At 36.1% G+C, this 139,570-nt stretch overlaps 15 protein-coding genes, 1 long non-coding RNA gene, 9 other non-coding genes and 5 pseudogenes across 30 annotated transcripts; 21 read left to right on the top strand and 9 right to left on the bottom strand.

Annotated features, from left to right (window-relative positions):
- Positions 1-17,749: 17,749 nt before the first annotated feature.
- On the bottom strand, positions 17,750-21,796 carry LOC125200389 (cellulose synthase A catalytic subunit 7 [UDP-forming]-like). Its single transcript, XM_048098036.2, has 11 exons — positions 21,638-21,796; positions 21,360-21,555; positions 20,993-21,286; positions 20,787-20,907; positions 20,095-20,707; positions 19,758-20,021; positions 19,478-19,690; positions 19,203-19,389; positions 18,936-19,132; positions 18,489-18,842; positions 17,750-18,406 (listed from the first exon to the last, which is right to left on the bottom strand). Exons 1-11 carry the CDS (start codon positions 21,710-21,712, stop codon positions 17,825-17,827), a joined length of 3,096 nt encoding a protein of 1,031 aa, XP_047953993.2. The 5' UTR covers positions 21,713-21,796; the 3' UTR covers positions 17,750-17,824.
- Positions 21,797-24,510: 2,714 nt separating this feature from the next.
- Positions 24,511-25,155, bottom strand: LOC148927254 (uncharacterized). The gene has a single exon (XM_089055961.1). The coding sequence runs from the start codon at positions 25,105-25,107 to the stop codon at positions 24,511-24,513; it is 597 nt and encodes a 198-aa protein (XP_088912087.1). The 5' UTR covers positions 25,108-25,155.
- LOC148927255 (uncharacterized) lies at positions 25,124-27,740 on the bottom strand. The gene is made up of 5 exons (XM_089056538.1): positions 27,533-27,740; positions 26,412-27,455; positions 26,010-26,171; positions 25,185-25,904; positions 25,124-25,131 (listed from the first exon to the last, which is right to left on the bottom strand). Exons 1-5 carry the CDS (start codon positions 27,738-27,740, stop codon positions 25,124-25,126), a joined length of 2,142 nt encoding a protein of 713 aa, XP_088912664.1.
- Positions 27,741-28,107: 367 nt separating this feature from the next.
- Positions 28,108-28,822, bottom strand: LOC148927256 (uncharacterized). Its single transcript, XM_089056539.1, has 2 exons — positions 28,530-28,822; positions 28,108-28,447 (listed from the first exon to the last, which is right to left on the bottom strand). The coding sequence occupies exons 1-2, from the start codon at positions 28,820-28,822 to the stop codon at positions 28,108-28,110; spliced, it is 633 nt and encodes a 210-aa protein (XP_088912665.1).
- Positions 28,823-40,361: 11,539 nt separating this feature from the next.
- Positions 40,362-41,746, top strand: LOC125194674 (cationic amino acid transporter 7, chloroplastic pseudogene; annotated as a pseudogene).
- A 4,356-nt stretch (positions 41,747-46,102) lies between these two features.
- Positions 46,103-52,783, top strand: LOC125194583 (eukaryotic translation initiation factor). The gene is made up of 9 exons (XM_048092842.2): positions 46,103-46,520; positions 48,804-48,875; positions 49,294-49,389; positions 49,595-49,819; positions 49,937-50,028; positions 50,232-50,319; positions 50,462-50,812; positions 50,930-51,172; positions 51,261-52,783. The coding sequence occupies exons 1-9, from the start codon at positions 46,368-46,370 to the stop codon at positions 52,290-52,292; spliced, it is 2,352 nt and encodes a 783-aa protein (XP_047948799.1). The 5' UTR covers positions 46,103-46,367; the 3' UTR covers positions 52,293-52,783.
- Positions 47,088-47,192, top strand: LOC125197641 (small nucleolar RNA snoR103). The gene has a single exon (XR_007172174.1). It is a non-coding gene; the product is annotated as a small nucleolar RNA snoR103 (small nucleolar RNA).
- Positions 47,239-47,343, top strand: LOC125197642 (small nucleolar RNA snoR103). Its single transcript, XR_007172175.1, has one exon. It is a non-coding gene; the product is annotated as a small nucleolar RNA snoR103 (small nucleolar RNA).
- Positions 47,390-47,494, top strand: LOC125197644 (small nucleolar RNA snoR103). Its single transcript, XR_007172177.1, has one exon. It is a non-coding gene; the product is annotated as a small nucleolar RNA snoR103 (small nucleolar RNA).
- LOC125197646 (small nucleolar RNA snoR103) lies at positions 47,541-47,645 on the top strand. The gene has a single exon (XR_007172179.2). It is a non-coding gene; the product is annotated as a small nucleolar RNA snoR103 (small nucleolar RNA).
- Positions 47,887-47,990, top strand: LOC125197645 (small nucleolar RNA snoR103). The gene has a single exon (XR_007172178.2). It is a non-coding gene; the product is annotated as a small nucleolar RNA snoR103 (small nucleolar RNA).
- On the top strand, positions 48,035-48,140 carry LOC125197647 (small nucleolar RNA snoR103). The gene has a single exon (XR_007172180.2). It is a non-coding gene; the product is annotated as a small nucleolar RNA snoR103 (small nucleolar RNA).
- Positions 52,784-53,960: 1,177 nt separating the features above from the next.
- Positions 53,961-57,395, top strand: MPS1 (multipolar spindle 1). The gene is made up of 11 exons (XM_048091502.2): positions 53,961-54,204; positions 54,295-54,352; positions 54,545-54,685; positions 54,763-54,825; positions 55,216-55,301; positions 55,382-55,436; positions 55,839-55,952; positions 56,062-56,248; positions 56,384-56,454; positions 56,527-56,712; positions 57,093-57,395. The coding sequence occupies exons 1-10, from the start codon at positions 54,022-54,024 to the stop codon at positions 56,709-56,711; spliced, it is 1,143 nt and encodes a 380-aa protein (XP_047947459.2). The 5' UTR covers positions 53,961-54,021; the 3' UTR covers position 56,712; positions 57,093-57,395.
- Positions 57,396-57,836: 441 nt separating this feature from the next.
- On the top strand, positions 57,837-58,663 carry LOC125197300 (uncharacterized). Its single transcript, XR_007172040.2, has 2 exons — positions 57,837-58,140; positions 58,356-58,663. It is a non-coding gene; the product is annotated as an uncharacterized LOC125197300 (long non-coding RNA).
- A 9,890-nt stretch (positions 58,664-68,553) lies between these two features.
- LOC125194466 (uncharacterized) lies at positions 68,554-71,231 on the top strand (annotated as a pseudogene). The gene is made up of 3 exons (XR_016128956.1): positions 68,554-68,626; positions 68,966-69,447; positions 70,522-71,231. The product of XR_016128956.1 is annotated as an uncharacterized LOC125194466 (transcript).
- Positions 71,232-71,342: 111 nt separating this feature from the next.
- LOC125194467 (uncharacterized) lies at positions 71,343-73,749 on the bottom strand. The gene is made up of 4 exons (XM_048092702.2): positions 73,157-73,749; positions 72,494-72,564; positions 71,753-72,254; positions 71,343-71,678 (listed from the first exon to the last, which is right to left on the bottom strand). Exons 1-4 carry the CDS (start codon positions 73,262-73,264, stop codon positions 71,487-71,489), a joined length of 873 nt encoding a protein of 290 aa, XP_047948659.2. The 5' UTR covers positions 73,265-73,749; the 3' UTR covers positions 71,343-71,486.
- A 3,096-nt stretch (positions 73,750-76,845) lies between these two features.
- LOC125192258 (uncharacterized) lies at positions 76,846-80,432 on the top strand. 3 transcript variants are annotated; one of them, XM_048089781.2, is made up of 10 exons: positions 76,846-76,993; positions 77,166-77,276; positions 77,392-77,475; positions 77,669-77,749; positions 78,377-78,516; positions 78,603-78,705; positions 78,792-78,861; positions 78,937-78,999; positions 79,114-79,437; positions 80,309-80,432. In XM_048089781.2, exons 2-9 carry the CDS (start codon positions 77,215-77,217, stop codon positions 79,186-79,188), a joined length of 678 nt encoding a protein of 225 aa, XP_047945738.1. In that variant the 5' UTR covers positions 76,846-76,993; positions 77,166-77,214; the 3' UTR covers positions 79,189-79,437; positions 80,309-80,432. The 3 variants fall into 3 exon arrangements, with proteins under 3 accessions (XP_047945738.1, XP_047945740.1, XP_047945739.1); XM_048089783.2 differs by having other exon boundaries at positions 78,606-78,705; XM_048089782.2 differs by having other exon boundaries at positions 77,196-77,276.
- Positions 80,433-80,565: 133 nt separating this feature from the next.
- Positions 80,566-81,796, top strand: LOC148927257 (CRS2-associated factor 2, chloroplastic-like). The gene is made up of 4 exons (XM_089069944.1): positions 80,566-80,786; positions 80,922-81,010; positions 81,096-81,240; positions 81,320-81,796. The coding sequence occupies exons 1-4, from the start codon at positions 80,687-80,689 to the stop codon at positions 81,559-81,561; spliced, it is 576 nt and encodes a 191-aa protein (XP_088926070.1). The 5' UTR covers positions 80,566-80,686; the 3' UTR covers positions 81,562-81,796.
- Positions 81,797-82,221: 425 nt separating this feature from the next.
- LOC125194676 (uncharacterized) lies at positions 82,222-84,379 on the top strand (annotated as a pseudogene). Its single transcript, XR_016137721.1, has 4 exons — positions 82,222-82,895; positions 83,042-83,075; positions 83,177-83,850; positions 84,099-84,379. The product of XR_016137721.1 is annotated as an uncharacterized LOC125194676 (transcript).
- On the bottom strand, positions 84,304-87,159 carry LOC125192257 (uncharacterized). Its single transcript, XM_048089780.2, has 7 exons — positions 87,034-87,159; positions 86,808-86,954; positions 85,852-85,934; positions 85,654-85,740; positions 85,254-85,402; positions 85,018-85,149; positions 84,304-84,646 (listed from the first exon to the last, which is right to left on the bottom strand). The coding sequence occupies exons 2-7, from the start codon at positions 86,950-86,952 to the stop codon at positions 84,457-84,459; spliced, it is 786 nt and encodes a 261-aa protein (XP_047945737.1). The 5' UTR covers positions 86,953-86,954; positions 87,034-87,159; the 3' UTR covers positions 84,304-84,456.
- Positions 87,160-88,924: 1,765 nt separating this feature from the next.
- On the bottom strand, positions 88,925-91,204 carry LOC148927258 (cellulose synthase A catalytic subunit 7 [UDP-forming] pseudogene; annotated as a pseudogene).
- Positions 91,205-91,258: 54 nt separating this feature from the next.
- Positions 91,259-95,314, top strand: LOC125195791 (uncharacterized). Its single transcript, XM_048094023.2, has 10 exons — positions 91,259-91,549; positions 92,009-93,006; positions 93,453-93,537; positions 93,673-93,768; positions 93,932-94,084; positions 94,163-94,270; positions 94,363-94,482; positions 94,686-94,811; positions 94,897-94,980; positions 95,059-95,314. The coding sequence occupies exons 2-10, from the start codon at positions 92,033-92,035 to the stop codon at positions 95,182-95,184; spliced, it is 1,872 nt and encodes a 623-aa protein (XP_047949980.1). The 5' UTR covers positions 91,259-91,549; positions 92,009-92,032; the 3' UTR covers positions 95,185-95,314.
- Positions 95,315-98,261: 2,947 nt separating this feature from the next.
- Positions 98,262-99,213, top strand: LOC125191909 (mavicyanin-like). Its single transcript, XM_048089342.2, has 2 exons — positions 98,262-98,448; positions 98,750-99,213. Exons 1-2 carry the CDS (start codon positions 98,274-98,276, stop codon positions 99,109-99,111), a joined length of 537 nt encoding a protein of 178 aa, XP_047945299.2. The 5' UTR covers positions 98,262-98,273; the 3' UTR covers positions 99,112-99,213.
- A 534-nt stretch (positions 99,214-99,747) lies between these two features.
- On the bottom strand, positions 99,748-101,800 carry LOC125194238 (26S proteasome regulatory subunit). The gene is made up of 5 exons (XM_048092354.2): positions 101,513-101,800; positions 101,342-101,402; positions 101,101-101,205; positions 100,525-100,852; positions 99,748-99,969 (listed from the first exon to the last, which is right to left on the bottom strand). Exons 1-5 carry the CDS (start codon positions 101,651-101,653, stop codon positions 99,948-99,950), a joined length of 657 nt encoding a protein of 218 aa, XP_047948311.1. The 5' UTR covers positions 101,654-101,800; the 3' UTR covers positions 99,748-99,947.
- A 47-nt stretch (positions 101,801-101,847) lies between these two features.
- On the top strand, positions 101,848-105,082 carry LOC125194237 (leucine aminopeptidase 1-like). Its single transcript, XM_048092353.2, has 10 exons — positions 101,848-102,080; positions 102,322-102,733; positions 102,816-103,010; positions 103,153-103,378; positions 103,498-103,624; positions 103,743-103,838; positions 103,999-104,076; positions 104,334-104,394; positions 104,556-104,743; positions 104,865-105,082. Exons 1-10 carry the CDS (start codon positions 101,871-101,873, stop codon positions 104,991-104,993), a joined length of 1,722 nt encoding a protein of 573 aa, XP_047948310.2. The 5' UTR covers positions 101,848-101,870; the 3' UTR covers positions 104,994-105,082.
- A 1,190-nt stretch (positions 105,083-106,272) lies between these two features.
- On the top strand, positions 106,273-106,366 carry LOC125197657 (small nucleolar RNA snoR27). The gene has a single exon (XR_007172190.1). It is a non-coding gene; the product is annotated as a small nucleolar RNA snoR27 (small nucleolar RNA).
- Positions 106,367-106,415: 49 nt separating this feature from the next.
- LOC125197656 (small nucleolar RNA snoR26) lies at positions 106,416-106,508 on the top strand. The gene has a single exon (XR_007172189.1). It is a non-coding gene; the product is annotated as a small nucleolar RNA snoR26 (small nucleolar RNA).
- Positions 106,509-106,695: 187 nt separating this feature from the next.
- Positions 106,696-106,781, top strand: LOC125197658 (small nucleolar RNA snoR27). The gene has a single exon (XR_007172191.2). It is a non-coding gene; the product is annotated as a small nucleolar RNA snoR27 (small nucleolar RNA).
- A 1,419-nt stretch (positions 106,782-108,200) lies between these two features.
- Positions 108,201-111,418, bottom strand: LOC125192566 (putative LRR receptor-like serine/threonine-protein kinase At2g24230 pseudogene; annotated as a pseudogene). The gene is made up of 2 exons (XR_016137560.1): positions 111,273-111,418; positions 108,201-111,145 (listed from the first exon to the last, which is right to left on the bottom strand). The product of XR_016137560.1 is annotated as a putative LRR receptor-like serine/threonine-protein kinase At2g24230 pseudogene (transcript).
- Positions 111,419-127,011: 15,593 nt separating this feature from the next.
- Positions 127,012-130,902, top strand: ALDH11A3 (aldehyde dehydrogenase 11A3). The gene is made up of 7 exons (XM_048089041.2): positions 127,012-127,247; positions 127,326-127,648; positions 127,718-127,974; positions 128,170-128,325; positions 128,587-128,965; positions 129,042-129,158; positions 130,540-130,902. The coding sequence occupies exons 1-7, from the start codon at positions 127,103-127,105 to the stop codon at positions 130,651-130,653; spliced, it is 1,491 nt and encodes a 496-aa protein (XP_047944998.2). The 5' UTR covers positions 127,012-127,102; the 3' UTR covers positions 130,654-130,902.
- Positions 130,903-139,570: the final 8,668 nt, after the last annotated feature.

A 139,570-nucleotide genomic window follows, 5' to 3' on the forward strand; every position in this document is an offset into this window, starting at 1 on the left:
AATCCAACAAACACAGCGAAAACATCCATGATTCAAACTCCAATATCTTCCGATAGATTCAACTCACATATAAACATCAAAACATATCTTGAAAACAAACAGCAACAAATTTCATAACATCAAGCACGAATTCGACAGAAGATTCAATCGTCTGCTTCGCAAACACGAAGTTCAAAACCAGAGAAAAACTTCAAAACGAAAAATGTATCAAACAGAAATTTAAAAAAAAATGATTGTTTCTTCGCCCACGCAGGACGGTGTTACACAGCTCAGAACGAAACTAAACCACCACAATAGCCAGAAATGACCAACTGAATCAAGAAATGGAGATTATGTGAGCCCACGAGACTGAGCTGAAAAGAAAGCTATCTCATCCTTCCTCCCCTTCCCTTTATATAGGGTTGCTTGAGGCTCTGATCCCTAGGGCAATCTCCCCTTGAAATGTCGGTTGTGCCCCTAGTAGAGGGATCTTGGAATATTCTCTATCTCCTTAGGGCTCTTGCTGCTTTTTCCTTAGTGCTTGTGAATTGCTGCATTTCTCCTTGATTCGTTATCCGCCTGGTTACTACGTGCAACCCTATTTCCTGGATGATTCTCTACACGCCTAGCTCATAATCACACGCTAGTCTCCGAAAAATGCAGAATTTCACCCCAAACAGATGCATGAAACGAGTCTTATTAATAGCCATCAGGTCGTTCCACTAAGATTGTAACCTCAAAACATCCATCAAGGAGAATTTTCTTTACGCACATGATAAGCTTATATATTTCATGGTTTTAGAGGTTAGATTTAACATGGTTTACATTGTTTTAGGACGAGTTTTCTTTGCTTTTGACTAATCATCTATCAATTTTTTATTTTGATGAGTTTGTTGGTTTATAAAAAGTCTGTAAAGGATACCAATTTTTTTTTACTTAAAAGAGCTTCGTGTGGGCATCTTGCACGCCTCAATAGGTGTTACAAATACAAAGTTATGCTACAAAGACTGCGTACTCCATAAACTTCCACTTGACTAAGTCCAAGTTATATGAATCTCCACTTAGGCCGAGTGCTACACTTTTATTTGCATTAAAAATAACTACAAGTTGTCCGTAACTCCTTCACTATGGGGAGTATTTATAGACTTGGAGCCTACTCCTCGTATTACGTAACAATTCTAGCTCGAAAAGGCAAGTCATGGTTCAAATTATGGCTAATCTCATTCGCTGCCCTAACTTAACGAACCGTTCTGTCAGCTGATCGCTGACTGCTCTCCGGAAATCTATGGCGACATCGGTAGACCGTTGACCGTACCTCGGCAGACTATTGGGAAAGATGTCTTCGCTTAGGCATTTTTGCAATGGTTAGCTGACTCCTAAGTACCCGCTCACTCGGTAATTGGATCCTTTCTTCAAATTTGATCTTTTGGTGCCTTTTTCTAAGTCTATTCACACATTTTTCACAAACTGAGCACTTTTCACAACACCGTCCGCGTGTGGGCAAAGATACAATCTCCTTAAATTTCAGTTGTTTGCACTTTTGCGGTCGAACTTCACTTTTGGGAGTCGACTTGCCTGTTAACGTTACTCGTTATCCTTTCGTTTCTGTTGGTTTGCGTTTATTTGTGATATTTCAAGTTGATTTACGTAGATCTTGCTGCTGAGAGTTTATTTTAACAAATTTTATGTCGATCTCTGTTTTTATTTTGATGCTGTGGTACTCGATCTGGGAATTTGGTTATAGATCTGTGGTTTGTTGATCTATTGGAGGTTGTCGTTAAAATCTGAAGTTATGAAATGTTTCTGTTGGTTGGAGTTTGTGTCGGACGCTTGGATCCGGAGTGGATTTAGCGTCTGAGGTTGGATCCAAAGTGAGAAAGGGGAGTTGTTGGATGGATTTGAGTTTTCCGCTTGTTTCCTGTTTCACTTCGTCTAGCATCTCTGGATCTGTTTAGTTCTTGTTGTTATGCATCAAATTGGTTTAGATTTAGTTTGCTCTGCTCTGATTTCTTTCATGTTGTTTTTCTTATGAGTTTTTACGCAATTTGGTTGAAGAAGATGATGTCACTGTTAGTTAGTACCAGAGTTAGTTATTCTGCCAGCTTTTCGCCCGTACTCTGCTTTTTCAGTCATGGTCCCCACGGTCAGTTTGTTTCCTAGGTCTAGGTAATTAGAGTAGTTTCTTAGATCTAGTGATAGATCGGGTAGTTTTCGTGCATGCTTTGTTGTTTCGCCTAGGTCTAGCTGTTAGCGTAGTAGTTCTTTTTTTTTAAAAATTTTCCAAGTCAAGTTTATTTTTTCCTCAACCCAAGAAAAATGCGTGGCAGCAGCCAACCCCAAAAACAAGTCCAAATCTTTGAACACGATTATTACGCATCCATCTCTGTGGGATCGATCCCTACTTCCCTATACTAGGTTTAGTAAAGTGGTTGAGGGTTTTTGAAAGAGTGCTCTGTGTGTCCGACGACCAGGATTTCCTACGACCAACGAGTTCCTAGACTGTGTGATCTAGTGGATTTGCTGGACCAAGGGAACCTGTTTATTTCCTTCTGTGCGCACCGAGAAACAAATCCGACTTTCAAATGGTGCCGTTGCCGGGGAAGGATGGCGTTTATTGTATTTGCGTTTAAGGATTTGGTGTAAATATTTTAATATCTGTCTCCTTGACAGTTTATGAACGCAGGTTTCCTTTCTGGAAGTTGGGCGAGCTCATCTGGGTCGGGGAGTGGCCAATACAAGTGGCGAGTCAAGGAATCTACATCTACCATCACCACCAGATCAGGATTGAGGACGGAGGATCCATTCCCGTTCGAGTCAGAGAGTGAAAAAGAGTGGAATTCGTCGACAGAGGAGAACCCGGAGTCGTCAACAGAACCACAGCATTCCGAGACCGAGGAGGACGAAGACCCGAATATGGCTCATCTAGTAGATCCTGATCCAGAAATAGGGTCGCTCACCGCACATCTCGACGGTGAACCCGCTCATGCTATAGTCTCGAACCCATGACGGAGGGCGATCGATATCAAGACGAATGTACTCAGAGTTTTACCCACTTTCTCTGGACGGAGGAACGAATGCCCCTATGAATTTTTGAACGAGTTCAGTAAACTATGCAGCATTCAAAAGCGACCCAACGAGGCAACAGAGGAGGACTACCGTCTTCGAGCAATCTCATTTGCTCTCAAAGGGGAGGCGAACACTTGGCTGCTAAGGCTCTCACCGGACTCGATCAACACGTGGAAGGACTTTAAACTAGAGTTTTGGATTACTTTTTTCCGTCCAACAAGACGAATGCCTTGAAGAAGGAGATTCAGGAGTGCAAGAAGGAATACGATGAGTCTCTGAGTTCTTATTGGTCCCGTTTCAAGGGGCTGCTGGATGCTTGTCCGAACCACAGGATCATAGAAGCGGAGACTTATTATCTGTTCTACGAAGGTGCAAACCCTGAATCAAAGGACTTGATGAACTCCTCGAGCGGGGGAAATTTTACCAAGAATAAAGCAAGTGAAGCTCGGGAAACTTTGGGAAGGCTGATCGAGGCGAAGAAGGCCTATGATAACCCGCGAAGCATATTGAGGAGAGGATCAGCCAATGCAGTAATGGAACAAGAAGACAAGAAGGTGGAAGATAGGATCGATAAACTGGAAAAAGCCTTGCTAAATGCAATTGAGAAATACAATCCGCATGCTCCAGTGGAAATTGAGAAACCCCTTGGTCAAGAGGAAAGGCAACTTCAACCGTACTACAGTAAGCCCTGCGAAGGGGAGTGCCAAGCTCAGGCAAATTCGATGGGAAGTTGGAATCCCGACGGAAGTTGGAAGCAAGGAAGACAGAGGGACGCTCCATGGAGGACTCACCCAAACTTCAGGTGGACTGACCATGAGCAAGGCCAATCAACCCCACTTCAACTCACGAATTATGCACATCCTCCGGAGAGGCAGTCCAACAGGTCAAAAAAAGGTCAAGAGGGGCAATTTCAGCTGGGGTACAGGAATCGGGATCATACTAATTGGGGAAATAGGAATCAGAACAATCCAGGGAGCTCCTATGTGCCACCTCATCAGAGAAATAACCAAGGGAACTACCAGAATTCCCAACCAAATCATCAAGGGAATCAAGGGTCTGGTAGCCAGTACAACAACCATCAGGGAAATCAAGGGTCTAATAACCAATATAACAATCATCAAGGTAACTATCATCAGAATCAAGTTCAAGGACCGAATTCTGGTCAATTCAACTCCAGACCACAGAGGAGTTTGGATGACATGGTCCACGATCTAGTGAATTCACAGCAGTTCATGCTGAGTAACCTACACTCCAACAATGACGTGATGCACAAGTGATAAGACGCACATGGATATGATGGCAAGACAACTGTCCCAGATTGCAGTCTCCTTGAATGAGATGCGAGGAAATGAAGGGAAACTTCCTGCCACCGTCAAACCGTTAGACCGAGCAAACATTAGTCAAATCACCTTGAGATCTGGGAGGGGTTATGAAGGGCCGACGTTGGAAATTGATGAGGAAGTGCCCATGCAGGCTAGTGAAGGAAAACAGAGTCAGTTGCATCAAGAGGAAAGCGCTAGACCCAGGGAAATCCTTATTCAGGAAGACCTCCAGAAGGGAGATTTAGGGGGATCCCTACCTCGACCAAGGGACCCGTTCTTCCTAGACCCCGAACCTGAAGAAGTGAGTAAGGAAGGAAACAGTGGAGTTGATGGAACCCAGGTTGGGACTTCCACCAATGCAGTAAAGCGACCAAAGCCATTTCCATACCGCGGGGAAGCGAAGAAGAAAAAGGATGATACAGAGGATCTCATGGAGATTTTTAGCAAGTTGGAAATCAACCTGCCATTCTTGCAAGCCCTAAAAATGCCTGCTTTCAGCAAGTTCATCAAGGAGTTCATTGCAGGGAAGACCAAGCCAGATGGGAAGATTGTGATCGGGGAAAATGTGTCTGCTGTGATACAAAAGAGAAGGATGCCCTCAAAATGCACCGACCCAGGTATGTTTACATTACCCATCTCTCTAGGGAACATCAAGTTCGAGCATGCTATGTGTGATCTAGGGGCGTCAATAAATGTTTTACCGCTTTTGATCTATAAGAAATTGACTGGAGTGAGGATGGTTGCTACCAAGGTAGTGATCCAGTTAACAGATAGAACTTGCATCTGCCCTGAAGGAGTGTTGGAAAATGTTATAGTCAAAGTGCATGATTTTCTATATCCTGCTGATTTTTATGTGATCAAGATGAATGATAATGAGTCTGCTGAGTCCAGTGGTATACTTTTAGGGAGACCATTTTTGCGTACCGCTAAGACCATTATCGATGTCTTTGATGGAACAATTTGCTTGGATTATAACGGGGAGAAGTATACTTTTAGCATAGATGAGGGGATGAAAAGGCCTTTAGATGTTGAGAATCTCTATGCTATTGATGTTATTAACCCCTTGGTCCAAGAGTATCTTGAGACAGAATTGATACAGGAACAAATCGACAACTCGGAGTTGAGTCATTCGATTGACAGAGAAGTTGTAGGATGGTGTGCAGCAATGAACACAGCGGAATTGACAGATGAGGAACTCACGGAGGCCATTATGGAATTCTGCAGAAGTCCTGAGTCAGCCAAATCTAAGGGATCGGCTCACGTGGCTAGTCTGGAAAAATCTCCTGGGTCTGGGAAGGAGGCATTACCAGAAATTGCGGACAAAAATCCCTTGCCCCAGGAGACGAATGGAACAAAAAAGGAGCTGAAGACACTTCCACCAGGCCTCAAGTACGCTTACTTGGAGGAGGATGAGACATTTCCGGTAATAGTCAACAGCAACCTGACCAAGGAGTAAGAGAAGGAGTTATTGGAAGTCATCAAAAGAAACAAGAAAGCAATAGGATGGACTCTCTCAGATTTGGTAGGAATAAGTCCTGATCTGTGTATGCACCACATTCGTTTAGAAGAAGGTGCGAAGGCTCATCGAGATGCACAACGGAAACTGAATCCGAACATGCGAGAGGAGGTCCTAAAGGAGGTGTTAAAATTGCTTGCCCTAGGGATCATCTACTCCATTCCAGATAGCGAGTGGGTCAGTCCTGTCCATATGGTACCAAAAAAATCTGGAATACAGGTTGTTAAGAATGAAAAAAATGAGCTGGTACCCACCAGACTAGTGACAGGATGGAGGATGTGCATCGATTACAGGAAGTTGAACGAAGCCACAAAGAAGGATCATTTTCCCCTACCTTTTATTGATCAGATGCTGGAAAGACTGGCTGGCAAACAGTACTTTTGTTTCCTTGACGGATACAGCGGTTATTTCCAAATCTACGTTAATCCAGAGGACCAAGGGAAAACCACATTCACGTGCCCCTTTGGTACCTATGCATACCGAAGAATGTCGTTTGGATTGTGTAATGCACCGGGAACTTTCCAACGGTGTATGATGAGCATTTTCTCGGATCTGTTGGAAGTATGCATTGAGATATTCATGGACGATTTCACCGTATATGGGAACTCATTTGATACTTGTTTAGCCAGCCTTGATCTAGTGTTACAGAGATGCCAAGAGAAGCATTTAGTGTTGAATTTCGAGAAATGTCATTTCATGGTGACTGAAGGCATTGTCCTGGGTCACGTGGTTTCTGAGAGAGGTATTCAAGTAGACAAAGCAAAGGTGGATGTGATATCAAAATTACCATACCCTACGAACCAAAAAGAGGTGAGAGGCTTCCTAGGTCATACAGGGTTCTATAGGAGGTTTATCAAGGATTTCGCAAAAATCGCGCAACCACTCACTCGGTTGTTACATAATGATGTGGAATTCGTCTTCGACGAAGGATGCGAAAGGGCGTTCCAGTTGCTTAAGGACAGGTTAGTATCAACACCAATTATCAGGGCACCAGAATGGAACCATCCTTTCGAGATAATGTGTGATGCGAGTGATTTTGCTGTGGGAGCTATCCTAGGACAGAAAATTGATGGAAAAAGCTATGTGATCTTCTATGCATCCAAAACACTGAATCAGGCTCAGAAAAATTATGACACCACGGAGAAGGAAATGTTGGCTGTCGTATACTCGTTTGAAAAATTCCGACCCTACCTCCTTGGGTCGAGGGTTATAGTCTTCACGGATTACGCGGCGATTAAGTACTTGCTGGCTAAGAAAGAGTCTAAGCCGAGATTAAAAGAGGGACGGAGAATAGATTAAGTACTTCACGGGTTATAGTCTTCACGGATTACGCGGTGTTACTCTTGCAGGAGTTTGATTGGGAAGTAAGAGACAAAAGAGGGACGGAGAATAGAGTAGCCGATCACTTGAGCAGAATACATCAGGGGGAAACAGAAGAGGCCATACCCGATGCCTTCCCCGAGGAGCATTTGTACCTTTTGGTGAAATTTCCTAGACCACTTAACAAGGAAGCAGTTTTGGCTCTACCGGTCTAGGGGAATCGGATAAGGGGAAGCGCACACTGAACGCAGAACCGTGGTTTGCTGATTTAGCCAACTACTTGGTCACGGGAGAGATGCCAAGTTCAGACGCAGTTTCCCGGGCCCAGAGGATGAAGATTAGAAGTGAAGCTAAATATTACTTTTGGGACGACCCTTACCTGTGGAAAATGTGCTCAGATCAAGTGATTAGACGCTGCATTCCCGAATGGGAACAAAGAGATGTGTTAATTCATTGCCACACCTTAGCATGTGGAGGTCACTTTGGACCGAGGAAGACAGCGAGGAAAGTCTTGGACATCGGTTTTTATTGGCCGACGCTAAATAGGGATGCCTTTGAGTTCTGCCAATGTTGCGAGAGGTGACAGCAGACGAGGGGAATTTCAAGAAGGGACGAGATGCCTCAGGTCCCGGTGATCGTGTGCGAAATTTTTTATGTGTGGGGAGTGGACTTTATGGGACCGTTCCCATCATCTTGTGGGAACACGTATATATTGGTTGCAGTGGACTATGTGTCTAAGTGGATAGAAGCTAAGGCCACCACAACATGCGAATCGAAGGAGGTGGCAAAATTTTTAAAGGCCAATATTTTCAACAGATATGGAGTTCCTCGGGCCATCGTCTCGGATCAGGGAACTCATTTTTGTAATCGCACCATCGAGGCTTTGATGAAGAAATATGGTGTTCACGATAGAGTGTCGACTCCGTACCATCCCCAGTCTAATGGCCAGGCAGAGATTTCTAATCGCGAGATCAAGGCGATATTGGAGAAAACAGTTAATCCGTCAAGGAAGGACTGGAGCAAGAGGCTCGGAGACGCATTGTGGGCTTACAGAACTGCTTTTAAAACGCCTATTGGAATGTCGCCTTACAGGCTTGTGTTTGGCAAGATGTGTCACTTACCTGTGGGTATTGAGCACAAAGCGTACTAGGCAGTGAAAGAATTGAACATAAAGCCGATAGCTTGCGAAGAAGAGAGGAAGTTACAATTGCAAGAATTGGAGGAACTTCGGCTAGAGTCATTTGAGTCTTCCATGTGGTACAAAGAAAGGATGAAGTTATGGCATGATAAGAGTCTCCGAGTCAAGGAACTTCATGTGGGACAGAAGGTGCTCCTTTTCCAGTCCCGGCTCAAGATAATTCCAGGAAAATTGAAGTCTAAATGGATCGGCCCATATACCATCGTCGGCATCCGCGCAAACGGAGCAGTGGAGATCCAGGGAAGTGCTCCTAACTCTGTTCCTTTCCTTGTCAATGGTCATAGAGTGAAAGTCTATAGGGATAATTCCGAGTTATGTGTAGTGGACGAAGTTCCACTACATGCACTCCCTACTATCGCCTAGACGGACGAGGGGATATTCCCGATGAATTCCTGGGTCAAGTAGTAGGTTAACAATTTAGAAAAAAAAAAAAAAAAAAAAAAACACAAACTGAACCAGGGAATCTCGGGAATACTCTAAAGAAGTGTGTAAATAGTTTAATTACTTTTCAAACTTAGAAAATCCAAAAATATTTTCGAAGCACCAGACTCCGAAGGAAACCGATACTTTATACTCTAACCTTGACCTAGGAGTCTGGAACCTTCAATTTTTTTTTTTATTGTGTAGGGTCATGGTCTAGGGAGTCGTCTGGATGAAAACCTGAAGGGAGAAGTCAAGGGAAGCTTGGAGGAAGAGGTCAAGGAGGGACGGAGAAAATTATGGAAGTTGTACGGTTGCTTACATCATGCATGCAACTGCACCATCCTTTCATCAGAAAAGCAACCGTCGTCTCTCTCTCTCTCCAATAATCCCAAATCGACGAATATCTGAATTTACTCTCCCTTCTCTCTACTTTTGTTCTCTCTCTCTAGAAAATAAACCCTAACCCAAATTCGACCAGATTTTCTTTCAATTTCAGATCTGCAGTGATGGATTCAACCCAACTCACCGGAAGTTCACAAAGCACGGTGTACGACCCAGCCCTGTTGGCGGAATTGACGCAGAAATTGGGGAGCGTCGAGAAAGCAAAAGAAGTATATGCCCTGTTTGCCGCTAGCCTGATGACGTCCACGCCGGTCGTACCACCACTGACGACTCCGGCAGATTCGACTGCATAACCGGCGAATCTTCGTGAAGAAAGACCGCAAGAACCTACATCTCAACGCGCAGAAACCGCTTCACAGGAGGCGGAGAAAAAGGAGGCAGTACACGAACGGCTGGAGGAGGATAGACCAACAAACGGTGGAACAGATGATGAGACAGAGAAACACGGTGATGAGAACCCTAGTTTTGAGGGAAAAGAAGATGGTGAGGGGGAAACCCCTGTTTTAGATGAAATTGTGGAGGGGGCAACCCCTATTGTGGATAGTATGATTGAGGGGAAAACCCCTATTGTGAAGGATGTTGCTGAGGGGGAAACCCCTTTGGAAACTGGGGATGAGACCCCAATTGATTTCAGGGGTGCGACCACTGAGTTCGTGGAAGAGGTGGCGACCCCAAGTGGTGTCTGGGGGGAGAACCCCATGTATATTGAGGGGGCGACCCCGATAGTGGAACGTGAAGGGGAAACCCCGGAAAAGTTGTTGGAAGAAGCAGATCTACTTGCGACTGGAGTACCGGAGCCCGAGGGAGGGCTGAAATTGATTGTGGACCTGGTGGGTGACCAGGATGAAGATGAACCTAAGATAGATGAGAGGGCAGAATGGAGGCGCACCAGGAGGAGTCTCCTCGATGAAGTCGATGACTTAGTTCCTGATGCTGCAGAGGCAGAGGAACACCGCCTGGCCAAGGAAAGGGCGAGGAAAGGAAAGGCGGCGACGACCTCATCTACCCGGTCAAGGAAAGCTCCCTCCGTTAAGGAGGTCGAGGATACCCTTTCCCCTATAACCGAGGATCCCTCTGTCGAGGAGCAAGACGAGCCCATCCCTGAGCCCGATTATGAATTTGAAGAAGCTGAAGAAGAGCCTACTCCAGGATGTCCGGAAGTCTGGCTGACTAAAGAGTTGGTAGAGGAGATGAGGCAGTTCGACGATCAGAAGAGGACCGCAGTGTATAAGGAAAGATGTAGCGCTGGGAAGATGGCCAAATCTGGGAAGCAGTACAGCTCAAGGGAGCTTAAAATGATTGCATGTGACAAGGAATTCTGCGCTTGTATCTATTCGATAAGATTTGAGTGGTTATTACAGCACAGCCAGGAGAGGGTGCCCGTGGATCTAGCAAGGGAGTTTTTCTCCACCTTTCGTTTAAAAAACACCACTGATCTCGATGCGGATTCAATAACGTTCAGGCTTTTTAATGAAGAGTATGAGATGAGCATTCGGGAATGGTCTCGGCGGATGGGGTTGTTTACCCAAGCCGAGGATGAAGAGGGGGCATGGAATGAAAGGATGATTGGAGTGCCGAAGAACACGCCCGGTTTCAAGGTGCAAACGGCATGGGAACTGATCACGCACCCCAAGGCGGGAACGTTTAAGTCCAGCTACTCCAAAGACTCTCACATTGAAGACCGAATTCTCCGCTTTGCTCAGACGTTTGTTAGTTACAACTTGATGGGAACCCCTAATTCAGCTCTTACAACCACCGACCTTTACTTCACATGGTGCATGGCGAAAGGTGTTAAGGTGCATTTAGGATATTGGCTGGCTCAGGCATGCCACCAAATGACGAGCAACCTTGCGCGCCATATGTATACCTGCCACCTCCTCGGCGCCTACCTCCAACGAAACATAGAAATGAAGATTGCCAAGGCCGCTCCGTTGGTAGTCATGTGCGAACCCCCGGAAGTGTTCAGTGTTGATTATTTTTTCAACAAGGGGTTGTTGCAGACTCATGGCACCAAGACTCTCTTCTACTCGTTGGGAGATAAGGTGAAAGCAGAGCCTGAGGAAGCCATGCCAAGTGAAGAGGTTGAAGAGCTACGTAAGGAAGTCCAGGATGTAAAGAAGGAGATGCAGTTAATGAGGAGGGAAATGATAAAGGAACTTGGTGGGATCAGAAAGGAATTGAACGGGAATCGGGAGGAAGTGAAGACCCTGAGGGGCAACATTGCAGATTTGGCGGTGAAGTGCGCCAAACAAAATGAGCGAATGACGGAAGTGGTGGAGCTTTCAATGAAAATGTTGAAGTGGATGCAGCAGATGCTCCCCTTGACCCAGTCGAAGGTAACTCCTGGGTCCAGCAGTGAAGTCAAGCAGCCCATTCAGAGCAGTCCCTCCGTCAGGCAACCGCAGCAATCGCTCAAGCAGTTGATCTCCCCGCCCGTTCCCAAACAAGTTCCAAGCCCATCTAAATCAAAGTCTATAGTGAGGAAGCCAGTACCCGAACAATCAGCACAGGAGGAGGAAGAGCTGGAGCAGCCAGCAAAGAAGAAAGTACGGATGACCCGACCCGGAATCCCACCCCAGTCTGGGAGCCAGCCCCAGAAGTGAATCACCACCCCATGACCAAGTAACTTTTAATTTTCATGCTTTTAGTTTTTTTTATTATTTCTGTTACCTATGTGTGTTTTATAATTGTCTGTGTCTTCTCCCACTTAGCCCACTGCGTGGTCTAAGTGTGAGAAGTTTGTATTTTCTGTTTTATTGTGCTTTTCTCCCACTTAGCCCACTGCGTGGTCTAAGTGTGAGAAGTTTGTATTTTCTGTTTTATTTTGCTTTTCTCCCACTTAGCCCAATGCTTGGTCTAAGTGTGAGAAGTTTCTATTTTTATAACCTGTTTTGTTGTTTTGCATTGATCTCTCTGTTTCCCCCCTTTACGACGATGGCTTGGGGACAAGCTTGAGTGAAGTGAGAGGGAGAGATGAGTCAATGCATTATTTTGTCTGCATGTTAAGAGTCTGTAGGTCTAAGTTTTGTCGCATGAGCCAGTGAATATAATACGGCATGATCCCCTTAGTGAAAGTAATTGAAAATAGGAGGCATTTCAACTTAGAAGCTTTTTCCTGTAATAAGCCTAGTTAATCTGAGTGAAGCGAGAACGATGGAGGATGTCTCTACTTACTTAGTTGTGAAGCCCTACTATAATAGTGAGTTATAAGCCTTAAATAACTTCGAGCTAACATATGTTTAAGGGCCACCACTGAATGCTTAGGGAGAAGAGCTGTGAAGGAGAAAAATGGGGAATTGGGTTATGAAGGTATAAGCTGGACGAAGTCCAGGGTAAGGTGTTATAAGCTGGACGAAGTCCAGAAGAGAGGAGAAATTGAGGAATAAGCTGGACGAAGTCCAAAGGAAAAAAAAAATATATATATATATATATATATATATATATATATTATATATTATATATATATATAGGGACGTGTTCAGATCAATGAGTGAAATTCTGTCAAAAATTAAAACAAATCTCAGTCATTGGATCTTGTAATGTAACCGTTAGATTATTGCCACGTGTCATCTAGTAATGTAGATTACTAGTCAAATAATGTAACTTAGCTAATAATGTACTATTTTAGTACAATAATGTAGCATTTTAGTCTAATAATGATAATGTAGCATTTTGGACTAATAATATAACTTATCACATCCATCCAATCTCAGGATCCAAGGGCTGAGATTTGTTTTAATTTTTAACAGAATTTCACTTATATATATATATATATATATATATATAAAAGGAGGAATAAGCTGGACGAAGTCCAGAGGAAAGTTGTCTAAAAGGCAGGAATGATAATAGTCTGACCCAGGAAAAGGAAGAACTCTCATAACCCGACGCTTCAGTGGTGTAGCATTAACTTAAGAGAGAATCGATCCTAACATCCCTGGTGAGGAATGAGTGATCGAGTGAATCCAACAATTGGGTAAGTAAAAGGCTATCTTGACAAGCTGACAGATTGGCTAGGTAAAGGAAGGGAAAGGGCCTATTTGGAGGATGCAACCTGTTGGATTGACCTTAATCTTGTGGGGACGGTTGCCTAAAAGTTGAAGCTAGCTCATACATATGTGTTTATGTGTTTGTATGTTTTTCTTAAACTTTTTAAGTTTTTAATTGTGTCTAGGTCTAGGAGTCTGTCTAGAGTCCAAGGAGTCGGTCAGGGGATAACCTTGCTTGAAATTCTCCTTATTCTTTTTCTTTTCTTTCTTGTCTTTATACTTGAGGACAAATATGGTTTAAGTGTGAGCAGTTTGATAAGGCTAATTTCATGCATCGGTTATATGGTGAAAAACGTTACATTTTGTTGGGTCTAACACGTTTCCTAAGCCAAGTGTGTGATAGAATCGTTAGATCGAGAGAATCCTGAAGGAACAATCTAGCGAAGGAATGAAGTGAAATGAGCAGACTTAAAAGGAAAAGAAGGCGTGACGGAGGGAGTCAGTAGCTGAGGGCAACAAAGTCTATCTATACCTCGTTGGGCCCCACTCCAACGCCTATAAATAGAAGAGCATGCAACACACAAAGGAGGACTCTATCACTTTTTTTTCGCTCACTCTTAGCTCACACACATAACACACACTTGGGAATGAGAGATCTGGGGTAGTTTGGGTTCCGAAGGGGTTCGTTTCTTTAAGAAAGTTTCAGTTGCAACACCGTCCGCGTGTGGGCGAAGATACAATCTCCTTAAATTTTAGTTGTTTGCACTTTTGCGGTCGAACTTCACTTTTGGGAGTCGACTTGGCTATTGACGTTACTTGTTATCCTTTCGTTTCTGTTGGTTTGCGTTTATTTGTGATATTTCAAGTTGATTTACGTAGATCTTGCTGCTGAGAGTTTATTTTAACAAGTTTTATGTCGATCTCTGTTTTTATTTTGATGCTGTGGTACTCGATCTGAGAATTTGGTTATAGATCTGTGGTTTGTTGATTTATTGGAGGTCGTCGTTAAAATCTGAAGTTATGAAATGTTTCTGTTGGTTGGAGTTTGTGTCGGACGCTTGGATCCAGAGTGGATTTAGCGTCTGAGGTTGGATCCAAAGTGAGAAAGGGGAGTTGTTGGATGGATTTGAGTTTTCCGCTTGTTTCATGTTCCACTTCGTCTAGCATCTCTGGATCTGTTTAGTTCTTGTTGTTATGCATCAAATTGGTTTAGATTTAGTTTGCTCTGCTCTGATTTCGTTCATGTTGATTTCGTTCATGATGATTGTCGCTGTTCAGTCATGGTCCCCACGATCAGTTTGTTTCCTAGGTCTAGGTAATTAGAGTAGTTTCTTAGATCTAGTGATAGATCGGGTAGTTTTCGTGCATGCTTTGTTGTTTCGCCTAGGTCTAGCTGTTAGCGTAGTAGTTCTTTTTTTAAAAAATTTCCCAAGTCAAGTTTATTTTTTTCTCAACCCAAGAAAAATGCGTGGCAGCAGCCAACCCCGAAAACAAGTCCAAATCCTTGAACACGATTATTACGCATCCATCTCTGTGGGATCGATCCCTACTTCCCTATACTAGGTTTAGTAAAGTGGTTGAGGGTTTTTGAAAGAGTGCTCTGTGTGTCCGACGACCAGGATTTCCTACGACCAACGAGTTCCTAGACCGTGTGATCTAGTGGATTTGCTGGACCAAGGGAACCTGTTTATTTCCTTCTGTGCGCACCGAGAAACAAATCCGACTTTCACTTATCATGTGCGTAAAGAAAATTCTCCTTGATGGATGTTTTGAGGTTACAATCTTAGTGGAACGACCTGATGGCTATTAATAAGGCTCGTTTCATGCATCTGTTTGGGGTGAAATTCTGCATTTTTCGGAGACTAGCGTGTGATTATGAGCTAGGTGTGTAGAGAATCATCCAGGAAATAGGGTTGCACGTAGTAACCAGGCGGATAACGAATCAAGGAGAAATGCAGCAATTCACAAGCACTAAGGAAAAAGCAGCAAGAGCCCTAAGGAGATAGAGAATATTCCAAGATCCCTCTACTAGGGGCACAACCGACATTTCAAGGGGAGATTGCCCTAGGGATCAGAGCCTCAAGCATCCCTATATAAAGGGAAGGGGAGGAAGGATGAGATAGCTTTCTTTTCAGCTCAGTCTCGTGGGCTCACATAATCTCCATTCCTTGATTCAGTTGGTCATTTCTGGCTATTGTGGTGGTTTAGTTTCGTTCTGAGCTGTGTAACACCGTCCTGCGTGGGCGAAGAAACAATCATTTTTTTTTTAATTTCTGTTTGATACATTTTTCGTTTTGAAGTTTTTCTCTGGTTTTGAACTTCAGGTTTGCGAAGCAGACGATTGAATCTTCTGTCGAATTCGTGCTTGATGTTATGAAATTTGTTGCTGTTTGTTTTCAAGATATGTTTTGATGTTTATATGTGAGTTGAATCTATCGGAAGATATTGGAGTTTGAATCACGGATGTTTTCGCTGTGTTTGTTGGATTTTGTTTCCGAAGAGTTTTGTTGAAAGTATATATGGATGCTTTGCGTTCCATCTCATAGATCTGCATTTGATTGTGTTCGATTTTGATGGATCCATGTTAGATTAAGTAGATCTAAGGTCCTCTGTTTTAAGTTTGCATGATTATGGTAAATTGTTGTTCAATTCATTTTTCGCTTGATAAAGACGGTTAGGTTTGATAGCTATGGGTTGTGTTTACTTTTTACATCCAATCTTCAGTTTGTTCTCTTTTCAAGATGTTCGACTTTCATGTTATGCTTTGTCGTTGGCAGATCCGATGAAGAATATGAGGCAGTTAGTTGTTCAGATCTAGATTTGCAGCTTGACACCAACTTTACTTTTTAGCAGCTTTTTTGAGTCTGTCAGTTGCGGGGTTTGGTCCCACTTTATTTTTACCTTTTGTTTGGCTATTTCGGGAAAGTTTTAGTTTGAATCTCTCAGTTTAATCCAGTTGATCTCTAGGTTGATTAGTTAGGAGTTAGCATAGATAGTTCTGTTCCTAGTATAGTCGAGTGAAGTTGACCAGTTCGTTTAGTTCATTGTTAGTCAAGTAGGATAAAAACTTAATCCACTTTTCAAGCGTGGCAGCAGCCATCTCCCAAATGTCAACAACAAATGTGAAAACACTTCATCTCTGTGGGATTCGACCCTTACTTCCCTTTACAAGCTAATAGCATCGTGGGTTAAGGCTTTGAAAGCAGCTCTCAGTTCTCGATTGCACACCCGAAAGCAGGTGGATGGGTCTTGGGAATCAAACTTGATCAGTTAATTTGTACCGCTTGATCCATCTGTGAGAAATTGCAGGTTAAGTCAAGGCGTGTCTTCTGGGTCAGTCTGTCAATTCTCTATTGATCAGTCTGCGTTAATTTCACCTGCAATTTGGAACACTTACACGAGAAACAACAACGAGACTTTCAACTATGAAGTCTATTTTTCTCAATAAGATTTTTTGTTTTGACTCATTCAACGTGAAACGTGGAGAAGACTTATAAAGTACTCCCTTTGTCCCGTAATAGGAGTCCTATTTAGTTATGGCACAAGTTTTAAGAGGTGTAAAGAAAAGTAGGTTGAATAAGTTAGTGGAATATGAGTCTCACTTAGTTATTTTAAGACATGGAGATGCATCAAAATTAGTTATTTTTTGGCATCTCGCAAAAATTGTAAAGACATTATATATTCCCTTCGTCCCACTATATAAGGGCAAAAAGAAATCCATAAAATAGGAAATAAAATCAATCAATATCTCATGTTATACCTTGAATATGATAAGAAAGGAATTAGTTATGGTAAGATTTGATTCTGTATTTAACTATGAAAGAATATGCACATTGATTAAATCCATTCAGTTAAATATAGATGGGTTTTTGAAATTCACAAGGAAGAATACGGAGGGGGTCGAAAATTGGGTAGCACAAAGTAGGAAAGCTTTGGTTTGGATTTAATTTGAACAAATATCCCAAGCCAATTTTTTGAATCCAAGAAAACTATAATTCTTCCAAAAGATGAGGGGGTCGACAGTAACAGGGAGTTATAGGCTGGAAAAATTATGCATGGACCCATTTAATTAAACCCACACGTTCGAAAATTAAATCGCGCACAAGCACGACATAAATTAAATTAAATTAAATTAAATTAATATTCAAACATTCACAAATGGATAATCACACAAAATAAATAAATAATTTCCACATAGTTGAGAAATTAAAGTCATAAAAATTCGGGGCGCTATATTCGGGGTAATCACACAAAATAAAGTCATAAAAATTTCCACACGTTGTGATTTTAAATTAACAAAAATTATGATTTGGGTTAATTAATCTTCACCTAGTTGAAGAAGAACATTCGTCAACTTCGAAAAAACTTTTTGGATGCTCTATAATACATTTATTTCATTTTTTTTGTTTGTTTTTGTTTTTGTTTTTGTTTTGTCTTTTGTTCGATGAAACTCTACACAGAATAAACTCATGGATTTTCTAATATGCACAAATATTTATGATCTACGAATTATGGTATACATAGAGAAGAGAAGCACTAAAGAGAAGCTGAGAAATCGGTGTTCCAATTTGCAAAAAAAATAGTACAAAATTCATTAGTGTGGGGAAATGAATCAGCAATTGATCCCACATTTGTTGGTATCAGGGCCCTTAGTCCTAAGTATGAATGGATCAATCCTGACCCAAAGCAAGGAGAAAATGGAGGCAAGAAGGATAGACCATATGACAACAATGGTGGGAGTCCTGTTCTGCTTGCCCATCAAACCCTTGAGGAAGGGATAAAGATGCACGATGACCCAGAAGGCGAAGAAGAGCTTTCCGAAGAGAGGGCCCCACGATTGGTAGCCGTTGTTGATGGCATCAGATATCCCAGCCACCACCCCCACCAAGTTTATGATGAGGATGGTGGTTGGAGGGATGAGCAACGTGGTCCACTTGAAGGCATACAGCTCGCTGAAGTCCTCATCGTCTGATGCCTTAGATGTGACTGTGAAGTTGGTGTCTATCCCCGCCAGCACCTTCAACAGACCCTGGATCACCGCAAATAGATGCGCTGATATGCCTCCAATCACCCAGAACTGCTCGTTCCTCCACCACTCCTCGATGCTCACCCCGCTCCACCTCAGCTCTAGGATCCCTGTGATGAAGATGGACAGGAACAGGGCGATGAAGAAGAGACTCGCAAAAGTGCTTATCTGGATCACAAATTTCCCCAGCGTTAGTTGGAGTTGGACCTCCATCTTCACATTCATAATTTATTGTTATATATAATTATACCTCTGGCATTATAAATTTTCCGGTGAGTAAGCAGATGGCTGGGAGTGTGCAGTAGGCCAGAAGGGGCAGAGCCGTGAAGGGATAGACGGTGGTGTTGACGTAGGCAAACCGCTCCAGCCACTTGAGCTTGCCCTCCTTGTGACCGTACAAGAGGGGGCTGTGGTGACTGAAGAAGATCTCCACTGATCCAAGAGCCCACCGCAGCACCTGGTTCAGACGGTCCGACAGATTGATGGGAGCTGATCCTTTGAATGCAGGCCTCTTAGGCATACAGTAGATTGACCTCCACCCGCGACAGTGCATCTTGAATCCTGTCAGGATATCCTCTGTGATTGACCCGTAGATCCACCCTAACTAAACTCATCATCAATCAACACAAATAAGTCCAAGTTAGTTTCTTGAATGATTTGTGATTTGCAGTAGTAGCTCTACTTTATTGTGTATTACCTCTAAGCCCCATTCTGTTTTGTCTTCATATCCACAGCTTATCACATGGATGGCTTCCTTGAGCAGAGCTGCGGGGCTGGAAGAAGGTGGGACGCCGCCTTCCACCATCAGAGTTGAGGTCACAAATATGGGTGACTGTCCGAATTTCTTCTCAAAGTTCATCTGTGACTTGAGGATCTCCTTGTCGTCTTCAAATCCTGCACTTGTTTCCGTTAGAGAAATAACACATATGAAGGACTTGACTGTTCAATAGAGAAAAAAACATACCTTGAACATCTGCATCTCCATGTGGGATCTTCTTGCTGCGACGTCGGAAGCAGCAATCGCAGCTCACCATCTTCGGGCGCTTACGCCCCTTTGGAGGATCATACCCATACAATGCTTGTCTCCTAAAAACGCATCCTGTTCCCACATACACTGGGCCTTGAATCCCATCAAGACCTTTCATGTTGATCTGTAAAAACAAAGCAAAACAAAAATGAATTTACAAAGGAGTACTATGTATGTATGTTGTGGGAAAAATCATGTTATTCCGTACGTACGTCGAAAAAGACGGTGTTTCTATTGGCATATCGGTCGTGTCTGTCAATGCCATCAAATCTCTGAGGGAATTGCACATAACAGACCTTCTTCCCAACCTGTGGATCCATCAAGAAGCACATGGCTTCTCTCACAGCCTTGCTGTTGTTAATGTAGTGATCACAATCCAAGTTGAGCATGAAGGGCGCATTGGTGAGAACACCGGCAACACGAATCTGCAAAACACAATAATAATTAAAACATATACTATTCCACATCACAAAGTGAATAGAATATCTTTACCAGAGAATTCATGGCGCCAGCTTTCTTGTGATGCTGGAAGCCTGGCCTCTTCTCACGGGAGACATAGACGAGGCGAGGAAGCTCGTGACCTTCGACATCAAGCCCCCCATTCTGGCCTAGAAACACTTGAATCATACCAGGATGATCTTTGGTGTTGTTCCCTGGCCAGGGCGTCCCATCCTGCATGATCCATCCTCCCGGGGGCACCTTGGTCGCCTTAGCCACCATTGCGTTTATCCTCACCTTGAACTCTTCGTATTCTCTCTGTGTGAGTAAGACGACAACAAATTAAATTAACACACTTGTTAAATAATAGTGATAGTAATGCTTTCTTTACCTTCATAGCCCTTCTCTCCTTGACAAAAGTTGGCTGCACTTTGTCCTTGAGATAGTCCACCTTCTCAGCAAAGTACCATTCGGGCGCTCGTGGCTCGATGGCGAATTTCTTGCAAAAGGGGACCCATTTCCTGGCGAACTCGGCGGTCTCAGAGAGGGCCTCGAAGGTGCACATGGAAGCACCATCATCAGAGATGTAGCAAGATATCTTGTCAACAGGATAATCCACAGCCAGTATGGAAAGCACGGTGTTTGCGGTAACGAGAGGAGGCTCCTTCAAGGGGTCCACCGTACTGACGAATATGTCGACTGGGGCTAGCATGTTAGGCTCACCTTCTCTCTCATACCTGAGGGAGAGGCGGTCGAGGTAGGTCTCGCGATCGATGGGGAACCATTTGGGGAACTGGTCGAGGATCCAGGAGAGGGCGAACCAGATCTCGCAGACGATGGAGGTGAGCCAGAGGCCGATGGCGTCATGCACCGGGTTCAAGATCCGATAGCGAAGGAACAAGGCCAGCACCACAAGGCGGGTAACGATTACCATGCGGTAAGGGTTGATCTTGCTCGAAGCTATTGGCACTTTGCGTGAGAGTGGCTGTCGCGCCTCGTCTATACTGTAAATATATACTTACAAATTAATTACTACTAATATGGAGTAAATAAATTGTGTAATTATTTTTGTACTCAACTCACATGCCCATGTCAGGATCGGCTAATTCATCATATTGATCATGATTTCCTCCTTGCTGCACTTTCCACTCATCCATTCTCTCCTTCCATCCCAAATCTTTCCTATCATCCCATCTTCCACTTGCTGCATTTTTTCAATTTATATTTATTTATCAAGTAGTAACAAACATATTAATTAAGTAACACTCCATATATACATATATGTGTACCATGATCATCGGTGACGGGATGCACCCGCTTATGCAAAGTGGGCCCCATTTGATCTCCATAGCTTGAAATGGGGAACTCTCCGCTGACCGGGCGGGAGCGACCGCCTGAGATAACCGGTGGGTATTGGGCGTTTAGATCCTCGTGATCTTCCGGCCCTCTCCCGTAGCTCATCTTACCATGAAGCATTGCTTCAGCTATATCAGTGTTCTTTTTCTGCTGCTCATCAATGTTGAATTCGTGCTCGATGTCGTCTGTGTCCTCCTCGTCGTCGTCTCCCTCAACTCGAGGGCTCCCTGAATTAATACTAGTACAATTAGTTCTACATTACTCCTATTAATTAATTCATTAATTACTTTTAGCACTTGCCTTTGAGGCGCTTGTATCTGGTTTTGCACTGTGGGCATAGCTGGCTGCCCTCTCTCCTCTCGTACTCGTAGCAAGGCCGGCACACTGGGAAGCCGCATTCGTTGCACGCCACAAACAGCTCTCCCTCCACCGTCACCCCCATCTCGTCTCCGCATATCTCGCATACTTGCCCACTCAAGTTCTTCAAAGCCTTAGGCTGCAATCCAAAGTCCAAAAACAAATCAAAATTAATTCTAATGCAAGATTAAATACTAGGAGAATAGTAAGTGTTTGTTCACCTCTTCATGGCCGTGGATCACCACGAGCTCGTTCCGGTTGTGGGAACCGGCCACCAGCCCTGCGCTGGCTTCCATTCTACTGTAATTAATTGTGTGTAGAAGATAGATGTCGAGTAATGGAGTGTTTCGAAATTCGAATCGAATATATTTAAGTTTACAAAGCTAGGAAAGTGTATGTGTGTGTGTATTGCTATTTGCTACCTAATGTGCGTGGTCATGTGTTGCTAGCTGTTGGGTGCAGAGTCTCCATTGCCTCCAAGTTAAGCTTCTTCTGTTTCAACCACCTTTCTCTTTCATCTTCCACCAAACTTATACTCCTATACAATTTACACACCAAAACAGACCATACTCTATCTTCAGACTTATATATTTCCTCCATTAATTCTTCAATTTTAGTATGTACTAGTATCAGTATATCACTTTGACTTCTTTTCTATTGATCATTAGTTACAATGATTAACTTTTAATTTTATTTTGTAGGGAATCACCATATTTAGCTAGGATTCATTTCCAACTTTATGCCTCACCTTTTTCATGCTGAAATATTAAGTATGATGCTGTTTTATTAGTATTATTATAATCATAAGTGTAATTAAAATGATCGGAATTCAAATCCTTTTAGTGGGCCCTTCCATTGGTAGAGGAAATTAAAATATGTTTCATTCTATTATTAAGAATGCTTTATAAATTATTATGAAGGAGCAAAGTCGCTATGCTGCATACGACCTCAAACATATATTATGATTTTAAAATTTCAAGTTAATACCATGGCGTAAGAATGATATTATCAGAATAAAACAATCAAATAATAAAAAACACGAGAAGGTCCAATTAGGTACCCATAAAAATTGATGTGTTTGGTTTCATTATATATATATTTCTAGCAATGGTTTTACGTAGATTATAATCAAAGAATAAAAATACGAATAAAACAATCAAAGAACAACAATACATATGTACGAGGAGAATAAAACGCCCTAAAGGAATATACAATCAAAGAAGGAGATTAAAAATGAAAAGTAAATAACAATTTACGTCATACATAAAATACGATATGGCACAATACGAAAATAGAAAGAAACTCATAAAAATCAGAATTTTCAAAATAACCCAATGGATAAGAAGAAATAATAAATGCACAAAATATTTATAATCCCAATATAGTTTTTTTACGAGAAAACAGAAAAAATTATAATATTCTCGGTTACTAAAAAATTTGTCACTTATTTCCATTTTTATTTCATCCTTAAAAATTTATCATTTTCATTTTTTTCATTTTTAATTGTACATTTCATATTTCACTAATTCATTCTCACTTACATTTTTACAAAACTAGCTGACCACCCGTGCGATGCACCGAGTATATATAGTTTCTCTGTCCCCAAAGAATCTGCACTTTGGTGGTTCGGCATGAGATTTAATGCAAAATTGGTAAAATAAGAGAGGTAGATAGAAAAAGTAATTAAAGTATTTTTTAGGGGGGAGTGAGTTCCACTTCATTAGAAAGAAAAGGATTTACATTTTCAAAATTGGAAAGTGCATATTCTTGTGGGATGAAGAGAGTATATACTATTCCTTCCGTGCGCCATTAGAAGTTCTATTTTGATTCGACACAAATTCTAATAAATTCTATGACTTTGTAAATTAGAGATGTAAATGAGTTAGTAGATATACACCTCACTTTTTTTATATATTGATTTAGTTCAAAAGGTCAGATGAACTTATCTATCAAATGGAAAAAAAATTAAACTTTAAAACGTGGACATGTCGAAATTGCATGGAACATATTTTCAAGGACGGAAAAAGTAAATTAAATATTATTAAATTAAATTAAAAAAATACTTAAAAAGTAATGCACAAGTCATATAATAAAACAATAGATATATAAATGAGAGGAACTATAAACACTTAAAAAAAAGACACATATGTATTTATCAAATGTATTTAAGACAAACCTGAATCTATACCAACAAAATAATAGGTAATTTATAGAAAAATCAAATAATATTTAAACCTCTTACAGTATCTCTTGTTTCCACAAATGAACTAATAATCGGAAAAAATAGAAAATATCAGTAAATACAATATAAGAAGGAGGAAATATATCATTTTACTATTCATATTTACAACATGTATCGAAATTATAACATAATTTACTGCTAAATTTTTCATATAACAAACTATTGAGAAGTCCAATTATAAAAATATTAAATTGGAAATTAAATAGCAATATTCAATATGAACTATTGGGAAGTCAGTTATAAAAATATTAAATTGGGAATTTAAAAGCAATATTCATTTTACTATTCATAATTACTGAAATCAACAATCAAATAGTTTAGAAATAAAAATTTATAGCAAAGTAGATTGCTACAGCAAACAGCCATGATAAAATTATATATATAAAACAGAAATAGATTAAAAAAAACAAATAACAACATATCAAAATATATAGTATTCAATTGAATTAGAAAGAAACTAAGAACCAATTTATTAGTCCATTGATATCAATAGGTGAAGCTTGAGATAACGAAGTAGTACTACAGAGTACTTAATCAAATGTGATCTGTAAAGAAGTTCTACTGGTATCCGAATATAACTTGCAACAGATATATAAAATATAATTCTATGAGCTTGATACATTGAGAGTACAATAAATTATCACTACATTCAGCAGCTCGTGATAATTGGCAAACTTGCGACAGACATTTGAGAGTTGATACATTGAGAGCTGACGAAATATTCTATGAACACTCAATGTAGTGATAACATATAACTTGCAACAGACATTTGATTTCGCATTTGTGGACGCGGATAAGGAGAACTATATCAAATAAATTGGCAACATAACTTAACTTTGATACAAATATTTATTATAGATTTTGAAAAACTTCTTTAAAAACAACGTTAACAGTTGAATCACAACCTACATCATCATCATTACAAACTAAAATCTTTAAACCATCACGGCTCGTAACTCTTGAAAGAGCAACATAAAGTTGTCCATGACTAAATACAGGCTTTTTCAAAAAGAGACCAACATGAGCAAGAGACTGACATTGGCTTTTGTTGATAGTCATTGCATAGGACACGATCAATGGAAATTGTCGACGCTGGAACTTGAACGGAAGCCTTGTATCAGAAGGAACTAACGGCATCCTAGGTATCAATACCTTATGGCCCGAATTAAGACCACCCAAAACTTCTCCTTCCAAAACATGATCACCCAATCGTGTGAGAATTAAACGGGTACCATTGCACAATCCATTGGAATGATCTACATTTCTTAATAACATCACAGGAGTACCAATCTTCAACACTAATTCATGGTTGGGAGTACCAGAACACTTTATTGAATTCAAGAATTCAACACCATGAACATGAGACAAAGCATTGAAGTTGGAATCAGATTTAGATATGCAATCTGAACTAAAGTAAGTACGACCTTCAGACTGATTAAAAGAAATCATGTACTCATTGATAGAGTCAACAATCTCCAATGTAGGAGCCAAAATAGCTCGATCATGCAAATAAGATCGTAGTTTACCTTCATTCATGAAATCAGGATAAATGCTGGACACAATTGTCTTCAAAAGATCACCATCCAGTTTGAGTAAGATGTCATTCGGAACATCTATATTAGCATAACCATCATTTGGCCCTCCAACAACTCCATCTCCAATAGATGCAATCCAATCCGAAAATTCTTTCAACTTCGATGCCTCCTCGGCAGATTCAACACCAAAAAGTCTCATATTTTTGGTCAACCTCAAAACTTTGCAACTTTTCCAAAGATAAGAAGAATTGATAGTTGCATTAACAATATCTTGACGACTTCCCTTAGGAACAACCGGTAATATCTGTCTAAAATCACCACCAAAAACAACGGTTTTCCCACCAAATGGTAATTCCATACTTGAATGAATGTCACTTCGCATGATATCCCGCAAACTCTTATCCAAAGCCTCAATACGATACTTATGGATCATTGGAGCTTCATCCCATATGATAAGTTTACACCTTCTAATCAATGAGGCAAGTTCACTACTTTGATTGATATTACAAACTGAATCCTCATTTGGGTATATAGGAATCTTAAACCGGGAGTGAGCTGTCCTACCACCAGGCAATAACAATGAAGCAATACCACTTAAAGCCACATTTAAAACAATTTCTCCTTTAGAACGTATAGCTGCCGACAAAGATCTCCAAATAAAGGTTTTACCAGTACCTCCATATCCATAGACAAAAAACATTCCACCAATATCTGAATTGATAGAAGTCATAATGACATCATATACATGTCGCTACTCATCAGTGAATTTTGATATAAAGTTGAGAAGATCTTTTGACAAAGATGCGTGATCATAACATAGTTCCTCATTAATCAATCCATCAACTGATAATTGATAATTTTCAGACGATGGATAAGGAATATCATCAAAATCACGCAAACTCCGACCAACTTTCACCAAAAGTCTATCAATCTCAACCAATGCCAAAAATTTTATTTCATCATCATTCAACACCAAATCTGAAAAAGTAGTAATATAAGCAAAAAAATGATAAGTTCACTACAAATATAGTAAGAAATTAATGATGAGAAAGAGTTATAAAATACCTAGATTATTGACCAGACGTCGTCTTTCATATAAAACATCTTCAGATAAAAATTTCCAACAAACACTCCAAACGAAATTGGGACGGGAAATTGAATCTGAAGATAATAAAGTAACAAACAAATTTCTCAAAGAATGAGGAGATGCCCAAATACTTGCCTCAGTAATACCATCAACATATTCCTTATCATCATCCAGCAAACCTAAAGCAAAGCAAGCCTCTCGAAATGTATCATACTGAATTCCATTCACACACCGAATTTCTTCATAAGATGTAGCTCCACGAACTATATTTAACAAACATCTCAAGTAGTACATTTCACCAAAACCAGGAGCAATATAAAACATTCTCCCAATAGCAAATCTCTGCTTCTGAGGTTGCCAACAATTACCCTTCCAAACAAATCTTGTTGGAAACTCAGAATAAGTGAGATCCCTACCTTGAGGATATATTTTATTTGCTTCCATCCAACCTAAAAACTTGCTTTGATGAGCTGTTCTTCGATCCAAAATAATATCAAGAGGTTCAGATTCAGAAAAAATTACACTCTGTTCATTTTCAAAATGGAAACCCAGTCTCTCAACAGGTGGATCCTTATATTGCATATCAAATCCAAAAATTCTCCAAACAGCTTCAGAAGAAGAAACATACCTACAATCATAATACATCTTTACTTCATCAATATTATTCTCACTACTATCCATCCCTGATTCCATAAATGTAGCAGTAACACGATCAAGCCCCTTATTGATGTATTTAAACAAATACTTAATAGATCGAGACTGATTACACCACTCTACATTTATATGACCTCCATATTTCATCAATAGATAACGATTATGAGGTACAACATATGGAATGTCATTCTTTAAAACAACTCGACCATCATCTCTACGTCTATAAATAGGATAACCATCTCCATCAAAAGTTGTAGCATCAACAAATCTTTTTGGAAAATATTTACCACACCGGCCTTTCACCATGCATGGTGATGATGGTCGAGAAACACCACAAGGACCATGCACCATTAATTCAGCAACATTAGCATGATAGAAAGGATCAATTTCAACTGCAGGAATTTCAGCTGAAATAAACTTATCAATCTGCTCAACAACAATCTGTTTATCTTCCTTACTAAGAAAAAACAAAATATGCGCATGAGGCAATCCACGCTTCTGAAACTCCACAGTGTAAATAACTGCAATGAAAAATGGTCTTTAGTAAGATCACAAAATAATTTAAATTCTATCAATATATGAAATAGAAAAAACTGACCTGCTTGAACATTGCCAAAAATCTTATTCTTACGGATATCTCTGATTAACTCATCTAACTTAACTTTGAATATTCGACAAACAATATCTGGACGATCAGTATATTTCAAGCCCCTACTATCGACAAACCTAACAATCTCAGGCCACTTTGGATTGCTAGTGAAAGTAATGAACAAAGTGGGATAACCAAACCATCCACAAAGAGCCATTGCATCTTGATAATTTTAAATCATATAGCGCGCACCTCCAACAAAACTGGAAGGCAAAATAACTCGCTTGCCTTGGGTAGATGGATCAGTCTCACCCCTCAAAATTGCATCATTTAAACCTTTGTACATTTCGGCGCGCAATTGCTTTTGATGTGTTCGAACAAACCTCAGTCGTCCAGCTTCAATCATTGTGTATGCATCAACTACAAATTGCTGGAACAATCTTCGAGCATGCAAAATAGTGGGAGGTTCATCTTCTCTTTGTTGCAAACGGAAAGAGAAATATTCCCTTGGGCTGATTTTCTTTCTACTATTCAAACCAGAATTGTTAGAAATTGCAAAATCAATATCTTCTCTATAACCATCTTCAAGGGAATAGAATAGGATATTGTAAACCTAGAAAAGATGGATGCAATTCAGGGATACGTTGCAGTTCACCATTCTGGGATTCAACAATAATGTCTCTATCACCCAAAGCTTCGTCAAAATCACCAACTATTAATGCAGCAACTTCAGATACAGAAGGTAAATTATAAGTTCTGCCATCTCTACATCGTTTACCAATCAATCTTAAACTTACATTCCTTGAATTTCCTTCATCGATTTGTAGCTTTGCCATTCGAAAAGATTTAACCAAAGCATTATTTTCATCCAGCATCATCTGAATATCAACCACAATTTGCTCATGAAGCCCATTGATATCGTCCCTTCACATTAAAATGGTACAGTTAAGTTAGCTTCAAAAGAAAAAATTATTTAAGTTGAATAAAATAAAATTATACTCCGTACCTTACAGATGCGAGTCTATGGGCAACTTCATTTTCAGTATCATAAATATACATTTGAGCAAACTTTGGTGCTTCACCATCCAATGGCAATAGACTACCGATTAGATGATAATTCTGCCCACTCAATCGAAAAGTGGGAGGAGATCTCCCACGATTAAGACTATTATCGATCTTGCCTCCCATGGATGTAAATCCAAACATGGAATTATAAGACCGAATATTTTTTAAAAAGTGCACACTCTTGGCATGTCTAGAAGACATTAAATCTTCTAAAATGATTGGAATAGCAGGCATTTTAGGAATCGAGATCTTTCCATTTGTACAACAAATGGAATACTTTGGTTGTTTTGATTTTCTCGGTTTCTCAAGTCGTTCTTTATACCAAAAAAGTGCACCACAATGTAAACATTTAGACGTAGCATCACCCATGTCCAAATATTCTACAAAAAATTGACAGAAACAAATTAATATTATTGTTATAATATGAAAATGTAATGTAAATAACCAATCTTCATTTAAGTATAAATTACAAAATTATTTTATGAATAAATTAAGAAAACAACAAAATATAGATGCCAAATAAAATATTTTTTGAGAGTAGAATACTAACCTTCATTTCTGTCCAATTTTAAAATATCTTGAACTAACACATTCGTGCTAGTTGAATTGGATAAATCCTGACTACAATTATGAGCTTTATGTGAACAACCTATGGTTTAAGTTCGATGAACAATAAGGCAATCAATAATAACATTTACTGTATTACAAATATATTACAAATATAACAACAAAAGATTTAAATTTAGTATTGAAGTTCTTGCCTATAAAGGACCATGAGCATGATGTGACAATAGGATCCGCGGACAAACGAACTTTCCCAGCATTAGTAATATCATTAAATACGGATCTCAATTTCTTTGAGCATGATTCATCTATATAATCAAAACAAAATTATTGCAATTAATAAATAATGAATTGGTGGATATACTTTTTGAAATTTTAAGAAATAGAGGATATGCTAAACATAATCATATGCCGATTCTGACTAATTTGTAATACTATCTTAACATGCTAATTCCTCCCTTCCTCTCTGAGCAGTTATCACTAATCAATATTTTATTCACAGTTATGATATTATGATTCTCAAGTCAAGTAATATTATAATTATTTTCACAATCAATATGCACATAGAGTATGCTACTTAATATATAGCAAATTATATTTTACATAAAGTGTTTTCAGATCTTGATCTAGAAAATAATAGATCTAATATTTACAGCAAAACACTCAGTTTATTTTTCTTGTACCCAAACCATTATCATTTTGCACTACAGTTTAAATTATTTGAACAAAAATGATAGAATTACCCCCATTTCTACCATGGCATCAGTAGGAACTTAGTCAACTATTTATATCTAGAATAATACTCGTTTTTTTTTAACTTCTACCTAAATTATTATCAGAATGCTAAGCATATCTTACCCTAAAAAAAAGAAGAATACTATGCATATTGATTTCTACACACTTTCTATATAGGATTAAATATGTGAAGGCATCCGGAACTGAAAAGACGTTCAATAAATAATTTTGAATTTTTTGCGCAATCCAATTTACCCAAATCATTATCAGAATACTATGCATATTGATTTCTACGCACTTTCTATATAGGATCAAAATGTAAAGGCAGCTGGGACTGAAAAGACGTTCAATAAATAATTTTCAATGCAAATGTAAAGGTATGTCTTAACTGTTAGAAAAATTGTTATGCAGTCATTATCGAATATAAAAATAAATTAAAATGCGAACCCATAAATACCTGAGGTTATTTGTGACTTTTCTTGACTTAACGAAATGAGTCTAGCAGATTTTTTTAGCCTCTTCATATCCTTGTCTATTGTCAAAAGTCCAGAACCTAAAATTAGGATGTAGCTTTAGATCGTTTTAATTTTCTTCTTGGTTCATCGTTCTTGGATTATAGAATAAAAAATACCTACATTGTATAATAAACCAAATTTTTATTAAAAAAATAATTAATATGCAATAGAAGTAAATAAATGAATATGGAACCGGATTACCAAAGAGAATTTACACTTCTGCTTTGAGTGGACCAATTTCTATGAGAAAGCCCCTTATTTTTTTAAGCTACTACATATTTTTTCTTGATTCTGTGTTCTTCTTCAAAGTTTGTCCCCTAAAATTCTGCCAAACATATCTCTGCAAAAATTAAAAAATCTGAGTCTCTCTCTTCCACAATTTCTAATTGCCCGATTCTTTTAACAATTAATTTCTTTGTAATTTCTAGCTGAGGAAAGTTTTTGGGAAGTAGAATTCAAAATCAAAGCTCATAAACTCAAAACTTGAAGAGAAAAAAATGGGTATAGAGTCTGGTGGAGGGCAACTAAATTCCAAATTTGGAAATTCAGAGCAGTTTTTGTATTTTGTAGAAAGAATGAGGAATTGTCGTCTGAGCAGAAAATAATGCCGAAGAAAGATTATGAAGATGAGTTCCTGAATTAAAAAAGAAATCAAAAGAAATTGGAGCGTATTCTCAGTCGATTCTTAGTTTCTCAGCAAATATTGCAAATAATCAAATTTAGGGAGATTACAGAAAGTGGGCGGCAATCACAAAAGGCGAAGAACAAAATTAAGTATATTTTTGCGATGCGAAAGAATGGAATAGGAAGTAGACGCTGCCAAATCAAAAGTTCAATATTGTTGGACAACTTAATTGTTTTGAGAAGACGAATTGCAGAATTTTTGGATGTCCTGGTCGCACATGGAATGAGCTCTCACAACAATCGCTCAAACTTCTTGCTCTGTAGAGATGAGCAAGCTCCCAAAACTTCACATGATTTTCCCCCAAAAGAACACTAACTTTATAATAATAATAATAATAATAATAATAATAATAATAATAATAATGATAATAATAATAATAATTATATAGATATATAGATTATATAGATTTATATAGATTATATAGATGAGACAAACTCACCATTCTTGATCTAGGGACGGACCTAGGTGCGGGAGTTTGGCCGGTGCTAGTCCAGAACTTCCATCATGGTTGTCTGTGTCTTCGTGCTGCACCGTTTACAATACTTTTACAGAAAGATGAAAGGATGAAGGGGGGGAGAAAAGGGAGAGAAATAGAAAGTAATAATGACAATTGAATTTACAGCTCTATGGGGTCCTCAACTATTCATTTACTTGTACTTCAACCGGTTTTTGGACATTTTATATACTCCTACAACTATAAATACTTGTTTGGAGATGGTAGAAGTATTTGAGATTTGTAGATAGTATAATGAATTAATGATATAATAAGTTTGAATTTTTTTTATACGTTGTATATGCTAATTTTCTTGCATTTAATTATACTATAATATGATTTTTACGTAACAAATTATTTTACACATCTCCATAATGTTACAATTTTATGTGTATCCATGTTAATATATGGAGTAAAATGTTACACAAAATTAATCTAGTTAATTTATTTAAACATAAAATATAAAATCATGATTTTAAAGTAGAGTCGTAGAGAGAGGAAAACTATAAGATGGTAAAGAGAGATTATATTAATAGATCATTTGTATATGTAGGTTGTCTATTTATGTTCTCCCATTTTAAAAAATATATAAAGAAAATTCAGAACCTGCAAATTGATTTGATTTCTTTGAATAATTGATAACTACTATTAATTATTAATTGGTCAAAAGACATAAAAGCAATTTTTTTGGAAGTAATTCTTGTAACCATTGGTTAACAGATTAGTTGGATGTGAAGTATTAAAATTTTGGGAAATAAAGAACATGTCATTCTCATCATGCATGGTGAATAAATTTTTCAAAAAATGAGAAATAATAAAATTGAAGAAATATTACATATAGAGAGTTGTAGATTTTTTTTTTTTTTGAATAGAACTATAGCAAATATGATCTCAAATTGTAGAGGATAAAAAAATATTTCGGTATAATTTTTTTTATTTATTTCATTTAATATATAAAGATATTTGAATAATAAATAAAATATTTATTGGCCTATGAAATTGTAATAGATGGCATAATCTCACTGCTCAGTAAAATAAATGGAGAGAGAGAACACTTAATCTTATTTATATCCGATGGTTAAAAAAGTGTGATCTGAAGTATTAAAATTTTGAAAAATAAAGAACATGTCATTCTCATAATCCATGGTAAATATGAGTGAAATGAAAAAAAGAACATGCATTCTCATCACCCAACCTTCTTAATTCTGGAAATGAAATGTATATCTTATATTAATCTATTATATTTGATACACGTTAATGTATATGTAATTCAGTACCTTCAAAACTAATTAATACTATATGGTTAGACGACTACATGGAGTATAAACAGAGACAAATAGATAAAAAAAAAAAAAGTTTAAAAAATAGATACAAACATTCTAGAAACTAATTAAGTTTAAAAAATTTATTAATTGAGTACATTGTTAGACGGCTATATAAGTAGAATCAAAATGTTTTCAATTAAATTTCAGTGAATTACTAATTCCAGCTCTTAATACTTCTTATATTTCTAAAAAATTTTAATACATAGTATAATATATTAATTCAAACTAACGTATTATGGTTTAGATTTTAAGAATTCCATAATTTTTATTTTAATTATTTACTTATCAAAAGATTATTTTTAAAATTTTTAAAATTTTGAAGATTTAATAAACCTATATAGTTAACACTCAACAAAGAAAAAAAATATCTATTATTTTCACTTGGGTTTATCATTAGTCACATCAAATATCCGAACATTAATCATAATATTCATGTTGTTAAATAAATATAGATATAATTATGTAAATAGAGTAGTAGGAAAGGAAAAATAATTAAAATTTGTTGCTATATGCTATTATCAACAAAACTTGCGATATATAAGAATATTTGATCTGATATGATTGGATTTTTCTAATTTGATTTTGTCATTGTCTTGTGCGAGATAATTAGTCCTAATTGGATCAAATTAAGTATTGATTTTGTTATTGGTTGAGTTCAGTCCTAAGTATTATTTGATAAATTTTTTATTTTATTGATTAGTAAATCTTGAAATTGTAAATACATTTTTGTTTATATAACTTTTTATTGATTAGTAAATCTTGAAATTGTAAATACATTTTTGTTTATATAACTTTTTTCTTTCTATTCTTGATTATTTGCATTTCCTGTAATGAGTCTTGTCCCTCGATGTTTATACGTCTGGATTTAAGTTTTTGTATTTGGAAGCTCGTCTATTGATGTTTATGCATCTTACTTTGTGGTTACTGGTCTATTACTTCAGTATTGATAATGATATTTGACTGTGTTTCAAAACTGTGATTGAATTAGTTGAGTCACATCATTTTATTAAGTGTTTAATGTTATTGTCTTTTTTATTTTTCACAAAGCATAGAAGGTATTGTACTTACATTCCATTTTGCCTCTTCAGATTGATGTGTGTATTTATTATATCTCTCTTTTGCACCTAACCTGATTGTTGTGATTGATTTAACATAAATGTCAGTTTTTAATTATCAGGATTAATGTAATATACTGCTGGGTAATTTGATGAAGCCTTTCCACCCAAAAAAAAATATTTTTCTTACTTCCGATGCTTTCTCTGTGATGCAGAAACTACACCATTGGAATAGAGAAGAAGTTGAAGTTCATGTCATAGATCAAGTTTCATTCAAGAAATGGTAATCTTCATAGATTAAAAAATCATGAAATAGATATTACATTTTTGTATATATCATACTCTCTTCTTCATCTATTCTTATTTTTATGCTTTTCCTCTAATGGATCTTGTTATGTCCCACATTTCCTCTTGTGATCTTTTTTTTCTTAACATTCTGAATTTGATCCTGTCTTGTTTCTCAGTCAGTTCTTGTTATTATCTGCGAAAGTCCAAGTAGATGTTGGCAGAGATTAGATTTTTGAAATGAGTATTAATAGAAGGTAGGGTTCTGGTACAGCTCCGATAAAAAAATATACCTGTATTGTTGCTATCGTCTTTTCATTTTGAATTTTCTTCTGTGTTTCTTTTTGCAGTGTGGAGAAGAAGCTGCAAGATAATTGTATCTGTTCTGTTTTGAGGGTTTAGTTCATATTTCTTTAATAAATGTAATATTAAACAAAAACGGCAATGAATAGAAATAATAAATTAAAACACAATAAAAGGTAAGCTTATCTAAATAAAAATATTGGATAGTGTGTTCACATACCTTAATTATCTGCAAAATATAAATAAATGGTTAACATCAACAGAGAATTATTCGAGATAAATGAAAATAAGAGAGATCTAAAACTAACATTAAACAGTGTAGAGAGAGAAATAAGAACCTAGATAAATGAAAATAAGAGAGATATAAAAGTAACATTAAGAGTGTAGAGAGAAATAAGAATCTGCTGTTTATAATTTGTGAGGAAATGTAACTGATATTTATAGAAAGATTCTGTATAATTCAAATTCATCATTTTATTTTCCCCCTATTTTTTGGCTCCAAGAAAAATGCTCTATTTGGAGGGAGGGAAAACCCTCTCTTCTTTTGGGGGGGGGTTACTCTCTTTGCAATTGTTGTATCTACGTTCAGTTGATGTGTATATGCAAATGATGTGATATAATCTGCTTTACAGCCAAGTAAAATGCTTTTAACCATCGGTTTATATGCATAAAAAGTGTGATGTCATTTAATCTATTGGTAAATAAATGGAAGTGTGAGTTGGCAGCTGTGCAAATATCAATTCGATTTCTTTGAAAATCGAAAACTACTACTAATTATTAATTGGTCAAAATACATAAAAAGCAGTTTTTTTTGAAGTAATATTTGTAATCACTGGTTAATTGTTTTAGTTGGATGTGAAGTATTAAAATTTTGGGAAATAAAGAACATGTCATTCTCAAATTGAAGTAATATTACATGTTGAGAGAAATAGATTTTTTTTTTTTTGAATAAAACTATAGCAAATGTAATCTCAAATCGTAGAGGATGAAAAAATATGAATTTTAGTATAATTTTATTTATTTATTTCATTTAATATATAAAGATATTTGAATAATAAATAAAATATTTATTGACCTATGAAATTGTAACAAATGGCATAATCTCATTGCTCAATAAAACAAATTGAGAGAGAGAACTCTTAATTCTATTTGTTCTGATGGTTAAAAAAAGTGTGATTTGACTAATTGACATCTTTTTTAGAAGTGATTCTTTTAACCATTGGTTAATATATTTGTTGGATGTTGAGTATTATAAATGAGGGAAATCCTATCTGATTTCCCCCCAAAATTTCCCCCCCAAAAAACTGTGGCTTTATATATTTATATAGATTAATATATAAAAGTAGAACATACACATGCATGCTACTAATGTTTTTTAACTCACTTTCTATTATATTTTTTAAAATTCGTACCGAATCAAATAGCATGACTATTTAGGCTGAAAATTTAACTTGGGCTGTTGATTTAAGTAATTGGAAGATTGGGCTAGAGTTTTAATAAATGGACTACGAATAAACGCTTCGACGTTGAAAATTGAATGCTGAAAATATTTTTGAACTGGGGTGAATTGAAAGGGACACTAGGCTCATTGAATTTGTAGAATCATTTTAACCATTTGGATGATGGATTTGGAAGTACATGAAAAATAATATCCTATAAAACTTTATTATATTTTTTGGGCGACATCTACTATGATTTGGAAGTAGCCAGGAGCATGGTTAAGCCATTTTATCTATGTTATCCTCTTTGTTTGGTACCAAATTGGGAAACTCATAACGGACCCAGATAGAGCTCCGTTCCATCCAAAAACGACTGTTTCACGTTGATTATTAACTTCTCATTTTGTTGCGGATAAATTATACGCCTCGTAAGCCGCAATGAGTTGGCCAGTTATTTGACCGAAATACCCCTTCATTTACTCTATTTTGTGCTAACTTGAACATCCTCGACATTGGAACACCAAATTTGAAACAAAAACCCTTATCTCCTCAACTGTACACAATTCCAAGATTTGCACATCGCTGAAGAAGATGGAGAGAACCACACACAACTGTAATTCTAGGTAATGCTCTGAACTTCCAATTTTGTTTCCCATGTCATTATATTTCGTCCATTTACCAGCGATTGATTTTTATTTCATGGGTATTTCTTCAGTTTTGAGTTCTATTTTCTTCTTTGTCTGGTCACATACATGAACATTTTGGGTATCGCCTGCTACGAAGTTCGTGTGTTATGGATTTGGTTGTTTGGTTGATATGTCGATTTTTTTTGCAAATTGTAATTACTTTGTGCACTCTTTTATTTATTCACTCCAAAACCCTCATATTTCCCAATATTAGGAGATTTTGTCTGTGAGGTCTAGTAGTCATGAACGTGATGCTGTGTCGCTAGTTGTGGAGGAGTATCAGGAAGTCAATCGTGTGAAGAGGTTGTTGTTTACAGCTATTCTGGAATGTATGCACAACAACCGGTCATTTCAACAACGAAGATTAAATGTGCAGCCTTACCGAATATTAGAGCGTGTTTCGGCACAAGTCGCCCACCCAACGCGTCTGGTAGGCCTTACTTTCGTTGATTGCATAAACAATCTTAGAATGGATCGCAATACATTTGGTCGATTATGCATTCTACTGCGCGAGCGGACTGACCTGATTGATGGAAGATTCGTTACCGTTGAAGAGCAGGTTGCAATGTTCCTTTGCGTTTTGGCGCATCACAATAAAAATAGCATGCGGGCTTCAATTTCCGTCACTCATTGCAAACGGTATCACACTTCATTCACTCAGTTTTGATTTCAATCTTGCAACTTCATGGAGATCCACTGGTTACACCAGAACCCGTAAACGATGGTTGTTCATGGAGATCTCCTGCTACCGAGAGGGTTACATCGCGGGCTCGGGAAGTACATGTTGATTGCCTACTCCATATCCAAGTCGTCTTCATGTTTATGGCTAATGTAATATTTGTATTTGGAATTGTAATTGGTCGCCTACTTTAGCAACTTCTATGTCTTACTATTTGGTAGTTTTTGTATGGGATTGTAATCGGCTATTCTATAGTTTTGTTATATGCAGTAGTCAGACAATCTACTTATTTCGAACTCAATTGTGGTACGATGTTATTTATGTTCATTTCAACCAAGTTATTTTGAGTTTTTATTGGTGGAGACCAATTTTTTGCTCACATCATGGTATCTGTATAATTTTTAATTGCATAGACAATTCTTTAAAAGTAGGTACTAAAGAATCTGACATAGTACAAGCAACACAAGAATAACTTTCATTACATCCATAATTGAAAAACATACATACATTACAAAACGAGTACACACGCACACACATATATAATAGTGACCTCATGCGCATTGTTCATACTTATATGCCCTAAAAAATGCTTCCCCAAAAAACTCAAGGCATACTGAGTTAATCCCCGAATACAACAAGAAAATGCACTTCCATCAGATCTACCAATATGAAGGTGCACTTTGTCCCAGACTGAAGCAAGTTTGCACGGGCGGCGAAATCTTTCCACCCACGGTGCATTCGAACTTTGTTGCCCTGGTTTGTGATTCCCACATCCCAACACTGAGTACCAAAAGTGAGAGTTGCATAAACCTTTTTAGCTGTATTGACAATGTGATCTTTCCAAAAAGTTGTTCGCCAAGTTCTAAGGTCATTAAAGTTCAACCTATCAGCATACGCATTCTTAAAATATAAAGTAAAATCGCAGATTGACCAAGCAGACTGACTGGACCAAACTAATCATGCAAACTCCCTAGGTCTATCTGCGTGTCGTCGGACGCGCAATCCGAGGCTGCTTTCAAAATCTTAACCCACAATATTGTTAGTATAGGGAAGTAAGAATCGAATCTCATGGGGAAGAAGATGTTAAACATGTGCGAAAGATGTTTTAGAAGGATTTTTGGTTGCTGCCACGCAACTAAGTGGGTTAAGAATCTGCTTGACTTGGCAGATTAACAAGAAACACTACCTAACTGGTCAACTAGAAGGGATGCATAACGACTAAACTTGCAATAAAAATTTAAATCTAAGATTAAACAACCGAGAGCACCTGCAACTACAAGACTATGCTGGAAACTTTGCTAAAATAGGCGGAAAAAATGCAAATGTAAAGTGGGGACTAAATTTTCCTAAACTAACAAATCTGGCAGAAAAGCTGTAAAAGCAAAAAGCATAAAGCAAGATCAGATCTGATTCTAACTACCACTACTTCATAGTCTTCATGTAATAAAGCTAGAATAGATGGAAACAGAGCATGAAACAACATTAATGAAGAAAAACAGAGCATGCTTCAAAACGAGTCGCTAACGAGATATTTAAACTAAAAACTACTGGATCTATGCTAACTGGTCAGGCAGAACGACGAACGAATGGAAATAGACCATAATCATGGAGATTTGAGACAAAGAACACTAGATCGACGAAATCAAAGCACAAGCTAACATAGATCTACGAAATCAAACGTTAAATAAGCTAGATCTAAAGGATCCTAACAACTACCAACTGTAAAAAACATCCAACAAACATAAATTAAACTCAACATCACGGGATCCAACTAGAACTTCAACATAAACTTCCATCACATCATAAACAAGATCAGATCCAAATTCCAAACGATAATATCCGAAACCATAGACGATATAACTACGAAATTTTTAGACTAAGATGTTCAAAGCACCAACAACTTGCAAAATGAAATTAAAACGTAGCTCGACAGACTTTAAATTGTATCTCCACTCCTCAAACGGTGGAACCACGATTACAACTAGAAAAAATACGGTTTTAGGATCTCCCCCTTCCTAGTGCGGAAGCAGAGAGCTTGAACCGGAGTTGAGTGGATTTTTGGCTACGAACTCTCGGTGGTGAGCTGGGAGAACTTGAAGAAGCTGAAAATGAACTAAAAGAGCTTGTGAGCTCCAAAAATCATTGTTTCTTTCTTCAATATTGGCCCCTTTATATAGGGAGGCTTGTAGCCCAAATCCCTAGGGTATGTCCCATGATTTGACATTTGTGCCCTTTTTCCTTTTGTTCTACTCATTGCTTCTGCCTTTTTCTGCTAAAATTCTCCTTGGCCGGTCAGGCGGCTTTCAGCAATTTCTACTCCAATTATGCTCATCCTGCATCCGCTTGGCCAGCTAGCATTATCTACTGGACTCAGCAGCTGCCTGCACCCCTAAACTCAAATTTTGCACATTATCTCCCCGAAAGTATATAAATTTACCCAATAATCAATGCATGAAATGAGCCTTATCATTTATCATAAACAATCGCACTGTATTAAGATAAATATGACTTAAAACTTTTTTATTATAAATACATCTAACAAGTATGTATTACATCCTCGAGGATAGTATGGCAGACACCCATTCAAGAGGAAGCGAATCACATTGAAATCACGGGTGGATACATGAGTAAATATAACCATATCGTCGTAGTTAAGGTGGTTGCCGCTGACAAAGGCAGTCCATCCTCTCTTGAAGAACAACCCTGTTCCCTCGTATCCGACCTGTACGCCCCAACAACGTCACTCGCGAAGGACGAGTTGGCAGTGGGGGTGGAGACCATTCTCCAGACATGTCACAAAGGATGGTGGGACACGTTGCATTGGCATATTTAGTTACATCATAACTGAACTCATACAACAAAACAATATTGGGCGAATAAAAGAAACTTTATAAACCCTATCAATTTGTCGGCATACAAATCAGGGTAGTATAGGTGGAAAAATGAGTGAGGCTCTTATATGTCCTTCCCTTTGTAGAAATTAATGAACAAAACAATTTGTAGGAATTAATGAACAAGAACAAGAAGGCGACAAGTGCTTCAAATGCAATGAACAGGGGCATTAGAAGCCGGATTGTTCTAAAAAGGGCAATGGCTCAAGTATGCACCAAGCTTTCGTTGTAGAATCATGTTTAGCAGTTGTATCTACTTAGTAATGGGTGGTTGATACTGGAGCTCCTGATCATGTTTGCATTGATCCTAATATTATGCAAGTAACAAGGCAGTTGAATGAAGCCGAGATCAAAATCCAGCTGGGCGATGCTACGAGAGTGGCAGCCGTTGCAGTGAGAGATCCTAATATTCTACTACATCGAATTCGCCGTCACCATGCATGTCGCCGGTGGCTCCTTCAGCTACATCTGTGTCACCTTCGGCGAGCTCCCCGCCTTCTTCATCGGCTCCAATCTCATCGTCGTCTACGTCCTCTCCAACGCCGCCGTCGCGCAACCTCACTTCCTACCTCGGCACCGTGCTAGGCCTTCCAACCAACACGCAGCTGCGGTTCACAATCCGAAAGGATACAATGAGAACGATTTGATTGCGGTGGTGGTAGTGTTGCTCATCACAATCGTGATCTGCTATAGCACGAAGCAGAGCTCGTGGGTGAACATGTCGCTCACGACGCTGCACATTATGTTCATAGCATTCGTGATCACAATGGGGTTTTGGAGTGGGAAACTAATCAATTTCACGGAACCCAGCGATCTTAAAAATGCAGGCAGATTCTTCCCCTTCGGAGCGTCAGGAGTGTTCAACGGTGCGGCGGTGGTGTACATGACCTACATCGGCTAAGACGCCGTATCAACCATGGCGGAGGAGGTGGAGAATCCGGAGAAGAACATTCTGATCGGGGTGACGGGATCGGTGATGATGGTGATGGCGGCATCGATGTCGGTGCTCCTGCCATACGATTTGATCAATGCGGAAGCGCCGTTTTTGTGGGCATTTAAGGAGGGGGCTGAGTTGGTGTCGAATGTGATTGGTCTGGGGGCTAGTTTCGGGATAGTGACGTCTCTCCTGGTGGCGATGCTGGGTCAGGCTCGGTACATGTGTGTCATCAGTCGATCTTGTGTGGTCCCCTCCTAGTTTGCGCAGGTCCACCGCTCCACCGCTACCCCTGTCAACGCCTCTTGTTTCCTCGGTACTCTCTCTCTCTCTCCTTCTCTTTTTGTAACTGTTTTTATCACTATATGGACGTGTCATCGTCATCCGAGTCGTTACCCTCTATGAGATTTTTTTTCTTGTGTTTTAAGCCCCATACCTTACTGATAAAAGACAAGCAAAAACAATTTATGGTTTTTGATGCTCACAAGCTTTGTGAGGGTGCGGCTTCCCAACTAGGAATTAATGGACAAGAACAAGAAGCAAGACGGCAAGTGCTTCAAATGCGGTGAAAGAGGGCATTGGAAGCCGGATTGTCCTAAAAATGGCAATGGCTCAGGTATGCACCAAGCTTTCGTTATAGAATCATGTTTAGCAGTTGTATCTACTCAGCAATGGGTGGTTGATATTGGAGCTACTGATCATGCTTGGTTTGATCTAATATTATGCAAGTAACAAGACAAGTTCCCGGAGGGCTACTTCCATCGTCGTATTCGTATGCGCTAGAGCTTATTTTTGCACATCGCAAATACATTGGCGGCTCGTGAGGAGTTCTGCTAAAAAGGATTTGATTGCACTGGTCGGCAAAGTATTATGACTTTGCAAAAGTGTATGTTCGCCATCCGACAACTTGCTAGTAGACAAACATCGAATCTTTTTGAAAAATACCTGAACATTGCGGAAATCATTGGCCGCGAAGCTTGAAAGACTTTTATAGATGCATTCGCATAGCGTTTGGTGCGGAATATACGGGAACCCACCATCACTAATTGTCAACAATTGTTTAATCTCTATGAACAACGCCACGGCTTCCCCCACATGCTTTGCAGCGTTGACTACATGCATTAGCAATGGAAGAATTGTCTCACAACATGGAAAAGAGCGTACACAAGCGGCCAAAAAGGCACCCACCTGATGCTCATCGTAGAGGGGGCTGCCGACTACCACTTACAGATTTGGCATCCATATTTCGGTACGGTCGAGCTGAACAATGATCTCAACGTGCTCAACTCCTCCGATCTCTTCAACCAGGAATTGAATGGTAGAGCATCGGTGATATCCTTCACGGCCAACCACCAACAATACAACATGGGGTACTATAACCCGAAGTGGCTAACATTCGTGAAAACACTCAACATGCTACAAGAACTAAACAGATTCTTTTTGCGCAGTGATCGGCTCGCGATGATTGTGTGTTCTCCTTCATCTTCTTCTAATAGCAATATATCGTTGTGAGCTGCTCAGGTTGGATCGTCGAACTGATCAGGCCAGCCTATTTCTGCCTGCTACCTGCATGAATGCGGGTGAGTGGATCTAGTAAAAGCTCAGGCTGATCAACTCGGCTTACGTCTGACTCGAGCGAGATGAAACGAGGAACTCAAAGGAGTGCAATCAAAAGCCTTAACTCACTAATACTATTAACTAGAATAGGGAAGTAAGGATTGATCCCATAGAGATGAGGCGTTGGATATTTGTTAGTGTGACACGACTTGGGGCTTGGCTGTTGCAAGGCTTTCTAAGTGTTGGGTTAAGTTTCAACTACTGGACTTGGAAAATAAACGAGCTAAACAACTAAACTAAACTACCTGATCAACTCAAACAAATTTTCCATAAATGGACAAACAGAATAAACGGGGACTGCAAAAAGCACTGTTAAGTAAAAACTTTCTAACAACTTCATCTTCTTCAACAAATCAGCATAGAAAACAGAACAATAAACATATCTGAAAAGTTAAAAAAGACGAAACATCAGAAAACACATAAAACTCAAATCTACTCCTAAGATCTAAGCTACGACTACGTAAAAAGAGAACTACGACATTTTCATGCAGAAACAAAACATAAACTCCTAGATCTAAGCATACGAAGACGACTCAAAAATAAAACACCAAATCTAAGCTAAGACTCAACATAAAACACGAAAGCTAAAACATATCTAAAGCATAAAACATAAAACAAGACATAGAGCTGGAAAACGAAAACAGAAACTTGAATTAAAACTTAACAGAGCAATAAAAAGTCGATTACATCAAAAGAAAATAAGAACTAAGCTAGGAAAACATGAAATTGTTTCATCACCCCTTCTCGGGATGGAATACAGAGCAGGAAATCAAAATTGTGCACGAAACAACACCGAAAAGAGAACTACCAGCTAACCCGAATGGAACTAAGTGTGTGTGTGCAGAAATCAAGAACCAGGAAAAGAAATGAACTCTGGTTTCAGCCCTAGAAAGCTGAGACCCTAACCTAATCTAAGAAGAAGAATGAGAACCCCCTCTAAATTACGATACAAAAATGAAATTGGGGGAACTCCCTCTCTTGGTGTGTCGAGCTCCTTTATATAGGGAGGCGTAGGGCTCTGATCCCTAGGGTACCACCTCCCCTAAATGACAATGATGCCCTACACACCTTTGAGTGGGGTCTCCAGTCTTTTCTCCAATGCAGAGTCTGGCTGGCTCCGGTAGAATATTGATGCACTTTTTATTAGTACTAAATAAACCTGCAAGTATACAGAGTATATATAGTATAGCTAAAGGTTAGTACCGGATATCGAACACGGGAAGGCAAACACAAAGTGTCTATCATCTACTAAGACTCAATTACTATCTGGAAAATCAAGTAGGTTTTGAGAAACTTTTGAAAACTAAAAACAATAAAAAGCATATAACAACTAAATGCAAATAAAACACGGAGATAAGCGATAGAGATAAGGGAATCCCAGGGATGTGCGTTCACAGTTATGGTTATACAAATTCCAACTAGAATACCCTAGCACAGTTTATACTTTGAAAGGACGAGTCACCTAGCTTATGCTCATGCGATACAAACGTTGATTACAAAATTAGGGTTGTCAATCCTAACACGTAACTCCAAAAAGCTCCTAAGACCCTTGAAAAGTCCTCACTCTTAATTAACAGTGCCGTTTTAAGGGAAGCTAACTGTAGTGTCTACTAAGTGAATCTAACTCGCTAGAACTCTGTCACGGTTATGAAACAAGTTATATTAAATCATACAAGATTGTGTCACTCAATCATGCAGCATCAGAACTACTTAGGGAAGAAACAAAGTAAAAACAAAAACGGATATTAAATAGAAAAAGGAATTTGTATAACCAAAGTCGTTACTAACACATCCCTAGAATCCTATGAATTTAGTTACACATAATTGAATAAGCTAAAGACATAGATTGAAGGGAAGACAATTTGAACATAAAACTAAAGCAAATAAAACCCGTAGGTTGAATCCTTGTCGTTCTTGATGTTCTTGAAATCCTTCTCCAACTCCTTGCACAAGTGAAGTACTCTAGCTCTTGATCTCTATGAAGTATTTTGCAAGTAGAAGCTCTCTAATTTGATAAAGCTTGAGGTCTTATTTATAAGGAAAAGCAAATCCTTGTTGTAGAAGGAAAAGATCTCCAAAATATGGTAAATCTGGGCGCAAATCTAGGGCTTCTCGGATTCGCCCCCTTTCTCCAGCGGGCCGCCGCACCTTGGCCGGCGGTCGCCGCGTTGGACTCCAGAGAGTCTGTTCCCTCGGCGGCGGATCGCCGCACGACTTCTGGCGGTCGCCAGACGAGACTTCTCTTCCAAGCGTATTTTTCCGAGGCGGACCGCTGCATTAATCTGCCCGCCGGGCGCCGGCGGTCGCCGCACACATCCGCGGCGGTCGCCGGTCGCCGTCTGACTCCAGATTTCCAGACTTTGCGTTTTGGCTCCCTTTTTCGGCTCATTATGCACGTTTCTCACAAAACACGTCAAAATACCAAAATAGACAAAATATGCAAATAATGGACGTGTAGAGCGACTTTGACATCAAAAACAGACCAAATAATGGCCTTAAAATAGTGCAAAATCCGATCGTATCAAATATCAACTTGATCAGCTTGTTGCCGCCCTTTTTCTCCTCCTTTCCTTGACTTTTGCCTTCGCCCTCTTGAATTGTGCAACTTCTTGTTCATGGAGAAATTTACACACACCTGCCTCAAAAAGGGTCGTTAGTTCATGGATTTAGGTGCAGTTTTACTATGGAACACATGCATGAAACAAGCCTCATCACGCAGCTATAAGAGACAGGTTGAAAAGATGTCGAAAGAGCGTTCGGGGTTCTTCAAGCACAATTCAACATTGTCAAGGCCCTGGGTCGAATGTGGTACATAAACAATCTAACCGGCATCATTTATGCGTGTATTGTCCTACACAACATGATTGTTGAAGACGAAGCGACTGCTGCGACAAATTGGTTCGATGATGATACCTCTGGAAGCTCAACCGCAAGCAATCCCCCACGCCAGAGTGCGCCGAACCATGAGCGCATACGGCGTCAAGCACTTGTGCGCGTTGCTGCCGCCCACGTCCAACTCCAAGAAGATATAATAAAATATTTGGGCGAGATTTGGCAACGAGTACGTGATTCCACGAAAATCTCGCTTTTAATAAATTGTAATTTTAGCATTTTAATTATATCATTTTATTTTTAACATAATGTCTTTTTTAATTAAAAAGTATAATAAGAAGTTATTTAAAGTGGTGTGAAACACAAAATAATTAAGAGATGAGATAGATGATTATAAATTTTGTTTTCAATTAAAGTGTATTAACAAATGATTAAAAGAGAATTTAAAAGTTGTGGATGTTCTAGGCAAAGTTTCATCTTTCCATATCCGCTATTTTTCACCAGCGTCATCCCTCCTAAATAAGGGTTTCTCTGTCTCTTCAATGCCATCGGCCTTCTCTCATTCTCACAGTAGAGAGAGGAATCGAGTTTCTGTCTCTCTCTAAAATTCGACCCCTTGTCCTATTTTTTAAACCAGCATCAATCAATATATATTTGTAAAATATATAGATCAATATACTTATATACCTGTAAGAGATTATTGCGGCGATCGAACAACACATAGTTTTCGATTTGTGAGTTATGCAGGCTGATCAGACGGTATTGAGCTTGAGACCAGGTGGCGGCACTCGCGGTGGAAGCAGAGTATTCGGCCCCCGCTTTGATTCCTCGGCGACGAGCTCTGATCGTCCCCTGCTGCGTCCCCACGCTGCATCCTCGCTCACTTCCCTCAAGGTCGGCTTTTTATCAATCTTTCTCAGATCTAGGGTTTCTTTATGTCTGTTCTTAAGGTATATTTCGAAAAAAATCGTTTTACGTTATTAGTCTTGGATTTAGTTGATTATAATCATGCAGATGTTTCTGAATTGGTACATACGGTATTTCTGTAGAGCTATGACTTTTTGATTGATGAATCTGCTTACTGAACTGATTTGTTAGGTTAATAATTTTTACTATTTTGCGACAGTAAGTTTCGAAGTAATATTTTGCATAATTTTTATGTTAGTTATCCACTTTATTATGTCTTTCAGATTGACACTGTAGCATACGAAATTATCTGCTTAGAGATGTACATAAAGTTGCAATGTTTACATTGCTAATCCTTTGAGATTTATGGTGTTTGAGCTGCACATCATCGTTGAAAGTTACTCTATTTTTTTCATTTTCTAGACATCTAGATGAGTTTAATAAAGAGTTTATAATTAAATACTCCTAAAAATAAGTCAACACCTTATCAGTCTTGTAGTATCAGACCAACAGTCTTGTTTACTGGTTGGGAATCTATTAAAATTCCTGTCCTAATTCTTGGCAGTGTATTTGATGTAAATATGGACGTAAAGCAATATGTAGGCTTTAGGTGGATGTTCAAGAAGAACTGCATGTCCATAAAGAAACCTACTTATATGATAATTGGTGTTTAGCTTGAAATTTGTGTCCTAATTCTTGGCAGTACACTTGAGTTGTGTAATTGCTGTAAAAATGGACGTAAAGAAATATGTAGGCTTTAGGTGGATGTGCAAGAAGAACTGCACGTGCATAAAGAAACCTACTTATATGATAATTGGTGTTTAGCTTGAAATTTGTGTCCTAATTCTTGGCAGTACACTTGAGTTGTGTAATTGCTGTAAAAATGGACGTAAAGAAATATGTAGGCTTTAGGTGGATGTGCAAGAAGAACTGCATGTGCATAAAGAAACCTACTTATATGATAATTGGTGTTTAGCTTGAAATTTGTGTCCTAATTCTTGGCAGTACACTTAAGAAGTGTATTTGCTGTAAATGTGGACGTAAAGCAATACATAGCCTTTAGGTGGGTGTGCAAGAAGATCTGCATGTCCATAAAGAAACCTATGGATATGATACTTGGTATTTAGCTTGAAATTATTGTCCCATTTCTCTTAGGAGTGTATTTTCTGTAGTATGGACATAAAGCAATATATAGGCTTTAGGTGTGTGCGCAATCAGAACTGCATGCCCTTAAAGAATTTGTGAAAATGATATTTGGGGTTTAGCTTGCAATAATGACTTCTTAGCTGAATTTTTGTTCATTGAGGTTTAGCTTCTGTTTGGCCTCATTTCCCGTCCTAATTCTTGGCAGTGCACTTGAGTAGTGTATTTGCTGTAAATAGGACGTAAAGCAATATGTAGGCTTTAGGTGGATGTGCTAGAAGAACTGCATGTCCATAAAGGAACCTACATATATGATAATTGGTGTTTAGCTTGAAATGTATCCTAATTCTTGGCAGTACATTTAAGAAGTGTATTTTCTGTAAAATGTGGACGTAAAGCTATATATAAGCTTTAGGTGGGTCTGCAAGAAAACCTGCATGTCCATAAAGAAACCTATGGATATGATACTTGGTAGGTAGCTTGAAATTGTTGTCCCATTTCTTGGCATTTCCCTTAGAAGTGTGTTGGCTGTAAAATATGTACATAAAGCACTATATAGGCTTCAGGTGTGTGTCCAATAAGAACTAAATGCCCATAAAGAAATCTGCAGATATGATATTTGGGGTATAGCTTGCAATATTGATTTCTTAGCTGAATTTGTGTTCATTGAGGTTTAGCTTCTGTTTAGCCTCATTTGAGGCTGCTCTTGGAAATAATGATTTCTTAGCTGATTTTGTGTTTGTTTCTTTATGTGCTATATTTATGCTTATGGAAAATTAGATTAATTGCCTGCAGTCTCCAATTTTTTATCAGCCCTAAATAGCATTTCAGTATATGGTTCTTGAATTCTTATTTGGTCACATATTCTAGCTTTTTTTTGGCATCCTCAATTATTTCACACCCTTCTTCTGTCTGCATGATACATATTACAACTCTGACTTCATCTTCATATCTTGGAACCTTGCTGTTTCATGAAACTTAATATTCTATCCTTAAATTTGGAAATAATAATCCCCTTATTATCTGAAAAATGTGATTCATAACATGTAAACTACACTCCTAGGCTGCTCATACATTCTTTTATTTTTTCATGTTGCTAACCTTTTTATTATATTTTCAACATAACAGACTGGAGAATCTCGATTTGATGGGCATGAACGGATCCGTTATACTAGAGACCAGCTTCTGCAGTTAAGAGAGGTAAGGCTTGATTTTGTTGTATGCATTGCATATTTGCATGCATAAAAGTCATTTATTTGTTTTATTTAATCAATTCTGCCTTTTCTCATTGGACATTAAATGTGGGTCTTGGGCTTGGCATCATGGATAGTTGGATACTGCTCTAGCAATAAACAGATCTTGACACTCTTCTAGTATCACCATGCCTCCAGATTCTACTTGTTACCTTCAACCTTAATAGTTGGCTGGGTTGTTGCTAATAATAAATTAAGAGAGAGCCTGTTAATTAGCGTCATTAGTTTTTAGCTGATGTTCCTGTTTATCATTTATAGTTGATTATCGATCACAGTTGAATTACTTGAATATCCTTCTGTATTTTGTTTCATAGCTTTTGTATACATTTTAATTGTTTTTTTCTATATTTGGTATTCTTTTGTAGGTGGTCAGCATCCCTGATGACATTCTAAAAGTTAAACAAGAAGTCCAAGCTGAATTTTTTGGCGCAGATCCTACCTGGGGTCGAGCAGAAACCACTGTAAGCTCTAGTTTGTCCTCATCCTTATAATGCGTTTTGACTTTTGCCATTGTTCTACCAAGATGATTTACAAGCCTGACTTTTATTCTTTGGTTCAGAACATCATCTGTAAACCTCTTTCAAAGGATTATTACTATTAATTTTTCTTTACTTATTGAAATGTTTGGTTGACTACTAAGGATGTTCTTTCCTTCGCTCTCTCCAGTTGCCAACTCAGACTCAGAATCGTTATTCTGAACCAGACAACCGTGACTGGCGCAATCGCTCTGCTCAATTCCAGCCTCCAGCAGAGGAGAGGTCATGGGAGGCGATGAGAGACAGAGAATCTGGTGGGCGCTTTGATTCTAGGCAGCAAGATGTGAATCAATACAATAAGCAGGAGCAGCTGAACTTTCAGTTTTCAAGAGCACAAAATTCTTCCAACCAAGGGGTATTTTTTTCGGCTAATGTTCATAGCTTTGTGCTGTGTTCATCTCAACTTAAAATAGGTAGCATGTTCATATAATATTTCTTCCCATGGGTTCTTACAATTTACTCTATGGAACAGGTTGCACCTGCTCTAATTAAGGCTGAGGTGCCATGGTCCGCTCGGAGAGGAAGTCTTTCTGAGAAAGATCGTGTGTTGAAAACTGTCAAGGGGTATGTATTATTAATTTTTTTGTGTATTTTATGTGCCTCACCCCTCACTTCTAAGGCTCTAATCCGTATGGCCTATGTGTTATTGGGCTTTTGGACTTTCTGACTGAACATGTTGGATAGATTATTTTACCCACAGTTATTTTTTTGGTTGGAGGTGGCCTTGTTTGAATGATATTATGCTAATTTAAATATGTTTCTTGCAGCATACTTAATAAGTTGACACCTGAGAAATTTGATATTTTAAAGGGCCAATTGATTGACTCTGGAATCACAACAGCAGATATTTTGAAGGTATTTACATGCTTATGTAATACTCAAGTTTTGTATTCTCCCTCCCCATTTCTCATTTCTTCTTTTATTTATTGGTCTTATTTCTTACTTATGCTGTTTCCCTTTCCCTGGATCTGACATGGTCTTTTTATGCTTTTTGTAGGAAGTTATTTCTTTGATATTTGATAAGGCCATATTGGAGCCAACCTTTTGCCCCATGTATGCGTTGCTATGTTCAGATTTAAATGAAAAGCTTCCTCCGTTCCCATCGGATGAGCCTGGAGGGAAAGAAATCACGTTCAAGCGTGTACTCTTGAATAACTGCCAAGAGGCTTTTGAAGGTGCTGATAAGTTGAGGGAAGAGGTTCGGCAGATGACCGCTCCGGAACAAGAATCAGAGAGAAGAGATAAGGAACGGCTTATCAAAATCCGCACACTTGGGAACATCCGCCTTATCGGAGAACTTCTTAAGCAGAAGATGGTTCCAGAAAAGATTGTTCATCACATTGTTCAGGTTAATGCTCCTTTACTTTTCATCTATCTGCTGATAATTAGATGCTTTGTCTTTTTTTATGTGGGTAACTTATATTTGTTCCTTTATCATTGATGAGATGTCCTTGATTCTGAACAGGAACTATTAGGTCAAGATACCAAGAGTGTTCCGGAGGAGGAGAATGTTGAGGCCATATGTCATTTCTTCAAAACTATCGGCAAACAGCTTGATGAGAACCAAAAATCAAAGCGTATTAATGACATGTACTTCAATCGCTTAAAAGATTTGGCTACAAACCCTCAGCTGGCTGTAAGACTCAGGTTCATGGTCCGTGATGTTCTTGATCTGCGTGCCAATAACTGGGTTCCAAGGAGAGAAGAGGTAAAATTCATAGCTTATGACTGTGTCTTTATACTTCATTAATTTATTTCCCAAATTAATTTTGTAATTCTCTTTGCTGATTTACCAGGTAAAAGCTAAGACCATCAATGAGATCCACTCGGAAGCAGAGAAAAATCTGGGGTTGCGTCCAGGTGCTACTGCTGGCATTAGGAATAGTCGAGCAAATGCTTCTGGGGCTCAAGGAAGTATTAGTCCTGGTGGTTTCCCAATGAATCGTCCTGGTACAGGTGGTATGATGCCTGGGATGCCGGGAGCGAGGAAGATGCCTGGGATGCCTGGAATAGATAATGACAATTGGGAAGTTCCTAGATCCCGAACTATGCCAAGAGGTGATGCTTCTAATGTTCATACCGGGCGTGGTCAGTCTCCGCTTATAGCCAAGTCGCCTTCAGTGAACCAGAGACTTCTACCTCAGGGTGGTGGTGGTTTCATGAGCGGTAGGAGTAGTGCCCTCTTGCAGGGCAGCGGGCCATCACCTGGAGGATATGCTGCAGTGCAGAAGCCTGAAGTTGCTACTCCGTCTAGGCAGCCTCCAGCTCCCTCCGTTACTCCAGTTACTGAAAAACCATCAGCTCCAACTACAAAATCAAATCTCGGTGAGCTTAAGAGGAAGACAGCATCATTACTAGAGGAATACTTCAGTGTCAGACTTTTGGACGAGGCATTGCAGTGCGTTGAAGAATTGAAGTCCCCTGCCTATCACCCTGAGGTTGTCAAAGAGGCGATCTCACTTGGTTTGGAGAAGAGCCCACCTTGTGTTGAACCTACTGGGAAACTCCTAGAGTACTTGTGTGCAAAAAAGGTCCTTGATTCAAAGGATGTAGCTACTGGCTGCCTCCTATATGCTGCGTCACTTGATGATCTCGCCATTGATTTTCCAAAAGCGCCTGCCAATTTTGGCGAGATCATTGGTGCCCTAGTTGTGGCCGGATACTTGGACTTCAAGGTAGTAAGAGACATTCTGGCAAAGGTGGGTGATGACTATTACAAGAAGGCCGTATTTACTGCTGTTATCAAGACCGTTGGCGACAGCCCTTCTGGGAAGAAGTTGCTTGATTCTCAGGCTTCTGATGTGACAGCATGTGAGAGCCAATTTTAGAGCTCGCTCGTTGTTGTAAGAGCCATTCACTTCTAATCGCTCCATGGAGGGAGGCTACGTTGTTACTGTGGTGGAGCTGCTTGAAGCAGGTGATGTTGGTGCCTTGTATATTATACTTGATTGAAGTGTCGTGTTACAGTGTTCATTAAAAGATGATGAAATGAACAAAAACGATAAGAAAAAAAATGTAAACAGCAAATTTTGTTTCTGGGGTGGCCTAAGGGATGATGCCAGGGTTACTCCAACTTGTTTTTATTTTTTTGTATTTATTTAGTTTTTAATTTATTATTTGTCGACCTATTAAATTTCGTCGGATTTGTGAGTCATTGATACTGTGCAAAGAAAAAAAAGGAAATATGTCACGATATATTTGTTTTGTTGATGTATCTGGAGCCTCTTTGTTTGTCTGGTTGATTTTTTTAACTTCAAAGAGATTGTTGTTGTAGAACTCAAAATTGTTGGGATAATCTAGTGAGATTTGTTACATACTACTGTTCTGTTTCATTCTAGAATATATCCTTAATGCATGTTGCCTTATGATTTTTCAATCAATCTTTCTCCATTTTACTTACCGCGATCATGTGCTCGTCAGCTGTTTAAAAAAAACATAACGTAAAATTGATAGAGTAAAATGTGATATAGAAAAAATTGGTTATAGTATTATTATTGGAGATAAAATTCACCCCGAGAGTTATCAAATATTTAAACTAATTCATTTTTATGGGCATTTCAAATGGAAAAGAGCATCATATTTGTAGTCGCAGATCTAATAAAATTCAGCTTGGAAATAAGATTTTTCTAGGAAATAAATGCATCTAGATACTACAACTTCAACAGTGTAACGACTATTCCCGCTCTTCTCACTTTAATTTATATTGTTCACTATTTTAGTTGTAAAACTAAAATACAGTGAAAAATACTCCTTTCGAATTGCCTTATTTTTGTAAGTGGACAGCTGATATTAGAGTGGAGCCTCCTAAGAGTACAATCAACCTAAGGTTATGCCCAAGGAGCTCTGCCTCATGAACTAATGTGGTAAAACAGTATTTGGAATGACTTCCCAGCCTTGGGTTTGGACAAATTCGTCCATCTTAAGTCGTCGACGATCGTAGTTGTAGAAAATATAGTTGGAATTCATTGCTCGTAACTCGTAAATGAATATGAAAGAGATAGAGAGTGAACGAGGAACGAAATATAAAGTTATGAAGTGTATGTAACCATTGCTCATGCTCGTCGTTCCACCATTTCTCGCCGCCTCACAATGGAGAGCTCCGCTCGCCAAGAGCCACCTTATGTTGTCGATGCTCTAAGGTAGCACTTTTTTATCCATAAATATATACTCCCTCTGTCCACGATTAAATGTCTATATTTCACCAGCACGGATTTTAAGAAATTGTTTAATTGTATAAAGTAAGATGAGTAAAAAAGTTAATGGAATGTGACATCTACTTTTATATATTGGTTTTATAATAAAATGTAAGCGAATGAGTTAATGGTTGTTATGGTCCATTTTCCAAAAATATTATAAAAGTCAAATGGGTTATTTATTGGAGAACGTATGATAATAGAAAAATAGGACATTTAATGACAGACGGACGGAGTATAAAAAGGAGTGGAAGCCCATTGGCCCAATCGCTTAACTCCATTCTTCTTGATTCCCTCTCTTAAATATCCAGATTTAAATATCAGCGGTAATTCCCTCGCTCCATCAAATTCTTCAAGCTAACTAATGGAAAACTCATCAATAGAGTTGGATCCATCTCTCAAACTTGCTATAGCAATGGCCCTAGCTCATTCCCGGCGCCGACAGGGACTTCTTCCCTCCGCCACTACTACATCTTCTCACCACGACGATTCTCGAGCGAAATCCGGTGACAATTCCGAGGCTGATGCGATCAAATGGAAAAATAAGGTTTCGTACTCTCACATGTCTCTTGTTTATCGTGCTCGTGTGCATCAGCTGAATTGATTTAGATTTATTTTTGGAATTTGGACATTTTAGGCCAAACAGAGGAAAGGAGAAATTCTTAAGCTGAAAGAAGATCTGAAGATTGCGGAAGGCGAGTTCCATTTCCTCTTGATTCTCCGTTAATTCTGCATAATATTTTTAAAATTAACTAGCATACCTTACTTCTACATGTTCGTGTTAATGTGAAAATCTGTATGAAGTCATATAACAGGATTCATCTCCTCGGATTTGAGCTAACTCTTGCTGGTTTTTTCTCATGTTATTTGCTGATTTTTCACATCAGAAGGGATGCAACATGATCTATTTCCCCAAAACATTTCGTGCAAATGCTATTTCTATGATAACTTGGGGCAGCTAAGTCCTAGTCACGGATCCTACCAGGACAGAATTAATGATGTGTTTCACCGTCGATTTCTCAGACAAGGTACTCTTAAGTTCTAGATCGTTCAGTTTCACAGGTCTCCTTCTTTTTTAACATTCAATGATCTTGGTTAATCACAGTGAGATTAGCTGAGAGGAAGAAGAGAAGACATAATGGCTTGTTGCTGCAATCTTATATATCAGGTAAAGCTGCATTACGGTTCGAAAAGTCTATGAAAGAATAAGATTTTGTGTTTTTATAGTGTCAGGATAAATGATTGTTCAGTTTCCAGCTTTTCTGATGGCAGTTGCATGATGTTTTTTCTGTTTTGTGAGATGAACTCTAGCAAGAGGAGCATATGCACGCGACTTCATAAGTATGCACAGAAATTAACAAGATTTTGTTAAGTATGTGAAGATTTCATGGTTTCATGCATGTTGTTTATTACCTGTTGCTTTCTTCCTTGTAAAAATTGGAGTCCAAGAGGCAAGAGTTATAAAATAAAGGGAGATTAAACCAATGAGAGACGTTCCTATTGCCACTTCATTGCTTCATAGCTGCTATTGGTATATAATGCTTCTTATTGGTCACAGACAGGGCTGTTGAAAATGAATTGGAGCAATTGAAAGCTTCAGTTGATTTTCTCGTGGAGCTTTGTGAGACTTCCTCTGCTACCGGAGTGCGTGGGACAACCTTGATCACAATTTATTAAGTGCTTGATCACAATTTATTAAGTTCGTGAACTCATAATTTTTGCAGGCAGAGGAATCTAATTTCAAAAATTGGTCGCACCAGGCTGCTGACTTTATTCTTGGTATGCCAAATCAAGATGAATCTCAATTCTGCTGCTGTAAAGTTTATAACATATTTTTTATAAATGCAAATTAGGCGACCAGTCATTTAACCTTGGTTTATTAATTAATAACCATGGTTGAAATCTCATCAGAATATTGCTTTCGGTGTCGATGTGTTGGAAAAATCATAAAGGATAATATTTGGCATGTGAACTGCTGCTTAACAAACACTAGTACGATTTTGTATTGAAACAACCTTCTGATCATCCCTTAGTTATTTTGAATGACTACACTTCTCATTTTCTTTTGATCCTGTAGCAGTACCAACTCAAAATATCCTTTATTAATGAGTTTATCTTCTCATGGTAGGAAATTCATTTTTTACAGTATACTAACTTAACTTACTAGATGATTTCTTGAAGCTGCATTGAAGGATTTGTCACTTGGTGAAAAGTTGGATGAAACCACGAAAAGCATTGTGAGTTGTTTGATCATGCGGCTGATGCAAATGATGTGTAAGGGATCACAAAATGATGGTAAGCTGTTGGTTGATCATGGTAATATTGAATTATTTCTGCTCACCATCCTTAGCATCATTTCAGTTTTATCAAATTATCTTGATGAATTTTTACTTTACCTTTCCAGAATCAGTTCCCTATAGTTTCAGGATCTATATTCAACATTTGATGCGAAAACTTGGAAGCGACCCCTATATCGGTCAACACATTGTTCTTGCAGTTTCTCAGAGGATTTCTATGGCTGCGGAAACTTTACTCTTTATGGATCCATTTGACAATGCCTTTCCGAAAATGCATAGTTCCATTTATCTACTGTGAGTCTAAATTAACAATCTTCAAGTCGAGATTTTATAATTGTATTAAACTGGGCAGCTGTGATCCATATATTTGACAAAGGCCATAATAGTTATAAATTTATGTTGCACTAAACTAATTAATGTTTATGGCAGGATTCAGCTAATCGAGTTTCTGATTTCAGACTACTTACTCTCTTGGTCAATCAGGAGAGACTTGGATTCAAGTATGTGCAATTACTTGTTTTAATTAGCTATTGCGATGCAGAACTATTCTTATGACTGGATTGTATATACAGAGCTTCTGGAAGACTGGGTGATATCTGTTTTTCGTGCTGGAAAAGCTTTGGAGCTCTTGGAGAATAGGAATGCAGTATACATACTTTACATGGATCGTGTGACCGGAGAGCTGACCAGACTTCTTGGTCGGGATCCCTTTCCCCAGATGCTCAAACCAGACACTCTTGGTAGATTGTTTGGTTGACGTAAGTCAACTAAACTTTACATTTTTAATCTTGATGAAAATATTTTGATGATTATACTGATAAGATGCAACTGCAGTGGGTCAATTTTGGCTACTTAGGAAAGAAATCCAAAACCCCCACCATCATGTTAAATTATTTCCATTATCAGTATAGGCCCACGTTTGCTTAATTTCTTGAACTCTATCCACATCCACCAACTCCACCACAAGATCCTTCCATATTACACTCATTCAAAAATATTTTTGCATCTTATCGGTAGTATGAAGAGAATGAAACGTGCAATCTCTCTTGTGATAGTAGTAATATTGGTGGCATCTGATTTTCCTCTGACGACGTCGACTGCTCATGACATGAGCTCTGTTGGCCCATATTTGCAACAGGAGAGCAAAGAGGCATTGCCGCTGCTGCTGAGGTCGAGAAAGATGGTTGTTGTAAACAAGAGGAGGGTTCGCGCCACCCTCCCACGTGGTGGCGCCCGTGGAAGTTCCTCGTTTCGCGCTAGCCCGTCTTTTCTGCTTCAAATTTGTTTTGTTCTCGTTTTCTCTATGTTTTTTGCTCTCTTCACTTTATAGGAAGATACAGGTTGTGACATATATGTGGATCTTGAATTCTCGTTGATATCTCGGTATTTCTGTCAAATTTTGGTTCGTTGCAATAACCATTTATTTTGTGTTTTCTGACTATTTTGATTTCTCCACTTTAACTTTTATATATTAATTTTAATTTTAAACAAAAGACATTTTTTCATATATAAATGGGGAGTAAAATTTTGTGGCTGTCTTAATGATGACTATTGCACAAAAGAATAAATGATACTGTAATCAATCAACACATTAGATAATAAACTATACTCCTATTAATAAAGGTTGAAATACGTAATTCAACTTATTCCTTTTAGATGACAAATTTTCCTCATTCTCTAATTTGATTCTTCCTACATCGAGTATTGGCAACCAATTGAATATGAACATATTGGTGGTAAAGCCGGATAGCATGAACGCATTAACGTTAAAAGCTTGATACTATTCGATAATCGATTTATATAGTTCATTCAATATCTATATTTGTTCGAATAGTTAAGATGATGGCATTCAGTGCAACATTCTTGTGGTAATCAGTGAAGATGCGTTTGCTTTCACAAACTCCAATTGATTCTCTCCACCTTGGTTTAGTTATTAGTAAACTTATTTGTTTACTTTAACAAGCTTTTATTCTCATGCATTTTAAAGTAGATAACATGGCAAGTGCTACAATTGCATGTGTCCTTTATTCTTCATCCAACATTCATTACTTTTCCTTTTTTCTATATATATCAATATCAATGTCTATAGCAATAGCATCAACCATTCAAGAACATGAAGATGCAATCACTTTTGTTCATCTTCTTCTTAGCCATTGCTTTGGTGGGGTGCATTTCCACTGAAACAGGTTATTATGCTTTTCGTACATTATTTCCTTTGTTCGTCTGATAGAAATTCATGGGTTCCATCCTAAAATCAATTAGTGATAAGGAGGAGGGGTCCATGAGACATATACAATAATTTCAGTTCTCTTTGTACACCAATATGAGATAGTTATAATATATGTTCTATTTTTTAGTTTCAATTGTCAACATCGTCTACGTTGCTAAACTGCTTCACCAGATGTAGATATGAAACCAATTTCCAAAAACGAGAAACAGCAGACGAGCGCGGAAGCTGTCGTTCATGATCGCAGAGGAGCTAACGGAGGCTCGGATCTTACGAAAAAGCCTTCGCAAACCAAGAGTATTGGAGCCGCTGATTTACCTGTTATCAGTTTCTGTGTTTCTATGTTTTTGACTAGCTTCTTCATGCTTCAAATTTGACTCTCATCTTCTTCTGTTTTTTACTCAACTTGTAATGACTGATTCACTCTTTACTGTGGAATTGATGAAATTGATGAAATCCCACATTAAAAATTTCAACCTTTACTGTGGATTTAATGACCAATCCTAACAATTATAGCAGTTGCGTGCAGAATACACGACAATAATTTAGAGCATGTTCATTTCATTCAATTGGTTTACAGAATATGTATGCTTTATAAATCTTGATTTAGTTATTTCTACACCAACTTATTAAAACACAATCCACTTATTAATTAAGTTTTCTGTTTATAGGGTGAATCCACTTGTGTGGGAATAGAGAGGAGAATAAGAAATCATATAAATTAGAGGCATTCATGTTTTTGCCAAAGAGTATAAATGTGGGCCTGAACCCACTTTTATTCATTTTTTATTCCATATTCTTCCGCAAGAGCACAACAACCACATTCATGCTCTTCCACAAAAGCATGCTCAAGGATCTCACCATATTATTATTTAATTTAAGTACTTCAATTACTAAAAACATTTCCACAATATTAAAATGCATTAAAATTACCCGAAATACTACTACAATTTACTAAAAAATTAAAAATTACATAATTAAAATCCTAAAAATTGAGATTGAGAGAGTTGTTTGGTATACTGTGATTTTTTATGTTGAAATGAAGATATTTATAGATGAAATTGTGAATTTTGGGATAAAAATAATGAAAAATAAATTAATAGTGCGGAAAAATGGATATATTTTATTGGGAAGTGAGAAAATATTTTTTTATTAAATCTGAATTTTTCAGATCTTTTTGAATTAAAAAACAAAAAAAAAATGATAAACCAACGGCCAAGAGCAGGGTCGTGCCGTCGGCAAGAGCACAACGATGAGCGCGGCTCTTGCCATGAAGTCGGTACGGCGAGTGCTCTTGCATAAGAGCACCGATGCAGGTGCTCTAAAGAGGAAATTGATTAAAGATTATGAAAAATCAAATCAAGAAGATATCTGTGAAATTAGAATATATTTTCCATGTATATCTACAATTAACCATTTTGAGAAATTCGTTCAAGTTTAATACTCCTTTTGTTTCTTTATAGTTAAGACATTTTTCTTGCATAGAGTTTAAGAAAAAATGTTTAGTGTGTTAAGTGGGTAGGTAAAAAAAATATAAAGAAAGAAAAAGAAAAAAAATAAAGAGAATAAAATAGAATATAAAATAGAGAGAATGGAGTTGTAAAGAAAAAGTGAGTTAATTATCACCATCTCTGGATATGACAAAACTATAAAGGAAATTCTCAAGTTACTCAATTATAAAGGAAATTCTCAAATTACTCAACTATGAAGGAACAGAGGGAATACAATGTAGTCAATAAAGTATTTTGTTTCTTTTATTTTCCGCATTTCAATTTTATTTGGCATTTTGATGCCAAATTCACCAGGTCGGATCTCTCTATGTATCATCGACCTCTTTTCACCCGACCAGATGGTTTTAAGGATAATCCTACCCGTAGGGTTGGCAAATCGTGCAGATTGGGTCGTTATCGGTTCAACCTGATAACGTTGGCCCGATAACGATCCAACCCAATAAGGCCTAACCCGAACCCGACCTGTTAAGGGAACTGTAAATCCAAACACGAACCCGACCTGCTACCTTCAAATTCGAACACGACCCGCACCCGACATGAACCCGTTAACGACACGATATAATACGGGTTTATCCGATACGATAACCACCCGAACCTGATATCACACGATTAAAACTTGATATTACACGATTAAACCTTATTTTTCAACCTAATTTACACAATTAAAATCCACTTTATACCGTGTAAACCTTAATTTACAAGAATTAAAAAAACAATAAAGTAAAATATAATTTTTTAAATAATACTCTCTTCATCCCCGATTAAGAGTCACACTTTTCTATTTCGGTTCGTCCCCAATTAAGAGTCACACTTTATTTTTACCATAAATAGTAAGTAGGTCTCACATTCCACTAACTCAATTCACTCACATTTTATTATAAAACCAATATATAAATTGGGTCGCACATTCCACTAACTTTTTCAACCAACTTTTTTTTATATTTCTTAAAATCCGTGTCCGGTCAAAGTGTGACTCCTAATCGGGGATGGAGGGAGTAATAAAAATAATAATATTATCTTAATGGGTTATCCGTATCCAACCCGAACCCAACCCGAAATTATCGGGTTCTTAATAGGTCAACCCGATAAGGACATGAACTAATAAGGCTTGATGAAAATCCAATAATTTCGTGTGGATTCGTGTCGTGTCGAAAATTACTAGCCCTACCTACCCGGGCAGGTTGCACCCTCTGGATTGTTGCTCGATTCCACTCGGTTGTTGGATGGTTTTAAAGACCAATCCTAGTGGACTATGTCTCTTTGTATGTACTTATGCCCTCTTCTACCCGGCTGAGTCCACTTTCATAGAAGCGCTACTCCATCCTTTTTCTTAGTTCGTTCTTGCTTCTTCTGTTCAGCTTTAGTTTTTGGCCCCGAAATTACACCAAAATAAATTTACATTTAACCTTAAAATGCATGAAGCAAGATAATGATTTGATTTACATCAAGATGATCATAAGGTTGAATAACTTTTTTATGCTCATGCAACATAAAATCAAACGATGCGAGTTTAAGTGTTATTAGTAGCCATCCACATTACCATTTAACGCATAAACACATAATTGATATGCTGACATTTTAGGATAACGAGTGCCTCTTCCTTAAGTCAGAAATTTTTTTTTACTTTTTTTTACAAAATTCTATCTCTCCTCCCCTTTGATGCAACTAGTATTACACTCTGTGCTATACACAAACTAAAATAAATTTAAAATATTAATTTCAGGATACATATTAATTAAATAAAATTAAAAACAACATCATTATGTAATTTAAACAAAAAAGTACATAAAAATATAGAGGGAATATCATTTTTGGTCCACGAACTTTGCCAAAGTATCATTTTAGGTCCGTGAACTTTGAAAATATCATTTCAGGTCCATCAATTATGAGTTAATATCATTTGAAATACTTTTTTACTATTTCCAAGTTTTTTTGGACAAAAATACCCTTGATACCTTAAAGGGTATATATTTTTAATAAACTTATCCTATACTCATATTTTTTTATAAATATCTTTACTATATATTTTTGATGAATTTTCTAAATATAATTTGACCTTCAATATTATCACTTAATTTTGTGACATGCAAGAAAAGATCCTTATTCAATTTTTTATTATTGAAGAAAAGTTCTTTATTCTATTTTAAAATTCTTTAATATAAAAAATTGAAGAAAAGCAATTTTACTTGCATGTCACATAATTAAATGATAATATTGAAGGTCAAATTATATTTAGAAAATTCATCAAAAATATATTGTAAAGATATTTATAAAAAATATGAGTATATGATAAGTTTATTAAAAATATATACCTTTAAGTTATCGAGGGTATTTTTGTCCTATAAAACTTGGAAGTAGTTAAAAAGTACTTCAAATGATATTAACTCATAGTTGATGGACCTGAAATGATATTTTCAAAATTCACGGACTTAAAATGATACTTTGACAAAATTCGTAGACTAAAAAAGATGTTCCCTTAAAAATATAAACTAATAAAAATCTAATAGAAGAGGACACACTTCAAGAGCGAGGATTTCAATCCAAGTATCATTTCCCTCTTCTTGCCTAGTCTTGACTTTTAGACTTGACGATGAAACAACTAATCACTAATTATTATATTCCAATATTAAATCATAAGAGATAAGACCTTATAATATACTCCCTCCGCTTCATAATAATAAAGTTATTTTAGTATAGTACTTTCCATAGTAATAGAGTCATTTTCCTTTTTAGAAAAAGTCAACACATTTTTCCACACCTACTTTACTCTCTCTTACTTTTTTCTCTCTTCATCTCTCTACCTTTTTTATTTTTCACTTTATTCTCCCTTTACTTAACTCACCTAACAAAATTTTTTTCTTAATCTCCGTGCCGAAAAGAAACGCCTCCATTACTATGGAACGGATAGAGTAATAAAGAGTTGAACAAAAGAGGAATCACCCATAAATTTTAGAAAATTTATTTATACACTACATTACATGTAGAATTAAACGAACATTATTAAAGTTCTCTGTCGATAAAATAGACCCACTCACGTCTTCTATAAAATATTCTGGAATCAATTTTCAAACTTTAAATGAATCCACGAATATGATTTTATTATTCAATTGTGATATTTTTAAAGAATCGTTTTTGTTTCCCTATAATCTATCCTTATTATTAATCCATGAATATGATTTTATAATTCAATTGGATCATTTTTTAATAATCGTTTTTTTTTGTTTCCACAAACACGATTTGTGACCAAATTTTAAAGAATGGTACTACTAGTATTTTGTTTGTAAATTTAAAATTTAACACAAATTTGAATTTTATATTTATAAGGACAAATTTAACTAATTTATACTCCCTCCGTCCACAAACAATAGATTTATTGTTGTTTGTTATGCGTTTTAATTTAGAATTGGTAAAGTAAGAGAAATGAGGAGAAAATGTAGGTAAAGTAAGAGAAATAGGGAGAAAAAGTGAGTAAAGTATGAAAGAGGAAAGAAAAAGTGAGAAAAATATGAGAGATAGTATATATTAAATATAGAGCACAATATGTACTAATTTATCCATAATTATAGAACTGATTGTAGTTGAAATCATCTTTACTAAATATAGCTCAAGATATAATATACTCCATAATTGAAAAACTATATCGATATTATGTCTAAAATAATTAAGGAAAATTTTTTAGAGACATAATGTCTCCAAGCCATAATGTCATAATGGGGATATAATAGTAATTTTTACCATATATTTAGTTTTTTATTATTTTTACATTTTGTATATAGAAAATGTTTTAGAGACATAATGTCACCAAGCCATAACATCATCATGGGGATATAATAGTAATTTTCACCATATATTTAGTTTTTTATTATTTTTGCATTTTGTATATATACCTTGTTGCCCCTAAACCATTAATAAGGAGTATTAAATGAGGTCATGAGTTAGAATACGAAATATATGTTGACAGTATATTCACGCAAAGTTGGGTAAATCTTATGATAATTAAATCTTTAAATTTATAAGAAAAAGTATATTGAATACCTAAAAATTTTCTAATGTGTAAGAATTAATAGTACGAAAAAGTTTAATAATTTCACTATTATACAAATACAAAATTTATGGAGTACTACTTTTTCTTTTGGTCAAGTTTATTTTGGTTAATATTAATATTATTTTTATTTATAAAAATTTATTCTCAATTTATTTTCCTCTCCTACTTTATCTATTAATATTTAGATTTCAAACCTCATAAAAAAATAGATTTTTTAACTAATTTGTTTAATACTAAAGCTATAAAGTTAATAATTTATTTTTCTTTCTAAAATATCAAAGTTCTTAGGTCAATTTAGTTATAGCATGGAAGAAGTTAAATATTTATATATGCAATAATACTAATTGAGTTTACGGTTTGATTTTGTTTTAATTTAAATTATTTTCCTTTCAATTTAAATTTTTATATATGCAATATTAATTTCTATAAATTCTTAAATTTTGGAATGGTATGGTCACTTTAATAAAAATAATCTCATATTCTTAACTCATATATTTATTATTTAAGACTATATATCTAATATCTTCTCTTTTTATTTTGAGAATATTATAGCTTTTAACTCAATCCATATATCATGCAATAAATTAAAATTTGATGCTTCTAATTAACAATTTCTAATATTAATTATTTAAATTCTTGATCTTTGAAACATTACATCGAATCTTATAAAAAAAACTAATTATATATTTTAAACTCATCTATTTTATACATTAAAACTATAAAATTAATATGTTCTCTTTTTCTTTCTAAGATACTAGAGTTCCTATCTTAGTTCATTATAACATGCAACATATTAAAATATTAGTATTATATTGTAAATAAAAACTGTTAATTTACTGTTTTGATTTTTAGGATTTCATAGTTTTTAATTTAATTCTTCACTTTCCAAAATTATAATTTCTTTAAATTCTTATTTTAGTACGTTACATTAAACTTTGTTCCAAAAGAAACTAACTTTAAAATTAAAATTAGTTGATGTTTGTTTATTGAAAATTAAGATATGAATTTGGTATTCCTAACTCAAAACTAAAAATTAACATTACAATTTTCAAAACAAAACTTTTAAATAAAAGAAGACGTTTTACACTTTTGCTTTCATAAGCTAAAAAAACCACTTTTATATATACTTAGATTAAATATATAAACATGATGCTAGTTATTACTATTTACTAACCTTTGTTTTAATATCAGATCTTATAATCGGATTAATTTTTTTAAATCTATCTTGGTAATTTATAAATACAAATCTTGTTCAATATTCAAAGAAGTGAATATGTATAATGAGTAGTATTCAATGGTTCAAATCTATCTTTAAATAGCACTCCTAGGGTAAATTAATCAAAGTAAGAATTAAACTTATGGCATAGAAACATAGGGGTATTATGGCATACAGACATTATGTCTCTAAATCACTGCTCATTAATTAAATCCATCAATCCAAAATATTATCAATACTAAATCAATATATGGTAAATATCCCATAAATTCAGCCCTCAAAATAAGCTGCCAAGATTACAATTTTATACGTAATCTTTTTACAATAATGTTTTGGAGACATAATGTCTAAGACATAATGAGGTTAAAGTAGTCATTTTAGATTGTTTTATATTTTTATTTAAATAAATGTTTTGTACATATACCATACTACCCTTGTGCATATAAAAATATTTATTTATATTTAAGAATTACTTGCTTAGGAAAGTTGTGTGCATTTATATGGATGACATGATTTAAGCAAATATTCTCTCTAATCATCTCACCATAATCTTCAATCTCTCTAATATCGGTTGCATCATATATTGGATTTAATTTTATACTCCACTATTTTGTTTAGGAAGAAGTCCACAATCTCACCATTTTTTTCTAGCTCCAAAATTCCACTTGATTTAATTCTACTAACATGAGTCACGAAGACTTGGAAATACATGCCATAAATTTTTTGAATTATTCATTCTAACTTCAATCACGAATTTTTTTAAAAAATTTAATCTAATATAATGAATTTAAACTTTATTTTAAATAATACATTACACAATTAACTTTTTTAAATTCTAAACTTATAGGTACTTAATAGATTTGATACTCAATCTTAATTATATTATTACAAAACATTATTGAATCTAGAATTTATAATTATAAAATTAATAAATCAATTTAATTGCTTGAGTTCTTATAACATCAAATAAAGATTCGAAATTTATACATGCTTTATTTTATTAATGGACAAAATGTTAGGGAACAACAATTTAAATTTGTATACTAGAATTAAATTGTTACATGGTGTCAAAATAATGTGTTTTAGAATTTTAGAATTTAGAATTTTAAACATTATTATAGAAAAAAAAAAGTTGGCGTGGGTGACTATTACTATTTCGTTGAACAATGACACTAAGAAATTAAGTATGTATATACATGCAATCATTTTTATGATTCAGAATTTTAGTAATTATTTAATACTAATAAAATAATTTGACGCAAATGACTATTATCCTTTCATTAGATGACACATGTAGAAATTAAATATATAACATATGTATACTACTGGAGTACTATTTTAGAATTTAGAATTTTAAACATTATTATAGAAAAAAAAAAGTTGATGTGGGTGACTATTACTATTTCGTTGAACAATGACACTAAGAAATTAAGTAGTATGTATATGCATGCGATCATTTTTATGATTCAGAATTTTAGGAATTATTTAATACTAATAAAATAATTTGACGCAAATTACTATTATCCTTTCATTAGATGATACAAGTAGAAATTAACTATATAACGTATGTATACTACTGGAGTACTGTTTTCCAATTTAGAATTTTAAACTTTATTATATAAAAAGATAAAAGTTGATGTGAGTGACTATTACTATTTCGTTGAAAAATGACTCTAAGAAATTAAGTATGTATATGATGCAATCATTTTTATGATTCAAAATTTTAGTAATTATTTAATACTAATAAAATAATTTGACGCAAATGACTATTATCCTTTCATTAGATGATACAAGTAGAAATTTCATATATAATATATGTATACTAACTATTACTATTTCGTTGGATGAAAACAATTAAACATATTTATGTACGTATATACTTTTTACAATCTAGAACTTTAATTATTATTTAATAATAAAATAATTGGATGTGAATAAATATTTTTGTTTTGTTAGAGGATAATATTAAGAAATTAAGTATTCCTATATGACTATTAGATGATTGAATTAAAATGTTTTTATATAATGCAAATTTTGTAGAAAGTCAATTTATGATATGGAGTATCCTTACTAAATTATTGGCTAGCGCTTAGAATCAGAAAATAATGGTAATTGCAAAATTAGTGCATTGATTTGAAATGTTCAAATCTTTACGATACTAGTGAATTAATTTGACAAGTGCATTAGTTTGAAAATAAGGGTATATTAGTCCATATTATAATTTGGCTTATGTCAAATTGACATAGGGGTATTATGTCTTGGAGACATTATGTCTCTAAATCATCACTCATCTTTTTATTTCCTAAACTCATTGGCTATATCAAATTTCAAGTATAAGGAATATAAGGAACCTTCCTCTATATTTTCTGTTTTCTACTGCCGGAAAACACGATTGCCGCCTAACCATCGTCATGCTGCGACTCCTTTCACCATACACAATTTGAAGAAGAAGGTTGAAGCTCATTCTTGTTTATGGGTAGTGCAACCTATCATATATTTATAGGGTAAATAAAAATATTCAAAACCCTTTCACTTCCCCACTTACATGATAATAATCCTATAAAACTTTTCGCTTCTCCAAATTTATAACATCAAATATGGATTGTAAGTTTGTAACTTATAGACATTTACTCAATTTATTAATATTAGAGCTTTCTTTCTAGTCTTCTTATTTTGCAATATTTTTTACATTTAATGAGAGATGTGAAATTGCCGTTGAGATGTACAGATTTATGTAAAAAAAATGTTGAAATTAAATTACAATTTTTAATTTACAATGGCAGTCTTTAAAATATCCCCAAAAACTCCTTTTTTATATGTGTATGGATAGATTTACTTCTGAGATTCATAAAAATTTCCCTACTGGCACTCCGATCACCCTTGAAATTAAAAAAAAAATTCTCTATGATCTTTGCGTGTCTTCTTCTACCCAACTTTTTTTAGAACAAATCATGTGTAAAACCGTTACTCGTCTATGTAAATATCAAAACCAGTGCTAGTGCAAACTTGACTAACTAATTCTTGAGGTGGACATGGAAGGTTTGAGAAAAATGATCAACGATGTAATCTCGAAATTTTTAGAAATAGACTGCAACGTATAGAGCAGAAAATAATTGAATAGGTAACTATGAAGATAAACATGGTAGGCATAAAGATATCGTGAATCTTAGAATATAAAGCTTTTACGAGAGGGTAGAGAATTTTACAAAAAAAAATAAAATAAAAAGAGATTTAAAGGAAGAAGCACCCATTGTCCATCAACAAACAAATCAGCTCTTATATTCTTGAAAATTTCAATTGAAAAAAACTAAAATTATAATGCTCCATCGATCCCATAATAAATATCACACTTCCTTTTTAGTTTGTCCCAAAAAAATATTACATTTTCTTTTATGATAAAAGCTCATTCCCACATTAATATAAATATATTAGTATTTTCTATCTATTATAGGTATAATTTTAAATTTTAAATAATGAGAAAACAAAATTTAAGTGGTCAAAACAAAATTTAAAGCGCGAGTCGGTTGATTTCCGGTCGGCCTCAGTATTTAATTGAATTTTAAAACCCTAATTAATTCAAAATTTCCAAATTCGTGGTTAATGGCGTCCGATTACGGCGCTCATTCTACTCACATTCTTCACTCCCACACAGTATCGCAACCACAGTGTTTTGGTCAGAATTCTATCCCAATTTCTTTTTTTCTTTTCTCAAAATATACTTGTAGTAATAGTTATTGAAGAATGTCAATTCTTTGCTGTGTTTATCATGATCACGCTTCAACTCTTGGAATGTCTCTTTCTTTTTTCTTCAATTCAAAAATGGTTAAATATTGAATCTTGCTATCATGCTTTTAAACATCACATCTCCAATTCGTAGTTTGTTGTTTGCATTTCATATTCTTGTGATAAATCCTATTCTATCTCTAGTAAAACAGAGATCTTGCTTGTAATTTATGGTGTCTACGATTTCCTGATATTTTATAATTTCTTGCTGGTGTTTAATTTGTTTTAGATGGATACGAACTAGGAAGGGTGCATCATCACCATTTGCAGCATGATCAACAAGGTCTAAGTGCTCAACCTCAATTTCATATTCACCCACATCCTTTATCTTCAGCTCAGTCCCATGACTTGCACGGGGTGATACAGAGAGAAATTGAGGAGGAGAGGTTTAGACATGAGATAATCATGTACAAGATCCTTACAAGGCGTGCCTTGGAGGCTGAGGTAAGGAGGGATCTGCTGATGGTTGAAACCTTTCTTAGGAGAGGACACAATGTGGCTCCACTGGCAGAGACGATGACTGAGGAGAGGTTTCTTGGTGAAAGTAGTATGTTGCTCACGCAGAGGCACATATTGAACGACGTGTGTGAGGGTGGACGCTCTGGATCCTTACCGTTTCAGAGAGCATCAATTGATGAGAGAATGGGAAGAGACTCAATGGTCAAATGTGTCTCAGAGGGCAGCAACAAAAAGAAGGAAATAATTTTAGAGGTCAGTATGCCATTCCCTGAGTTTGATTGAGGTGTCTCTCTCTGCTTTTAATTTTGATTGTTGTGTTTGTAGAGCCTTCAACTTTAATCAAACTTTTATGATTTGGATTATTTATACTGGGTTGAAAATGGTTACTTTTGTGTAAAATGCAACGCAATCTAAATTTGTTCTCAAAGTATTTTGATTGCATAGTTTAGTGGTTTTTTGTGTAAAATGCAACGCAATCTAAATCCTAGGCTGTGATATAACTTGGAGCTTGAACTTAGGTGATATATGTTCTGGTGTAGGAATTATCTAGTCCCTGGTTCGATGCTGGTAGATGCGGGCATTGGGTGGTAATGATATGGAGATGAAAGTGGAAACAGGGCGAGAGGTGCGGGTGGATAGAAAAAAGAACGAAAATTGGAAAAAAAAAAATAATAGGAGTACTTGAAGAATTAGAAAAAATTGATAAAATTTTAGACTACTCTATTCTTGAATAACTATACTTTGCAAAAGGTACGTCAAAACTTGTGAAATGAAATTTTGCTCTCTCCCGAAACCCAACTAAATCGGTTGAGTATTTGTCTAACTTGTTGTAATGTTAGGTTATATGTATTCATATTGAGAGCTTGGAGGTGATTCTTGATTATTTATATCTGGTTTTCATAAAAATGCTCTGAAATCTCTATTTAATCTTTTCATTGTTTTTCTTGTCATTCAACTTCTACTTTTTCCCTATCTCATATTTATTTCCATTTTCTCCTATTTTCTGTTTTTTTTTGTTTTCCAGTGTCCCCAATGTTCTTTCCTCTTTCCATGCTTTTTCACTTCTTCACATTAAAAATTCACTGGGAAATTCTATAGGGATTTCTATATCGATAATAAAATTTTGGATTTCTTTATCTCAATTCCAAATTTTCGAATTAGCAGAATGATGAATGAAATATATATGGCAGAACTCAGTTAATAAAAGCTCCCATCGTATACTGGTCGATATTCTTTCTTTTTTAGCTAAAAATTTCTGTAACATCAAATCAACATGTGTAATTTTTGTACAATATTTATGATGAGTATGTTTTGCGAGTATTGCAGGCTAAGCCAACCGAAAATATAACTGGAGCTAAGAGGCCTAACCCTGGATCGGGCACCAGTCCCCAGTCAGATGGCAACTTGAAGAAGCAGAAGAGAGTGAAAGAGGAGTGGAGTTGCACCCTCTGCCAAGTTACTGCAACCAGCGAACATACTCTGAATGAGCACCTTAAGGGAAAGAAGCACAAGACGAAGGAGGCTGCATTGAAGGCGAAAAAAACTATGATAGTGCTTTGTACAAAAAATGCTACCAAGCCTATCCAGAGTTCAGGAACTTCCAGTCAAGTCATAGAAGTGAAACTTACACCCACACCTTTGTCATTTGTTAAGCCCGGCTCTGAGACAGATGGTCTGCTGCCGTTGCAGGGAAAACCCAACCCAGACAACTTGAAGAAGGAAGAATCAGTAGTGACTCCACAAGGAAAACACAAGGGTGAACATAAGAAGGAAACATTTAAATTTTGGTGTGAGATGTGCCAGGTTGGTGTGCTCACTGAGAAGGTCATGGAAACGCACCAACAGGGTAAGAAACATAAACGTCGTCTTCTTAAAACCAAGTAGTGGAGAAAACAGTTGCAGAAGATCTCACAGCTGTGAAGAGAAGTCTCTGGTGATGCTTACTTGAATTGAGCTGCTATGGTTCATGTCCAATTAGTCAAATGCTGTTTGCTATGTCGAATTCGTTCCCAATATAAGCTGTCTTCTTATTTCTACATTTGAGTTTAAGAAACTAAAACAGTCTTCATATTTGTCCAATTTGTGGGTTAGGAGAATGCATATTGGGATAACATTTTATAAACAAAAAACTTAAAATTACATCAAAATGAGAGGGAAAAGAGCTGAGTCTATTTCATCAAAATCCTATGCAACATGGTAGATTCTATACTAATTGAAGTGAGTTGCTTCCATCATACCATTCTGTATAGTGTTAACAAATAAAACTATCTTGCCTTATCAGACTCCTCCGTTCAAACTCTCAGTGCAACAGGATCCTGCCATGATATTTTTCGCTTCCCAGCACGAGATGAGCCCTCCCCAGCGTTTCGACAAATGGACAGTTTCAGATCATTTTGCTGCTCTTCGTTCATGCCTCTCATTAAACTTTTCCTGGTGTCATCAAACTTGTTTGCTTCACTACCCTGGAAATCCTCTTCCCCTGTCTGGAAATATCGAGAACAATTAGAATATGCAGTAAACGATACTTTTCATAGGTTGAGTGAAATCAACCACCTACCGAGATTTCATTCAGATCAAATATTGGAGCTCGGGTTGGCAACGAAACTTCTCTCTCACTAGGTATAGTCTCGAGGTTCAAATCAAAAGTAGCGGCAGAATTAGAATTCCTAAACATTGCATCATTTGCACCGAATATTCTTTCCTTGGAGTTTCTGTCGAGAGCTGCCACTATGTTTGCTTCTTTCCTGATATGCATTACTCCTTTGTGGTTCAAATCGAAAACCGGTGGTGGAATACCATGTCCCTTCCTGCTGTATGATTTTTTCTTGCGAGGCTGATCACTGATTGGAAATGTATCAGGCAGAGCAACTAGTTTCTTCTTCGAGATGGGCTCTGGAGCTAAAGACAATCTATGCTGACTCGCTTCTTTTCCAATCAGAAGCTGTTGCTTTGTGATTTTAGCACGCTTTAGTAGGTTTGGCGCCTGTACAAGACTTTGTTCTTGTAGTGAATTCGCATCCTTCGTCTTCACAAGGTACCTATGCCTTTTCCGTAGAAACCTAATTGTTACATTGTGATAGTGATCAGCGTAACACAAGTGTAGGATACTAAAATAAGATAACAACGAACTTAACTCGCCAAAAGCTAACGCAGCGCAAAAATAACAAAGAACGAAACATATATTGTAGACAAGACATGGACCAAGCCATTGATAGAAACCACCATTTTTGTCGAAAATACATACACCACAAGAAAATTTTGGAGGCAAAGGCATAAGGTATCGAATCAAATTCCATACCGAACTTCAGCTGCGAGCATCAGCTTTCTCTCTTTCACCATATCCAATTTGCTTCTCATAACATCAGCCTCCTGCAACATCATAAACCTATAAATCAATCTATTCCGCAACTAAAGCAAGTTGCGTTCTCTTAAATTAAAAAAAACAGTCGATAACTTAGCATCTTATTCATTTTATCTATCCACCCAAACAACGAAAAATATACTCCCTCCGTCCCATTAAAAATGAAACGTTTCCTAAAATAAAAATAGCATCATCTCTACTTTTCTATCTCTCTTACTTGACTCTCTTTGTTAACTCAGAAAACAACACTACGTAAAATTCAATACCGAAATCCAAATGGTTTATATTTATTGGGACGGGGGAGTATATCTTAACATGAAGAAGAGATACATAGTGTGTCTCATATAATCTCACGAATTGCATTAAAGCTAAAACAGGCCTTCCTTCCTTCAAGATCAGATCTAATAACAAGGCATAGAGATAGATGTAAACACAAATATACAAATTAAGGGACAAAACAAGAACATCATCAAGAACCCAAAAAACAAAAAAGAAAAACATGTATTTCATTCAAGAGTAAGATCACAAAATCAACAAGCATATCAAATATAACATAACAAAGCATCAGATCTCCCAAAAAAGAAATGAAAAATTAAACACCTTTTCGAGCTCGTGATAGTCCTGCATAAGAGCCTGAAACTTGAGCCTAGCCTTGGCGCCCCCAATTCCATACGGATCCAAAACCGCCCCTTTACTCTTCCTAGACATTCGATCACAGAAAAAGCTGCGATCTTGAACAAGATCGAGGGAAATTAATACGAAATTAATATGAAATTAGGCGTGTGGAGGGTATTTGATGCAGAGAGGGGGATGGAAGATAGGTGAAAAGGCAATAAAGAGAGGTGGGTTTGTTTGTAGAAAAAGAAAAAAATGGAAAAGATAGAGATAGATAGATAGGAGAGGAAATGAGAGAGAAAATTGGGGCGAAGGTTCTTTCTTTGCTTTCCTGTGAAAAAATTCTGACCGAAAAAGCCCACATAATTTGCGCCAAAATAAAAACATTGTTGTTTGAAGTTGATGATGAAGATTGGGATTTTTTGGGTGTTGCAGAAGGGCATTTCTGGCAACCCAACTTATCTCCTTTTTATGTAAGTTTAATTTACAGGACTACTTCCCTCCCTCTCTGTATTTCTCTCTCTAGAAGAGAACACCTGTTTTTTTTTAATTTTAGAGAGAGTATAGGCATATAGCATGAGATTGATGATGGGAGGGTGCTGAAAAAGCAAGAAAATGGGGATGATTCTGTGTCCTGATGTGTATTGCAGTTGTTGGTAGTACTTGGACCTCTGATAGCTGCTTTGATGGCGATGCATTTTTAATTGCGGAATGGACCCGGTCTCCGAAAAGACATTTGTACCCCTCTTGGCATCTTCTTGAACCAGTCAAGATACGCATTACAATTGAAGGGTATAATCGTCTTTTTCGTTGTTAGAAACATCATCATCTTTCACCTCCAATCCAGCCAACGACCGTGCCAAAACTTCCATCAACTCTCGCTCTAAGTTCCGATATTATCGAATTTTTCTGTTTGACCATTTTTTTATGCTTATTTTTTTCAAGATACAACTAGTGCTTTTTCGTGTCTTTTCTTTCCTCTTTTAACCATTATTTATTCAAATTTTATAAAATTTAACAATATTTACATGGCATAAAATTAATATAAATAAACATGCATGACACAATAATTTCATCTTATACAAAATTTAATAAATTCATAAATCTAAAATTAAACTTAATTATATATATCAATATAGAATATTTAGAATTTTAATTATATAAATTCACATATACATAAAAAAGTGAATTTATCAAATATGATAATTTTTGCGTATTTTAGAGTATTTAATCTAGTTCACACACAAATTTAATAAATTAACTCTAATAATACTAAAAAATTATAAGATTACAACGTCGTTAGTAGTATTTCAACACTTAGATCTTCTATGTCATTTTCTACTTCATCTCCTACTACATACATACAAATATGATAAGTGATGATGGGGTCCATCACTCAATAATGAAAGATTGTTTAAACTTACAAGCATATAAAACCATATAAATGTTTGATTTTTTGGTTTTGAAAGATGTGTGACAAAATAAGTAAAAGATTAACTAATGAAAGACTTTTCAAACAGGAAAATATGTCAATAGACTTTTTAAAACATCAAGCTAATCGCATAAACTGAACATATGCATGGCGAGTGGTTCACAATTAGCTGAATATATAATCTATGAACCAATTAGTTGAACATGCTATAGTTCCCTAATTTGATGAATTGGATTTTCTGCTCTAAGTTAAGAGCTGAATTAGGATTTTTTTTTCTTGCTTTAATCTATTTAAATTGGTTTTATGTATAGCTGAGACTGAGAGAAAATACCGTACATTAGAATTGAGGTTTGTGAAATAGATTAGAGCCATGTGGGTAATATTAAGGACCAAAAATTATGAAGTTTAATTGAGTTTGGGAGTTTCTTTAAACTACTGTAAATAATCTGAAGTTGCATTATAGCTATAAGCTTATTAAGTAATGGGGTTTGATAATGATTGTGAGTGGAATCCAGACTTAGAAGTAGGAGGCATGTACTGATCGAAAGGTCGGCCTAGAATATTGAAGTATAGTTTGAAATGTACATTTGAGTAGTAGTATAAAGTTTTGTGAGTTATTTGACACATGAGCGAATGTTATAATGCTCAAGAACTCAGGAAAGGATAATTCTTGTTAAACCAATAGAATTTTGGATTTTTACTTGTGTGGATCTTGCATTTTATATTAGTTGAGATTATGGTGTTGGTAGAAAGGTATGCCTTAGATGTTTGAGGGGTAATTAGAGGTCACTTCTTGTAACAAATAGTGGATGGGAAGAATAGTTTAATAAGTTGGAATTTAAAGGAGACTTTTAGCATGCTGTATCTGTATTCCGTCCCTCCATTCTCAAGTTCTGGATTTGCCGCTGCCAATAAGTAATGCTCATTTTATACCTCTAAGATCAAAGGAAATGCTAATTGAGGTTGTTAATTTTTGTCATATTACTACAAGTATAAGAACATTTTTTGTTTATTAACTCAAAAAAAAAAAACATTACATAAAATCCCGAAATTCAAATATTTCTTATTTATTGGATGGAGGGAGTGTATTAATATTCAAGTATCATTCCACGACATTAATTTATATTTACAAAATTAGTCAAAAATATATAGTAAAGATATTTATAAAAGATATGAGTAAGTAATATATTTAGTACAATTGGATTGAATATATAATTTGAGGTATTAATATTTTGTTTAAATAAAACCTATAGTACAATTGAGTATAATTTTCCTAAATATAGTATATAAAATTGTCCAAGTAAAGTATAATAGAAAAAAAATGTGCATTCCATATTCCATATTAACGAGTAATATATGTAAAAAAAGTGTCTCCAATTTTAAAAATTACTTATACGAGTCTCATTATATGCAAATCTACTCCTTATTGCCGAACCGCATAATTAAATCAAATTAGGATTTTTGGATCTAGTTTTTTATGGATGAGATGCGTTTATATATAAATTATTTTCGCCTTCATCACGAGCATATTTTACGTCAACTCGGAGCAAATAAGTCATAAAATATTATGAATATTTAACTTCATTCCAGTAGGTTTTTACTTCATTTCAATATGATTATTACTTCATTCCAGTACATACATACGGTTTTATCGTTGCATACCGTTCTTTCTCTTTGCAATGTCTATCACCGTCGTCACGGCTGGTAACAAAATGGAATGATAGTCTAATTGAATGGTGTAATAAGCACATTGAATGATGTATTAATAAACTATTTGAATGAAGTATGTGCTGAAGCATTTGAAGTACTGCTGAAATGACGTAAAAACTTTGTCCAATGAAGTAATAATGTTATGAATGAAGTAATAAACCTACCGAAAGAAATTATCCTTTTTTAAGTGAATAAAGTAAAAATCCAGTTCAATGAATTCGAATAAAGCATGTGTTGAATCATTTTAAAATCTACTGAAAGTAAGTAAAAATATATTATCATTTCAAGGTATTACGTACCGGAATGAAGTAATAAACCTACTAAAATGAAGTAAAATGAGTTTGTAATAAAGACCGAAATAATTTATACATTAGCGAATCTCATCAAAAAAATTAAGTTTAATAAATAATTTAGTCTCTAGTTCGGTCTTTAAAATTGATTCGATATTGATCATTAACTTTTACTTATCCTTCACATTTAATATATGGCCCCTTCTATAGATTTTAATAAAAAAAATGTATTAGCCCAACAAATGATCAAATACATCAAACCCAATATATCTTTCCCCAAATAAGCCCGATATTATCATCTTCATTTTCCTTCGTCAATTCACTGAACAAACCCCAATCTCCATTTCCGCCGGCGTACGTCTAATCAAATCGCCACTCACTTCATCACAGGTATCGCAGGTTTTCTTTCTTCCTCAATTTTTTTTGCGGAGGGGGCGGTTATGGCTTTTCCGGTCTAACCCTTAGGAAAATTCGACGCTCTTGAATTGAAGCATGAAGCCCAGTTCCACATATTCATTCATAATTTTTGAATAAAATTTAAATTCCATTTTTTTTTCTTAAGGTATCCTCGATTTGTCGTCCCAAATTGCAGTTTATTCAATTGGGAGGTGATGCCTAAATCAAAAAACGAGCCCCCTGCAGTTCGCGTTTATACAGTTTGTGATGAATCAAGGTTTGTCCTTCAGTTTTTTTGTCTTCCCCCTAATTTTATTCGGGAAAGGGGGGATAAATGAAGAAAGTTTTAGTTATTGAGATCAGGATTTTGAGTATTTTGGCTTTGGATGCAGGTACCTGATTGTTAAGAATGTTCCTTCTTTGGGTTGTGGAGATGAGCTCTTGAAGTTGTTCTCTACTTATGGCCCAGTTGCAGAGTAAGTTATTGCATACTTCTGAATGATTTAAGAAGAATAAAATAGAATTTTTAATGGATTTTATGCAGATTGCTTTAGAAAGGTAGTGTTGTTATTGTATGTAAGAAATGAAGAAAGTGTGTACTGTTTTTTCATGGAAATTTGATGTGAAAGTGCAAATAGTAATGGTGTTGTGATTGTTATTATTGGTCAGATGTAAGCCGATGGATGCGGAAGAATGTGAGGCTTATACCGATGTTTATTGGATCAAATTTCATCAACTCAGCAATGCTAGGTGATTTTACCGATTTGATGCTTTGCATTTCATGGATAATTGTGTTCTACGTAATTGAGTAGTTATGTTGCTTAATAAGTCAGTGATTACATACTTAATGCACTTGGTGATTGGGGAAGGGGGTTTCTGTGATTTGTTTTCTTTTGGTAATTGTGTGTAAAATGTATTGGAATATGTATAATATCTGTGGTGATTTGTGTGGAAAAGGGGCATTTTACAATTTATTTATCTTGATTAGTAAGTGTTTATGCATGTATTCTTTTGTGTGGTTTCATATGTGTGCAACATATTGTGTGTTGTTTATAGGTTAGGTTAGGTGCGAGTATTGGTGCATTTGTTATTCTCTGGTTAACGAACTAGCGGTGGTGGTTTGCGTAGAAAATGTCATTTACGATTTGTTTCTTGTGACAAATATGTACATTCGCACTCATTCACGTGTTGGTTTTTCATTATGTGCAGCATATTACGCGTGTAACTTAGGTGCACGTATAGGTGAGTTTTTGCGGGAAAGGCCAGTTTCTCGTTTCAAATGTCTATATACAAGTTCTGTGCATATAATGTATTATGTGCGTTTCAAAAATTTGCCACGTGCAGAGGGTTAATTCTTGAATCTGATGTTGGTGATAGGTTTGCCAAAAGAAAGTTAGACGAGTCTGTTTTTCTAGGAAACCAAATACAAGTGACATATGCACCCGAGTATGAGAGCCTCTCTGACACAAAAGAGAAGTTAGAAGGACGGAGAAAGGAAGTTCTAGCACGTCTTAACCGTAAGTCCAAAGTGACGTGTTCCTTGTTGCTGCAGAGTTCCTCTTATCCATCGCATTGCTTGTGAAACCTTCCAATTTTCTTTCAGCAGGAAGATCTAAAGGCCCTTCGGATTCTAGTAGAGAACCTTCCTCAGCTTCCACTCCTTCGATCAAGGAGTCAGGTCCCCCTACTTCTTCCTTATCCCAAAGGTACTCCTACACTTCGCCCCCTTAGCAATTTTGTTCAAAAATTTCACGTTTCGTGATGTTTGGATATGCCTTGTTCGTTTTTTTAGGAATTTGGGCGAGCCACGGGCTGGTATCACAGTACATGCTTCCTCCAAGCCATTAGTCTCTTCGGATAAGGTTGGTTTATAAGTGAATTTTCTCGGAAGTAAATTGCGTTCGTTTCGAATCCTTCCTTGACTTGAATCCTGGCAGGAATATTTTCCATCAGAATCGATGAATCAAACGGTTAAGTTGGTTAGGGAGAAACTGAATAAGGTGACTAAATTCTCAAATTCCATATCCCCTCTTTCTTTGTATTTTCTTTTTCATTAGTAGTATCAGTTTATAGCTTTTATGATTATTATTATATTCACGTCACAATTTATACAGATAGAATCAAGTTCAGAGCATGGGGTATTGGGGTCTTCCAAGAAGGCGCGTGTCGACAATAGAAGAAGAATCTAGATATATAATGTGGATATAAATATGTATTGTATTTGAATTTTGATCAATGTGGTAATGTGCATGGTTCGAGTTTGCTTATCACAAACTAACCACTGAGGTGGAGTATTTTACCATGCCAAAAGTACATAAACAGACACACAAATTTTCCACACAACAAAAGTATGAATGATTATTTAGGTGTTGGGGGCGCCGCTGACGAGGGCGGAGATGAGAGCGATGGTGAAACCCTTGTTGTCTAGTAAAAAACAGGTGAATTTAGGTGATTTCGTTTTATGGAGAGATTGTTTGTTGCTGCTGTTTTGTACTTGTTGGTTTTTCATTTGTTTGGAGATGCGTTGCCAGATTTTTTTACAGTGGGATTGTGTTTTTTTAGTTGTTTGGATTTTGTGTTGGGATGATAGAGGTATAGTGTGTTATTGTGTTATGAGTTACGATGCTTCAAGATTGTTATTGCCCGTCTGGTTTAGTTTGTTGAGTTTCTAGTTTTTGGGATGTCTGCATTTAGTGAGTTATTGTAGTCTGTTGCTTTAAAATTGTGTTGCTGTTTTATTTGCTTTTGTTTCTATTTCGTGAGAGTTGTATTTTTGGATTAGTTAAGTGGGATTGTGTGTGTGTGTTTTCTCCTTGTTTGGATTTCATGTTGGGATGGGGAATTTAGGTGAGTTAATGTGTTGTGATGTATCAAAATTGTTTCTTCCTGTTTTGTTTCTTGTTGTTTCAGTTTCTTGAAAGTAGCAAGGAAATTCGGTTTATGGTTTTCTTCTTGCTTCGTATTGGGATAATGGGAATTTAATTATGATGCTTCAAAAATTGTTTTTTGCTGTTGTAATTGTTGTTTTTCAGTTTATTTAGTGCTGGATGCATTATCTCTTTACTTGTTTGGATATGTTAGGGTGATTGTGATTTAGGTTGAGTTAATGCATTATGATGCTTCAAATCTGTTTCTTGCTATTTCACTTGCTGTTTTTTCATTTAGTTGAGAGCTGCATTTCTAGATAACTTCAGTGGGATTATGTCTTTTTGTTTTGATTTTGTGCTGGGATGGGGATTTCAATTAGTGCCGGGTTGTAACAATGTAGTAATAAACATTGTTGCTTGATTGAAACGTTGAATTCTGCAGGTAGGATTAACACATAATATGCTGGAGCTGATACACACACATTGGAGGAGACAACCTGTTTGTAAAGTCCGTTGTTTAGGTGTTCCAACTGCTGACATGAATAACATATGCCGGTGCATTGAGGTTCTCACTTTCTCATCGGATTTTGGTGATCATAAGTTCATGGCTTAGTCTTGCTGATGCTTTTGCTACTAGAATTGTGACATCTTGTTCATTTATGACTACCTAACGACTGAGTACTGATCATGCAGGAAAAATCTGGTGGCAAGATTATTTATAGGATGGGCGGAGTGTTGTATCTGTTCCGTGGCAGAAACTATGATCACCAAAGACGGCCTCGCTTCCTGATAATGCTTTGGAAACCGGCTACACCAGTTTATGCGAAGCTTATACAAGATGCCCCCCGAGGGGCTGACGAAGGAAGAAGCAGATGAGTTGAGAATGAAAGGGAAGAGGCTTCTCCCAATCCGTAAATTAGGTACCAACTCATAAAACGTGTATTGCTTCGTATTTTTTCGGAATCTAAAAAACTAGGGCTTATATTTCAAAGACATTAGCTTTTGTCATCTTGTTGATGTTAACTTGCTTTTGTGCCAAATCGGGTCCTTTATAGCAAAAAATGGGGTTTACATTACCCTGGTGAGGATAGATTGCCGAGGGTTGCAACCTAGTGATTACAAGAAGATAGGAGCTAAGTTGAAGGTTTGTATCCGTCTCTTCGCTGCAGTTCAGTATTGTTCTTCCCGAAACAATCTCTCTAATCTCATTTCTCATTCCTTGACTGCAGGAATTGGTGCCCTACGTGCTGCTATCGTTTGATGATGAGCAAATACTGATGCAGAGAGGAAGGGAGTGGAAATCAATGTATCGGAACAAAGTTCCTCGGATATACCTACCTTCTGCTAATGACTCGTCCCCTACAGATCTTTCGGGTTTGTACAAACTATTCTCTTCCTCACAAATGGTTATCGGCATTTTTGTCTAATTGTATTGGTTTTTCGTGCAAATCAGATACGGAGTCGAGGCAGGTAAGCCCTAAGATGATGGCGCTGTGGCAATGGGCCATTGAGTCGGGAAGAGCATCGGTTCTACATGAGGTTAACGTGAGCCTGGACGAGCTTCTTTCGAAGGTGGAGGAGTTTGAGAGCATGTCTCAGGCAATCACACACTCTTATCCCGCCACGATCTATTCGGATGACCGAAGATCGTCACCGGATTCTAGAGCCCTAGTTGGAGAGGATGATGATACGTGATAGGCAATTTGAATAAGCACGGGAGATGGAAAACTTAAATAAGTGGAGCATGGGTGCATGCAACACGGGAGAACAGAGGATTAAATCAACCATGAGCGCGGAGCATGAGAAGAATGTATAGTTAGTTAGATAGTTGTGATGTTGTTATTTCCGTACATGCAGCATCTATATAAGCTGCCTTTCCTTTGTAAACAAATCATTATCGAATTAATAGCTCTTCCCCCGCCTCCTCTCATAGTGCTCTACGCATAGGTACTCTCTCGGTCGCCGTTCCGGTCTCCGGTGACCCTGACTTCGTACCAGATGAGGATGACGACGACGATGATGATTTTAGTGAAGATGAAGATGATGAGTGTTTTGATGCAGTGGAGTCTCAAGTTCCATTAGGATCACTGCCAATAGATCTGTTAGCAATGCAATTCAGCGATGGTGATGAATCTGATTATGAGAATTAGAGATACATATGTAGGATGTATATATACGTATAGCTGTTACCAATTTTGTAATTCGTAATTATTCGTTTATGCATTCTTTTCTCTAGAATGGGGTTGGATTGATGATAAAATTGAAAAAAAAAATTAAAAATAAAAATATCTCTAACGAACATAGCTGAGAATTAGGAAGCGGAGTTTGCAGGAGAAAAAGGTAAAGACCTCCCAGTTCTAGAATCTCTGTTCAAACATTCGTTTCGAGAAGATTCAGGTATCAATTTGAATGCAAATATAAGTCTGCATAGGTGTATGTTCTGCGTCTTTTCTTTCTGGAATTTTAATTACCTTCATTGTGAGCCTTTTTTTACCTTTTCTATGTATAAAGTCTGCATACATTAAATATGTCTATAGTAGTAATATTTGGTGGTGAAATTGGTTTGACTATGCTATCAGCATACATAATTTTTTTCATTTTTCATGTTGGAATTTACTAAGAATGTACACAATTTGGGCAATTTGAAGATAAGATAGCTGTTTTCATGGTTTAATGAACAACCAAATAATACTAGATTTTGATATAATTTTGAAATTTTGATCGTATGTTGCTTGGTGGCCTGTGATGGCAACGGACACGACGGCCCCGAGCTACTGGCTGCAATATGGATTGTGGTGGCTATGATCGTTGCAGCGCTCATTATATGGAGGTATGAAGGGCGCAGCCCGCCCAGTAGCCGTACAAGTGGGGGATCAGAGGAACAAGGGCGCATCTTGGGCAACAAGTTCGAGCTCAATCCATCCTGTTTGGCTGCTTGGTTTTCGGAATGTTGCTTTCTGCACCTTACTAGGATTGATTCTTGCTGATACTATTCTCCATGGTGTTGGCATATTCTACTACTACACGCAGTTAAGGCCATTGCTTTTGAGTTCTTTATCACTTTCGATTTTTTGCAGTTTTTTTAGACTTGGAGAGTGTTCCAATAATTCTGTATTTTCACATAAGTAGCTTAAGGTTTAAGTTAATTTTGTTATATGATAATTCCATTTTGCAGGTGGACATTCACATTGCTCACCATCTATTTTGGGGTATGTCACATAAATTACATTTCCTTGCAAACTCTCATTATATTGCTACTTATTTGATCTTGTAACATACTATATTCACATAAGTTTCTTATGTTCTGTAGATGGCTTCATCTCTCTCCATCCTCGGATGTCGCATTAAAAGGGAGACAAAGGCGGATCATTCCATCGTTGCAGATACAGAGCATGGCCTATTTGTACCACCACAAAAACAAGCTTGAACGACTCTCACAACCCTACTCTTGTACCTCCATCTATCGCAGAATACGCCTTTCAAATAATCTTTCAGGCAGTTTCTGCAAATGCAGTCAATTAGTCTATTTTAAGACAAGAACTTGCAATAAATAAGAATTTTCTTTCTCGTGTTTATCACTTCCTTCTGCTTCCACTTGGTTGTAGATATGTGCTGGGGCTGTCATGCTCACTGATTCAGTGTATTGGCTCGTACTGTACAGCAAAGAAGACAATATATCCTTTGTAAGTAGAATGCTATGATAATACATACTCCTATGGACTATTGATTGTGTAATGTGTATTCTATCCAACACAGCTGGTCGTTTGTATGCATTCCGTCAACGCAGCTGGTATTCTCGGAAAGCCCTTTTCTCTTTCTTTACTTGGACGAGAGCCTGCAAACCATACAGAATTGGTCGTAAACCTAAGTTTGCTTCGAAGATTTATCGACTAAAACAAGTGTGATATTTTCCTTGCAGAGTTTCCCCTTCTTTCGAATTGCATATTTTGCTCTGTGGATCATCCATGCTTGTGTTTCAATGAGGTTTGCATTTCTTTTTCTTAAAAAAAAAGGAAATTAATTGTCTTAGTCATTTTTAATCAAAATATTTGTAGCATTGTTTGACATTAGGTTGAAATTTCTGTGTGTATACCTTCCTAGACTTGTCATCTCTCTCTCTCTCTCTCTCTCACACACACACACTACACTACACTACACTACACTACACTACACTACACTACACTTTATTCTCTTCAATCTATATGCTCATAGTTGATGGACAAATTTGGCAGGTATCTGGGTGTTGGCTTGATGCATATTCCATTATATGGGATCTTCTCTCTTATATTCAAGATTAAGCGACGTTATTTATCAAGATAGCAAGACTGCAACAACAATTGAGGGGAAAAAACTCTTCAAAATATATCCTAGATTCTAGAAGCATAAATTGGCTAATACTGAGTTGTATGTCTAAACAATTTTTTTGTCGTACTCAACTGGCACAAGTATTTCTGTGACTGAAAATTAAGAATGCAAAGTTATATACAAAGACCGCTCTTCTTGCTCTCTCGTCTCTACAGATCTCAATGCTTTTACAGTCACCGGTAGAAAACAAAAATCACAACCATGGTTCTAATTTGGTACAATCGGTCAAGCTTGAACATAGTCTCTGATAAACTGCTCCAACTGAGAGATGTCACCAGTCGAACCAGATGTTTCTGCGACTGAGATTTTGTTGAGGCACTGATGAAATGCAAAAGCTTCTCCAGGTACCCCGAGTGAGTATTCATTAGCAATGTCAGCTGAAGATAATGCTGTTCTTGATGCACGGAGCTTGTCGCTGAGCACAAAACAACAAGTACAGAAGGAAATGAGAAATATGATTCGCAATATAATTTCATTAATTCAAGACAAATACCAAAGCAAGAATGAGTTATATGTATCAAGGCTTCACGCAATAACCTAAAAAACATCTACTCAAAGCTCTGCTATCATCCTTCATTACCTTTCTGATCCAAGCCTTGATATGTCTGTGTATGAATTATTCCAAAGGTGCAAACGCCAATTTGTCCACTTTTAATTAATTCGTTTAGGATGATATTTTCTGGTGATGCTTGGGGACAGGGGAGTTCTTAATCGAGACATCACGGCATACATATCTAACTAGAAGAAGAGCAAATGTGAAAGAGCTGTCGGAAATAATTATCTTACATTTCCTTCTCGAGTTGTTTTCTGATGAAATCTTTTGTATGTGCTGTAACTTTGTCTACCTTGTTGCACAAGAGTAGGAAAGGGATCTTTCTCTTCACAACACTAGCCTTGGTTAAAATATCATAGAGGTACCTGCATGAATAAATACAACAAATATATATAAAAATCAACCCATACCAACATGAGATGAAATTTCGGGCCTGTACGACAATGCTAAAAATCCAAATAGTACGTACTCTGAAGCAGCACGGACATTAGGTAAGAATTCCACAGCATCTACTACAAAAACTATTCCAGCTGCCAGAGGCAAGAATTCATCTAGTTTGGGTCTAAGACGTGAATGCCCAGGAACATCAACAATGTGAACAGGCTTCACTTTTCCCTTCTGCAGCATGTAACCGAATTATATTTAGTTCAACACCTTTGTTATTAAACTTAGGTGAAAAATAATAAATGTGTATTTTGCAAGCTGCATACAGCAAAGTAACATATGGAGTAATTTTGGCATTAGATGATACTTATAATTAATTTAGGCTTGAAAATGATATTGTTGCAAGAGACACTACTTAATCAGTTAAACATGCTCGAAGAATTCATCTAAATTCACTTTTCAGAAGAAATAAAAAGGTGCATCACCTTAGTTGTCTCCGAGTGTAGTACAAATGTATCCTCATTTGGTTCCATTGATGTCATAGTACCTTGATGGGAGGAGCCATCCCGAAGCTGGAACATGAAAATTTTTAATTAAGTAAACCTTAACAGTAGTACAGTACTCGGATTAAAGAAAATAGGAAGAGAATCTAAATCATCTAAAACTCTTTCTTGCATATGTACCTGGTAAAAAAGAACAGTTTTACCACTTCCACTTAATCCAGTGAGCACAATAGTATTCGAAGCCCTACGCTTGAAAAGACGAACTGCAGCCACAGGTATTTCATATAAATGAACAGAGTGAACATACCCATTGTCATGCAACTGACGATACAAACCAGAGCATTAAAAAAACACATGTTTAGTGTGCATTACAAATTTTGCACCAAAAGTTTATACACCGAGGCATTTTTCACCAGAAAATAAGAAGTCATTTTGCCAGAAACTGGTCATCTCTTTAACATTTGCCATATTACACAATGCAGTCAAACTTGAAGCACAACTGTAACGTGATACAAGAGTTACCTATGATGTCTTATCTTGAGAATCATAATTAAACTATTTCATCATAAGACTACCAATTGCTCAAATCTCATTTGAATTTGTTCCATGAAACATAATGAACTAAGCGTTTACACTATTTTTTATTTGATTAAATTACGATCAGCTCATGCTCCAGTGCTCCACTCCACAAGTGAAAATAAATAAAATCACACCGAAACTAGCAAACACCTCAACCCTTACGTCACTAGATTATAGCTCTAACAATGTCAGTCTCAGTCCACCAGCAATTAATCAAACTATATTAAACACAATTTGAAGCTCAAAAGAGAGAGAAAAATCGAAACATACTTATAGAGATTCAACTCGTTCACGTCTTCAAGCTGCCTAAAATTGGCATTGCAATTCAAGTATGGAATTAGGTGATTTTGTATCCACAATTGATTGAATTACTCTAAAGGTGAAATTTCATAATATCGATCACTTAACAACACAGGAGCAATAAGAAGATCGCTATTCGCTTACGACTTATGCACAAACACAATGCCAATTGCCACACGACCAAACAGCTCGAGCAACAGGAAGAAAACAGAATTCAAAAGGTAAAAAAAAAAGTAAAGATTGTTAGGTCAACTTACTGATTAAGAAGAAGAATATAGTGAGAATGACTACTCCGATAGCACCATAGAGCTGCGTTGGCGGGATACTCTGCACAAATTCGTGTGCTTCATTGTGTAACTGCTGCAATTGGATCTTCAGATTCTCCAATTTCTGGTCATCCATTGCTATTAAAAAAATGTTCGATATTATCAGAACTCAGAAATATGTGTATACGATTTGAGCTGTGAAATTCAAGTCGAAAACCTGCAATTTCCTTCCAAATGAACGAATAAAGAAAGTGTTGGTTTCTCCCCAAAATAATAGAAACCCTAATTGGGGAGGGGAGTGGATTCACCACAGCAGGGGGTGCTGTGGTGCAGAAAACGGCGGCGTTTCCTTTCTTTTTTATTTAAGCTTAATAATTTAGTTTAATAATTATTTTGGTTTAACACTTATTTATTGCACTACTCTACCGTAACACCTTTATTCATTCAATTGCTTCATCTCCTATTTGAACAATGATTTTGGCTACTCTACACTTTGCAGAGTAAATATAGCATTTTGTCTCAACTTTATCATCAAACTTTAATCTTTTCAAATTACTTTAACACAAGCTGCATTAACTAATCCAGCTAATCCATAGACCATAGTAAATTATTACGTATTTTCACCACAGCAGGGGGATCCACTCCCAATTGAGGAGATCACGATGCGACGGAGATTGGATCCTAATTCGACCGGTCCGTTTAACTTTTAGGAATTTATTTTGCTATTTTACTTTATATTGTAATTTCTGAGTTTTATTGTGAACCAAGAAAGAAATTATTGTTTCAACTGAGTTGGAAAATCCAAAAAAAAATGAAATGAGAGTCATGAGACTATTTTTTGATGATTTCAAAACATAGTGATGCATGGAAAATAGTTATCTTTTGGCGTCTCTATTTTTTCGAATTCTCTTATTTTATTCTCTAAACTCACAAAATAATAGTACATATAATCTCGTGCCAGAAAACAAAATAATCCACTTAGAGTGTGACGATGAGAGTATGAAATATTTTAATACTCCCTCCATCCCCAATTAAATATCCACATTTAACTCGATACGAGTTTCAAGAAACGTCTACATTAAACTCATGAATATGCATAGTATTTATGGTCTACGAATTAAGGTAAGTAATAAAACTATTATACTCCAAAGAGAATAGAAACACTAAAAACAGAAGATGGGAAATCGGTGTTTCAAATGCAAAAAAAAGAAAAAAAAGTACAAAGGCCATGTTTGGTTGCACGGATGTTGTCTGGGAAAGTAATCTGATTCCTTAAATTTTAAATTCCTGTGTTTATTTCGGTTGTTAATCAAACTGGGAAAGTAATCAAAATCCCAGAACAAGGAAAGTTAGTACAACTTTCCAGGATTCTAAATCCTAACTTTTCTCAGGTATTCTTTTTCCCAGTTTTTGGATTCTTATATATTTAATTATTTAATAAGTTCAATCTTATACAATTATTATTATTATTATTATTAAATAAATAAAATTAAAAATAATTTAAAATTATGAATCTTACTCTACTTAATTTAATTATAATAAATAACTATAAATTACACTATAACTATAATAATAATTATTATTATATTATTATAATATTATAATTATTAATAATTACTAATATAATTATTTAAATTATGTATCATAATACTATTAATAATAAAATGTTATTACCATTTTATAAACTAATTAATTAACAAAGCTTAATGAAATTTTGAAATTATAAATTTTATTCAATTATAATATCAATAAATATTTAAAATTATAAGAATATGCTTATATATAATTATAATAATATAAACTAATAAATGAAGAATATCTTAATTCAATTATTTAAATTATCATTATAATAATAAATAAAATAATAATATATTATATTTTTTTAAATTAATAATTTATTAAAGGAATCTTAATATAATATCAAAATTATTATTATTATTATTTAATCAAATATGAAATTTAAAATCTTGATATTTTTCAAACACAAGAAAGTTAATTTGTTAGGAATCATATTCCAATGATTTATTTTCCTAGGAATCATTTTTCTTGTCAACTTTACTTTCCCGACAATCAAACATGGCCAAAATTCATTAGTGTGGGAAAATAAATCAAAAATTGATCCCACATTTCTTGGTATCAGGGCCCTTAGTCCGAAGTATGAATGGATCAATCCTGACTCAAAGCAAGGAGAAAATGGAGGCAAGAAGGATATACCATATGACCACAATGGTGGGAGTCCTGTTTTGCTTTCCCATCAAACCCTTGAGGAATGGATCGAGATGCACGATGACTCAGAAGACGAAGAAGAGCTTTCCGAAGAGAGGGCCCCACGATTGGTAGCCGTTGTTGATGGCATCAGATATCCCAGCCACAGCCACCACCCCCACCAAGTTTATGATGAGGATGGTGGTTGGAGGGATGAGCAATGTGGTCCACTTGAAGGCATACAGTTCGCTAAATTCCTCGTCATCTGAGGCCTTAGACGTGACCGTGAAGTTGGTGTCTATCCCCGCCAACACCTTCAACTGCCTCTGGATCACCGCAAATAGATGCATTGATATGCCTCCAATCACCCGGAACTGCTCGTTCCTCCACCACTCCTCGATGCTCACCCCGCTCCACCTCAGCTCTAGGATCCCTGTGATGAAGATGGACAGGAACAGGGCGATGAAGAAGAGACAACATAGTGATGCATGGAAAATAATCAGATCTATTTAGCAGATTATTAGACAAATTCTATTCGCGTAATTATCTCATGTATCATGCTCATAACTTGAATTAAACATGAAGTATAATTTAAACCTAAAACATGCTTTTCTACGGAGTATGAATAATACCTTGTTGATTCTCCAAAGAATCGACGATGGCTAGCGCTTCTCCACGTGAAGCGTTGAGTACTAGACCACGGTCTTCTGACTGGGTCCCGAACTGTATTCCAATATCAGTGTGGGTTGATTTCACCGGGATACTAGGACTTGAATAAATAAGACAGAAGCTGACCTCACATAGGAGAGCTGGAGAGAAAAAAAAACATCCTCTACTCTATGTTGGAGTGGACGAAAATTTTGAGAAAAATAATTGTGTATTTTTTTCCCATTTATTCTCTTATTTATATTAAGTTCTTTTTGGGCCCAGATAGGGATCTATGGAAGGTTTTGGATATGAGTTTCCCCAATTTGCTTTTTACTAATTAAATTGAACCCACAATTTAATACAAGCTTTAATTGAAATATTACGAGCAGTCACTACAGAAGTAATATTGAACTCTCCCCATCCAAATCCGAAATTACAAGTATTTCGGGTTTCCGTTTTAACTTTTATTTTCGCGCTTAAGATAAAAATGTCCATTATAACAGACATTAATTAATTAACTTCTTATAAATTCCAAGAGTGGGCTTAGCATGAAACACTTATTTATTATTCAGAGAGTAATCAAACTCCAACTAGCTAGGTTCCGAATAATAAAACCTTGTTTCGCGCTCCTCTTGAGGACATTATCAAACGAGACTCACCTCACACACGATTCAACATAATAGCAATCCTAGCACCGCTAGATATTTATCACCACTACCCAATATATCAGGATTATTGGGTTGCGAAAAACCCGCATCATTTGATAAGTCAAAGCAGTGCATAATCAATACTGTATGCTCAATGCTAACATACATTGATTAAGAAACAAACACTTATCAAGACCTCGTCTTTCAGTAGATAGCATAAAAACTCGTCTCGCTGTTAGATCCATTCAATGCTTTACTACACCAATGTCATCTTATTTCAGTAAGACTTAGAAATATGCGGACTGACATTGCAACCTTTCACGATGGGTAGTCTAATTCCATCTAGGTTATGAAATTCTTCTTTTTATTTGTTTAGAACTGACCGTGTTACCTAAAAGTGGACGTCGCCCACAACCGGTCTACTAAAATAAAGACTAAGACTTTATTAAGTTACTTATACATTTAAACATGCAATAAACACCCATTAAATGTAAAACATAACAACATTATGACAAAAATAATCTGTTTTATTTATTGGAAAATAAAATAAGAGTTTTACAGCATTCAATTACTTGAAAGGTGATTTCTAGTATACAAACTCTAAACACACTGCGTGCCCAAACTTCTTCAACTATGTCGATCATGAGTTGAAGATGGACTTGTCAGTTGCGAATGTTCTCCTCTGCCTATAATCTCTCATTTCTTTGGACTTGAGCATTATCCATGCTCAACTTAGTTTTTTAAGACCGTGAAAGTCAACACAAGAAGCTTCCGTTTGGGACCAAGTCTAGCGCCTTCTAAACCCTAAATATCACCCGTTGAAAAGTTGTCATAAAATGACTTCAAAAGATGGTAATATAAGAGGTTGTACTCGATCACATTGTACATTGTTAGTTCCAAACCTCCTGATGTACGGCATGATAAAGGCTGAGAAGCTTCTATGATAGTTGAAAGATTTACTTAACCATGATTTGTTTGATTCAAGCAATTCATCACCATCATGATTTTTATTTTACAACATTTTCCTGATTATTAATAAAATCGGATATTTGGAATAAATAGTAGTACGACCTTAACACGCTGACCCCCGCCGCCGGTTTTGGCCGACCAACCAAACATTCCTAGTCAGCTCCCAATATATATATAATACTCTCCATATTCATCTCTCTCAAACGCAATTCCTCCTTCATTTTCCTTTTTCTTTTTAACAGAATTGGCGTCAAAGATTCTCAGGTGATGAATTTATTATCAGATCTGTAAATTTATGGATTTGCCTGCTCTTTTTGTCGTTTAATTTTCGGTATTTTTGTGATTCCTAATTTGTTCTTCATCTGTTCGGATCCAATTGGAATCTCGTTTTTTTTTGTCGACTTAATCAATCATTCACCCCTCTTGTTTTTTATCTGCGGTTTCTTTTGAGATCTGATGTATTTCTGCGATTGATTCAAATAAAATTAACAACTTGGAAAATTCATATATCGTGACTTTTTTAGCAATCATAGAATATAAAAAGAAGTGAATGAAAGACTTTTTTTTGTTCGTTTCAATGTGTATTTTGCTTTTGACTATCATGAATTGCTCAGTGGTTTCTCTGAAGATTTTCGATATTTTTTTAGATATGATTGAATATTTAACTTGTACTCATTTTATAGAAGGTTTCGGAAAACATTGAATTTTTGAAAACTTTTTCAGGATACAGCTTTCTAAGCTCTAGAGATGTTAGAGCAGTTACTCATATTTACAAGAGGAGGTTTAATCCTCTGGACATGCAAAGAGCTTGGGAATGCTCTTAGAGGATCGCCTATCGATACCTTGATAAGGTCCTGCCTTTTGGAGGAAAGGTCAGGCTCTGCATCGTACAATTATGATGCGCCGGGTGCTTCATACACTCTTAAGTGGACATTTCACAATGATCTAGGGCTTGTTTTTGTTGCTGTGTATCAGCGTATTCTCCATCTATTGTACGTTGACGATCTGCTTTCTATGGTTAAGAAAGAGTTCTCGGAGATTTATGATCCAAAGCGGACGTCATACAACGACTTTGATGATATATTTCTACAGCTTAAGAAGGAAGCTGAGGCTCGTGCAGAGGAAATGAAAAAATCAAAGCAAGTGGGCAAGCCTATGAACAATAACCTTGCCAGGAAGCTAGGAAATGTGCAAAATGGAAACATGGATGGAGGTAATAAAAAAAAGAGTGGAGGTGAACCGGGAAATGATCGTGACGGTGACAATAGCAAAGGGCGTCCTTTAGAAAATGGAAATATTAGCAATAATCATATTGGGAAAGGGGAAGCAACTATTAAGGTTAAAAATAATGGAAAAGAGAATGGTGTTTCCAATACTGGTGCTTTTGATGTAAATAAGCTACAGAAGCTTAGGTCGAAAGGTGGAAAAAAAACTGAAACTGTACCTAACAAGGTTTCCAAAGAGGAGCCTAAAAAGATTACTAAAAAGAACAGAGTTTGGGATGATTCACCCAAAGAGGCAAAATTAGATTTCACTGATCCAGGGAGTGAGAATGTGGAGGAGCAGCACATATCAGTTGTAGCTGCAGATCAAGGGGAGAGTATGATGGACAAAGAGGAGATTGTTAGCAGTGAAAGCGAAAGCGAGGAGGAAGAGACATCAAAGGATAACAAGGTTGATGGAAAGAAGAAAGGAGGGTGGTTTTCATCCATGTTCCAGAGGTACATCATCTGACTTTGACCTGAACTGAACTAAATTTATTTCTCAACAACTTATAACTGGTTAAATCTATTGAATGCTATATGTAACACTTGGTAAATGTTGCCAGGGCTGATTGTTCTTCAATATGTACATCCTTCATTTAGTTATGTGTAGGGAAGGTAAATGAGTAATAGGTCGGGTAGGTTATGGAGTTCTAGTCAAGATGTACTCTTCCATGCATTTTACTGATCAATACGTTTATGAGAGTGCGATTGTATCTTTTTTAGGCTGAACTATTTATGATCATACTGCATTCCAAGCAAATACTGCTAATCTTTTGTGCTTCAATTTGTACAAATAAAATTTTGGTGATGTTATATATTACAACTTGGATGTGTAATTGCTACAATATTGTGTTTCTTTTCTATAAAAGATATCTTATGATCCTTTTTTTTTCCTGATTCAGTATTGCGGGCAAAGCAAATTTGGAGAATTCTGACCTAGAACCAGCTCTTAAAGCTCTTAAGGACAGACTTATGACCAAGAATGTGGTAAGTTTCTGATGGTGTCTTATCCATGAATGGGATCTATGACATGAAAACTGGTTTCTAATACAAGTTAGCATTTATTTTGCATAAAGTGTTTGTTAGCATGTTTCTGCACTTACTTTGAATGATCGCTGGCAGGCAGAGGAAATTGCTGAGAAACTTTGTGAATCAGTGGCCTCAAGTCTTGAGGGCAAAAGGCTAGCTTCTTTCACAAGAATCTCATCAACAGTTCAGGTATCTATGAATATCTGAAGCTCTTCTTCTAATCAACAATTTAAGGCTAAGTGGAAAAACATCCACCTCTATATGGACAAAAGGGCATATTTGCAGCTCTCTATTTCTCAAGATTCACTCAGAGAATTTTATTAGTGATTTAATGGTCACATGATTCTTCCAGGCTGCTATGGAAGATGCACTTACCCGCATTTTAACTCCTAGGCGCTCAATTGATATTTTGAGGGATGTTCATGCTGCAAAGGAGCAAGGGAAACCTTATGTTGTAGTTTTTGTTGGAGTTAATGGTGTAGGGAAATCTACCAATCTTGCTAAGGTTGTTCACATCCAATTCAAATGAATGATTTGACCAACTTCGCACTTTTCTTATGGTTTTCCCATGTGGCTTTGGCAGGTTGCCTACTGGCTTCAACAACATAATGTTAATGTTATGATGGCTGCCTGCGACACATTCAGATCAGGTGCCGTGGAGCAGCTGCGTACCCATGCACGAAGACTCCAGGTATATTGTAGTATCACACTTATATTACCTGTGCTATACGTCTTAACTGAAATAGCTCTAACTGGAATGGCATATGATCTTGCAACCACCAGATTCCCATATTTGAGAAAGGTTATGAGAAGGATCCAGCAATTGTGGCAAAGGAAGCTATCCAGGAGGCCAGTCGAAATGGTTCAGATGTTGTTCTGGTGGATACAGCTGGACGAATGCAGGTACTTTTTCTGCTTTTCATGTGCATATTGATATTTTGCTACAGTTTAGTTAATGTTAAAAGATGCCTGTATGCTTCTTGAGTGTATCATGTTTGGAATTACTACATGATCTTATCTTTGACTCCCAAGCTGCTGCATCGTGTTATCTCGAGTGCATTTTCCTGCCAAATGCATATTCATGGAGATATTTTTGTATCTTGCAGGATAACGAACCACTGATGCGAGCTCTGTCAAAGCTCATCTACGTCAACAGTCCAGACCTGATTCTGTTTGTTGGCGAGGCACTTGTGGGGAACGATGCTGTTGATCAGTTGTCGAAGTTCAACCAGGTTGTTTACTTGTTCCTTTCAATTTGTTCATAATACTACTTACTCATATGGAAATTAACCGGCCAATGTCCTTGAATTTGTTCAGAAACTAGGTGACCTCTCACCCTCACCAGATCCCCGACTGATCGACGGAATCCTGCTGACCAAGTTCGACACTATTGATGACAAGGTGTGTGATTGTTTTATTTAGCATGACATAATAATTGCAACCAAATTTATTTACTCATAAAAAATAAAAATGATATAGGTGGGAGCTGCATTATCCATGGTTTACATATCTGGTGCACCTGTGATGTTTGTTGGATGTGGGCAATCCTATACTGATTTGAAGAAGCTCAATGTGAAGTCTATCGTGAAAACGCTTCTCAAATAGTAGGATCATATCCTTGCTTGCTTTTGCTTTCTCCTATTTCACTTGGATTTCCATCTACTATGTTTGTTTCTCAAGCTTAACCCTGTTATATTACTACTACTACTAATGAAGTTGGTTTGTTTCTTTCTCATCCTCTCCTCTTCCTCGCCCTCTCTCATCTTCAAATCTCGTGGCAGATAGGGCGAAAGTCGAGACTTTTTAAGAATTTAGATTGCTTTAAATTGCATGTTTCCCTCCAGAACACAACTTCGACTTGAACTTAAAAGAACGATTACAATCTTATTTTTGCTTTATCGAGTGATGAAACAAAAAAAATGCATACGAGAAGAAACTTGAAACGAGAGAAAGTCGAGATGAGAAGAGAAATGTGAGGGTGTCTCCACTGGCGGCCGTCCTGTTCGCCCGTCGGCGGACGTCCGGTCTCCACTGGCGGCTGTCCCGTTCGCCCGTCGGCGACGTCCGACCGGTCGTCCGCCGTAGTGAGCGGGACGTCCGCCCACGCCCGTCCCGAGTGCCCCTGCCATGGGCTCGCCCCTCGCGTTGACGTCCGACCGGACGTCTGCCACTGTGGCGAAGGTCGGACGTTCGACATTTAATTTTTTTTTTTTTTTAATAAACTCTATAAATAGGGCTCCTCCAACTTCATTTCATTCACACCACTTGTGTTGACAAGTTTCTCTCTCTAAATCTACAAATTTCATTTCTACTACAATGGAATACAATAGAAATTCCCCCACCACGAGCGGAGGAAACACACCCTCGATTCCCATCGGATCGGAGGGAAATTTTGCGGGGATGAATCCCCAAATGGCGGGGATGAATCCCCAAATTATGTAATTTTTTTTAATGTAATTTTTTTAATGAAGTTTTTGAATTTTCCCGTATTTCGTTTCGACGTATTAATAATTCCGTAAATTGAATAATTGTGGGAAGGGCTAGTGGAAGTCCTAGTGGGAGGGGCTAGTGCAGTGGGAAGGGCTAGTGATGTGGCAGTGGAATGGGAAGGGCTAGTGCTGACGTGGCAGACAGTTTTTATGGGAAGGGCTAGTGGAGGTCCTAATGGGAGGGGCGCCACCGGAGACACCCTGAGTTGATAACTAAGCTTTAGAGCAATCCCCTTCGAACATTTTAACTTCACGAGCAATCTTTGATAACCATCGTCTTTAATCGTACCCTCGAATTTGATCCAATGAAGTGATGTATCCTTACATAGCAAGAGATTGTACAAATGATCTAAGGAGGCGTGCGTTCGGTTTGCAAGATTGTATCCGAGATTAAATTTGTAGTGTGTTTGGTTCCCTTATAATTAAAATAATTTCACAATTCAATCCTAGATTATATTTTGATGCTAAAATGCATCAAAGTTTTGCGGGAACAACATTTATAGTGTGTTGAGAGCACGAGAAAACTACAAGTTTTTTTACGGGAATGAGCGTTATAGCGTTACTATTAGGACATTGACGAGATATGATCTTCAACTATAATTCCAGTAAATCCAATCACATATTGTTCCAATAAATAATTTCCAACTAAAAATTGTTAATAAATTATACTCCACGTACCGCTTCAATATTTCAAAATTACACAATATCATATGAACCATATGAACCTTAATTTACACAAAATTGCTCTACTAATTTAATTTAGCCTTAATTTATATTTTTCAACCATCATATGAACCTTAAAATAATCATGATTGTGCACAATATCAAGCATCTTATATTCTTGTGTTACCTACCATACGGCAATTGGCTATACAATAGTCATATTTTGTCAAAATTAATATATGTAGAAATGTGGCTTTGTTTTGAACAATATAAATCAATTCAAAATTTCTACTCATATAACAATACCAAAGGTCATTGTTATTAATAAATAATTATGTACTCATTTGATTTGTGGTCATCAATCGAATGAGAGTGATCTAATAGTATTTATTAAAATGCTCGATTTGGTTAGTGTAAAATTTTACCATGCACAATGTGTTAATTGATTAATTGATTTTAAAATAAGTCAACGACATACTATATTTTTAGCTACTCGTAGGCACAGTATGGATAATATGGTTTAAGTAGGGTGACAATTTTTTATTTGACACAAAAATCTTACAAAAACACTTATAATTAAAATTATTTTGTTTGGGTTATGTCTTATTGGTTATGTCTTATTGGTTTCATGTTCTTATCGGGTTAACCTGTCAGTATCTTGATAATATTGAGATTGGTTGGGTTTGGATAATCTATTTCAAAAATAAAACTATTATGTCAGTGATTTTTATTTTATTTTTTAAAAATATGTACTTTAGTTATATTCTCTTGGTTCGTGTAATTCAAGTTTGAAAATCATGTTTAATCATTTAAATCAGGCTTAAAATTTGTAAATCGGGTTTAAAAGTCATGTTTAATCTTGTAAAATCGTATTTTAATTGAAATTAGATATATTCGTGTAAATCAGGTTCAGGTCGTTATCATATTGTGAGCGTTTCATGTCAATCCATATGATATTGTGTCGTTAACAAATTCGTGTTGCGTGTGAGTCTGTTCACATTTGAAGGTAGCAGATCGAGTTTGTAATCGGATTGAGATTTTTCTTAACATGTCGAGTTCAAATTAGGCTTTATTGATATGAGTCAGATTGACCCAACATGATTTTGACACCCCTAGATTTACAAATTGAATTGATTAATAAAATTATCTGTACAAATTGGATTGGTTTATAAAAGTTTTAAGTAATTTATAATAATTATTTTATTATGACCTCATAACTAAAATATGTCAATTGTAATATAGCTGCAAAACTTTATATACAAAATAACAATTATCATTCACAAACCTTTATCATTTATTCCCAACATTTTCAAGTCAAATTCAGTCAGATATGTTTATGTTTCTACATTAAAAGCAATTAACAACCTTAAAATTTGAATAAGACTAATGATGACTCGAAACGGCTCATTGATTTTCGCTAATTTCAAATACTAACATTTACAAACCAAAAGTCCAAAACCATGTTAGATTGTTATAAATAGGGCAGATACACACCATGATATTGTGCAACAAAACTCTCTCCCTCTCTCTTTATCTTTAGATATGGATTTGTGCAAATTCATCCTTCTTAGCCTGGCTCTGGTTCATTTCATGAGCTTTTCCGAAGCCCGAGAATTCCATGTCGTCGACAACAAGGCTTCATGGCAGATTCCCTCCTCTCCCGACACCTACGAAAAATGGGCCGAAAAAAACCGCTTTCTAATCGGCGATTCCATCGGTACTCACCAACGTCTCATTTTTTTTTATGTATAATCATTTCATATTAATTTCTTTCAAATTAAAAATCTCAGCATATCATGGTAGCAAGACCATTTGTTTACTCACTACAGTCTCATTTTCATATATAATCTTTTTTTATAAAATCTTTTTTTATTATTATTAATTTCATGCTTTAAGTTTAAAAATCTATCTTTTTTTATTATTATTAATTTCATGCTTTAAGTTTAAAAATCTCACCAGATCACGGTAGCAACACTACTTTACCGCTTATTATTATTTTGTGGTATTGTCTGTTATAGTTTTCAAGTACGACAAAAAGTTAGATTCGGTGGTGGAAGTGAGCGGAGCAGACTACAAAACATGCAGCAGATCACACCCCATCAAATCCTATAACGATGGAAATACCAAAATTACCCTCGACAAGTCCGGCCCCGTTTTCTTGATCAGCGGCGCCGACGGCCACTGCGAGAAGGGGCAGAAGGTGGAGATGAGAGTTCTCTCCGCCAACCACCACCCTGCTGCGGCTCCCTCTCCATCTGTTCGAAATGGCAGCCACCACCATGCCCCCGCCCCTGCTCCCGCGCATCACAGTGGCAGTGAGATGCTTCGAGCCGGTGTTTTCGTTGGCGCTGCGATGGCAATAATGTTTGCTCTTGTTTAGGGTTTTGGAATGGATTTGTTAGTAAAAGTTTGGTTGTTTGTTTCATGAATGGTATGTTCCGTACTTTTTCAATATGTATCTAATTATTTGCGTTAAGTTTTACTGATTTTGATTTTTTTAACACAAAATATCAACTATACACGTTATTATTGTTTTCCTTAATTAGATGTGAAAATCCAATTTTAATTTGAAATTCGAATTTCAAATAAACAGTTTCTCAAAGTCATAATCGTAATTAGTTTGATATGTTCCAGATTTAATTATTATAATCGCTATCACGGTGATTTTGCTATAATTAAAATGTTTAATCAGTCATCTCACAAATCTGTGTCTCGTTCTGTCTAATTATTATTTTTTGACTATTTTAATTTTTTAATTTTATTTGTTATAAACATAGTAGTAAATTTTAATTTCAGCGTTGTATCCTTTTGGTTTGATTTGAATGATTACGTCATTAATTTAGTAATTGTTATAAAAATCAAAATTGGTTTGTCCATTTTCTTTACAATCTCAAAAACATGAAGAAAAGAATAAATCTAATTTTGATTTTTTATGTTATTTGTAAAATTAATTACGCCAATAATCAATTTTAAGGTGTTATACCCAATACTAAATCGACAAAATGAGAAAAAAATCAATATGAAAGATTGGGAATAGATTAAAAGATTGAAGGTCGAATACAAGAAACATACTCGAAGAGCAGGTGTGGGTCATCGTCAGAGTAAGTACAAGTAACAGAGTTATTTCGAATGCACATAAAAACCTACTACTAGTATTCTTTTCCCTCCAGGCAGTTTGCTCCCAACTATTAAGGAGTTATGTGCATGAATCCATCATCATAAGATCCGGAAATGGCACCTGCGGAAATACACAAATTAGAACTCTAGCTCGAGCGTACGTGAACATATAGTTTTAAATAGTAGCACATTCATGCAAACTTGAATGTGAAACTCGTGTGTGCAGCAAAGGACCGAGGACGATGAATACAAACAAAACTATATGGATCCACATTAGAGATTGCTCATGAGGACTGTACCCAGAGGAAATAGAATATTACGCACATGCAGAAACAGAGATTGGTGATTCAACCAATACCAGCACATCAAGAAAACAATTAAAATGATGCATAATTGATCAAGTACGCTGGAATGGAAATAGTATGTTACTACTAACTGAGTAGAGAAATATTCCTTATAAAAGCTTGAATTCGTGCTTTGTTAAACCAGCATCATTTCTGGCGAATCATCAGGTTCATATAGATAATTTGTTCTTTGATGTTTTACTATATTGACTAGATATACTGCACTAAGAGTTTTTCGAAGATTTGTTGAGGGCACATGCCATACTTGCAGCAATGAAAGGTAAAAAGAGAAAATTTGACGATGTTAAGAAGAAAAGTAAAGCAGGACGTACCCCAGTAAACCTCGACCTGACCATGTTCTAGGAGTTACAGTCAGATTAATCAGAGAACCCTGCCTCAACACAACCAAGGGGACAGCTTCACCTTGCTTTTGTTGAGCTTCAGCAGCAAGCCGGGGCAGCAAGCTCTCACCTCCCTCCACATTCCCAAATTTCAAAATCTGATCGCCCAGTTGTAAACCATCTTCTGCAGCTGGAGACAACTCAGTAATTTCATCGACAATTGCAAAGGGTCTGCCGATGTCAAAATCCGCATCCATGGCACTAGAAGCATCTATGGCTACAGATTTGTCAAGGGACACAGACATGCCAGCACTTGGGCCTGCGGCATCAAATGCGAACACAGTTAATTTTATGCCACTTAACTAACACACTGAATATAATCATATATGAACCTTTCGACATTAGCAATTGAGTGAATTGCAGTGTGTGTTTTGTTAAAGTATCAATTAACTTTCAGCTCATGCCCATCGCTTAATTAGGCTCGTAAGTGTCGTGTGAATAACTCATCTATCACATATCAAAAACTCCAATAAACAACATACAATTATGAATCAATTAGTAGCTAACCAGAATCTTTAACAGATGAAGTGGCTGTAGTATGTTTTGCAGAATGAAGAAGCTCAATATTTTGGCTCATCTTCTCCGTTATATCCTTGTGATCATTACGCAACTCTGCACCAGCAAAAACAAAGTGAGTAAAAGGGAGAGCTTCTCCAACCACCTAACTTAAATTTGTTAACAGGTAGCAAAAATTAAAGCCAATTCACATTCTGTAGTTTTCAATCCAAAACAGAGAGATTGCCATTACCAGCAAGTCTATGCCTGTCAGCTCTGACAGTCGGAATGTCAATATCTGTCCTCGGAAACCCCTGCAAAACCTCAATTTTCAGAACCATCCGCCACAAAATCTTCATATTCAATCCACAGGTGTAGACGAAGAAATAATCAATTGCGGAGAGGCAAATGGAACGAAATATACCTCGGAATCGACAAGGTTGCCGGAGAGGCCAGGGCCGCCGGGCTGGCAGAGGCGTTCGATGATGACATTCATCTCCTCCTCTATTCCACTCCGCTTCTCCATCAATTTCATCGTCTCCGCTTTCAGATTCGTCGCCACCATCTTCACTTGTTCTCAATTGATTGATTACTGAGTAAAATTTTTTGTACTAGCTAGGGTTTAATTGATTCTCCGATGAAAGGGGGATAGAGTAGAGAGAAAGCTTGGTGAAGAGTTCACCGTTTTTACGTTTCTACCCCTGAATTTCAAACTATCTCATTTGCCTCCCCAAATAGATAATGGAGATAAATTTAACAGCATCCATTTGTTTCTCCAAAGCATGGCCGCCATTAGAGTAGCTTCTAGCTCCTTTACTATTCGTGCCTCGGCGTCGCCTTCATCTTCCTTCTCGTCTTCTTACTCTAATTTCTCCACCTCTGTTTTCACTAAGTTCGAATTCGGACTATCTTGGAGAGGAAAGCGAATGGCGCATTCCATTACTCGAGCAGCTCTTGGTCTCACCGAACCCAAACAGATCGATCCGCCAAAGGTATTCATTTTGCTTTGTATTTACTGATTATCAATTCTCTCATTTATTTGGAGCTGTGAATAATGATGCATTGGGATAATGTTGGTTTCATGTTAATTCCATTTGATTGTGATAGTATTTCACTTTAATTTTCAACTGATTTGGATGAAATATGACTCATATATGTAACCTGGCATGTTAATTTTATGGGGATATTAGTTATCGGCTTAACTAATTTGGTGTGTTGCTGGGATGAGGTAAGATCGCATTTTCGGCAAAAGAGATAGACTTGGTAGAATGGAAAGGAGACATACTTGCTGTGGGCGTCACGGAAAAGGACATGGAGAGGGATGAAAATTCGGCTTTTAAGAATGTAATACTGCAAAAGCTGGATTTGCATTTGGGGGGTTTGTTATCTGAAGCCTCGTCCGAGGAAGATTTCACTGGGAAGGCTGGACAATCAACAGTGCTCAGGCTTCCTGGTGTTGGGTCTAAAAGGGTTGGTTTGATTGGGCTTGGAGCAGCATCGGCAAGAACAGCTTACCGCAGTCTCGGTGAGTCTGTTGCTGCTGCAGCAAAGTCTTCCCGGGCTAGTAATGTTGCCATCACACTTGCTTCATCCGAAGGAATTGCTGCAGAACTGAAGCCAAGCACTGCTTCAGCTATAGCTACTGGTATGTACTTTTCAAGATTGCATGAGTAGAAATGCCCATCTTTGTTTGTAGTTAATGTGGCTGCTCCTTGAACTTTAAACAGGAGCTATATTGGGGACATTTGATGATAACAGATTCAAATCAGAATCGAAGAAACCTGCTCTACATTCAATTGACATCCTTGGTCTTGGTATTGGACCTGAGATTGAGAAAAAACTCAAATATGCCGAAGATGTTTGTTCAGGGATCATTTTAGGAAAAGAGCTAGTGAATGCTCCTGCGAATGTACTCACACCTGGTTTGTCATATTATTTGTTTTCCTCAATAACATTTGTTTTTTTTTTATATTACCCCTATTCTCATGGCATTCATATTGCTAGACTTTTATGATCTGTAGTTCTCCATATCTCACTTGTTTTTTGAATGTTACTCTTATTCAGGAGTATTAGCTGAAGAAGCCACAAGAATTGCATCTGACCACAGTGATGTGTTTACGGTTAAAATATTGGATGAAGAACAGTGCAAGGAATTGAAAATGGGATCCTTTTTAGCTGTCGGCGCAGCATCGTGCAATCCTCCGCATTTCATCCATTTATGTTACAAGCCTCCAGGTGGAACAGTTAGAACCAAGCTGGCCCTGGTGGGAAAAGGCTTGACTTTTGATTGGTAACTTTTATACCCTAAGAAAGAGATCTTTATCTTTTGATTTCAAAATTTGAACAAGAACAGCCATATTTATAATGCTCATCAGATGCTCTTGTCTTGATGTTTTCCTTACAATACAGTGGTGGCTACAATATCAAGACAGGACCAGGTAGTATGATTGAACTCATGAAATTTGACATGGGAGGCTCAGCAGCAGTATTGGGTGCTGCAAAATCTCTAGGAAAAATCAAGCCTGATGGGGTAGAGGTGCATTTGCTCTTCCTGACTTTACTTGATTGATTGATTTGATTTGATTGAGTTACTACTTTGCCTGTTATTGTTATCATAGATTAGAAATAAATTTGACAATTGACTGTATATTCAGGTTCACTTCATTGTTGCCGCTTGCGAGAATATGATAAGTGGAACAGGTATGCGTCCTGGGGACATCCTTACTGCTTCAAATGGGAAGACAATTGAGGTAATTTCTCCTTGCCATAGGTTGCAAATTGTTGTTCTCGTCCATCCAGCTCATCTTCGTATAGGTTACATCTATATTGACCAGGGAAGGAAGCATGTTTATGTTAGCATTCAATAAGGTTTCTTCACTGATGGTTTTCACCCTTAACCCAACATTGTAGGTAAACAATACCGATGCTGAAGGAAGACTTACACTTGCTGATGCTTTGGTATATGCCTGTAATCAAGGTGCAGAGAAGGTATAATACGGTGGTTTTGTTCATCATGCTCAGTGACATCTTCTCACAGACACAGGCAACATAAGACATGATTATCCTACCGTCCTTGGCTTATTTTGCAATCCAGCAAACTTTTTTTCTGGTTCAAACATTATGATATTTCTTGAAGAAATGCTTATTGCTTGCTCGATGCTTTTATTTCCTACGCACAGAGAATCACCATGCATTTTTACTTATATTGTATTTTGTGGTTGAGTAGCAAGCATTTTAATGTGCAGATAGTGGATTTGGCTACACTCACGGGAGCTTGTATAGTGGCTCTCGGACCCTCAATTGCAGGTATATTAGGTCTATAAATATTTCTTTTCTTGTAATCTGGAGCGTATAGATTCTATTCTAGTAATTTACATGAAAATAGCTACACCACCTTTTGAAATCGATTTGTTGTAGTCATTCTTTCAGACCAAAATACACTGCTCATTTCATTAATAAATAAACAGGTGTTTTCACGCCAAGCGATGATCTAGCAGAAGAGATGTCAAGAGCTTCAGAGAATAGTGGGGAAAAGCTATGGAGGCTGCCGTTGGAGGAAACTTACTGGGAGTCCATGAAGTCCGGAGTGGCTGATATGGTAAATACTGGTGGTCGTCAAGGTGGTTCCATCACCGCAGCTCTTTTCTTGAAACAGGTAATGTTTTCTTTATCAGCTTTGAATGCCAAGCTTGCTAAACACATTGTATCAAAGATAGACTGTGTTATATATAGTCGACAAACATGAATACTGAAATATGACATGTTTTGTGGGATAGTTTGTTGATGAGAAGGTGCAATGGATGCACATCGACATGGCTGGCCCTGTTTGGAATGACAAGAAGAAGAGTGCAACTGGATTCGGGGTTTCAACACTGGTCGAATGGGTAGTTAAGAACTCTTCCTAATTTGGAAAATGATTATGTTGGAACTATATGAAGTAGTCCCCTTTTATTTAATATATATATACTACTATCCTTTTTGGATACTACAGTAATTTTTTGTTGAGCTATTATCCCAGTTTGTAGAGTTGAACTTGTAGCAGCTATATTTTAGTTAGGTTAAATTAATTGAGTATACAATTTTGAATTTCCACCAATGTTTTTGGCATCTGATTAAGGAGATGATATGGAAGAAGCTCACAAGCTATCATACTTGAATTGTGTCTCTTTTTTCTTTTAATATTTTGTTGCGTGTAAACCTACATATATGCAAGCCTGTGCGCTACCGGGCTAGTGTGGAATTTGAATTAAGTGGTTGTTTGGTTAAATTTATTTTAAAAAACTTAGTATAAGCTTTTGCAGGGAGCTTATAAGATGTTTTAGAACTTATAAGATGCAATGTTTTGAGAGATTATATTTTTTTTATCATGCAAAAATTGACAATAAAAATTTTGTTCTTTTTACGAACCTGATGTCGATAAATCTACGAGTCTAGAAATTCATTTCGTAGCGGGGTCAGGAGAAAGAATACGAAAGTGGTTTCTCTATATTTCTAGTTTGGGACAGACCATATTAAAAAAAATATATTATTAGCACGGTAGCATAGGTTAATCCATTGGAATACAATGGGATTCCAAATTCATTTTATTTTAAATAATTAAGAATGCGTTGCATAAACTTAAGCAACTTAAGTGTAGAAAGAAATAGAGAAGAGTTCATTGAGCTCATACATTCCGATCCTTAAGAAATTAATTAAGGAGAGATAAATATATTAATTAATCTAGAGGTTCAACTAAAAGAAGAAAGGAAAAATAGTTAATTATTTAAAACTTCCAACAAGTCAAGTAATATCAAACCCAATAATTTAGAGATAAATCCAAAGCCCAAATTTCTCATTTCCTCTAAATTTTCGGCCCATACAGAACAAGTAAGAGACTATTCCACAAAAAATAATTGGCCCAAAAATTAGAATCAAAGAAACCCTAATATATTGACAATATTAAAAAAAGAAAAGGAATGAAGTTTACGCCTCTTTCTCCCACCCTCTCTCTGCTCTTTCTTTCCCTACGTTGTCGTTTAAAGCCTTTCTAGGGTTTCCTCATCGCATTCACGCCCCTTATAATCCCTAAATCACACCTCTCTGAGATACACAAGTTCATCGTCATCGCATTTCAATATAGGTTCGCGATTCCTTTCCTATAATCGTTTTATTTCTCCATTTTCATAACTAATTTACAATTTTTAAGAAGGATCGATGATGCATTAGTTTAAAACTGCGTTATCTATCTGATATTTCCAATTCGGAATTGAAGATACTTTTCTAGCTCCTGAGATCCTTTCTTTTTCTATTTTATTCTTCATATTTTCGAATTTGTTCATTGTTGAAGATAAGCATCCGAGATGAGAAAACATTAATGTCATCCTTGCACTTTGATTCAGAAATGAAGAAAATCAATGGGGAAATGATACTCTGAGATGCTTATAACTTTTCATTCCTTCATTCCATACTTTTTATGCTTTTCGCCTTGTTAATATAAAATCAATACTTTATTTCCAATTATTAATTATTTGTATTATCGTTTTTACAAAATCCATTGCTTTTCTCTTTGATTTTCTAGTTTTTTATTGATCTTCAGAAATTCATCCTGAATTTGATTGATGCCTTATTTTTGGATCAGTGATGTTATATATTACTGCGTTATCTATCTGTAATGAATTCTTTTTTGAAGATAACTTGTTATCCTGGGATCCAATATCTACAATTATTTTAGGATTATTTGGTTTCACATTGTTTTGTACACATTTTTATTTTTCCTCTGTACATAATTTTATTCAGATTGAGGTCATTTTATCTTTAATATAGCATATGTTAACATTGTCAACATATTGGAAGTAACAATAGAAATGAAACAATAGTAGTAGTATTGTTTTAGTTAATCATATTCCCTGTATTTTTTGTCACATTTTTTTGCCATTGATCTTACCATAAAATCGTAAATTAATGAAATGCAATATGATTGTATGTATCATTTGTTGGGAACATTTGAATATCAAGTATTCAAATTTATTAGTGGTCATCCTTATGATTACCAATAGCCAAAATTTCAATCATTCACATAAATTAGTATTCTTTTCGTCCAAGAAAAATAGAGTACATTTAAAGAAAAAAGTTTTCAACAATTTTTCTCCGTCCCAAGGAAGAAGGAAGATGACTCTGAAATTATGCAACTTTATTTTGTGTATTAAGTGATCGGGATAAAGTAGATAAAAATGAATTTTTATTTTTAGTAACGAGTCAAATTAAAAAGAAATGTGGGGTACAAATTAAAAAGAAATATGTTTTAGGGTTTAGGGTTTAGGGTTTTTATTTTTTTCCTCTCTTACTAATAATATTGACTTCATGTACATTCCACTACTCTCTTACTTTATTAAATATGGATCACATATTCTACTATGAGCATCTCAAACATGAAAAGGTAAATAAAAAAGGTACATTATATATTTACCTTGTCAAAAAGTGAAAAATATCATTTTAAAATAAAACGAATTCTAAAGGTAAAAGGTATATATAAAGGTAAATTATTTTTTACAAATAAAATAATAGTATAAAATCTATTAAAAAACGTAAAGTTACCTTCTCAAGTAGAAATGATGATGAATGAATATATTTATGGATATAAATGAGATAATTTTAAAATTTGAAAAATAAAAAGTCAATTTTCAACTGGTTTTGTGTTGAAGACTGGCCAAAAATGCAACTTTTTCTAGGCATATTCACCAGTTCTGGATTGCACAAGGCTGGAACCGTAACCGGCCACGACAAAATAGGATCACGGTTATAATTTATGAACTGTTATCCGATTCCAATTCTGGGTTAGAATTGCCGGTTCCGATTGCCGGTTCGAAATGGTCTGAACGCTTCTAATTATGAGAGGAAAAAGTGAATACTGCTGTTTATAATAAAAAAGAATTACAGAATAGGTTCTATAGTGAAAAAGAAATTCAGAGATTGTTTATGTAATAGTCACTTTTAAATTTCTAATTTTGTATCTTATGTATCATCACTTGAATCAGTGTCCTATTTGCAATAAAACTCGTGCTCTAGCAATTGTTATAATTATTTAATTTTCAGCAGTTATTAAGGCATGATACCTAATTCCCACATGAACAAAATGTATTCATATTTTATAGTTATTCAATTTTATTAAAATATTGTAAGTGAGATACGAGCAGCTCAACTTTGGTAAGATTCAAGAGTTTGTACAATGAAAGAGTGGTGAGCACAGATAGAATGTCAAGAAAGCAAAACTCAAAATGATATACAATCATCTAATCATGACGCCATATAGCTCGTGATACTAAAAATAAACTAGACAAGGAATTGATCAAAAGAAATTAGAGCATGATTTTGTTCAAAATGTGTTTACTGTGGTGTAATTTGTTCAAGATCCTTGAGCAGGCCAACTACCTGTTGCATGCTTGGCCTCTTGGAAGGGATTTCGGCCGTGCAAAGGTACCCGATTTTCAAAGCCTCGATGATCTGTGCGTCCGGTGCAGTCCCACGGATCTTGGGGTCGATAGCTCGTGATGCCTCGTCCCTCCTCACTAGTCCCCTCACCCAACTAGTTAAGTTTGCTTCTTGATAACCATCCTCAACCGGCTTCTTCCCGGTGATGAGCTCGAATAAGATTACTCCGAATCCATATATGTCTGACATGGGCGTTGGTGCCATCGGCGAGGAGCTGCCTTCTTGCTCGAGAAACTCTGGTGGCAGATACCCCGGGGATGCACGAGCAATCCCATCTTCGCTTCCATTCCCAAAAATCTTTGAAATACCAAAATCTGACAGCCTTGGCTCTAAGTTTGAGTCCAGATAGACGCTGCTTGCTTTGACGTCTCTGTGGATGATGGGAGGGATGCAGCCGTGATGGAGGAACGCGAGTGCACGAGCAGTGCCAAGCGCGACCTTGTGCCTGAATCTCCATGTTATTAGTGACCCTTCAGGGCCAACGTTTTGTATCCCGTTGTTCTCATCTTCCCATGTGTCTGTGCTCCAATCTTCCGTCCTTTGAATCCCGAGTGGCAGATCGTGTAGCAAGTTCTGCAAGTTCCCGTTCTCCATGTAATCGTAGATAGCAATCCTCTGCTCCCCAGCCAAGCAATATCCCGTTAATGGGACGAGATTAGGGTGCTTGATTCGACCAAGATACTCAAGCTCCTTTGCAGCTTCGTGGTCTGTCATCGTGGAACCATGAACCAAAACCTTAACAGCAACGTGCAACCCCCCGGGCATCAATCCACCATAGACAGGCCCGAATCTCCCTTCTGCCAGCAACGTGGCCCTATCAAAATGAGAGGTCGCAGACAACAAGTCCGCGAATGTGAAATTCAGCAAGGGCTTCTCAAAGATGACTACGGGCACTGATGTAGCCTGCTTAACGTCAGCCACCCAAGTGGTTGAATCTGTCTGGAACGAGAAGGGCCCCGAGACAACGGTCTGCTCCTCCTTGTAAGAATCCTGCTTCACCGCCCATGTTCTTGTTTTTCTACGACACCTAAATGCTAGCACAAGCAACCCCACGAGCAAAAACACCATGGAGATGGTCAGAGCCAGAGCAATCTTTAGCCCTCTATGCATTGGAGCTTTTTTCTTGAAGAAGTCCGGGTTGGCAGCAATGGGGCAGCTATTAGTCGATCCTATGAAAGAAGCTTGAATAGTTTCCGGGGGGAACCGGGACCCACAAAAGCTAAGGTTGTTGTAAGAGAAATTGAAACTATCCATACGATGGAGTTCATCCATCACCACCAATGGGATATCTCCTGTTAGATTGTTGCGTGAAAGGTTGAGATATTTGAGGCTCTTCGACACGAGAGGCGGAATGTGGTTGCTGAGATGGTTATCAGAGAGATCAAGGGTGGCTAAACTAGTTAGGCTTGAGATGTTGCTAGGAATCTCACCAACCAAACTGGTTGAAGACAAATTGAGATAGTCTAAATGTGTGAGCACATCAGCATTGATAAACAAGTCCTGTTTGGTGAATCTGTTGTGTGCAAGGTTAAGGTGTCTAAGCTTAATAGAGTGATGCAATCCAGTGAATAAAAGCTCACCACTCAACTCATTCTCCGACATATCCAAATACAGCAAATTCGACCAATTGAAAGTGGAGGTGGGGTTTACCTGAGGTGGAATGTGGCCTTGAAACTGATTCCTGCTCAAATCCACCACCTCCAATGCCCCTTCAAACACACCTATAACAGAACCCTTGAACAAGTTCCCAGAGATATTCAGATAGCTCACCGATTTCATCCCATTAAAGTCCGAATCCCGACCAACAACCTCATTTTCAGCCAAGTTCAAGAACTTGAGCTGTGGCAATGCAGCAGCAAAGCCACTAGGAAGAGAGCCATTGAGATTGTTTTCAGACAGATCAACAGAAACCAAATTCAAACACTGCAAGATTCCTGATGGGACACTGGATTCAAACCCATTGTCACTGAGATTCAAAGACTCCAACTTTGACAAAGAACTGAACGTTTCTGGGATGCTCCCATTAAATATGTTGAATGAAAGGTCCAAACTTTGAAGGTTCCCAAAATTTCCAATGTTACTTGAAAGACTCCCAGAAATTTGGTTGTGTGAAAGATTAAGATTTATGAGAGAACCCAAACTCCAAAAATCAGAAGGCAAGGTGGCAATCTTGTTACTGCTAAGATCCAAAGATTCAAGCTTTTTCAATTTCCCAATAGTTGTCTCAGGAATCACACCAGATAAACCCACTCCAGAAGCTTCTAGCTTCAGAACATTTTCTCCCCCATCATCACAAACCACACCTCTCCATGAACACAAAGAGCCAGAATAGCCATACTTGTGGGGTGGGTTTAAGCCCATTTTTTCAAAGAATTCAAGGAGAAATGACTCATCTGTGTTGGGTTGTTGGCAAACCAAAGGCCTAGTTAGTAGAGTCACCACTAAAAAGGAGTAGTAACAGAATATCCCAACACCCATTTTGTGAGAAATGGCTCCAAGCACACAAAAAAAAATCAAATCTTGAAATCTTCAAAATATCAAGACCAAGAATCTTGCCCCATTTATGGCTATGTAGCAGTTTTTCTGCAGCCTGAAAAAAACCACAATAAGTCCACCTCCACGCCAGAAAACAGATAAAATAGTGAAGTTAAAGAGTTTTATTCACAGTGTCATTAAAGTTCAACCAACAATAGATTATTATTTGGAGCATAGCATACCTGCTTGGTTTTCTTGCAAGAAGCCAACAGCTCTAACTGACTGAAATTTTTTATGACAAAGAAACATCAAACCTCCTCTGAAATAGTCATTTTTTTAATGCAATGAAAATAATGGGTTACAGTGTGAGTTGGGTTTGATTGATGTATTAAACTTTACACAGTTGTATTTTTTTGGAAATAAATTTACCGCGTTTGGAGTCGTTAGTTGGGGTTCATAAATGCCTTAAATATCAAAGGAAGGAAACACATCATTTTCTGGATTGGCAATCAAATAATTAATGAGATTTTAGGTGGAAAATCAAAGATACTACTACTATGTTTTTGCGACTCTTGTGATTCTGTGGTTATGTAATTAATAATATGAAAAAATGTTTGTGTAATTAATGGTCTACCATGATTGGGAATCATGTAATTTGGGAAGTAGATATCATATCAGTCCTGGTTTTATGTTGTGAAAATATTTTATAATCATTTTGGCAAATCGATATCAAGACTTTTTGAGATATTTTTGCCTAAAATACGAAAGAATATGAATATTACAATAGAACCAAAGAAAATAAGAAGTATGCTTAATATAGTAGTAGTATTTGACAATAATAACTACTTTCGAGATTTGTGATTTATATGATGGTATATTTAAAATGAAAAAACAAATTTATTGAATGAATTATACATACAAGACAAGACGCTTTAATTTCGATTTATTTTTAGTAATATATAATTATGACTAATTTATTAGGAACTTTGGGTAGATTTATAAGAGGAAACAAAATTACTGATTTAAATTATGGATTAATGTGACATCCCACTATTATTTTCATCAATACTCTAATCTTTTGGCATTTTTTTAAAAAGCGATTAGTGGTTTGAACTTACTATATTTTCTTGTTTTAATTCTTTTCGGATTTATTTTAGCAACCTGATGCCGAATGTGAGAAAGTAATATTTCAAATATAAATATAGTCTAAATAAATATTGAGTGTCCACTTATAATTAATAAAAATATTCGGTTACAGTTGAGAAATGCATTTGGTGTATTTAAATCGATGATATACAAAGAGGAAATATGGCGTTTTCGAGCAACCAGTGCTCCATTTCTAGTTACGATCCTGCAAAATGCTCTCCCGATCCCTTAAAAATATGCATTTTTTCCTTTTTAGCACGTTCCATAAAAATATGCATTTTCTAATTTTATAAACTCTTTTATCTTTAATGAATGTGATTCATTCTTTATTGATAATATTTTAATTATTTTTTTTCTGTACATCTCTTTTATTTTATCAATTTTATTTTAAAACTCATGTTAAACCTAAAATATACTATATTCCTTGGATACCTTGGGATAAAAGTGCATAGTGAATAGTGAATGGAATAAGGTGGAATAGTGCTACAAAGTGTTATTATGCTTTTATTTTCAAAGTGAGTACGAAAACTTCTTTTGTGCTCATCTTGAAAACAAACTTATAGAGAAGTAAATATATATTTCCTTAGTTCCATCCTAAGCGAGACGTTTTATTATTATACTTGTTTTGGAAAAATAATATTCCATCCATTCTAAGATAAATGGGCACAAACTTTTCGGCATGAGATTTAAGAAAATGGGTTTTGTTTGAGCATCTCCAATGGAGGCTAGCGATAGGCATATCGGCTAGCCTATCCGCGGTCGGCGAGCTCTAGCCGATCCGCTTGCCGATGCGCTAGCCGCCATTGCAGGCTTGAAATCGGCTAGCCAACCGGCTAGAATTTTTTTTTTCTTTTTTTTTTTAAATTTCCGAAACTCATACGTGAATGGCGTGCGGTGACTGGGTCCGAGTGTGTGGAAGTAGGAGGATTTTTTTATGTATTTTTTGTAATTATGTACTTTTTTTAGGATGTTCTTTTTTTTTAATTTAAATAAAATTATTGCATTTTTCCGTATTTGTTTCATAAATTTAATTCCGTATTTTGCGTGATTGTAATTTATTTGTTTTTTATAATTTTGTTTATTGTGGCTAGGCTATAACTAGTCCAGTTTCTTGTTCTGATGATGTTGTAGGAGGGGTTTCTAGTCCTAGATGATGAGACATGAGGAGTTTTTGGCTAGGTTATTGCTAGCCTATGACTGGACTATTGCTAGTGGAGATGCTCTTAATAAAATGAAAAGTGAATAAAGTAAGAAAGTTAATAAAGTAGAGAGAAAAAGTAAGAGAGAGAATACCAAAAAAAGAAATTGCTCACTTATTTTGGGACGTCCCAAAAAGGAATGTGAGTCGCTTATCTTGGGGCCGAGGGAGTATAAAATAGTTAAAATGGATATAATGATAATGTAAAGTAAGAGAGAGAATATAGCGAGGTGCTCGTCCCACCATAAGTGAGGCGCTTCATTTCTTCACAATATTCTCTCTCTTATGGTACATTATTCCTAACTACTCCCTCCGTCCGCGAATAGGAGTCTATTTTTTTTTTCAGCACGAATTTTAAGAAATGTTAAGAAAAGTGGGTGGAAGAAACTTAGTGGAATAGAGATCTCACTTATATATATTAGAGCATCTCCAAGGGAAGAGGTTGTTAGAGTGTATACTAGAAATCATCTTTCGAGTCATTGAATACTGTAAAAACTCTCATTTTATTTTCCAATGAATAAAACAGATTATTTTTGTCATAATGTTGTTATGTTTTACATTTAATGGATGTTTATTGCATGTTTGAATGTATAAGTAACTTAACAAAGTCTAAGTTTTTGTTTTACTAGACTGGTTGTGGGCGTCGTCCACTTTAAGGTAACACTGTCTGCTATGAACAAAGAAAAATAAGAATTTCACAACCTAGATAGGCTTAGACTACCTATCATGAAAGGTTGCAATGTCAGTCCACATATTTCTAAGCCTTACTGAAATAAGATGACATTGGTGTGGTATAGCACTGAATTGGATCTAACAACGAGACCAGTCTTTATGCTATCTACTAAAAGACGAGGTCTTGATAATTATTGTTGCTTAATCAATGTACGTTAGCATTAAGCATACAGTATTGATTACGCACTACATTGACTTACCAAATGGTGCGAGTTTTTTGCAATCTAATAAACCTGGTATATTAGGTAGTGGTGATTTATATTTAGCGGTGCTAGGATTACTATTATATTGAATCGTGCGCGAGGTGAGTCTCGTTTGATAACATCCTCAAGAGAAGCTCAAAATAAGGTTTTATTATTCGGAACCTAGCTAGTTGAAGTTTGATTACTCTATGAATAATAAATAAGCATTTCTTGTTGAGCACTCTTGAAATTAATTAGATGTTAATTAATTAAGTCTATAGCATACACTAATTAATTAATAGATGTTTATATCTTAAGCGCGGAAAATAAATGACAAACAATGGAAACCCGGATTACTTATAATTTTGGATTTGGATGGGGAGTTCAATATTTACTTCTGTAGTGGCTGCTCGTAATATTCCAAATGAAAGCTTATAGTAATTTGGAATTCAGTTTAATTAGTAAAAAGCTAATTGGGGGAGCTCATATCCAAAACCTTCCATAGATATCTGTCTGAGCACAATATGTGATTTAATATAAATAAGAGAATAAATGAGATAGAAAATACACTTAATTTTCTACAAAAATTTGGTCCCCCTCTCCTTATTAGAAGAGGATGAAAATTTCCTCTCAGATCTTCCTCTGTGAGATCAATTTCTGTTTTCTTTATTTAAGTTCTAGTATTACGGTGAGATCACCCCACCCTGTTATCAATTTACAGTCCGAGAACCAGTCAGAAGATCCATGGTTTAGTACTGAAGATCTTCACGTGGAGAAGGCGCTAGCTATCTTCGATTTTTTGGAGAATCATCAAGGTAAAATAGCTAATCCATAGAAAAACATGTTTTAGGTTTAAATTATACTTAAAGCATTATTTATTTGAGTTATGAGCATGATACATGTGATAATTGCGCGAATAGAATTTGTCTAAATAATATGCTAAATAGATCGCTTAATTATCTGATTTATTTGTAAAGCAAGCTTCTGCTACCAACCCATTCAGAGGTAAATGGAGAGACAAACTAATATAACCATCATATTTACCTTTTTTTCATGAAAAATCATTCCAAGGGAGAAGTATTTGAGAAGGTATTATACATTTTCTCATTTTGAAGAGGTATCTTTACCTCCCCATCAATGGAGAGGTAAAATCTTATAAATATCATATTTGCCTTTTTTATATGAAAAATCATTCTCTAGGAAAAGGTATTTGAGAAGGTATTACACTTTATACTATTTTTTAATGCATTTTGTACTATTATTTTATTTTTTAAAAATAATTTACCTTTCCATATACCTTTTCCCTTTGGAATACGTTACTTTTTAGAAGAGTATATTTTACTTTTTAAGAAGGTAAATATATGATATACTTTTTCTATATGTTCATTCTTTCCTCGGAGATGCTCTTAGTTTTGAGTGGAATGAATTAGTGGAATAGAGGTCTCTTTACTATTTATGCTAACTATGAACCGAGATTCGGATCAAAATGAAAAAATTAGACTCTTATATGTGGACGGAGAAAATATTTTATTATTTTTCTAAAGCAAATTAAAAAATGAAGCGTCTCGCTTACAGCGGGACGGAGGGATGCTTTGTTGAACGATGCTCACCTTGAGCCGGAGATAAAAATGCAAAGGATGAATTAGAGTAGTATAGTATATATGAAGATAGATTAAGATGGGCTTCTGTTGTGGGCCATTAATATTTTGGATTGCGAATGTTGGGCTGATATAAAGCAATTCATGTGCTTTGTTGGACTATTTGGTTGGAAGATATTATATATGAGGATTTACTTGATTACTACGATAGTATCGGTCATAAAAAAATAGCTAGCATATAATATTTTTTTTTATTTGACCACAAGTTTACCGAACCCCATCTTGACGGGATTCGACTAATCCTACTTGACTTGGTTTTCGGATTAACACTGAAATTCTCTCGACAGATAATGTTGGTTTGCGGATTAACACTGAAAATCTCTCGACGGATAGTGGGATTTTAACCCATGACCTTAAGATCGAGTATATAATTTGTTCCCGATATACATAGCCACAATTAATTTCCAACTAAAGCATTGTTCAGTTTTTCTTCAGTATCCTTAAACTATGCCATATAACACAACTTTATAAATAACTAAAAAGTCGTTTCTTCAAATGTTGGATTTTAGCATTTTTCTTATAGAGTTGAAAGAAATGGTAATGTTGAATGGCCTAGTTCATTCAAACTTTTAATTCGTGCTATGAGTTATTCTATCATTACAATTGTAAAAGGAATATTCGTAGGAATTTGTATATGTAATACTCCCTATTTTATTACTAAATAATAAAGTAATAAAAAAAGCTCACGATTCACTATCTAGGAGTTCACTAACATAATTTGGTCCCCATCTCAATTGAATTCAAACCTGTCAAGTCAATTTATACACACTACAACAATTTATGGAGAAAAATTAAGCGTTTATTGCAACAACAAACTCATCTTACAAGGAGGGACAAATTGGAGATGCAGTTACTGACATTAGAAATTTTTTAAAAATAATTAAAATTTAGTACGCAAAGAAAAATGTCTTTAAGGCGAGGACACGTCATATTTTAATATTTATTTTATAAGCAAAATTGGGGACGTAATTACATATGTCAAAATATATTTAAAATAGAGTAAAAATTTAGTGCTCAAACAAAAACGTCCTTCGATCGAAAACATATTTGTTAACTACAGTGTCTCTTAATGTTTTACATTTTTAAGAAACTTCCATTTGTATATCTTTAATTAGTTGGCACACCGAGAATAATAACGTTTTTTAAAGCGAATATGATGTATTTAAAAAGATAAATTAGTGTTCTTAATAAACTCTAACTTTTGATTTATTGTTCAATTAATTATTTACTAGTTATAATAAATAATTGCCAACCATATACTATCTAATAAAAATCATGAATAAACCAATCACCAATGAGTCAATATCAAATGGGTCCATGGCATGGTGTTGGAAGTGATTTACATTTATATGTGGTCCAATTTTTAGTTTTATAGGGCTTCAAAAATGTAATTGATTAAGTGGGCTCTCTACAGTCAAATTTTTGTGGCTCTATTTCAGCCAACTTGATGGCTGCGAAAAAAATGAAGGCAAGAGCAAGAAGTAAATCATAACCACAAATTTTTGCCCAGCTACCACCTTCTCTAACTTTTCCATTCTTGATTTTACTTCTAAAACAGTTGGTTGGATTTCAGCTGGGAATCATATTATATCATTACACATATTGTAACGTAATTTGAATTTATTCTTTTATGAGTAAATTAATACTATAAATTATACTTTAAAGTAAAATTATAAAATTGGCCTGTATTATTAATATTTAAATATATGAATTAATCAATTTGAATACGGATACTTTAATAGGTTGCCTTATTGATTTATGCTTTACGCATTTATTGTAGTTTTAGATATTGAGCAAATGCTTCATCGTACATAATTATATTGGTATTACTAGAAAATAGTAGGAGACAAGTACGAATTTTGTATAGGTATTTCTTGTCACATGTGATTCATTTATTTTTCTTTGCTGCAAAAACGTGGTGATAGAGATAATATTGTTGGTCCAATTCGAACATATGAAAACGTTTACGAATTTGAACCCCTAAGAGCATCCGCAGCGGTGAAGGCTGCGGTGCTCGTCCGTCCGTGCCGCGCACGATGCCGTCCGTCCATCAATGATGCTCGTCCGTCCGTGTCGTTGGAACGGACGTGCTCTTAGCTAAGAGCACGTCCACGTGGCGACGCCTCATTCGCCAACGGCATAGCCGTTGGCTTATTTAATTTTTTTTAAAATGCGAAATTAATTAAATTTTTTTTTTTAAATAAAAAAAAATATTTTCCCACTTCCCAAAAAAATATATCCGTTTTCTCCCCACTTTTAATTTATTTTTCAAATTTTTTCCCCCAAAATTCACATTTTCATCTATAAATACCCCCACTTCAACAATAAAAAATCACATTCTCATCTATTCTACGTGTGTAATTTTTAATTTGTAGGATTTTAATTATGTATATTTTTATTTTCTAGGATTTTAATTATGTATTTTTATTTTTTAGTATTTTAATTATGTAATTTTTATTTTTTAGGATTTTAATTATGTAATTTTTATTTTTAATGTATTTTTATAATATAGAAATATTTTTAATAATTGGAGTATTTAAATTGAATAATAGAATGGTGAGATCATTGAACTTGTCCTTAGCTAAGAGCCTCTTAGCTAAGGATAAGGAGTAAAAGTGGGTCCGGGCCCACTTTCGTACTCTTAGCTAAGAGCACGGATGGGGATGCTCTAATCTCCCAATTTTAAAAGATATAGTATTAACTAACATCTATAAATGTTGGTAAATTATGTGTACTCTTAAAAATTGTAATACTAACATCTATAAATGTTGGTAAATTTTGTGTACTCTTAAAAATTGCTTTTCTTTTTCGAATGTTGATATATACTGCCTCTGTTCCACAGTGTTAAACTCATTTGGCTATTTTGGTGTTCTATAATAGTGAAATTATTTTTTTTCTAATAAAAGTCAATACATTTTTTCTCTCTTACTTTATTTTTTCTTATTTTATTTTTTCTTCATTTTTTTACCTTTTCCATTTCTTACTTTATTTTCCTTTATTTAACCCACTTAACGCAATTTTTTTTAAATAATGTGCCAAAAAGAAACGCATCAATTACTACGAAACAAATATATTAATTTTTTTATTATCAAGGCTACTGGCAAACCTTGATTTGTGGACAATAGCCTAATTAATTGTAGAGGGTAACAAAACATGTCCTTTTTAACCCTACAAATTAATAGAGATGATTTTTCTAAATTATCGCATTAATTGAAATTTAAAAAGTGGTACAAATTCAGTTATCAATGTTACGACGGAACTCGATAATAACGAAGAACTCATAAAAGCAAAGGGCACTTCCATTCGTAATTTATTATTAATATTTTTTTATAAGGGTAGATTGTCTATAAAGTTATGAATTTTCAACATCTGTTTGATTTTTTTTCGTTAATTTTAATTGTTGTATAAAGAGTCATGAACTTTACTGAATAGTGTAAATTTTCCATCTGACTTGACCCGATAAATTTCCCATAAAGATTCTCATTTTACATATATATTGTGAGGGTGTTATTAGGCCGTTAACTATCCATTCAGTTGATAAATATTTTTAAATTTAGTTTATCTGTTCTGAAAATAAATGACTAATACTCCCTCCGTTCGTTATTAGGAGTCTCATATATGGGCGGCACGGGTTTTAAGAAATGTAAAGAAAAGTGAATGGAAAAAAGTTAGTATAATAGGGGTCTCACTTGTATATATTAGTTTTAAATAAAATGTGAGTGGAATGAGTGGAAGGTGGGATCCTATTACCATTTATGGTAAAAGTGAACCAGGACTCCTATTCGCGGACGGACTAAAATGAAAAAACGGAACTCCTATTCGCAGACAGATGGAGTATCAGTTTTCACGCGATGTCAACTAGTTTTTTTAACAATGCCAACTAAAATGTACTGATGTCAATTCGGTGTGTAAATAATGTTAACCAAGAGTATTAATAGATACATAATTTTATTAGTTATAACTAATTTTTAAAAGAGAGAACATTTTTTTTAGTCCACGAACTTTGTTAAACTATCATTTTTGGTTTATAATGTTTGAAAATATCTTTTGAGATCTGTCAACTTCGACTTAATATTATTTGAGCTACTTTTTTATTTTTTAATAAAAATACCCTAAAGGCCATGAAGAACAATTTAGTCTATTTACTCTCTCTTTATTAAAATATTTAACTTCTTTCTTTTTTTTTTCTTCCCTTTTTCCTTCTTTCTCTTCTTCCTCATCTCAATCATCCCTATCCAAGTCGATTTTACACACCAATTTGAAAAATTCAAAGCATCAAATTCTTCAAATTGGTGTGAGAAAAAGTATATTTGAATTCTTGTGTTTGATGCTTTGAATTCTTAAAATTGGTGTAGCAATCGACTTGGACGTGTCCTATTGGGATAAGGAAGAAGGGGAAGAAGAATGAAAGAGAAAGAAATTAAATATTATGAAGAAGAGAAAGTAAATAGACTATATGAAGAAGAGAAAGTAAATAGACTAAATTGCCCTTTATGGCCTTAAAGGTATTTATGTCCAAAAAAATGAAAAAGTAATTCAAATGATATTAAGTCGAAATTGACGGATCTCAAAAGATATTTTTCAAACATTATGGACCAAAAATGATAGTCGAAAAAGTAGTCCAAAAAAATGTTCTCTTTTTTTAAAAAATATCTCAAAACTTCGAACTATATAACTATCTAGATTTAAACTCTTTTTTCACAAAAACATATATCAAATTAAAGATAATTTCATATGTTCCTAATAGCATATGTTAAGATGATAAAATGTCGTAATATTACTTAATATTTTCGATAATCAAATTAATATCAACACATACTACATATATTGTGAATCAAATTTAGTTAAAATATTCAAGTCATTGATTGACATTTTTACTATATTGTATTAACATCACACGAATTACAAAAATTTCCATATATAAAAAATTATTAAAAGACTATTTTAATTAATTAATAACTATGAATTGGTAATATTTAACAATTATCAAATAGTTAACGATTCATCATATTCCTATGGAGTGATATATAAGTACTTAAGTAGTACATCTCTCTTTATGTAATTCTGCACTAGCAACACCTTGCAAGTGAAATATGGAGTATATAAGTAGTAGACCTTGCAAGTGAAATGGTGCATAAATTATAATATATACTCCGTCACATGTGATTCTATATCAATACACGAATTCTTATCACCCGAATAGATAGTAGAGTCATATTTCAATGATTATTTTATTAGGAGAGGTGAAAATGCATTTATTGATTAAAGTTGGAGACCGATGGGTAGGGGGGAATAAGCTCCTACCAATAAGTACTTTTTCTCTTTTTAATTTTTTTATATTTTCAAAAACAATCTCTTGATATGCGTTAGGCTAATTTTATGTTTCATCTCTCCTATAAAAATAAAGACTTAATTATATTTAGATTAGTCCAATAAAAATAATGCGCTTTTATTTTTTATAACTTCTTTTATTCTAATGTGATGGCCTTATTCTTCACTATCATATCTTATTAGTAAAGTAAAAAGATGAGATAAAAAGATAGTGTAAATAGTATTAGTGGATAATGAACTACACATTATTAGTATTATGGTGTAATAATATAAGTTGTAAATAAAATGATACATAGAGATAATGTGTTATTTAACTATCTAAAAATTAAAAAACAAATTACTTTTCACAAAAAATAGTTCATACTTTCTGTGAAAGAGTAACTTTTTCATTCTATCTCTCTCATACTTTACCAATATATATTAAACTATATCATTCTAAATATTTCTATTTTTATGAAATCGGAGGAACAGTATTTTTAATTTTTATGATGAAAAATGAAAGGGAAAGGATGGTGAGTTTTTTAATTTTAATTTCTTAAAATACGAAATTCATTATTCTTGTTTCATCTAAATTATTCCTTCACGACATCGGAAACATTGGGAGAGGGGGAGTGCATCACGGTGAGGGGCTCCCGTTGCGGCACACCATTCTACACTGCAATGAATTTTTTAATAATTTAACTTCAGAAATATATTATAAATAATTTATTTAATTTAAAATTAATTATTTAAATAAATAATTCATCTTATAAATGACGTAATTTTCTTTAGAAAATTTACTATTTGATAGTTCTAATTTTCAAACTCTATAACTATCAGCAAATTTCACTTTTAATAGTACTAGTTGTATTAGTTTCAATGAAATAATTTGTTAATTATAATGTTATTTAATTTTTCTAAAGTAGATGATTAATAAAAAAAAAATAGATTAAAATTATTAGAACAGAGATATAAAGAGAGATAAAGAGTTGTAGTATAAGTTGTGGTATGACACAAAAATTAGGGGGAATGATGATGTGATAGAGATAAGAGGTATGATATGAGGAATCCGTTTATGATGGTCACAGGTAACTTTAACTATTTACATTAAACTCAAATTAATTTTTGAGTATACGTCAAGTAATTTTATTTCAACTATTTATACTATTTTTGAGTAATATGTCTTGTAAAATTTTTGCAATAGCTCCATATTTGATGTTTTCTGGAGAAAAACTCAAAAACTAGTTTGGATTCACATTATAATTGGAGAAGTTTTCTATACCAAAAATTAGATTTAACGTAGAGTTGGAGATGGTCTTACGCTTTCTTATCCATATTTTAATTTTAATAATAATACTACTCCATCCATCACATAAAAAAATTAATTTTTGGGACGGCGTTGCTTTTACAATTAGTAAAGTAAGAGAGAGAAGTAGAAAGAAGAAAATAAGGAAATTGATGTATTGCTAGTACCTAGTGGAGAATGATGTTCACCTAATTAAGAAATTTGTAATCTTATGTCTAAGGCCAAAGGTTTCTGGTTCGAGTCCTCCATGGTGCGGCCTTTTAATTTATGGTAATTTAACCATAAAAAAAATATTTGTAATCTTTTTTTATTTTATTATTGCGATAAATTTGTTTATTTATTAAAATCAAATTACGGAAAGAAATTTATAGCTTCAATTTGAAGTTGGATGTTTTGCATGTATTGACCTAAAATATATCGTAAAGAGATTGGGTAATGATGCATAAAGTTTATTTTATAAAATAAAGAAACATTAAAACAAATACAACTAGAAAAAAGAAAACATGTTGATAGGATAATCTTAAATAAGGAATGGGACAAAGTACTGTTGAGAATGCCATGCCTTGGAGTTCCAACTTCCTAGGATTATCTCTTCATCGCATATACTCCCAGTACGTAGTATTTCTAGTATTAAAATTTTTTGTTGTTATTTTATATTGGGCATATTAGGCAACTAAAATATTATTTTATATTGGGCATATTAGGCAACTAAAATATTTTACTCATAAGAAAATTAAGAAAAATATAACTTACAATCGAATTTAAAAGTTATGGAACCCAAAACATTTGCTAAAATTCTAGAATTTTCCTGTAATTTGCCCATTTTACTTATATATATTAAGATTGGTTTCAGGGCATCCGCATCGCGTCTCGATGTGGTCCCTATCTCGTCTCGACGAGACGAGACAGCATCGAGACGACGATATGGCATGCATCTCGTCCCGAAGAGACGAGCCGTCTCGTCGCGCGACGCGTCCCGAAGAGGCCGGCCTCGAGCTGGCGAGACACGCGCCTTGGCGACGTGGCGTGCTCCGGTTCGTGCGTGACGCCCACTCGCCGGTTCGCGAGTGGGCGTCGTTTATACCCGTTAAAAATGTTTTTTTTTTGTTTTTTTTTAAAAATCAGGAAAATTCGAAAATAAAATAAATTAAAATATTGTAATTTTTAAATTTTGTATTTTTTAATATTGTAATAAAATTAAAAATTAAAAAAATTAAAATTAAAATAAAAAATACTCCATAGGATTTCAATTATGTATTTTTCGTATTTTTGGATGTTGTAATTTTTGTGTTTTTTATGATTTAATGAATTATTAGTATTAATTTAATATTTCAATGAAATATTAATTGAATTTGTTGGAAATAAAAATAAAAAATGAAATTGAATGAATAGTTAAGTGATGAGATGGTTAAGAGATTGAGGGATGCAAGTACTGTCTCTTAGTTAAAAGATGAGGTGAAAAGTACAATAGGACCCATAAATAATGAAGAGGTGATACGGTTAAGAGACGGATAAGAGACATAGTTGCGAATGACATCATTCAGACTCGCTAAAATTATGGAGTTTCAAGTTCAACAAATTAGAAATGATGATTCTGCGACTCATACTTCAGTTTTACCAATTATTTACGTGTAATTTTATGGTTAGTTGGATGATTTTGTCTATACCTACATACAAATAGTTTAATTTACAAAACTTTTTAGTTTATCTGATTCAAATTTACAATAGTATAATTTATGATTTTATTTCTTCAATACCCCTAACTGTTTTAAACAAATCTCATCACGCCTCCAATAATTTAATGGGTGGGACCATTTTGCACTTACTAATACTCATTCAGTCATTCTATTGGCACACTTGGGTGCATGCAAATAAGTAGACTTTATGATAGTACTGTCTTTGCAGCTATTTATTTTACTCCCTCCGTCCCATACTTGGAGTCATTTATTGTTATGACTCAGGTTTTAAGAAAGAGTTGAAGTGTGTAATAAATGAAGTGAGATGGTGGAGTGTGTAATAAATGAAGTGAGATGGTAGAGTTGGTTGAACATAGGTCCCTTTTGACTTTTGATTTTTGTTTTGATTTATTTTAATGTAGATAATGACATTTTAATGTAATTTTGATGAAAAATAGGGTAAAATTATATGACCAAATATGGAAAATTCTAAAAATGACTCTTAAACTGGGACGATTTTTTATGGCAAAAAGTAACTCTTAATCTGAGACGGAGGGAGTAATTACTAAAAACGTACTCCATCTGTCTCACCGTAGATACCCACTATCATTTTTCGTCCGTCCCACCCAAAATGATATCATTCGTATTTAGAAAATATTTAAAATACTTGATTATCTTTTTCCTTTTTTACTTTTCGCATCTCTCTTACTTTTAAATACCTAACAATCTTTTGTCTCATTTACTTTTTGCATATCTCCTACTTTTAAACACCCAGTAACTTTTTCTTTCTCTTTTTAAACACTTTAAAATTAGCATACATAATATCTCGTGTCATCCCAAGAAGGGGTTATCTTTCTTGGGACGAGAGTAGTAATTATTTTTTTTTTTAAATGTAGGATGGAGATCAGTTTTACTTGGAAAAACATATACTTTTATTCATAACAATAATTAGTTTCTCGCTTTTAAAATATAGAAATAATTAATTTTTACACTAATGCATTTAGAGGTAATAGTGAGTGAGACCTTCTCCAATTAGTTTTTGTTTAATAGTAGTAGACTAGTAGTACTTATTAGTTAAAGACTTAAAGTGAACTATAGAAAAGATTTTTGGACAGTGTAATTTTCTCTTTTACGGGGTAAAGAACATATCCGTAGAAATCCATGGCAGACTTAATTATATTTGAATTACTTTTATACTATATTTTCAGACATTTCCCTTTTAATTTTAAGAGATATTTTAGTCTTTTTGCTTAATATTTTTCTCTTATCTCTTCTTTCTTCTCTTTTTTTTACTATTTATTTGATTTTCTATTCATCTTTCTCATTTTTCATTTATTCTCCATATAATTTAGTTTGGCAATAAATATTCAATACACATCAAATAAATATAATTTTTATTTGATATATTTTAAAAATAAATTTAAAATAAATATAACAATTTAGTTTTCCTAAATTTTCATAATAGGAATATGTTTTTGGAAAAAAATGAAGCCGATGTGCTTAAATAAATGCCATACAAGAAGAAAATAAAACAAAACACATCTTAATAGTGATAGCATTTAATCTTGCTATTACAAATAAAAACAATTTATATTTTTATACATATAATAATAAATCTTGTCAAAGTGCTCATGTACAAAATATTTAAATAATTTTTTATTTTAGTTTATTTTTAATGTACATATATAATTAAAACTCTTATTTAACTTGTTGATGTCAATTGGATCTCCAGCTACAAAAATAATCTTGGTTGTTCATTACATGAATTTTAACATAAAATAAATTGTTAAAATAAGAGAGTGTAAAAAATTAATTAATAGTTGAAGTGTAGTCAGTGAAAAGTAACACTCATCTCAATATGGAGAAAAAAACTACTATAAATTGATACAGAAAATTGAAAAATATGACTTTTTTATGAGATAATAGTAAATTATTCAAAAAATAAAATATACTCACTCTGTTCTTAGAAATAGGCTATTTTCTTTTTCGTCTATTCCATAGAAATGGTTCATATCCATATATGGCAACCTTCCCATTATTCCCTACACAATTTCATCTATTTTTTTTCATTCTCTCTTACTTTACCAACTATACATAAAACCTGTGCCAACTCTAAAGGGCCTATTTCTATGATACGGAGGGAGTATATTTTACTACTTTATATTCCATCCGTCCTTGAAGTTTGTCCCATTTTTCTATTTTTGTCTGTCCCATAAAATTTGTCTCATTTCACTCTTTACCATTTTTGGCAGTGGATCTCATATTCCACTAACTCATTCATACTCACATTTTATTATAAAACTACTAATATATAAAAAGAAGACACACATTCCACTAATTTTTTCAACTCATTTTTCATTACATTTCTTACCACTCATTCCGGATCAAAGTGGAACAATATTTGGGGGCGGAGGAAGTAATTACCAATAAAAAAACAATTATGAGGCACGTATCTGCTTCGCTCATGCAATTAAGTTTCCCTATCTGGGCTTCATCTTCTCTTGACTGACTAATACCACAACTAATTCACTAACTATTTCCACGTGTACTGTATTTGGACTGAAAAATGCAATTACTACTGCAAGAAATAGTAAAAGATACTCATAGTAGTACAAGTAAAAACAAATGGACGGAGGATGGATAAAAGGAAAAAAGAAAAAAGAAAAAAGAAAAAAGAAAAAAGGGATATGGTCCAAAAATGATGGAAGGAGAATTGTGGCTAAGCTTATTCCATGAGAAAAACAGAAACCACTACATATACGCAGGCATCTAGCTGAGTTGAAGAAACCCAACATTTTTGTTGCTTCATTTCTCTCTCACACTCCTATAAAATAGCATTCTTAGCAGTGAAGTAGAATCTATCAATGGCCGGCACCGGTGCTTTTGCTGAGATCATTGACGGCGATGTCTTCAAGTACTACGCCGACGGCGAATGGAAGGTTTCCTCTTCCGGCAAATCCGTCGGTATTGTCAATCCCACCACCAGGAAAACTCACTACAAAGTTCAAGGTAACAAACATATATGATGCGCTTTGTCATTATAATCGGAATATGATTGATATATATGGTTATATAATGACTAATCAGCTTGCACGCAAGAGGAGGTGAACAAGGTGATGGAGACAGCGAAAGCCGCGCAGAAATCGTGGGCCAAGACGCCGCTGTGGAAGCGCGCGGAGCTCCTCCACAAGGCCGCGGCCATCCTCAAAGAGCACAAATCCCCCATCGCAGAGGCGCTGGTGAAGGAAATCGCGAAGCCGGCAAAGGACTCTGTGACTGAGGTGGTGAGGTCTGGAGATCTGATTTCCTACTGCGCCGAGGAAGGAGTCAGGCTACTCGGGCAGGGCACCTTCCTCGTCTCCGATAGCTTCCCGGGAAACGAGAGGACTAAGTACTGCCTCACATCCAAGGTAGTTATGATTATGCATATTAGTATGATATTGTCTGCTTTGAGCTAAGTCTGTTTGTTTAAATTATAGATTCCGCTCGGTGTTGTTCTAGCGATTCCTCCTTTCAATTACCCGGTGAACCTTGCTGTGTCGAAGATCGCGCCTGCTCTCATTGCTGGGAACTCACTTGTATTGAAGCCTCCGACTCAGGGTGCGGTGGCTTGCCTTCACATGGTGCATTGCTTTCACTTGGCTAATTTCCCAAAGGGGCTCATCAGCTGCATCACAGGGAGAGGCTCTGAGATTGGTGATTTCCTTACAATGCATCCTGGTGTGAACTGCATAAGGTAAATTGAACACACACACAAACACTAAGGGGCTGTTCTGTTTGCAAAATTGTATCTCGGGATTAAATATGTATTGTGTTTGGTTGTTCCTAGATGGATAATTAGTCATAGCTACATCTCATGATTATTTTGTCTAAATAAACCGAACAATGACTAATATGATTACTGATCTGATCTGATCTCACTCTGCCTCAGCTTCACCGGTGGGGACACCGGCATTGCAATCTCGAAGAAAGCAGGGATGATCCCTCTGCAGATGGAGCTGGGAGGGAAAGACGCGTGCATCGTGCTCGAGGATGCGGATTTGGGCTTGGTTGCAGCCAACATTATCAAGGGAGGATTCTCATACAGGTAGGTTGTCAAAACTAATACTCCTTCCGTCTCATTAGAAATGAAACATTTGCTTTTCGCACGAGATTTTATATAGTGTTGCTTTATGAGTTAACGTGAGGAGAATAAAGTAAGAGAGATAATGTTATTTCCATTTTAAAAAATGTTTCATTTTTAATGGGATAACCCAAAAAAGAAAACATTTCATTTTTTAATGGGACAGAGGAAATATTTGTTCATCAGAAATTGGGAAATGACATGTTTGTGTTTATTGTGTGGCAGTGGGCAGAGGTGCACTGCTGTGAAGGTGGTGTTGGTGATGGAGTCCGTGGCGGACACTCTGGTGGAGGCGGTGAAGGCGAAGGTGGCGAAGCTGACGGTGGGTGCGCCTGAGGACGACTGCGACATAACCCCAGTGGTGTCGGAGTCGTCTGCCAACTTCATTGAGGGCCTGGTGATGGATGCTAAAGACAAGGGTGCCACATTCTGTCAGGAATACAAGAGGGAGGGCAACCTCATCTGGCCCCTGCTGCTCGATCACGTGCGCCCGGACATGCGCATCGCCTGGGAGGAGCCTTTCGGCCCCGTGCTGCCCGTAATCAGAATCGGCTCTGTTGAGGAAGGAATCCACCACTGCAATGCCAGTAATTTTGGCCTCCAGGTAGAGCAGAGTTCCATGTCTCTCTACATTTTTCGTGTTATATAACATCGACATCTCTAATTTTGGTGAATTATAGGGTTGTGTCTTCACCAAAGATATCAACAAGGCAATGCTCATCAGTGATGCCATGGAGTCCGGAACCGTTCAGATCAACTCCGCCCCGGCTCGTGGCCCAGACCATTTTCCTTTCCAGGTACTCAACTCATTACCTTAGTATAGAACTCATCAAAAAACTAGTCTGTAAGAAAAAAAAAATAGCTCATTTAGTCTTTCGACCCAACACCAATTACTCTATGGAACATTGAGTTCATAACAATTAGGGGTGTCGAAACGGGTAGCGGGTAACGGGTAATCCCGAACCCGACCCGATACCCGGCGGGTAACGGGTACCCGATACCCGACGGAATCGGGAAACGGGGCGGGGTCGGGTATAATTATTTTGGATTTTGCGGGTATCGGGTATCCCGATACCCGACCGGGTAATCCCGATAGTCCCGAAATACCCGATATGTATATTAATATTTTATAATTTTTTTATTTTTAATGTAATTTTTTATTAGTAATTTATTATAAAACGTGTTTTTTAAGTTTTTAACTTCTGTTTAGTTTGATGATTATCGGAGTAATGGTTATTCCAAGTTGGCTTTGCTGAAATCTCGAGCATATGGGATACTGTAGCAAAATGAAAAAAGCAAGGATTTTTGCACAGTAGCTATGATTTTATCCCATTCTTTACTTATTTATTCTCCTATTTTCTTATTTATTCTTGAACTTAGATGTATAACTGTAACAATATAAGAGATTAAGAATTTTAACTTAAAAATTAGAAATAGACGAAGACAAAGAATAAAGATTTACATGGCTTGATCTCAATTCTCTACAAAGTAAATAATAAAAATAAAATTTCAAGTGAGACTATTACATTTAGCAAGTAGTATTTTTAAAAAATCATCTAAAATATACAAATAATATTTTTTTAAAAAAGAAGATTTGAAAAAAAAATTTAATGTTTCGGGTCGGGTACCCGCGGTGTCGGGTGCGGGATACCCGACTCGGGTATCGGGTAATACCCGACTAATTGCGGGACGGGTATCGGGACTAACTTTTGGTCCAAAATCGGGTGCGGGTACCCGACTCGTCGGGTGCGGGTACCCGCGGGTACCCGTTTCGACACCCCTAATAACAATCAACATTATTTAAGCGCCAACGTCCTCGTTGGTCATAGCTAATTCCCTACCAGACCACCAATTTGAGTTCTCATTGGTCATGGCGGCTTCTTTGCACCACTCCGAGTTGACACCGAAATGTACTCATTGGTCACATTTGTTTTTCCGTGCCACCACTATTAGTCATTTGAGTTCTCAGTAAAAGCATCAATGTTACAAATTAAACCAGAGAATTTATCCCGAAAGACTAACATATTAGACAGAAGATATAACTCATTTAGTCTATAAACCAACAACACATCAGTTACTCTCCCAACCAATATGTGATATTGAGTCCGTAGCATTTACGTCTTAGCCTACTAGCTTCTATGTTTCACTTCATGAATTAACTATGGAGTTTTGTAATAGGGTATTAAGGACAGCGGGATCGGATCACAAGGAATTACCAACAGCATCAACATGATGACAAAGGTGAAGAGCACTGTTATCAACTTGCCAACTCCATCATACACGATGGGCTAAACAGCTGCTTCAGGGGATTTATATCAATAATAATTTTTCAAAAGGACTCTTGTTTTATGGGACACTGTTAATTTTTCCTCTGCAATTTACTATGCCCTCAGTTTAATCCTTGTTTGTATAATGGGAGTATATGAAAAATGGGAGTAGGAAATGTGTATTGTGAGATAAATTGTGTGCCGGAAGCCCAAATATTGAACCGTCGTGTCCGTAACCAAATTACGAGTAAGTTTGAACCATCTGTTAACTAAACTATTCTCTTGCATGTAAACACATAGGGCTGGGGAAAAATATCGAAAAAAATGATACATCGCTCGTATCGTATTGAAAAATATCGAAAAATTATCGAATTTTCGATACGATACGATATATCGTATCGTAAGTTTTCGATACGATAACGATATGAATTTCCTTATATCGCGATATATCGTTTTATATCGAAAATACGATATATATCGAAAATTTTCGATATATCGATATTTTCGATATATATCGATATTTTATTTTCGACATATATCGATATATATCGATACGATAACGATATGAAATTTTTTTATATTGAAAGTTCGATATATCGAAATTCGATATATTGAAACTGTCGATACGATAACGATATGAAATTCTTTCATATCGATATTTTCGATACGATACACGATACAACGTTTTCGATACGATATATCGTATCGACCCACCCTATAAACACACAATGAACACATCAAACAATAATTCCTCCGTTCTATATTAATATAGTCATTTTTTTTTTAATTTTGAAAAGTTCCAACATAATTGACTTATTTCTATATTTGATAAAAAGTAATCATCGCTCTTACTTTATCTCTCTTAATTTATTCACCATTTACTTAACACACTATTCTTAAACTCAATATCAAAAAAATATGCCTTTATTAACATGAACAGATGGAGTAGTAAGTAAAAGCCAATTCATTTCTCACATATTGCTATCATGATAAATATGTTTGATGTATACCAATATTTCTATTTAAAATCGTCATATCATGAGTATGGATCGAATGACAACCAACATTTACATAAGTTTATTGTACTAAGGCTTTAGAATCTCAAATTTTATTTTTATTTTCAAAATCTATTGGAAATCAAAATAGTGAATTGTATATGACATATAGTTAATTAAATAAAGGAAATAATAGTTGGTTTCCAAGCTAGTGAACAAAAACGAAATAAAGCTTCCAAAAAAGGATAAAAATAAATGAATTAATCTTCATAAGTGCAGAGTCTTTTCGCTCCAAAGTATCGGCTACAAAACTTGCGATGGTAGTTTATACCATATTCGTAGTCACTGGCGGAGCCACGGTGGGAGAGGGGGGCCCGGACACCCAGCCATTTCAATTATGCCTATATAGGGCTCTTTTGTTTTCCATGTTGGCCCAATATATATTTAGATATAGTAAACTCAAACATCATGTTATAGGTTAGAGTTAGCAATCTTATTAATTTGTTTGTTTGTATAGATATATATCATACGTTTGTAATTTTTCTGTTTGGTATGAGGTACCCAAACTCTAGATATAAAAATATATTCCCAAATTTATCCTCATTAAATTGTAAAATTTCCGATATTGTCCTCATACACCAAATTTTGGCGGTGAATCCAAATTGAAGCATCAACCCTATTTCCTAATTCCCTCCCCCCATTTCAACGCCTCTTCCAAATATAGACAACCCTCTCTTATCATACGGCGAAACTCACAACGATGAACGCTATCAACTGAGCTAACGATCTTTGCTTGAAAATTCAATCCACCTCGTAATCTAAACTCGTAGATGTGTGTATATATAACTCATATGTATTTGACGATATGACCGAGTATCTTCGCTTGAAAATTCAATCCACCCTGTTTCATTTTATGCGCTTTGGGTCCTGCCAAATTGATTAGCATGCTTGCGAGGAGCAGGTTTGTCCGTTGGTTTCGTAGCATTTCCTCAAGCAAAACCAATACCGTGGTGGGTTCCCTTTGGTTATCCTACATCCAGATGCAACCACAATTTTACTCAGATTACATCAACAGACATAGCATCATAACAAGTCCAGACAATATCACAGCACAACTTCACCCATAGAATCACCTCTGTAGAATGTAATGACAAATACAGAAAAGACAAACAAAATTTGACTAAATAATGTGGGGTGTGTTTACATATACCCTGCACATAAGCTCTAATGCATACAAATTTCTGTAATCTGGAATAGTCATTCCTAGACGTCACCACGGTTCAGGAACCGCCGGTTCCTGGTTCGGAACCGCCGGTTCCGGTTCCCAAAAATATGGAACCTGAACCGGCCCGCCTAGGGTCAGGCGGTTCCGGTTCCGGTTCCGGTTCACGCACGGTTCCAAGCCGGTTCAAAACCGGCGGTTTCCAAACGGTTCCGGGCCGGTTCCGGTTCGGACCGCCGGTTCAATGCCGATTTTTTTTTTTTTTTAATTTTATTCCGGTATAGTACTAATTTTAGAGTTGTAGTTGTAGTCTTGTACTATCGAATAAATAAATAAAATGAGAATGACAATTGACAAATGGAGTAGAAGTCGATATTGGAGTTGGAAGTTGGAACAATTGGAATTTTATTGAAACAATCATACATAACAATCATACAAATTTGAACGATATGTGAATGTCGATATTACAAATATAAATGTTGAAATTTGAAAATTGAAATTACAAAAGAATCAAAAGACTTAAATAAAAAAAAGTTGAAGTAAAAAACAATAAATTATAAATGTAAATAGATAGTATATGTATATACTCTTAGTCGGTGAAGGAGATGTTTCTAGATAACTAAATTGAGGATACCTTTAGCAATTCAACCTTAATTGTTGAGTTTAATTTTAACCATCAACAATCATTGTAGAATTGTCAAAAGTCTCCCGGATTTAGTTTTATAGAGAAGTCTTCTTCACCGATTAGAGTATATACAAATACAATTATGTAATTGTATTTGTATATTTTAAAATTGGAACAAATTGAAAAAAAATAAAATAAAGGAAAAGGACTTGAGCCCAACTTAAATTTAAAATTTAAGTTGGGTTGCCTACGTATCCTTAATGCCCGATTACATTAAGGAATCAAAGTCCACGTAGTTCTCTTACCTTACTTACCTATCCGGCTATCGGCGGACGGCGGTAGACCTCCAACTCATTCTTCTTCTTGTTGTTCATCTTCGTCGGGGTAGTAGTCTTGGTCATTTTGTACTTGGGTGTTCCAATCTGGCTCTTGGTCTCTAATGTCAGCCGAACACCAATCATCAAGTAACATGGTGGCTTCCATATTTTGGCCGGTTAGTCTACTTCTTCTATCGTCCAAGACGTTGCCTCCAACACTAAAAGCAGACTCGACGGCGACAGTGGAAGCCGGAATTGAAAAAATCTCCTTGGCCATTGATGCAAGTATGGAAAAATCTTTCTCATGTGTTCCCCACCAATCGAGGACGTCGATTTGGTTGGGAACGGGACCTTCATCTTCATTCAAAGAAAAACGTGAGTCAAAATATAAATCTAACTCACTTACCGTCCTCGCCGACGAACTGCCGCCGGTGGTGTAACCGTATAGGTCGGCCAATTGGGATTGTGCGTCAGGGTCATCATCTTGAAAGATCCCAAAATTGTGTTGTTGTTGAGGGGTGGGCCGTTGTCTCACTTGGTGGGTACTGTTGTACTTGGCTTCGTATTCGGCAAAGAGAGCTCGTAACTCAAACTCAAATGCATGTTTGATGACGGAGAGATTGGGGAGGTTTATTTGGAATACTTCGGACAAACGTACATTGTAGCTCTCATTGGTGTCCTTTTGCAAATCTCGAAGTGGTTGAAGATCAATAGAACCAAAATTCGTGTAATAAAATTCTAAAATCTTCAACGTACCGGCTAATTTCCATTTCGGATCCAAAACCTTTGCAATCAAAAACACTGATGGAATCTCACGGAAATACTTAAGCCATTTGTCAATCATATAATATAAAACACACATCAACTCAGGATTTGAGACAGAATTTTTCATAGACGTCTTAAAACCAAGTGATATGTACATGCAATGCTCTAAAACACGAACAGATGTGCAATAATAAACACCGGATAACTCAACAGTTGCATTTTTGAAACCTTTGAACAATTTAAACAAACTCATGTTTTGCTCCCAACATGCATGCGTTAGATATAAATCATCAACGGGATTAGTCCTAAAAAAATCAATCAAATAATCTATATGCTCCAAAGTAGAGTTCAAACAATCATATGTGGAGTTCCATCTAGTAGACACATCAAGAGAAAAATTTGTGTACCTTATTTTCTTTTGACGACAATACTTTTTCCAAGCCTTACCAATAGGAATCTTCCAATGGATCAAGCTTACGGCAGTTCTAATAGGATCAACATGTTTTTGCCACAAAGATAGAGCATCTTGTACACATAAATTTAAAATATGACAAATGCATCTTTGATGAAAATACTTACCATTTATAACCGGGGCACAAGCCGCAATTAAGTCGGCAATACTTGCAGTGTTAGCGGTTGCATTATCAAAACCAACAGAAAAAACCTTATTGCACAATCTATATTCATTCAAAATTTGAATAATTAAAGCAGCAATTGCGGGTGCGGTATGTGGTGTAGGAAATTGTCTAAAACCAATCAAACGCTTGTGCAGCGTCCAACTATTGTCCAAAAAATGACATGTAATGCCCATATAAGAATTTCTTTTAAAAGTATCAGTCCACACATCAGAGCAAATATTTACTTTGTGACCCAGGGTGGATAAAAGACGTATTACTTCTCTTTGTTTTTCAAAAAATTGTCTGTTGTTAGATCTTTGGTGTGAAGTTGCGGGTATTCTTTTAGCACCCACATTAAAAGCGGTTTGCATAGTGACTTCATATTTTTTGTCATCAAAAAAATTGAAAGGCAAATGCTTCATTGCAGCCCATCTAACCATAGCATCTTGAGCGACTTTATGATCATATTTAAAAAGAGGCGTACCTGTTGTTTCAGACGCACCGGTCGGGAAGTTTAGTTGGGTTTGGGATTTAGCGGTCCCATATTCGATCGGATGCTTTGTCTTTAAATGACGATGGAGAGTACCATAGCCCCCACCGGCCGAAAATGGGTAGAATTTATCGCAATAGTTACAATATGCCACAAATTCACCGGTCTCTTCTTGAGTGGTTCCATCTAGTACCGAGACTTTTTTATAATGTTTAACAAAAATATCCGATTTCAACGCCTTCTTAGTTTTACCTCGCCCGTTTTGAGTTTGAGGAGGAGGAACCGCTTCATCATTTTCACCAACTAGTCCGGCGCTCGTCGGAGGATATTGTTCCGATCCTCCACCTCCAGTTCCACCATTACCATCGTCGTCGTCGGATGATAAATGCACGTTCCCATAAGAGTGATAAGACTCGTAACCTTCGCCGCCACCGGCACCCATATGGATAAGTACCATGGCAGCCCTATGATCTTCTTCGGCCTACAAATAAATGTGTAGTTGTAAATAAATGTGTAGTAAAAAAAACTAGAATAATTTATATATTATATATAGTTATGAATTTAAATAGAATTTGTCGGGAAACCTCATCCATAACCTCACGACGGCTAGGGCGCCTTGATTTCCGACGACCACTTTCATCTTGGTCTTGGGCAATTCCCTTGCCCCGATCACCACCACGACGAGATGAAGACATTTTGGAAATTGAAAAATAAAGAGAGAGACGAGAGTATGATATTATGATAGTAGTGACTAGTGAGTAGTGACTAGTGAGGAATGATATTATGATAGACAATTGAAGTAAATTATAAGAACAACAACTTGAGCAAATTAGAGAGAATGGAGGTAGAGATGAGAGAAATTGTGAGATTGAGAAGAGAAATCCTTGTTAACACAAGAATGGGGTGAGTAGAAATGAAGGGGAATGGGGGTATTTATAGGAGAAAAAATAAGAATTTAAAAAAAAAAAAAAAAAAAAATTTAAATTTTTGAAACGGCCGGTTTAACCGCCGAACCGCCGGTTTCTCGCCGAAAACCGGCGGTTTGGGCGGTAAACCGCCGGTTCTTCTGACAAAAACCGCCGGTTTGCCTGCCGTTCTGCACCCTACGCCTGCAACCCTAGCCTCTGCCGCCTGCAAAGCTGCCGGAACCGCCGGTTAAAGCTGCCGGAACCGCCGGTTTGGCCGGAAACCGGCGGTTTGGTACACGGTTTCTGACGGAAACCGGCGGTTTCTGCACCCTACGCCTGCATGCCTATACCCTAAACACTGAAAAGTTGTCGGAACCGCCTAACCGGCGGTTTGGAACCGCCGGTTTCCGGCGAACCGCCGGTTACGAACCGGCGGTTCCGGTTCTCATTTTGGTGCGAACCTGAACCGGCCCGCCTAAACAGCCGCCCCCTAGCCGGTTCCGAACCGCCACCGCGGTTCCGGTTCCCGGTTCCGATCCGCCGGTGACGGTTCCGGGCCGGTTCGGCCGGGCCGGTTCGGTTTGGGGATGTCTAGTCATTCCTATTGAAGCTAAACTAATCCATAGGTTAATTCAAGCTCCCATTATGAACACATTGTCCGACGGTAAACGTAAACGAGGAATTCATACCACACTGATTTCAATTCCATAAATTGAAAATACAATAGCAAATCAATTCAACTAGGTGAAAAAAATACAAATAGTCACGCCCCATACACATTAAAACCTGCAATCGGCCATTAGGTACCAATTCGGAAGGCGATGAATGCTCAACGGCGAAAAATTCCATATCTTATTTACAAAACCACACGCCTACATGAATCGCAATATATCTTCTGTGAGAGGTTTGAAAAACTTTACCTTCTGAATCACATCTTGGTCAGACATGGGTCCCTGGCGTTCGCTTTTGCCGGTCAGTTGGATTCAACCTTCAAACAACGGCAATGGCGATAAGATCTGTAATTGGATTCGACCCTCTCAATTTTTGAGTAAAATCCAACAAGAAAGTATGCCCACCAAAATTTTCGGATTGATTGTCAAAAATCTCATCGCCGATCTGATTTATATAGTAGGGGAAAATTGGCGGTGGAAGGAGATTTGGTCGTCTGTCGATAGGGGAAGGAGGAGTAAATGAAGGAGGTATTAAAGTCTTTGTTGTTGAAGTCCATTTTAATAAATTGTTGATATTGGACTATCGCAGCTTTGGATGTAGTCAGAGTTAGCTACATTTTGGCAATAACTATCGCCTAAAGTGTCGGGTTTTGGTATTCAAGTCCGGGTCGCTTTGATTGCTAACATGGCAAACAAACATGGAAATAAGGGTAGATAAGGAGGGCTATCTAAGACTAACATGGAAAACAAACGAGCCCATAGTATATACACTATTACATGTACGAAAGACTTGAAAATGATGCAGTAGTGCAATTGGCATGTATTCTAGGCATTCATACAATTGGGCTGGGTTGGGTTCGGGTCCCCCCTCCTAGCATTATGAATTTGAGTTGTTTTCTAGGCCTCTTTTGGACTTTAATTTCTCTAGCAATTTTATATAATCTAATAACTGGGTTCGGGTCCCCCCTCCTAGCATTATGAATTTGAGTTGTTTTCTATGCCTCTTTTAGACTTTCATTTCTCTAGCAATTTTATATAATCTAAAAATAATTTTATTTTATGCTGTAAAATATTTGTTATGTTAATTTTCTCTAGTATAAACTTATAGCTATTAGTTTTTTATAAATTAATTTTATTTATAATCATAAGAAATCTAGAATAGAAGAAAGTAATTCTTTAATTTCATAAACATATAAATACTAGTACTATATATTATCGGTAAAATCGGTTTCAATAGTACTATGATCTTTATTATAAAAATATTATTCTTTAACTTTGTTATATGTCGACGTTGTCACCGTATCTCTAAATTTTCTATTACTCATCCTCTAATTATTTATCTCATTTTCTATCTCTAGCGCGCAACGCACTACTTATGTCAGAGCTATTTCAGCGTCGTTGACACGGAAACACTCAACAAATTTTAATATAGTAATTTGCCCCCCTCCCCCCAGGATTAAAATCCTGGCTCCGCCACTGTTCGTAGTCTCTCACTAGTTTGAGTATCTCATGTCAGATCCTTCTGCTTAAAGAAATATTTGAGACTTTTGTGATCTGAAAAAAAAATCGCATTGAACTCCATGGGGGTGATATTGCATCATTAGCAGTGCATGCGCTACGATAGTTAATTCTAGATTTAGCTCGTGTGGTCTGCGATATTGCGATGTATAGGCGATCACCTTCACATTCCGCATTAGAACTAAATCACATCCATTCCTTGATGCATCGGTGCAGACACCAAAGCTTGTTCATGGCTCATGGATCGTTGGTACTGATACAATGGTCAACTCATCCTTAAGAAACCTTGACTTTTACTTATGGTTATTGGCAATTCCCAATGGTTTATTCTTTCGACGGGTTCACTAGGATTCTTTCGGCGATCATAATGTGCTCGAGAAAGTTCTCTTTCTTTGTGCCATAATTTGTACTTGCGAAATTCAACGTACAATTTTTCCGCACTTAGTTGTTCTCCTTGTTCCTTCTTATCATTCGAGTAGATGATAGTGTCATCTATGAAAACGGAGATAAACATGTCTAGATAATGGTGAAATACACGCTTCCTAAGATCCATGAGCACTGTTGGTGCATTTGTTGATTCGAACGGCGCCGCTATAAATGCAAATGATCATATCGAGTTTGAAAGGATGTCTTGGGTATGTCATCTAATCGAATATTTAGTTGGTGACAGTTGGATCTCAAGTTTTTCTTAAAAAGATACTAGCTTCATTGAGTTGATCGAACAATTCGTTTATCCTTGTTAAAGGATACTTATTCTTAAGCGTCAAACTATTTAACTCTCGATGGTCTATGCACATTATTAGCGTCACATCGT

The sequence above is a fragment of the Salvia hispanica genome, chromosome 4 (genome assembly GCF_029641045.1).
Source record: "Salvia hispanica isolate PSC_SH4W2 chromosome 4, Shi_PSC_v1, whole genome shotgun sequence".
Lineage (NCBI taxonomy): Eukaryota > Viridiplantae > Streptophyta > Magnoliopsida > Lamiales > Lamiaceae > Salvia > Salvia hispanica.

Bases quoted from the DNA above. Each gene is read 5' to 3' on its own strand.
- LOC125192258 (XM_048089781.2), top strand. From the start codon at position 77,215: ATGCCTAAATCAAAAAACGAGCCCCCTGCAGTTCGCGTTTATACAGTT. The intron at 78,517-78,602 runs GTAAGTCCAAAG...ATTTTCTTTCAG, and splicing joins AGTTCTAGCACGTCTTAACC to CAGGAAGATCTAAAGGCCCT. The intron at 79,000-79,113 runs GTGACTAAATTC...CAATTTATACAG, and splicing joins TTAGGGAGAAACTGAATAAG to ATAGAATCAAGTTCAGAGCA.
- LOC125194583 (XM_048092842.2), top strand. From the start codon at position 46,368: ATGCAGGCTGATCAGACGGTATTGAGCTTGAGACCAGGTGGCGGCACT. The intron at 48,876-49,293 runs GTAAGGCTTGAT...ATTCTTTTGTAG, and splicing joins AGCTTCTGCAGTTAAGAGAG to GTGGTCAGCATCCCTGATGA. The intron at 49,390-49,594 runs GTAAGCTCTAGT...CGCTCTCTCCAG, and splicing joins GGGGTCGAGCAGAAACCACT to TTGCCAACTCAGACTCAGAA.
- LOC125194237 (XM_048092353.2), top strand. From the start codon at position 101,871: ATGGCCGCCATTAGAGTAGCTTCTAGCTCCTTTACTATTCGTGCCTCG. The intron at 102,734-102,815 runs GTATGTACTTTT...AACTTTAAACAG, and splicing joins TGCTTCAGCTATAGCTACTG to GAGCTATATTGGGGACATTT. The intron at 103,839-103,998 runs GTAATTTCTCCT...CCAACATTGTAG, and splicing joins CAAATGGGAAGACAATTGAG to GTAAACAATACCGATGCTGA.
- LOC125194467 (XM_048092702.2), bottom strand. From the start codon at position 73,264: ATGTCTAGGAAGAGTAAAGGGGCGGTTTTGGATCCGTATGGAATTGGG. The intron at 72,565-73,156 runs GTGTTTAATTTT...ATGATGTTGCAG, and splicing joins ACTATCACGAGCTCGAAAAG to GAGGCTGATGTTATGAGAAG. The intron at 72,255-72,493 runs GTATGGAATTTG...TGTAACAATTAG, and splicing joins ATGCTCGCAGCTGAAGTTCG to GTTTCTACGGAAAAGGCATA.
- LOC148927254 (XM_089055961.1), bottom strand. From the start codon at position 25,107: ATGATTTCTTTTAATCAGTCTGAAGGTCGTACTTACTTTAGTTCAGAT.
- MPS1 (XM_048091502.2), top strand. From the start codon at position 54,022: ATGGAAAACTCATCAATAGAGTTGGATCCATCTCTCAAACTTGCTATA. The intron at 55,437-55,838 runs GTATGCCAAATC...GATTTCTTGAAG, and splicing joins GGCTGCTGACTTTATTCTTG to CTGCATTGAAGGATTTGTCA. The intron at 56,249-56,383 runs GTGAGTCTAAAT...TGTTTATGGCAG, and splicing joins CATAGTTCCATTTATCTACT to GATTCAGCTAATCGAGTTTC.
- LOC148927255 (XM_089056538.1), bottom strand. From the start codon at position 27,740: ATGGCTCTTTGTGGATGGTTTGGTTATCCCACTTTGTTCATTACTTTC. The intron at 27,456-27,532 runs GTCAGTTTTTTC...TTTTCATTGCAG, and splicing joins TTTTGGCAATGTTCAAGCAG to TTATTTACACTGTGGAGTTT. The intron at 25,905-26,009 runs GTTATGATCACG...CTATCAATTCAG, and splicing joins ATTGATTAATGAGGAACTAT to ATATTGGTGGAATGTTTTTT.
- LOC125192257 (XM_048089780.2), bottom strand. From the start codon at position 86,952: ATGGATGACCAGAAATTGGAGAATCTGAAGATCCAATTGCAGCAGTTA. The intron at 85,741-85,851 runs GTACATATGCAA...TTCATGTTCCAG, and splicing joins AAACTGTTCTTTTTTACCAG to CTTCGGGATGGCTCCTCCCA. The intron at 84,647-85,017 runs GTAAGATAATTA...TTTTGTGCTCAG, and splicing joins AAACAACTCGAGAAGGAAAT to CGACAAGCTCCGTGCATCAA.
- LOC125191909 (XM_048089342.2), top strand. From the start codon at position 98,274: ATGGATTTGTGCAAATTCATCCTTCTTAGCCTGGCTCTGGTTCATTTC. The intron at 98,449-98,749 runs GTACTCACCAAC...TGTCTGTTATAG, and splicing joins TCTAATCGGCGATTCCATCG to TTTTCAAGTACGACAAAAAG.
- LOC148927256 (XM_089056539.1), bottom strand. From the start codon at position 28,822: ATGCCTGCTATTCCAATCATTTTAGAAGATTTAATGTCTTCTAGACAT. The intron at 28,448-28,529 runs GTACGGAGTATA...TTTAATGTGAAG, and splicing joins CATAGACTCGCATCTGTAAG to GGACGATATCAATGGGCTTC.
- LOC125194238 (XM_048092354.2), bottom strand. From the start codon at position 101,653: ATGGTGGCGACGAATCTGAAAGCGGAGACGATGAAATTGATGGAGAAG. The intron at 101,403-101,512 runs GTATATTTCGTT...GAGGTTTTGCAG, and splicing joins GCAACCTTGTCGATTCCGAG to GGGTTTCCGAGGACAGATAT. The intron at 99,970-100,524 runs GTACGTCCTGCT...GTATTTCCGCAG, and splicing joins TCAGGTCGAGGTTTACTGGG to GTGCCATTTCCGGATCTTAT.
- ALDH11A3 (XM_048089041.2), top strand. From the start codon at position 127,103: ATGGCCGGCACCGGTGCTTTTGCTGAGATCATTGACGGCGATGTCTTC. The intron at 128,326-128,586 runs GTAGGTTGTCAA...ATTGTGTGGCAG, and splicing joins AAGGGAGGATTCTCATACAG to TGGGCAGAGGTGCACTGCTG. The intron at 129,159-130,539 runs GTACTCAACTCA...GTTTTGTAATAG, and splicing joins CAGACCATTTTCCTTTCCAG to GGTATTAAGGACAGCGGGAT.
- LOC125195791 (XM_048094023.2), top strand. From the start codon at position 92,033: ATGTTAGAGCAGTTACTCATATTTACAAGAGGAGGTTTAATCCTCTGG. The intron at 94,812-94,896 runs GTTGTTTACTTG...GAATTTGTTCAG, and splicing joins AGTTGTCGAAGTTCAACCAG to AAACTAGGTGACCTCTCACC. The intron at 94,981-95,058 runs GTGTGTGATTGT...AAAATGATATAG, and splicing joins TCGACACTATTGATGACAAG to GTGGGAGCTGCATTATCCAT.
- LOC148927257 (XM_089069944.1), top strand. From the start codon at position 80,687: ATGCGAAGCTTATACAAGATGCCCCCCGAGGGGCTGACGAAGGAAGAA. The intron at 81,011-81,095 runs GTTTGTATCCGT...CCTTGACTGCAG, and splicing joins AGATAGGAGCTAAGTTGAAG to GAATTGGTGCCCTACGTGCT. The intron at 81,241-81,319 runs GTTTGTACAAAC...CGTGCAAATCAG, and splicing joins GTCCCCTACAGATCTTTCGG to ATACGGAGTCGAGGCAGGTA.
- LOC125200389 (XM_048098036.2), bottom strand. From the start codon at position 21,712: ATGGAAGCCAGCGCAGGGCTGGTGGCCGGTTCCCACAACCGGAACGAG. The intron at 21,287-21,359 runs GCAAGTGCTAAA...GTATTAATTCAG, and splicing joins CAGATACAAGCGCCTCAAAG to GGAGCCCTCGAGTTGAGGGA. The intron at 19,390-19,477 runs GTACGTACGGAA...TTGTTTTTACAG, and splicing joins GAAACACCGTCTTTTTCGAC to ATCAACATGAAAGGTCTTGA.